The sequence below is a fragment of the Hevea brasiliensis genome, chromosome 11, assembly GCF_030052815.1.
Source record: "Hevea brasiliensis isolate MT/VB/25A 57/8 chromosome 11, ASM3005281v1, whole genome shotgun sequence".
Taxonomy (NCBI): Eukaryota; Viridiplantae; Streptophyta; class Magnoliopsida; order Malpighiales; family Euphorbiaceae; genus Hevea; species Hevea brasiliensis.
Window position 1 is genome coordinate 2,324,312 of NC_079503.1, and position 122,225 is coordinate 2,446,536.

General features: G+C 37.4%; 8 protein-coding genes, 3 long non-coding RNA genes and 1 other non-coding gene across 23 annotated transcripts; 5 read left to right on the forward strand and 7 right to left on the reverse strand.

Annotated features, from left to right (window-relative positions):
• The first annotated feature begins 15,177 nt into the window (after nt 1-15,177).
• LOC131170510 (uncharacterized) lies at nt 15,178-16,915 on the forward strand. The gene is made up of 4 exons (XR_009141262.1): nt 15,178-15,481; nt 15,560-15,717; nt 16,164-16,222; nt 16,801-16,915. It is a non-coding gene; the product is annotated as an uncharacterized LOC131170510 (long non-coding RNA).
• A 22,810-nt stretch (nt 16,916-39,725) lies between these two features.
• Nucleotides 39,726-43,312, forward strand: LOC110637322 (G-type lectin S-receptor-like serine/threonine-protein kinase RKS1). 3 transcript variants are annotated; one of them, XM_058129650.1, is made up of 8 exons: nt 39,726-41,074; nt 41,290-41,421; nt 41,539-41,741; nt 41,866-42,076; nt 42,265-42,451; nt 42,552-42,702; nt 42,795-43,079; nt 43,258-43,312. In XM_058129650.1, the coding sequence occupies exons 1-8, from the start codon at nt 39,802-39,804 to the stop codon at nt 43,291-43,293; spliced, it is 2,478 nt and encodes an 825-aa protein (XP_057985633.1). In that variant the 5' UTR covers nt 39,726-39,801; the 3' UTR covers nt 43,294-43,312. The 3 variants fall into 3 exon arrangements, with proteins under 3 accessions (XP_057985633.1, XP_057985632.1, XP_021643061.2); XM_058129649.1 differs by having other exon boundaries at nt 39,727-41,074; nt 42,214-42,451; XM_021787369.2 differs by having other exon boundaries at nt 39,728-41,074; nt 42,214-42,451; nt 42,795-43,312.
• A 1,319-nt stretch (nt 43,313-44,631) lies between these two features.
• On the forward strand, nt 44,632-46,171 carry LOC131170512 (uncharacterized). The gene is made up of 3 exons (XR_009141264.1): nt 44,632-45,023; nt 45,323-45,545; nt 45,954-46,171. It is a non-coding gene; the product is annotated as an uncharacterized LOC131170512 (long non-coding RNA).
• A 143-nt stretch (nt 46,172-46,314) lies between these two features.
• LOC110637323 (3-ketoacyl-CoA synthase 11) lies at nt 46,315-71,904 on the reverse strand. Of its 2 annotated transcripts, XM_058129651.1 has the most exons (3): nt 71,699-71,904; nt 70,378-71,471; nt 46,315-47,196 (listed from the first exon to the last, which is right to left on the reverse strand). In XM_058129651.1, the coding sequence occupies exons 2-3, from the start codon at nt 71,283-71,285 to the stop codon at nt 46,569-46,571; spliced, it is 1,536 nt and encodes a 511-aa protein (XP_057985634.1). In that variant the 5' UTR covers nt 71,286-71,471; nt 71,699-71,904; the 3' UTR covers nt 46,315-46,568. The 2 variants fall into 2 exon arrangements, with proteins under 2 accessions (XP_057985634.1, XP_057985635.1); XM_058129652.1 differs by lacking the exon at nt 71,699-71,904 and having other exon boundaries at nt 70,378-71,652.
• A 1,970-nt stretch (nt 71,905-73,874) lies between these two features.
• On the reverse strand, nt 73,875-75,375 carry LOC131170511 (uncharacterized). The gene is made up of 3 exons (XR_009141263.1): nt 75,258-75,375; nt 74,751-74,809; nt 73,875-74,187 (listed from the first exon to the last, which is right to left on the reverse strand). It is a non-coding gene; the product is annotated as an uncharacterized LOC131170511 (long non-coding RNA).
• Nucleotides 75,376-77,845: 2,470 nt separating this feature from the next.
• LOC131170808 (small nucleolar RNA R71) lies at nt 77,846-77,952 on the reverse strand. Its single transcript, XR_009141575.1, has one exon. It is a non-coding gene; the product is annotated as a small nucleolar RNA R71 (small nucleolar RNA).
• Nucleotides 77,953-84,541: 6,589 nt separating this feature from the next.
• Nucleotides 84,542-86,543, reverse strand: LOC131170612 (uncharacterized). The gene is made up of 4 exons (XM_058130083.1): nt 86,511-86,543; nt 86,190-86,250; nt 84,910-84,963; nt 84,542-84,819 (listed from the first exon to the last, which is right to left on the reverse strand). The coding sequence occupies exons 1-4, from the start codon at nt 86,541-86,543 to the stop codon at nt 84,542-84,544; spliced, it is 426 nt and encodes a 141-aa protein (XP_057986066.1).
• A 5,986-nt stretch (nt 86,544-92,529) lies between these two features.
• Nucleotides 92,530-100,892, reverse strand: LOC110637301 (carbon catabolite repressor protein 4 homolog 6). Of its 2 annotated transcripts, none has more exons than XM_021787334.2 (15): nt 100,747-100,892; nt 100,260-100,653; nt 99,907-100,073; nt 99,717-99,782; nt 98,997-99,049; nt 98,100-98,181; nt 97,952-97,998; nt 97,696-97,777; nt 96,402-96,491; nt 96,250-96,282; nt 96,057-96,163; nt 94,914-95,958; nt 93,950-94,035; nt 93,430-93,514; nt 92,530-92,920 (listed from the first exon to the last, which is right to left on the reverse strand). In XM_021787334.2, the coding sequence occupies exons 1-15, from the start codon at nt 100,822-100,824 to the stop codon at nt 92,858-92,860; spliced, it is 2,478 nt and encodes an 825-aa protein (XP_021643026.2). In that variant the 5' UTR covers nt 100,825-100,892; the 3' UTR covers nt 92,530-92,857. The 2 variants fall into 2 exon arrangements, with proteins under 2 accessions (XP_021643026.2, XP_021643024.2); XM_021787332.2 differs by having other exon boundaries at nt 97,952-98,001.
• A 214-nt stretch (nt 100,893-101,106) lies between these two features.
• Nucleotides 101,107-103,374, forward strand: LOC110637296 (uncharacterized). Of its 7 annotated transcripts, none has more exons than XR_009141268.1 (7): nt 101,116-101,256; nt 101,658-101,700; nt 101,820-101,902; nt 102,249-102,311; nt 102,396-102,583; nt 102,684-102,761; nt 103,098-103,374. XR_009141268.1 is itself a non-coding variant. In XM_058129654.1 (7 exons), exons 1-5 carry the CDS (start codon nt 101,229-101,231, stop codon nt 102,495-102,497), a joined length of 324 nt encoding a protein of 107 aa, XP_057985637.1. In that variant the 5' UTR covers nt 101,122-101,228; the 3' UTR covers nt 102,498-102,583; nt 102,684-102,761; nt 103,098-103,374. The 7 variants fall into 7 exon arrangements, 2 of the variants coding, with proteins under 2 accessions (XP_057985637.1, XP_057985636.1); XM_058129654.1 differs by having other exon boundaries at nt 101,122-101,256; nt 101,815-101,902; XR_009141267.1 differs by lacking the exon at nt 101,116-101,256 and adding an exon at nt 101,330-101,472 and having other exon boundaries at nt 101,815-101,902.
• An 897-nt stretch (nt 103,375-104,271) lies between these two features.
• Nucleotides 104,272-106,858, reverse strand: LOC110637314 (uncharacterized). The gene is made up of 3 exons (XM_021787353.2): nt 106,513-106,858; nt 105,073-105,195; nt 104,272-104,697 (listed from the first exon to the last, which is right to left on the reverse strand). Exons 1-3 carry the CDS (start codon nt 106,664-106,666, stop codon nt 104,486-104,488), a joined length of 489 nt encoding a protein of 162 aa, XP_021643045.2. The 5' UTR covers nt 106,667-106,858; the 3' UTR covers nt 104,272-104,485.
• Nucleotides 106,859-106,969: 111 nt separating this feature from the next.
• Nucleotides 106,970-109,481, forward strand: LOC110637311 (uncharacterized). Of its 2 annotated transcripts, none has more exons than XM_021787350.2 (4): nt 106,970-107,355; nt 107,641-107,942; nt 108,054-108,264; nt 108,705-109,481. In XM_021787350.2, the coding sequence occupies exons 1-4, from the start codon at nt 107,101-107,103 to the stop codon at nt 109,203-109,205; spliced, it is 1,269 nt and encodes a 422-aa protein (XP_021643042.2). In that variant the 5' UTR covers nt 106,970-107,100; the 3' UTR covers nt 109,206-109,481. The 2 variants fall into 2 exon arrangements, with proteins under 2 accessions (XP_021643042.2, XP_021643043.2); XM_021787351.2 differs by having other exon boundaries at nt 108,180-108,264.
• Nucleotides 109,482-109,909: 428 nt separating this feature from the next.
• LOC110637312 (V-type proton ATPase subunit c''1) lies at nt 109,910-111,904 on the reverse strand. The gene is made up of 4 exons (XM_021787352.2): nt 111,633-111,904; nt 111,460-111,537; nt 110,412-110,582; nt 109,910-110,299 (listed from the first exon to the last, which is right to left on the reverse strand). The coding sequence occupies exons 1-4, from the start codon at nt 111,758-111,760 to the stop codon at nt 110,128-110,130; spliced, it is 549 nt and encodes a 182-aa protein (XP_021643044.2). The 5' UTR covers nt 111,761-111,904; the 3' UTR covers nt 109,910-110,127.
• Nucleotides 111,905-122,225: the final 10,321 nt, after the last annotated feature.

Sequence of the window (122,225 nt, forward strand, 5' to 3'; positions counted from 1 at the left end):
TGATGTCGAATCCTTGTTCTCTGAACAGAATGAGCCCGATGAAGATACAGTCTTTGCCCTTGGAATGGACACTGGAACAAAAGAAGATTACTCAATCACTTCAGAAGAATCCAGTTCGGATACTGAAGCCCATTACCCGTCTTACAGCCCAACATATCCAATCTTCCCAATCCACTTATGGCGGACACTATTCCAATTCCTTTAGTCGATTCATATTCTTCCCGATGAAGTATGAACGGCCCATTAGTGTCATTGGCTTCCTGGACATCGGGGCTCACAAGAGTATGATGAACCCAGCCATCTTACCCTCAGAATACTGGGTCCCTCATGAAGAATACTTTAAGGCTGCAGATGGAAATGTTTTCAAAACTAGCCTTATCACTAAGCACCCAATTGGAATCCAGTTCTTCCCCACTTGTATCCTTTGGACTAAGGTCATCGGGTCGGATCTTCCTGACAAGGATTTGCTGATAGGCTTTGACTTGTATCAACAGGCGAAGCATTTGAAGATCCTCCCCACAGGATTGAAATAAAAGAGAAATTTTCAGCCATTTACTTCTGTCCCAAGGTTATATTCTCTGGCTGATGCCTCAGCTGAATTCCAAGAGCACAAGGAGCTCCTTTTAAGGTCCTGTGCTGACTCCCATGCACATTTTTACCATCACCATCCCCTATGGAAAACCCGGAATTCTTTGTCAGTCTTCCATTCAAACTCAATGAAGATATCAATCCGACAAAGGCCTCACACCCGGGAATGAATCCTACAGACTTGGCTTTAGCCCAAGAAGAGTGCAGACAGCTTCTCCAACAAGGCCTCATAGAACCCACTTCCTCCCAATGGGCCTGCCAGGCCTTTTATGTTGAAAAAAGATCGGAACGACTAAGAGGGAAGAAAAGGCTTGTCATAGATTACAAGCCTCTGAATCATTTCCTCCAAGATGACAAGTTCCCATTACCAAAGCCTGAAGCCTTGTTCACTCAACTACACGAAGCCCATATTTTCTCCAAGTTTGACCTTAAAGCCGGTTTTTGGCAATTGGGTATTAATCCCTCTGATAGGCCCAAGACTGCCTTCTGCATTCCTACGGCCCAATACCAATGGACAGTCCTTCCATTCGGCCTTAAGACGGCCCCATCAGTTTTCCAAAAGGCCATGACAAGGATATTCGAGCACTATGAGCCCATACTGCATAGTGCTCTTATTTATATAGACGATATCCTTCTCTTCTCCAAAGATGTTACAACCCATAGGGCACTCCTCTCCACATTCCAACAATTGGTGGATTCCTATGGAATTATGCTATCAGAAAAGAAGAGCTCAGCCCCAAGCGATATCGACTTCCTTGGAATGAGATTCAAGGATGGAAAGTACCAACCGGGACCTCACATTGCAGAAGAATTACTAAAGTTTCCTGATAAGGACTTGACAGTAAAACAAATACAACAGTTCCTTGGTATTATCAATTACATCAGGAAGTTTATCCCGCATGTGGCCGCCCACACTTGCCAGCTGTCAAAGATGCTTAAAAAGGATTCCCCACCATGGAGGGAAGAACAGACATGTGCAGTAAAAAAATTAAAAGAAGTGGCTTTAAACCCGCCACCACTAAAAATTCCAAGCATTGGACACCACATCCTTCAGACTGATGCTAGTGACACCCACTGGGGTGCAGTCCTCATCGAAGAAATTCAAGGAGAAAAGCATATATGCGGACATGCTAGTGGAGAGTTCCCAGAACCTCAGAAACATTATCATTCAGTCTATAAAGAGATATTAGCTGTCAAAAATGGGATAAAGAGATTCGAATTTCATCTGATTGGCCACCACTTCACTGTGGTTATGGACAGCTCATCCTTCCCAAAGGTTCTAGACTTCAAAAACAAGTCTCTTCCTGAACCACAATTACTGAGGCTTAAGGACTGGTTCGCCAAGTATAAATTCTCAGTTCAGCATATCAAAGGAAAACACAACTTGGTTCCTGACCTCCTATCCAGGCCCAAAAACCTCCATCTGATTCAGTCTTTCTCCACACTTCCTTTAATCCTTATGGCATCATCCTCTTCCTCTCCACATACTCCTTCTCCAATGCACAATTTCCTGGTTCCTACTCCAGACAGTTTTCCTCCTGGATGCTCACCCAACCAGCCTATCACAAAGATGGCTAAGTTCGCAAGAGATCATCTGTTTCACTACCTGAGTGCAAGAAACACCCTAAGGGGATTACTCCCCTCCTCGACTGTCTTTATCCCTGACAACCCTTTCCTCACCTGTTTCAGTATCCAACTTTGTGAGAGAACTCATCCTAGAAGAACTATGGCTCCTCTGGTGCATGGTTACACTCTATTCCACAGGACTGGAATTCCCGCTCCTGGCCCTGTATCAGTATGTTATGAACAATACTAACAGGACTCTCCTGTCCAGGTTTCTAGAATGGTTCAAGCCCATTTCAGCATGGCGCTACAGCCTGAAACGCATCATAGACACCCATGGAATAGAAGACAGGCCCATTGCTGCTCAGCCCAACATCAGAACCTTGTTCATTTTTCACAGGCCTTTCTCTAGAAGGCCCGATGGACTCCTCTGGACCCAGAATACTGAATATGAGTGGAGGACTTACGAAGGGTCAATTATTGACAAAAATGCCATGGGACCCTTGAGAAAGCAACTAGCTGAGTACCTCTATGAAATCAACAGCTATTACTGCCCGGTGCCTCCCCATGTGAATTGTACATCACTTGGTCCCATCCGGTCTCTCACTAACGAGCCCATTGACTGGACCCATCCCATGTGGCAAGATTCCCAGGATCCAATGGACACAGAGTCACGAGATGCCATTCAGATCTTGACCCACCATCTCACATCACAAAGCGGTGGCCAAAGTAATTTTTTGGAATCGACTCTGATGACTCTGACTTTGACACCCTTAATCTGTCTACCTCTCCATGATAAAAGTTAAAAAGTTTGACAGTCAATAATGTAATAATGTATCTATCTTTATTTTGCTTTTCTTTATGTTGTTTTAAGAGTGTCGGTAGCCAGTTTCTAACCGGTTGCCTGTAATGTTAAGAGCCTCCTCGCCTATATAAGGAGTTGCTCTCTTGATTGTGTTCGACTCGATTTTCTTTCAATAATATTCTCAAGTTCTCTTCTATGGCTTTCTAAACTCTTCTCCTTCTCTCTGAAAATCTTTGAATGTGTATCATACTCTTATAACCAGAGATACGTATGCTCTACACTTGCCTCTTTAAGAGGATCCTGTGTATCAGAAATATCTTTGTTTTGACATTAAGGTGCGACGGTCCCATTATCACTTGTATAATGAACAAAAGGGCACAGCCAGAGAGTACCTATGGATAGGGAAGAGGCATAGCATGAGTTCATTCTATGAGTGGTAAGGGCTCCCGGCTTATCTGAATTGTACATCACTTGGTCCCATCCGGTCTCTCACTGACGAGCCCATTGACTGGACCCATCCCATGTGGCAAGATTCCCAGGATCCAATGGACACAGAGTCACGAGATGCCATTCAGATCTTGACCCACCATCTCCTGTACACCGACAGTGGCCAAAGGACTTTTTTGGAATCGACTCTGATGACTCTGACTTTGACACCCTTAATCTGTCTACCTCTCCATGATAAAAGTTAAAAAGTTTGACAGTCAATAATGTAATAATGTATCTGTCTTTATTTTGCTTTTCTTTATGTTGTTTTAAGAGTGTCGGTAGCCAGTTTCTAACCGGTTGCCTGTAATGTTAAGAGCCTCCTCGCCTATATAAGGAGTTGCTCTCTTCAGTTGTGTTCAGACTCAGTTTTCTTTCAATAATATTCTCTGAAGTTCTCTTCTATGGCTTTCTAAACTCTTCTCCTTCTCTCTGAAAATCTTTGAATGTGTATCATACTCTTATAACCAGAGATACGTATGCTCTACACTTGCCTCTTTAAGAGGATCCTGTGTATCAGAAATATCTTTGTTTTGACATTAAGGTGCGACGGTCCCATTATCACTTGTATAATGAACAAAAGGGCACAGCCAGAGAGTACCTATGGATAGGGAAGAGGCATAGCATGAGTTCATTCTATGAGTGGTAAGGGCTCCCGGCTTATCTGAATTGTACATCACTTGGTCCCATCCGGTCTCTCACTGACGAGCCCATTGACTGGACCCATCCCATGTGGCAAGATTCCCAGGATCCAATGGACACAGAGTCACGAGATGCCATTCAGAGTACTGACCCACCATCTCCTGTACACCGACAGTGGCCAAAGGACTTTTTTGGAATCGACTCTGATGACTCTGACTTTGACACCCTTAATCTGTCTACCTCTCCATGATAAAAGTTAAAAAGTTTGACAGTCAATAATGTAATAATGTATCTGTCTTTATTTTGCTTTTCTTTATGTTGTTTTAAGAGTGTCGGTAGCCAGTTTCTAACCGGTTGCCTGTAATGTTAAGAGCCTCCTCGCCTATATAAGGAGTTGCTCTCTTCAGTTGTGTTCGACTCGATTTTCTTTCAATAATATTCTCTGAAGTTCTCTTCTATGGCTTTCTAAACTCTTCTCCTTCTCTCTGAAAATCTTTGAATGTGTATCATACTCTTATAACCAGAGATATGTATGCTCTACACTTGCCTCTTTAAGAGGATCCTGTGTATCAGAAATATCTTTGTTTTGACATTAAGGTGCGACGGTCCCATTATCACTTGTATAATGAACAAAAGGGCACAGCCAGAGAGTACCTATGGATAGGGAAGAGGCATAGCATGAGTTCATTCTATGAGTGGTAAGGGCTCCCGGCTTATCTTGGTATCAGAGCCTGGTTATGGTTGTATTATACATACTTCACTGGTGAGTAGGGGAGAACTTTTCCAACTCTGGTATTTTCTCTTAATCTTTGTATCTCTGTTTTCTGCCATCTTCTCTTACCTTGGTATATCGGCTGGAAACCAGTAACTGATTAATTCCTTCCTACAAGGTAGAGCGATCTCTGGCCATAACGCCACGTACCAAATATGGCTTGCCAAACACCTAACCTCATTTACAAACTCATTTCCAAACCCCTTCTCCCTCTGAGATTGTTAACCTCACCTCTTCTCTTTCTTTCTCTTCACCACTTCGGAGAACACTATCCTCCAGAATTGATAATCTCGTAGAAATATCCACTTTACCTGAAGATGCTCAGGTTGGAGAATCTCTCCTTCCTCTTCTCAGTCCATACAACATTTACAGACGATCTGGATCTTTAACCAGATCTATCAGATCTCTCATTTCATCTAGAAGATCTTTGTCAAAAGAATATGTTCAGCCTCGGGATGGATCAATGCTCTCTCGAGTTCATCTGTTTGAACAATATGTGACTTTAGAAATCCCTCCTCAACTCATTCCTAGATGGAGACAAGAAGGGTTTTCTCATCTTCACTTTGGAGTTGTTCGACTTATCCTCAGTCTACATGGGAGACGAGGGCTTCCAGTTACAGCCAGAGTATCTCTCCTTGATACACGGTTCTTGCAGTATGAACATGCGGTTATAGGAACCTGCCTCACCACCTTACATGCTGGGAGTGTGGTGCTGACATTCTTCCCAAACTACAATCTCTTGCTAAGAGATCCACATCTTAGCACTGCCCTTAAAGTTCAGGTTCAACTCACTGGCGCCGCTCAGGTGACCTCTTCGATGATGGCCACCTTACACCATCAAATTATCTACAGATTGCAGGATCATGCTGTAGATCTCTGGTAGGCTTGGGCCTTGGCCGTGAGCGGCCCATGGAGACTGAGAGCTTATGAGGAATTTGGTGCTCTACCCGGACAGGATATCCTTTTCGGGCTAAGTGGTATCAGAGCCTCGTAATGTTCCGGGGGTCTCGGGTTCGAGTCTCGCCCCTGCGTAAAAAATAGCTCTGCGCTAAGAGTGGGCCTGGAGAACCCAGAGTCTGCGCAAGTGGAGTCGTGGTAGGCTTGGGCCTTGGCCGTGCGCGGCCCATGGAGACTGAGAGCTTATGAGGAATTTGGTTCTCTACCCGGACAGGATATCCTTTTCGGGCTAAGTGGATTTACCATCGTACAAGGCTTCATTCTAATATTCAAAGCCGTAAAAGAAGTGGATTGACTTTCTAAACTTTGATAACCACGACTTGAAAGAATGATGGTAACTTCAGTGATATATTTCAATTTGTCGTCAAGGCTTTGTACTTGGGAAATGTTTAAAGAAGAATGAAAATGTTAGATTTGAAATATTGAATTATAAAACGGGCATCTGGTCAGCGAAAGAGGAGAAATATTTTGTCACGTGAATATGACTTTTATACTATTTTGAAAAGGTGTATGGAGGGTGTGGTTTTAGTTTGGATTGAAGCCTACTTAGCAATTGAAACAAAATCAAAATTTTGATAAAATTTTAGTATTATTTTTCATCGTTTCGATTTCAATTTGGTATGATTTTTAGTTCTTCGATTTTAATTTGATTCGATATGATTCTAATTTCGTTCTTGATTCTTAAAACAGTTTTATGTAATTATTTTCTTAAAAAATAATAATTGAATTAGCATTTAAGTTTCAACAAAAAAAAATATTTAAGTTTTAAATTAGGTTATTAATATATAATATATCATATAATATATCTTTTAGCTATTTCTAAATTATGTAATCTTTAACTATAAGGTACATATATAATTTAAGATTAAGTATATTATATAATATAATAATATAAATATATTATATATATACCTTTTAACTATTTATTAATTATGTAATATTTAACTATAAAATACAAATATAATTATGAATTAATATATATATATATATATATATAGTAGTACATTTATAATTAAGAATTAAGAGGTAATTTAATGCATTTATAATTAAAATTATTAAAAAAATATAGAAAAATGAAATAGAATATTAGGTTATATTTAGCTTGTAATTATATATACACATATAAACATATATAATTATATTAAAAGTATATAATATATTAAAAAAAAGTAAAAAAATATATTAATAAATTCAGTTCTCGGTTCGATTTTGAGTAAAGAATTAGAACTGAATTAAAAATATTAAAATAATATTAGTTTGGTATGGTTCTTCGATTCGGTTTGAGGGCTCTCGAGAATAGTGCATAACCCTAGTGTAAAGTATAGACTTTTACTCTCTATTTTGAAGAAGGTAGATTTAATTAAGATTTTTCATATTTTTTAAATCTTCATAATATTTTTTTCATATTTGGAAGGAAGGAAAATTTTTTTTAAGATATCTAAAGGTTTTAAAAAGACAACTTTATTAATTTAATTGTAACACCCCAAAATTTTATTATTTATGAGTATTTTTGGTATTTTAATTTTATTTGAATTTTAGGAATTTTTTTGAGATTTTTCGGATTTTAAAAATCGGGTTCGATTTTCCGAAAATATAAACTTTGATGATTTTTAAAAATTAATTTAAAGACCACGTGGCAAAACTAAAAATATATTTGGAGTCTACGTATTTTTCTGAGTTTTACGGAATTTTTTCGGAATTTTTGGACCTCGTTTTCGGTCCCGAGGCAGAGTAAAAATTCAAAATTTTGTATTTCGAATCGAACCGGCCGAATCGAACCGGACCGGATCGGACCGGTCGAATCGAACCGGCTCCCTTTCCTTTTTCTTCTCCCGCGCGCGTCGTCCCTCTCTTTTCTCTTTCTTTTCTCTCTCCTCCTCCTCCTGCTGCGCGTCGCTCCGATTTCTCAGCCAAATCCCGGCCGATCCGCACACCGATTAGACCGGTCTTGTGTCTAAAATCATCTACTCGTGAGCTTTCCATAGACACCAAGAACGCCAAATCCATCGAGCGGTTTGTCCGATTTTTGCTCGGGAAGATTTTAGCCCATTTCGACTTTTGGGCTAGATTTCTCGGCCGTGAATCCCACGAGGAAACCGAGGCTACAAGCACGCTCCATTCGTCGAGAGCTTCGCAACGACATAAATTTCGAATTTTTCCGACACCGTTTTTCGATGGGTCCCACGAAACTTCGCAGTGTAATTTCGAGCATTAAATGAGCTTAGAAAATTCTGAAAAAATTTATGTGCTAACCCCCGTGTTATGGGCTTCATGTAGGTATCCTCGATTCTCAGAAATTCGACGATTGGCCGATGCGCAAATTTCGGGCGAACGGACCGTGATCGGAATAGTCTCCGTATTGGGCCGAGGTTTTGGCTAGCCCCCCATTGTCAGACGTCCCGAGCGCGTCCCCGAAGTCGGAATCGGCAAAGGTAAACCCGAACCTAGTTTTTACGAAATTTTCTAGTGCTTAAATAGGATTAAAAATCCATAAAATATTCGTGGTAGCTTAGAAAATTACGATTCTTTTTGCAATAGCTTAGTAATATTGCTAAGGACCGCGGGGCAAAGTTTTATAATTTTTAGAGCTTGTTTGGGCAGTTTTTGCAAAAATGATCAATAATAAGGACTAAATTGAAATTTTGCGTATTGTGATGGATGATTGATTTGATGGGCGGGAGGGGGGTGTGATATGATTGAGCTGATGTATGGATTGTGAGTATAGAAGTGCGTTTTTAGCCCTTTTGCAGGTTGGGTAGGTCCTAGGTATAGGGGAGACTCTGCCGGATTTTCGGCACGACTTAGGATGTAATTGGTCTTTTTCTTTATTTGTATTGAGTCAGATTGTATTAAATAAATGTAATATGATTGTCAGGTGAGCTGACCTTCTTCCTCCACCGCCACAGTAATTTGTCGTCAAGTTTGTGAGTAAAATATTAATTTTAATTGTAATTTCGATATTATTATATGTTTAGCATGCCCATGCATCACTTATATGCATATATTTATGTAGTTAAACTCTAGGCACGAATTATGTTGCATTCATAACTGTTAATGTGCCATGAATGTTGTTGTGGTAATTTGGAGCAGTGTGCGTGCGTTGGCGTGCGTGTGATGTGGTGTGGACTATGGATAGGACGGGGTAGTCACGGCTTGAGTAATTCGCTGGGACCCGTTCCTTCGAGGGGTAGTCACGGCTTGACTAATTCGCTGGGACCCTCGATTTGGTTATTAAGTGGAAGTCCGAGCTTGAGTAATTCACTGGCACCAGGTTGGATTTAAGAGAGCTGTATAGGGGATCAGCTCCCATATGTTATGATTGATACTACAGGGTGTGTGAGTGCTCCAAATTACCTTTTTGATGCTATGATGTGAATATGGTGTTGATGTTGCATTTCACTTTACAGGTTGCATTAGTTTCAGATAGTTATAGAGATTATAGTTAAGATTGATATTTTACTCTCTGAGTCGAACGCTCACTCCTGTTCAAAAATTTTTACAGGCCGCAGGAGGATATTTTATTCTGGGTTAACCTGCTTTTATACTTCGCAGGTTGTTTATCGATAATTGTATAATTTTATTTACTCTTAGAATTTCCGCATGTGTTAGCAGTAATTATTTGAATTTGGTCTGTAATATTATATTCATGTTGGACCTGTAAACTCAATATTTTAAGTCTGTTTGATGGATTGGATGAGGGAGCTGAGCTCCCATTTATTATTATGTTGATGAGTATGTGGAGGGTGAGCTGAGCTCCCCAATGGATTGTTTATTGTGTTTACAGGTCGGGTGAGTCAAAAACTCCCCGTTGGAAAGTCCATTTTATGGCCGGACTCTGTCCGTTTGTTTTCTTGAATTTGGGCCCAATGGGCCTTAGAGTTGGGTTAATGAATAGTTAAGGCTTACTACGGGCCTCGGGGGCTTTAGGCTGGCCCAGGTCCTAGTGCCGGTCCGGCCCATAGGTTGGGTCGTGACAAATGTGGTATCAGAGCTTAGGCTCCAGATTCTTAGGGAATGTTGTCTAAAGTGTTGGGAAAAGTCTAATAGGAGTCACATGCGGAAAAATAGGGTCCACATTCGTCTTGCATTGTCATCTTTGCTTCTAGTTTCTGCTCCATATTTTATGTATAAATATGAGTCTATAGAGCTGTGCAATGTGCAGTTTTGAATTTTGTGGGCTAATGCTGCTGAATTTCAGGAAAATGCGTAGAAGCAGGAGAGCTGCCATCGCACTGTAACTGGATGTGCGACGAGGTGTCAAGACAGATGAGGCGCTTTGCCAGGAGGCGGGGTAGGAGGCCTAGAGCTGCTCAAGTAGAAGAGCAGCTACCCACAGTTCAGGAACAGTCTTTCATGGCACAGGGTCCCATGGACCCCATGGCAGCTACTCTAGCTGGGTTGCAGAGGACCATAGATATGATGGCGCAGTATATGGTCCACCCTCCACAGCAGCAGCAGTCCACCGCACCAAGAGGGGAACCTTACAAACAGATCATAAATTTTAAGAAGTTGGTGCCTGGTACCTATGATGTGTCAGACGATGCATATCGGTTTCTGGATTCTATGACAGCAGAATGCAGTCTGATTGATGATAGAAGATTGATAGAGTGTATGCAGCATGTCATGGGGCCCATGCCTAGGCAATGGATGAATGACTACGTGTTACCCCGGATGGAGGGTTTGACATGGGCTCAGTTTGTGGAACTTTTTATCAATCGGTTTGTGCCAGAAAGCTTCAGAGATCAGAAGCAGTGGGCCTTTGAGGCCTTAAGACAGAATGGCAGGTCTGTAGATGAATATGCTACAGAATTTCTGGAATTGAGCAGATATGCCCCTACAGCAGTATCTACAGAGACTATGAAGGTGAAAAGATTCCTAAAGGGGCTTGACAGGAGGTATGCGAACCTGGCCATGATGTCGGATCAGTCTTTTGATGTGGTGGTTGATCGAGCCAGACAGATTGAGATTAGCTATGCTGTGGATGACAGTGGGAGAGCAAAGAAAAACAGAGTAGAGGGTTCCTCAGGTGTCCCTTCCATGGGTACTCCGGATAGTGGTGGCCAGGGTAATTACAGAGGAAAGGGTAGGAGCAAGAGAAGTGGTTTCAGACAGGACGACCACGATTCGAGTGCAGCGGTGTGGTACTGATTCGTACAGTGAGTTACGGTCTGCAGTTCAGATCCACCTTGGCACCTTGTGCACAGTGTGGAAGAGGACATTCAGACCTTGTTTGATGGGATCAGAGTATGCTTCTGTGTGGCCAACCGGGTCACTTTGCTAGAGAATGCCCCATGTTTAGCGAGCCATAGATGGGGTCACGTGGTTCATTGCGAATGTTCCTCGGCGATTGTATCCGGTGCTTCCAACATGGCGGCGATCGATTCGATGGCCAGGGCCGAGGACAAGGGGGACGTGGATTTGGAGGCGGTCAGAGGTAGAAGTCGATGTCGTGGTTACGCCACTCAGGGTAGGTGTCAAGCTCGGGTTTTCACCCTGACCCACCAGGATGCTCAAGCTTCAAATGCAGTTGTGGCAGGTATTCTTCTGGTCTGTTCTTATGAGGCTCGTGTTTTGATAGATCCGGGTGCTACGCACTCATTTGTCTCCCCTGTGTTTGCCATGAGGTTGGGTAGAAACCCTACAACCTTAGAATGCCCTTTGTCGGTAGCTACCCCACTTAGTGACAACATAGATGTAGACATGGTATTTCCGGGCAGCCCAGTGGTAGTGGATGGAAAGATCCTCCCAGCAGACTTGGTTCCTCTACCAGTAATGGATTTCGATGTAATCCTGGGGATGGACTGGTTGGCAACTCATTATGCCACCTTAGACTGCAGGAACAAAAAGGTATACTTCCACATACCTGGTGTGGAAGAGTTTAGCTTTGATGGTGACAGGAGCGTGGCTCCATATAATTTGGTGTCAGCAATTAGTGCCAGAAAAATGTTGAGGCGTGGATGCCAAGGGTATTTGGCATTGGTGAGAGATACATCTGTAGAAGGTGTCGGCATGGAAAATGTTCCTGTTGTCAGAGAATTCATGGATGTCTTCCCGAAGAGCCTCGGGGTTGCCACGAGAAAGGGAATAGAGTTCTGCATTGATGTTATTCCGGGTACAAACCCCATATCGATGCCACCTTACAGGATGGCACCAGCAGAATTGAAAGAGCTGAAGGAGCAACTACAGGAGCTTTTGGACAAAGGTTTTATACGTCCGAGCACTTCACCTTGGGGCGCTCCTGTTTTATTTGTGAGAAAGAAGGATGGGTCATTGAGGTTGTGTATCGACTACAGACAGCTGAACAAGGTCACTGTGAAGAACAAGTATCCACTTCCTCGGATCGATGATTTGTTTGATCAGCTCCAAGGAGCTAGATTCTTTTCCAAGATAGACCTGCGATCAGGCTACCATCAGTTGAGAATCAGGAATGAGGACGTGTCCAAAACGGCTTTCAGGACAAGATATGGTCATTATGAGTTCTTGGTGATGTCTTTTGGACTCACTAATGCACCAAAGACCTTCATGAACTTGATGAGCAGGGTGTTCAAGCCATTTTTGGACCGCTTTGTCATCGTATTCATAGATGACATTCGTATACTCTGACCGAGGAAGAACACGTGTGGCACTTGAGGATGGTGTTGCGGACGTTGAGGAGCACGGCTATATGCCAAATTTTCAAATGTGAATTTTGGCTAGAAAACATCTCATTCTTGGGACACGTGGTTTCTAGTAGCGGCATTCAAGTGGATCCCAAAAAATTGAAGTCAGAATCGATTGGCTTAGGCCTACAATGATCCACGAGGTGCGAAGTTTTACTGGTTTAGTGGCTACTCTGAGCGTTTTGTGCAAGATTTCTCCGGGATAGCGGCTCCCTAACTAAGTTGACCGGGAAGAATGTTCCATTCATTTGGACAGATGATCGTGAGGTGAGTTTCCGAAGCTTAAGGAGTGTCTAACCACCCCTCGTGTTGACACTACCTGTGAGTGGTGAAGGATACACCGTGTATTGTGACGCCTCCAGAGTTGGCCTAGGGTGTGTTTTGATGCAGAATGGAAAGGTAGTGGCTTATGCTTCAAGACAGCTGAAGAGGCATGAGCAGAACTACCCCACCCATGATTTGGAAATGGCGGCTGTAATCTTTGCACTAAAGATCTGGAGACACTATCTGTATGGTGAAGTGTGCGAGATATACACCGACCACAAAAGTTTGAAGTACATCTTCCAGCAGAGGGATTTAAACTTAAGACAGAGGAGATGGATGGAGCTTCTGAAAGACTATGATTGAACAATCGGTACCACCACAGGAAGGCCAATGTTGTGGCGGATGCTCGAGCGAGAAAATCTTACAGCGATTTGGCACATTTCAAGAGAGAAGAGACCATTGATTCAGAGGTACATGAGTTGATGGATCAAGGTTTAATCCTAGATCATCGGATGAGGGGGTATTGTTGGCTCACTTTTCAGTGAGGCCAGACTTGAGGGACAGAGTTAGAGTTTCCCAGCACAGAGACCAACAATTGATGAAGATCATAGAAAGAGTACAGCAAGGCGAAGGTGGTGAGTTTGGATTTGCCAATGATGGCGCCCTAGTGCAAGGTTCTAGGATATGTGTGCCCGATGTGGACAACCTCAGGAATGAAATCATGCAAGAGGCACACTACACATGTCTGATGTCCACGTGTTCCACCAAGATGTACCATGATGTGAAAGATAGCTATTGGTGGAATGGCATGAAGAGAGACATAGCGGACTTTGTGTCCAAGTGCTTGACGTGTCAGAAGGTGAAGTTTGAACACCAGAGACCGTCAGGGAAGCTGCAAGAGCTCCCTATCCCAGAATGGAAGTGGGAAATGATCACTATGGATTTTGTGACTGGGTTGCCTCATACCACGCGAGGATATGATTCCATATGGGTAATTGTAGACCGCTTGACCAAATCAGCTCACTTCTTACCTGTAAAGACTACATACTCAGGCACAGTATGCGGCTCTATATTCGAGAAATAGTCGATTGCATGGAGTTAGGCTTCCATAATATCGGCAGAGGGCTGATTCACTTCTCGGTTTTGGAGAAAGTTGCAGGAGGCACTTGGCACATAGTTGAACTTCAGTACAGCCTTCCACCCTCAGACAGACGGACAGTCCGAAAGGACGATCCAAACACTGGAAGACATGCTTCGCATGAGTGTCTTGGATTTTGGAGGTCAGTGGGATGAGCAGCTAGCTCTGGTGGAGTTTGCCTACAACAACAGTTATCACTCCAGCATAGGGTTGGCACCCTATGAGGCATTATATGGAAGAAAGTGTAGGTCTCCTCTGTGTTGGACAGAAATGGGGGAAGCGAAAGTGCATGATGTAGACCTAGTGCAGTACACTTGAGGTAGTTCCTTTAATCAGGAACGATCGAGGCGACTTTCGATGAAGAGAGAAGAGTTATGCGGCACCCAGACGGAGGGATGTGGAGTTTGCGATGGCGACTATGTATTCTGAAGGTATCTCCAATGAAGGGAGTCATGAGATTCGGAAAGAAGGGCAAGTTGGCACCTCGGTATATCGGACCTTTTGAGGTTACTGATAGAGTTGGAGCAGTTGCCTACCGGTTAGAGCTACCACCCAACCTTTCTCACGTTCATCCCGTGTTTCACATCTCCATGCTCAGGAAATACATTCCCGATCCTTCTCATGTACTGCAGCCGGATGTGATAGAGCTAAAAGAGAACTTGACATTTGAGGAGCACTGAGCCATAGTGGACTACCAAGTGAGAGCAGTGAGATCAAAGCAGATCCCTATGGTTAAGGTTTTGTGGAGGAGTCGATCGGTGGAAGAGTGCACTGGAGTCAGAACGGGACATGCGTAGCAAGTACCCTTATCTGTTCAATGTATAATCATGTGCTTTATTATGCCTTGTGTAAAAATTCGAGGACGAATTTTCTGTAAGGGGGGAAGAATGTAACACCCCAAAATTTTATTATTTATGAGTATTTTTGGTATTTTAATTTTATTTAAATTTTAGGAATAATTTTGAGATTTTTCAGATTTTAAAAATCGGGTTCGATTTTTCGAAAATATAAACTTTGATGATTTTTAAAAATTAATTTAAAGACCACGTGGCAAAACTAAAAATATATTTGGAGTCTACGTATTTTTCTGAGTTTTACGGAATTTTTTCGGAATTTTTGGACCTCGTTTTGGTCCGAGGCGAGTAAAAATTCAAAATTTTGTATTTCAATCGAATCGGCCGAATCGAATCGGACGGATCGGACCGATCGAATCGAACCGGCTCCTTTCCTTTTTCTTCTCCCGCGCCGTCCCTCTCTTTTCTCTTTCTTTTCTCTCTCCTCCTCCCTGCGCTGCCGCCTCCGATTTCTCCGGCCAAATCCGGCCGATCCGGCCACCGATTGGACCGGGTCTTGTGTCTAAAATCATCTACTCGGCGAGAGCTTTCCATAGACACCAAGAACGCCGAAATCCATCGAGCGGTTTGTCCGATTTTTGCTCGGGAAGATTTTAGCCCATTTCGACTTTTGGGCTAGATTTCTCGAAAACCGTGAATCCCACGAGGAAACCGAGGCCACCAGCACGCTCCATTCGTCGAGAGCTTCGCAACGACATAAATTTCGAATTTTTCCGACACCATTTTTCGATGGGTCCCACGGAACTTCGCAGTGTAATTTCGAGCATTAAATGAGCTTAGAAAATTCTGAAAAATTTATGTGCTAACCCCCGTGTTATGGGCTTCGTGTAGGTATCCTCGATTCGCGGAAATTCGACAGTTGACCGGGTCTGCAAATTTCGGGCCAGACAGACCCGTGACCGGAAAAGTCTCCGAATTGGGCCGAGGTTTTGGCTAGCCCCCCATTGTCAGACGTCCCGAGCGCGTCCCCGAAGTCGGAATCGGCAAAGGTAAACCCGAACCTAGTTTTTACGAAATTTTCTAGTGCTTAAATAGGATTAAAAATCCATAAAATATTCGTGGTAGCTTAGAAAATTACGATTCTTTTTGCAATAGCTTAGTAATATTGCTAAGGACCGCGGGGCAAAGTTTTATAATTTTTAGAGCTTGTTTGGCGCTTTTGCAAAAATGATCAATAATAAGGACTAAATTGAAATTTTGCGTATTGTGATGGATGATTGATTTGATGGGCCCAGGAGGGGCTGTGTGATATGATTGAACTGTTGATGTATGGATTGTGAGTATAGAAGTGCGTTTTTAGCCCTTTTGCAGGTTGGGTAGGTCCTAGGTATAGGGGAGACTCTGCCGGATTTTCGGCACGACTTAGGATGTAATTGGTCTTTTCTTTGTTTGTATTGAGTCAGATTGTATTAAATAAATGTAATATGATTGTCAGGTGAGCCGGGACAGCCTTCTTCCTCCGCCCAGCCGCCACAGTAATTTGTCGTCAAGTTTGTGAGTAAAATATTAATTTTAATTGTAATTTCGATATTATTATATGTTTAGCATGCCCATGCATCACTTATATGCATATATTTATGTAGTTAAACTCTAGGCACGAATTATGTTGCATTCATAACTGTTAATGTGCCATGAATGTTGCTGTGGTAATTTGGAGCAGTGTGCGTGCGTTGGCGTGCGTGTGATGTGGTGTGGACTATGGATAGGACGGGGTAGTCACGGCTTGAGTAATTCGCTGGGACCCGTTCCTTCGAGGGGTAGTCACGGCTTGAGTAATTCGCTGGGACCCTCGATTTGGTTATTAAGTGGAAGTCCGAGCTTGAGTAATTCGCTGGCACCAGGTTGGATTTAAGAGAGCTGTATAGGGGATCAGCTCCCATATGTTATGATTGATACTACAGGGTGTGTGAGTGCTCCAAATTACCTTTTTGATGCTATGATGTGAATATGGTGTTGATTTTGCATTTCACTTTACAGGTTGCATTAGTTTCAGATAGTTATAGAGATTATAGTTAAGATTGATATTTTACTCTCTGAGTCGAACGCTCACTCCTGTTCAAAAATTTTTACAGGCCGCAGGAGGATATTTTATTCTGGGTTAACCTGCTTTTATACTTCGCAGGTTGTTTATCGATAATTGTGTAATTTTATTTACTCTTAGAATTTCCGCATGTGTTAGCAGTAATTATTTGAATTTGGTCTGTAATATTATATTCATGTTGGACCTGTAAACTCAATATTTTAAGTCTGTTTGATGGATTGGATGAGGGAGCTGAGCTCCCATTTATTATTATGTTGATGAGTATGTGGAGGGTGAGCTGAGCTCCCCAATGGATTGTTTATTGTGTTTACAGGTCGGGTGAGTCAAAAACTCCCCGTTGGAAAGTCCATTTTATGGCCGGACTCTGTCCGTTTGTTTTCTTGAATTTGGGCCCAATGGGCCTTAGAGTTGGGTTAATGAATAGTTAAGGCTTACTACGGGCCTCGGGGGCTTTAGGCTTGCCCAGGTCCTAGTGCCGGTCCGGCCCATAGGTTGGGTCGTGACATTACTAATTTAATAGGTGAAAAAATAGAAAATCTTACTTTAAAAAATTATATACTTTCCATACGCAAGTTAAAAGTAATAAATTTATTTAGAGCAAAGCTTTTCAAGGAAAGTAAAGATTTTGAAGGTTTTTCACTTTATCGACCCACTAAATTAATAGATTGAGAAGATTTTAATACATCATCATATTTTATTTTAAAAACTTTAATACACTCTATCCAAACATATTGTTGTTGACATGATGGATCACCTTAAGTCTAAAATGAAATATATGGTTTGAGTCAGGAAAATTAGAAATTTTGAGCATGGAATGGTCAAAAATACCAGCTTGGCCTGTTGTCAATTATATGATATTTTATACTCATATAAATATTAGATAGATAAAATAAGAAGATGATATATGATAGAGAAAGTAAAGTCAGCATCATCGTGACGAGTACAAAAATGGCAACATTTCTTTATAAAATAAAGTTTTCTAAGTATGATTTTTTATTGTTTTCAAATTTTCATAGTTTTTAAGCATTTGAAAGAAAGAAAAGACTTTTTAAGATATTTGAAAGTTTTAAAAGGAAAAATTTTTTAATCTAATGAGTTGAAAAGGTTAGTAGTATGCCCTAGAACATATCATTTAGTATGTATTTTGTACATATTTTTATTAATAAAAGGCATTTTAACTTTTTCTTTTACATAATATATTTATGTGTAATAGAAAAGGTCCATTGATATTTTATTAGAAATTCTATTCTTAAGTTGTTAAGAATATGAGTGACAGTATTTCTAGTATAAAGTATCATAAATAGGTTCACAATCGATGATACTTCACAATAAGGACATGACTTATCCAGAAAGATTGTAATCATGTTTGTTCTCATGTTATTTATATGAGATGTAAATAAGATGGAATGGTGAGTCTCATGCTATATAACAAATATGATAGGCACTTATACATGATAAGTAGGGCGAACTAGTGACATTTATGATAAGCACATAGAATTTACTCTTGTCAATACATTATCATAAATTATATCGGTGAATATGATCTTTAGACCTAAGATAGCAAAGTTATCTTGTATATAGGTGGTTTGAGTTTGATACTGCTTTCATACTTATACTGTGTATGGGTATATGGGTATGTGTTGGCTCCTACTAGTTATATATAGAGGTTGGTGTTGATCAAGATGGAATCTGTTCCTTTGAGTAAATAGGGATAAAATCCTATATTCATTTAATTGTTCTTGATGTTTTAAGTTCCTGGCCAGGACAGATAGATTTAATCAGAAAAGAGTTTCTCATGAGAAAAATCTTTTTAATCAAGAACTGGAATTAAAAGAGAACATAATATTCATAGCAAATAGGGTTAGACATAAACCATGACTCCAGCTCGATTTGGGATTTTGTAACAGAGAGATTCTAGTGCATGGTAATATATGATTATAGGTTAATTTAAGGCAAACCTTATTACTGATTGGGTGGCTATGGCATGCTATGCTAGGAATTAACCATAGTCTATGAGCTGCATAAAATAATTTAGAGAAATCATTTATGGTAAGAAAGAGTTATGATGATATTAAGAGTTGATATCATGTCTCATTGCCAATTAGTGATGAGCCTAGTAAGTCACACACATATACAAGTAATCACCAAATTAAATATGATTTAATTAATTAATTAAAGAGTTTAATTGATTAATTAAATAGGTTTGGTTTGCAATTAAATTGCAAAGTCTCTAGCATGGCTTGATACTAAATCTAGGTTATTGGATGTATAGTATAAGTTAAATTTATATTTAAAGTGTTTAAATATGAATTTAGTTAATGAGAAATTAATTAATAAAGATTAATTAATTAATTTATATTTGATATAAATTGATTAGAAGAAGAGAAATAATTATTTTGAGTTGAGAACTCAAAATTAAAACACAGGGGTGTTTTAGTCATTTCACAAGGTGACATGTAGCACCATGAAATGGTGACACATGGCACTACACATAAGCTTGCCATATGTCTTTTAATCATGTAAGATGATCAAAGTCAAGATTAAATATAAGTTTGACACTTAGCACAATGTGATTGGGTCAATTAAACCTAGAGCCAATCAGAAGGTAACACGTGGCAAGGGTTTTAAGTGGTGACCTAGCTATATAAGTGTAAGGATGAAAGAACAAAAACATAAGCTGCTATTCTCTCTTTGGTGCCGCCACCCTTGGCTGCCTCTCCTTCTCTTTTTCTTCATCTCTCATCAATTCAAAGAGATTAGACAACAATCTCTTGAATTAAAAATACTAAAAATCGTTTCTATTGTCCTGTTTACATCTGTAATCTCTCAAAAGGCAAAACTTAATTTTCTAATTGATTGGAAAAGCTTTAGAAGCTGTTCAAGGGCTGCCATTAGTGATCTTGGTGTGGACAAGTTAGAGGGACAACATCTAGTGTCCTAGGTGTCACACCCTACCTCTTAGTAAGATGTAACATGATCCCATAGTACATCTAATGATTTACCGTACTTCGCCTACCGATAACCCATTAAATATACTACAAGGGATTTTAAAATCATTTTCTTACATTTTGGAAGTGGTGAGCATTTTGGTAGGAAATAAAAACATTTAATTGAAGTTTGAAAACTAGTTAAGATTTTTGTCCCATTTTATTTTTTCGCAAATTTTATAAAAATTTCGGCAGAGTGCCATCTGTATTTGGGAAAAATAGTTCTTTAAAACCTGTGAAAAACACTTCCAAATAATTAATTCAACCCCATTTGCAACCACCAAACTCCAAATCAACAACAATAGCAACACTTCAATTCAAAATCTAAATTTCAAATCAAGAATTGATACCTCAAAACATTTCATGAACTCATGCACATTGCATTTTCAATATTTAATTTACATTCATAAGTTAATTTACAAACGCAAAATTTAAAAAATAATATTATTATACATTGCCTGTATAACTGCTCAATCTACCTTAATACATATGACACTAAACCATTTACATCAAAATAATTACAAAGGTATTAACAAATACCCGTACAAAATCTCCAAACTGTGCTCCTCTCTTATTGTAGCAGCTCACTCTGCTGCTATATCCTTTTCTCTATCTGCGATAGCAAAGAAAGCTATCGCTAAGTATAAAAATACTCAGTGGTGCACAATAAATATAAATGTAAAATATAAAACATTTGTCATTAATTCATAGTTCAAATATTTCACAATCACATTTCACAATTTTTTTCAAATCACATTTATAACAAATCACAATTTAAACATTTCACAATTTTCAAAACTTAATATAACACAACTTTGATCAAACAATTTAATAATCATAGTGTTGCCAATCAATAACACAACTTAGGCTATGACACAAAATTTCCAAACATGCCGTGTTGTACACCACGACAAGGCAAACTCATCCCACTAATCGAAATCAATGAGGGAGGTGGCTAGCTAGCTAATGAGTACTCATCCAAACTCACCCCTCAGACTAGGAAGCCAGAGAGGGAGGAAAGTGATCAAATATCAAACTCACCCCACAAGTGGAGGAGGAACATATTATTATTGCTATGTCAAGTATGAATTAAAAATAATTTAAATCAAGTTATTCAAATATTTTATGCAAAACACAATCGATTTCCAAAGTCAAATTTCCATTCCCAAAGTGGCAACACAATAGTTTTCAAAACCCATAATTAACACAATAATTTCACAATGCATAACTAAACAAATTTTCTATGAGAAAACGATAAATTAAGGTTTATTGTGCACAAACCTGATGCGAGTCGCCTCTAGGTCATGACTCAGTTTGCCCTATCCTTTTCCAGGTCTTTTTCAGTTGAAACACGTAATTTATAGTCTTTTAGTATCTTATCTCACAATAAATCCAATAATTAATTCATAAATACTTAATTCTAGCCCAAATATGCTTAAACTAACGTTCTTGGAAATTTTCATTTCAGAGTTACTATTCACGACACTATTCAAGTCAAAATATTGACTTTCTTATGCTTAAAAGGTATGGGAACTCCAACTATACTCACATACCACATTTTGGTCGCCAATTTTGTTGGTTTTGGTTGTTTTCTCAAAACTTAAGTCTTTTAGGCAAAATTACAAATTTTCAGTTTTGGTGTCCTATTTTGTACTGTTCCATTGGTCATATTGCTGTTAGAATTTAGCCAAGTTTTATTCATAGAAACTGTTCCTTATTGTCTTAAATTTATTTCCCTTTTTGAATCACTCCATTTGGAGTTTTGTATCTCAAGTTATAGCCATTTGAATCATGGCTACCGGATTGGTCTAATCCAGATTTTCTTGGCACCAACTTGGTTCTGGAAGTTTTAGGTCACCAATTTTGGGTGGCTAAATGACTTGGTTAAGGGCATAATTTGGGTTTGTGTTCTTCATGAAAGTTTTAGGTCTATATCTCAGCTTTATATTGGTAAAATTTCAGGTCATTTAGACCTTCCTAGCCCAAGTTATGGCCAAATGAACAAACACTGTTCATTTAGTCATTTTTGTACAGGTCAGATTGCCTAATCCGGATTTGGTTAATTTGTTCACTACGTTATGGTTACTTTCTGGGCATGATTCTTAAATGAAAAATGTGCCATTTTGTGTCTAGTTTGATTTCCAATTGACCTCACACCAATTGGGTTGGTAAATTTTTAATCTTGATCCCTGAAAGGGACCTTAGTCATGCTGCCTGCAGAATGACCATAACTAATCCGAATTCAAACCTAATTCCAACACTTCCTACACACCACAATTGGTCATACATGACCATTTTTCAACTCAAGCAAGGTTAAACACATCATTTGGCTAATTTTCACATTTTTCCTCCCAAAATCCTAAGTGCCAAAACCCTAATTTTTATAAAATTCAAACCTAATGCATTCTAAACATCTATCCATTGTCTATAAATATAATTCAACTTAAACAACCATTCAAATGCATCAAATTCATTCATTCTCAACCCTACATACTGTTGGCCAAAACTTATATAGTCCTTTAACATATCATTTTGTTTTATTTTTCAATAAATCATCACTCAATCAAGTTGCCTAAGTATAAATATAAAGATACAAAAAGAGAAATCAAACTAGCCTTACTTGGAATTTTCCACCTCTTAACTTCCTCCTTTCTTTTTCTTTTTGTTGTCAAGCTCTTTTATCAAGGTTTGAATGCAAGGTTTAATGATAGAAATTTAGGTTTTTATGATGGGATTTAGGGTTTGATCAAGCTCAAAATGAGCTTTAATGGAGTTTTAAGGGTGAGAGAGCTTTGAGAGAGAGAGAGAGAGAGAGAGAGAGAGAGAGAGAGAGGAGTGGGGCGGCAAACCTTAGGAAAAAGAAGACTTCATTAATTTTTTTTTTTCTTTTAATTGTCTTTTAAGTCAAAAATTATCTCAACTTTTCTTAATTTAAAAATTATCACTTATTGTGTCATCTATGATGTCATGGAAGGTGATGTCATAAACTTTTTCTTTTTTTTCTTTTTCTTTTGCATTTATTTTTTCATTAGTTCTTTAATTTAATTCCCGATTCCAAAATTTTCTTTTCCCTAATTTTATTTGACAGTCAGGTCAGGAGTCAGCTCCAGGGGTCAATTGACCAAATTGCCCCTCACCAGTTCGATCCGGTTCGCAAATAATTCAATATTTCTTCCGGATCCCTGACCTAATTATTTGATCGGCTTAACAATTCTTTTTCATGATTTTCTTTTTTCCACTATGTTCGCAATAGTCCTAAGGACCGCGGCGTCACATTTTACGATTCGAAATTTGAGTTTAAATCGATCTCGCAGTCTTTCTCAAGAAGGTCACCCATCGCTGTGACTGTCGGCTCATTTAACTTCTTATGTTCCGTTTTTCTTATTTATACTTAACCAATTGACAATTACTAATTATTTGTGTTCAGAGCTTCTCTAAGTGTCTTAAACATAGTTCTAATCCTCTTAATTGTCCGGACCGATACCGGTCTCTAGAACAGTGTAATTTACCAGGCTACGCAAATAGGGGTGTTACACTAGGCGCATCCCAAAGGTGCCAAACACACTGCAGTGCAACAAAAAGGTTAGTGCACTTGTTCTTGTTCTAATCTAGGATTTTAATGAATTAATCTATTAATTCTAAAATATTAAATGGCAAATGTAGATCCAAAAACATATTAAAAGAGTTTTAATATGCTGTTTATCATTGAAATCAAATAGATAAAAATGAATATTGCATGATGCATGTGACCCTAGGTGAAAAGTTTTTTTGAATTCAATGATATAAACTTATGTTTTTCATGCTTTTGCTCTTTCAGAAAAATGGAGATTTTCTTGGCTAGCAACTACAAATGTTATATGATGTAGAGTGAGGATAGCTTGAAAAGTGAATGCTCTAAACCTTCCCATTCCTTATTGGGCAAATTACCAAGAGGGAGTACATGAAAAAATAAATTATTAAAAAGGGGTGAGATATAAATTATTTACTAGAAGAGTGTGGGATTTGATGATTTGGCAGAGAGAGAGAGGGAGACTCAACTATTACTAGCGTCTTAGTGTTTGAAAAAAATTAAATAAGTTTCTATATACTCAAGTGTAAAAAAAAAAATTAAAAAATCATTTGCCAGTAGGACGTTGACTAGGGTAGCGACCAAGTCCTGTCCTAACAGACAGATTCTCGCATGAACTGAGCTGTAAAAAAGTTGACTGAACTGTTAAAAAAAATAATTAAAGAATCATGGCCAGCAGGACGCTACCCTTGGTAGCAACCAAGACCTGCACACTATCAGGTGTCAGATGCTACCCTAGGTAGCTATTAGGTTGACTTGCTTGGTCAGCGTGCCCGTCTTATCTTGTTTGCCTTACGTTGCTATCTGTGCATGGTTATTCGTGCATATCTTTTTGCAGATGGATGTGATTATTGGTAGCATCTTGCTACCTCTTCTGACGCAATTCCTCATCGTCTAGCGTGCCTCGCAGTGCGTGAGATTCTCGTATTTTGTGCACATAACAACTTAAATTCACTCCAAACCTCTCCCATTTACTCTTCAGACATAGAAAAAAAAATTTTGAATTTCTTCTTTAAGTTCTCTCTCCTTCTAAATTGTTGTAGAGAAATTTTGAAAAAAATTTACAGCACTTCTTTATTTTATTGTCCCTCTTTGGCTGTAGACCAAAAAAGTTACATAAATATATTTTAGATAAATATATTTAGTATTATTTTTTTATTATTCATGTTATATAAACATTTTATAATATAAATTGTTGTGTAAACTTTTTTCAAACACTAATAATCTCTCTCTCTCTCTGCCTGTAGATAAAGTAAAATTCATTGGATTTTGAGGTCATTTTTATTTTGAGATAATTTGTTTTATTATTGATGTTAAATAAAAATTTTATAATAAAAATTGTTGTAGTATAATTTTTTTAACACTATAACAATCTTTCTCTATCTCTATCTCTCTCTCTCTCCCTCTCCCTCTCTTTGGCTATATCTATCTCTCTCTGCCTGTAGAGAAAGTAAAGTGTAGTGCATTTTGAGGTAATTTTTATTTTGAGCTAATTTTTTTTATTATTGATGTTAAATAAAAATTTTATAACATGAATCGCTGTAGTATAATGCTTTTTAACAATCTAACAATCTCTCTCTCTCTCTCTCTCTCTCTCTCTCTCTCTCTCTGCCTGTAGATAAAATAAGATGCATTGGATTTTGAGGTCATTTTTATTTTGAGATAATTTGTTTTATTATTGATGTTAAACAAAAATTTTATAAGACAAATTGTTGTAGTATAATTTTTTTAACACTATAACAATCTCTCTCTATCTCTATCTCTCTCTCTCCCTCTCCCTCTCTCTGGCTGTATCTCTCTCTCTCTGCCTATAGAGAAAATAAAGTGCAGTGCATTTTGAGGTAATTTTTATTTTGAGCTAATTTTTTTGTTATTGATGTTAAATAAAAATTTTATAATATAAATCACTGTAGTATAATTTTTTTTTAACACTCTAACAATCTCTCTCTCTCTCTCTGCCTGTAGAGAAAGTTAGGTATAGTACATTTTGAGATAATTTTTATTTAGAGCTAATTTTTTTTTATTATTGATGTTATATAAAAATTTTATAATACAAATCGCTGTAATATCATTTTATTTAGACTCTCTCTCTCTCTCTCTCTCTCTCTCTCTCTCTCTCTCTTTGTAGAGAGGTAAGGTGCAGAGCATTTTGAGGTAATATTTATTTTGGCATAATTTTTTTTATTATTATTCTTATATGACAATTTAAACAGAAATTGATGTAGTAGATTTAAATGCAAAATTTTATTTTTGGAGTTGTATATATATGGTGTTAGGTTAGTGGCGGGTGGTTGGTAATTTTTTAAAAAATGGTAATATAATGGATATTATTAAATTAAAAGAGTAATAATTAAAAATGAATGTTTTGTTCATTTTTTTTATAATGGAAGAGTAATAATACAGTGTAGTGAGAGATTAATAAGTTTATTATTAACTTTGATAGGAATGAAAGGATAACAAATGTACAGTAGAAATTATCTTCAGCCAGGTCCATCAGATCTATCAATACTCAGACACTAGAGACTTCATCGATTGGAGTCTATCTAGGAAGGTACAATGCTGGAAGAGGTGCTAACCTATATAAGACATGCCAATGTTCTTCACTTGGATGTCCCTCCAGAATTGATCATTCCTTATTTGAGGGATAGTGATTTTATTAGAGTATCCCGAATGAGGTTTTTTGCATTAGATTAGCATGTCATATCAACTCTAGTTGAAAGGTGGAGGCTTGAGACGCACACATTCATGCTGTCGATAGGAGAGTACACTATCACTCTAAAAGATATCAATATAATTACTGGATTGCCCATAGATGGTAATGCAGTAACTGGCAATTTTGAGTTGAATTGGCCATCTATTTGTGAAGAATATGTAGGCATAGGGCCACCTCCAAACGTATTTAAAAGATATGAATTATATACGTCATGGCTTATGGGATAATTTCAAGCCATTCTTGAAAAAGCAGGCGATGTCACTTTGCTTATATATGCACGGGCATATATATTGCATCTAATTAGAGGTTTACTTTTTAATGACAAGTCCAATGCTCGTGTTAAGTTGATGTTGCTCTCACTGCTTAAGGATGTGAGATGGGCTGGGCAATATTATTGAGGATTTGCATGCATTGCATATCTGTACAGGAAGCTTTGTTATGGAGCAGATCCTGAAACTAAAAAAATCTCTAGTGCCCTTTTCATCTTACAGATTTGGGCATGGGAGAGAATTAAGACAGTTGCTCCATCATTACCAGATCCAGCACCATATGATGATGCTCCATTGGGTAGTAGGTACTTATATTAATATTTCTTTTTGTATCTAATACAAAATTCAAACATATATAAATTAAAAAATAAATTAATAAATTACTTTGTAGGTGGAGTAACATGCGACAAGATACATAAGTAACCATGCATGTATTAATCTACATGAGAGACAATATTGACAGAATGATAGATGATAATGTAAGATACATCATAACATGTTTGTATTAAATTAATTATTAACATAATCTTATTTTCATGATTTGTGTCTAACAACTATTTTTCTCTTAGTTTATATTTGAAATTTATATGGGAACCATACACCCAAGATGTACTAAATGCTATGCCTCAGTATTGCATGCAAGGGGAGGGTGTGTGGCGAGCGATGGTGCCACTAATATGCTTTCACATAGTTGGGTGGCACTAACCAGATTGGGTATTACAGCAATTTGGGCTGCAACAGCTGATCTCTCGGCCCCCTCATCAAACAGATGACCTGCATCAAACTTTACTATGACAGGGTGATAGTTACTGGGCAACATTTCATGCCCAATATATTAATAGGTGGACTAAACGCCACCAATTCATTCTCCTAGGTAACGAGACCACTCCACCATCATTCACAATATATGGAGTGATATCATCGAGTGTCTAGATGATGGATCTCAATAACATGAGTTGCTATAGGTTTTGTGGTAAAGTCTCATTCCTACATTTTTTTTGTTAAATATTTCTTTGCTTATTAAATAATAAATTAAGTATGTAATTTTGTTATGTTCAATATTGTGTTTTATAGAAAGATGGCCTGGAAGAATTGCTGATTACATTAGAAGACCCATCCCCATAGAATATTACATATAGCAAAAGATTGGTCCTAAACATGCTATGGGCCCTGGAGGAGGGGAAGCGTCTCATTAACTGATGACCACCATATCCAAATTCAGCCCTGCCAAAGCATGTTTTTGGGGAGTTGTTAGAAGATCCACAGATTATACAACCGCAACAATAGTAGAGAAGGAGTAAGAGGTGGTCAAGCAAGATGTAGGGAGTTATCGCATCTGTCTACAATACCATTCACTGAAGCAGCGTTGCACTCTGTCTTTTACCATCTCTTTGAGAGTTATGATGGAAGGGCTCAACCTCCTACCCAATTTTTTGAAGCTAATCTGTCAATATCTGTTCTGACACTTACTGAATTCTTATAGAGCTAATACATGGATTGGACCTGTGGTCCATCCATGCCAAGCCCTTTCTGGACAGTGGATGTCATCATCACCATATCATGTGATGCAATAAGAAAAGACATCATTCGACTTCATTAAGACTCAGCGTAAGAGGATACCATTTGATGCAATGTTCACCCATTTCTCTCGATCAAACACATATGTACCTTTGACATCATGGTATGGTTTCAGTGGTGTAGAAGCTTCTAAGATGTATTTTACACCTCATGATTTTGGACTGGGGGCTTTTGCATTAAGGGTATGACTATTTAGGCATTATGAATATGGTTTTGTGCAAAATAAGTCGGGTCCATCTTCAAGCATGCAGCAAATGGGATTGAAACTTCAACTGATGTTTGCACAGGATGTTGATAAACTTGAAGATAAAGGAGAACATTGCAGACATGGGAGGTGGGCTAGTGCATTGCGTAATGCAGGACAGAGGAGGCGTTCAGGATGCGGCACGTGACCTTTTTAATTTTATCTTCTTGTAATTTATTTTTTACATGTATAAAATATGTTTCATAAATGACATTGCCTAAAAAAATTCGCACTTATTATATTTTATGAAATTAATTTTTTAATTATATCATTAATTTTTCATCTGTAAACAATGTTTATACAATAGTGTATTTATAGTTATAATAAACATAAGTCTTAAAATTTAACTTATCCATCAAGTACATAGTTAATATTTTGACTAAACGGTTAATATTTTGACTAAATATAAATCCACACATTAGTAATAGTCTTAAAAATAAAAATCTCCATCAAGTACCTAGTACATAGTTTTTTTCTTTTTGATAAATACCTAGTACATAGTTTTAAAAAACATACATCCATACAATATTCCATATAGTGCATACTTATGAATATTATGACTAGGTAATTTTCTTACAATGCCTGTATTTTTCACCTTCAATTGTGTGCTTGGCAACTTTGAAACTGCGATGACTTTTCAGTTGTCTCATATGTTCATATAATTGAAAATAGTTATTGCCAAATTCTTTCCTTGCATGGACTGCATTCACATATTCAAATATAATAAAATGTGACAATATAAATTAATTTATAAGCCATTTTAAGTAACACTATAGTTATAAGAATACCTAATCTTTTGGTGTTTTCCCTATGACAATATATCTCTTGTGGCACAGGTAGAGTTTCCATCCATGTTAATGAACTCTCTGAATTTAGGATGACTTCCTCAAGGAAAAATATTAAAACTAGTTCATCATAAGTGTCAACACTTTCTTATCCCCAAAATTGGGATAACGAATCGAAATATTAAAGGGGAACAGTTTCAATCAGGACATTAACTTTTTTAATTTCTCGTATCTGATAGCCAGTATTAATAATTTTTTATGATAAATTATTAACATCAACAACATGCTTCCTTATGCATCTTCCTGGCTTCCATTTTAGTTCATGAATGTTATGCAGCCTAAATTTGATATTTTGTATTGTAGTTTGCCCTCTTAAAACGTTGGGAGTGAATTTGATAATGATTATCTAAAAAATTTTTTTTTTTATAGGACTATTAAAGATGTAGAAGATTAATAACACATAATAATGAATAAAAGCAAAAAATTGGCAACACATAGTCAAGTCTAATGTGAGTGAGTGAGAACACATAATAATTAAAATTGCTGATGATTGACAATACATAATATCAACAGCCACATAAGATTGATAACACATAATAATATAATATGCATATAATTAACAACACATAATAAAGTCCAATGCGGATGAGGGACAACACATAATAATTAAATTTTCAGTTGACTAGGAACATATAATATCAACAGTCATAGATGATTGACTACACATAATAATGACATATGCAAATGATTGACAAGATGACACCATAATAATATAATTTCTACAAAATTGATATCACAGTCGTAGCAAATATTAATGCACTAACCATTACCCAATATCTCGAATTCTATTATTCTATATAAGAGAATATACAATATCATTCATTTGCTATCTTAGAAATGGAAGGAAGTTCATCAACTAGTAGATGTAAGAAATGGGTTCTTCTAAAATTTTTCTATGAATATCATAAAGAGAAACATCTTGATCAGAAGGAATATTATGTTGGACTATGGCGTGAATGGAGTTTTCAACTTGCAAAATTCGATCAATTAATTGAAGTTGTACGAGACTTAGGAGGCAAGATTGTGAAATGACAATCGATTGCAATAAAGAAAAACATCCAAACCTATGAAGCAGTTGTCAGGAGAATCCGTGAGGAAAATAATAAGCTCTTACTCCGTCAAAGCAGGTACTATATGCTAAAGTTGGCAAGAGATCAAGCAACAACAGTTAGTCATGAACTCTCAACTGGTGAGGTCAACAATATCCTAACATCACTTACGTATGCGTTGGACTGTGAAATGTTAGATGAAGATGTTTAGTTTTACATTCATGTGGAAATTAAAATTACAACATATACATTAATTGTGTTGGATTTATGATTTTACTTATTGGTTAAATTTTCACTACCTCTATCCTTATTCTATGTAAAGAAATATTACAAATAAATATGTGTTAACATTAGCATAATAAGTTTTGCACACATACAATTAGCCAAATGCTCAATCTGAGTTGGACATTGTAATATTCGATAAACAATCAGATTTAGAGGTCATATTAAAAAAAAAAAAAACTATTTTGTAACATATCTTCGTCTTCAAGAAATTACAAAGCCCGTCTCTTAAAAAATTCCCAATTCAAATGTATTTTAATTTGATTGTTCTCTTTTCTAATGCCATACACTGCATTACGAATCTCTTTAATATTCCCTCTAGCCATAGTTATAGCTTTGGACTTAGGGACTTCAACTGATAATTCTTGTGCTTTTGCATGAAGGGCTGTTGATTGATTTAGTCGATAATACTATTCATTTAAAGTTGATTAAGTACAATATCACTATTATGTAAGCAAGTGTTTAATGGATAACAAAACTCATTATCGAGTACCCAAGTTAGTCTACTTGCTCTGAAAATATCTCTAGATGTATAAGTTTTCGACATGGCCCTTCAAAATAAAATATAAAAACAAAAAGAAATGTTATAGAAAAAAATTTGTTATGAATTTATTACAATAATATCATATTTCTAACAACATGGTGGTAGAGAAGATAGAAAAATTTTTACAAAATCACTATCACTAAAATCAGAAATTTCATCATAATCAATAATTAATTGTGATCAATTAGACTTTATTTTTCACCTACATTTTTGTATGGACTAGTCTGATTGTGAAAATATTCAAGATGACTATTCATTTTATCTATCTCAAGTTGTAATTGTGCTTTAACTTTGCGTATTTCTTCGTTAGTATTACATTTTAATTCAGCTGAGCACATATTTGGGACTGTTGAATTGTGAAATCTACAATATGCTTCCATCTCTCAATGTATCTCCCATAATCCCTCCCATTCATGTTGTGCATATATTGTAGCTCTACCAAAATCGGTAATATTCTTATAATACTTCCCAATAAATAAATGTTTTGCATAGCCTTTCTGAATACACATGTAACTAGGCAAGTTGATAAAAGGTCTTTTATGACCATACTATGTGCATCCATTGGGATTTAAAAATATTTGTCTACAACATCACCACCTACGTTAACACATGACTGTCCAATTTGTTTCTTATTTGATGTTACACCAATGTTTATCCTACTTATATTACTTGTTACCTGACTGAGAAAATTGCAATAAATTTATATTAGTACATTGCGGAAATTTATTCAATTTAAAAAATTCAATTTCATTAATGACTAAGAAAAATACATAAATTTATGAAAAATATAAACAATAATATTAGCTATCTACATTCTTTGTAGGACAACTTTTTTTTATTATGTTATGGTTCACAATAAATTGAATAGTGGATCATTGATCTCTCCCCCAATTTTCCCTTAAGCCTCTAATCCATTTCGATCTTCCTTCTAGTGGACTCTGGCCTGCCTTTCTGCCTTATCCTTGTTAAGTTAAGAATAAGAGGATTGCCATTTGCTTCTGGCCAATAAGCTGGATCTCCAAGAGCATGAAACATTAACTCATAACATTTCAACATTCATTCCAACTTATAATAATCAGATACATATTGCTCATAATTTATTGCTCTGGATTGGCATGCTGCAATGATATGAGAGCACAAGATTCATATCTCTTGGAACTTTTCACAACTGCAAGTTTGATCATTCAACTTAACCACCTGCTTATGAATTTGTCTACCAGTCTTCACTTCAAATTCACCAGAATTGGTGTTGAAGACACATATATGATGTCCATTTGATTTTTGTACATTTTCTTACAAAATTTTGTCACACAATTGCGTGAACTTAAAGCCCATTTATTCTTGTTCCCCAAACATTGTGTATCGTGCATCAAAATACTCCATGTATTGGTAAAATATTTTCTATCATTGTAGTTATTGGCAACACACGTAGTCCTTTGAGCATTTGGTTCACCAACTGCATAGTATTTGTAATCATTGAACTGTACCTTTTGCCTCCGTTGTGAGACTAAGTTCACTTTTGCAAATCATATGTTTCTTAATGCATATCTCAAATTTTATTCATTGATTCGTAAAATTTCTTCTTTTGGTATTGATGCGCTGTAATAATAAAGAATAAAAAATTTTGTTATTAGCTATTGGGTGATATTTTTACTCTGTTTAAATGTTTAAAATACATAATAATTTTTGCACTAACCTGCCTTATGTAGTGCTTTTTTATGACTGGATTCTTGAACTTGGTATTATAATTGTTTAAGATGTGTTGAATGCAAAATCGCCGATGAGCTGTAAGAGGTTGCCACCAATCATCCCGCATTGCCTTTGTAATCCCTATGTGTCTGTCTTATATGACACATATATCTTCCTGGTTAGTGACAAATACTCTTAAACATTTCATAAACCAATCCCAATGCCTTCCATCTTCATAATCAACAATAGCCAATGCAATTATTTTCATCCAGGTTATTGCACAAACTAAATAGCCCTTATACTTCCCGTACATAAATGTGGAGTCAATGCATATAACAGGCTAACAATGTTACACCTTAGCCTTCTGTAAAGTATAATATGATCCCGTAGTATACCTAATGAATTATTAAACTTCGCTTACTGATAACCCATTAAATATACTACAAGGGATTTTAAAACTATTCTATTTCATTTTTAAGTGTAAAATGGAGATAAAAGAATTATTAAATTATCTTTGTGTTAGATATGTGCCATAAAATCTATTTAGAAATAAATTAGCATTTTTAAAATTTTAAAAAAGTTTTGTGTGGTGACAGCTAAAACTATACAAAACCAATTCTTCAAACCTGTTGAAAATCAATTTATAAAATCATATCATACACAAATTGAATTCATTCAATCTCAAATCATTTCTTTTCATTCAACCAATATTAAGAAATACACTTATCTCATATACAAACCAAAATAAATATTCATATACAAATTTACAACCAACAAGATATCAAAATATTATTACAATTTTGTTTATACAACTGCTCATTTGTCTTTTATATATATACAGGCTAATTTACATCAAAATGAATCTACAAAGGGTATACCTAATATGTATACCCGAATGTGATCTTTAATAGCTCAAAGCAGCTCACTCAGCTGCTGTATTTTTTTCCTTACTTGCAATAGTATAAAAAAGTTATCACTAAGTATTTCACTCAGTAGTGCACAATTAAAATTTTAAACTCAATATAAAATATGCTTATGTAAGGCATAACCAAGAATTTCAAATATCTAAATTTCATAATTCATAAAACCAATATCGACATTTTCAATCATCTAAATCAACTGTTTCAATAATATTTTATCAAAGCAATTGCAAACAATGGTGTTGCCACAATTCACACAGTTAAGGCTATGACACAAAATTTCACGATCAATGCCGTGTTGTACACCACAACAAAGCAATCTACAACCTCACTAACAACAATTAATGAGGGAGGTGGCTAGCTAGCAATATGAGTACTCATCCAAACTCAACTTCAACTGGCAAGCCAGAGAGGAAGAAACACAATATTAATTTCACCTCAATAATGAGGAACTCAAACCAAATTGCCATATCAACTGTGATTTCAAAACAAATTCAAATATTTTCATATAAAGAATTACATTGCAAATCAAATAAATCACATTTCATTCATCAATTTCCCCTTATAGGGTTGGCAATAAAAAATTTCTCAAAACACTTTTAAAAGCATTCAAAACCGGCTCACCCCCTTGCTACAATAAATCATTTTGCCAACATAACTCATTTCACAATTCAAAATTCTCAAAACAATATATAAAATTCTCAAATATATGGAAAAAACATAATTGACTCATTCAAGGTCCATTCAATTAAAGTTCAAAATTTAAAATAAAATAATAGTTTAGTTGTGCGCAAACCTTCCATGAATTTCTTTATTTGTGTCTTAAACCTTCCCTTCCTTGGAAGTTTCTTTCTCCACTGAAATCACACAATTACCAAGCTTTAACACTCATTCTAAATTCCATTTATAGTCAACATAACAAAATTCTAATGAATTCCCAAGTTCTAGTTGATTTTAGGTTTAGGGCATATTTGAAACCTAACCTTTGAGCCTAAATTTAACGTAATTCAAGTCATAATTTGAGAAGGTGATTTAAATGAAAGTTATTCATCTATGTCTTATTTTTATTTTTATTTTTTTTTAATCATTTAATTTAGAGTTCTGGATCTCAAGTTATGGCCAAATTACTAAACACTGTTCCAGGTGTCATATCCTGAAATTCCAGATTTTTTCAGATTTGTATCCTAAATTTGCATTCTATATCTGGGTATCTTAAGCTCATAATTTGGCCCTAGTCCCTAAAACAATATTTTAGGCCTTTGTCTTAGTTTTCCAAATCAATTTGAATCACTTCAATTGGAGTTTTGTAGAGAAAGTTATGGCCTGATAACCATTCGGAGGTCACAGGGCAAATTGACTACATTGCAGGAATTCCAGATTTAGCATTCTTGATTTATCTCAACATTTTCTCTACTTTTCCCTAAGAACTGGGTTCTGGTCAAAACATGAAGTTTTTAGTTCTATGTCTTATGAGAATTTGGCTTTGGAATTACTATATTTTCAGTTTTTTAACCCAAGTTATGGTAATTTTGCCAAAACTAGTCGGATGTCTAATCCTTCACATTTTTCAGGTTCAGTCTAGCACTAAGGCAAATTTGCTGAACTAACTTTGTCTTACAATTTGATCGAGTTAGGGTCATAATTTGGGTATATGGTCTTCATAAGAATTATTCTCCTATATGTCAGGTTTCCATTGGTTCAAGAATCACCTGAATTGGAGTTTTCTAAAGTGAGTTATGCCTAATTTACTAGTACTGTTCTTTTGATCATTTTTGTCAGGTTCATAATTAGTAACCCAGATTCAAGCCTAAATTAAGGTAACTTATGGTCATTTTTTGAGCAGGCATTATTCATGAAAGTTTTAGCCCTATGTCTTATGTTTCATTTTTAATTGGTTTCACACTAATTGAGATTATGTAGCTCAATTTATGGACATTTAAGTGTACTAGACCCAAGTATCCAGAATTCTAACACACTCACCACTTTACTATTCCATTAATTTCTTCTACCAACCAACTTCATTTCACAATCAATACACACCAAATGACCATAATTCAATATTAAAAATACTAATTGCACTTCATGCTACAAAACCCCCAATTTTTCAAAACTCTAATTCTACATTTTCCCAATTCGTGCAATTCCTTGCAAATTCACTACTCCAATCATGTATACAACCTCCATTAAGCTAAAATTCATGTTCAATTTAATCAAAACACCTCAAAACCCTAAAGTCCCCAAGATGGCCAAAATCCCATCTTCAAGATTCATGCATAATTTTTATGATCTTTTAAGCTAAATCCCCATATCCAAACTTAATTCAATGCATACATAGCTAATTAAGCTTAAGAGGAAGCTTACCTCTAATGGAGCTTTTCCAATCTTCCTATTCCTTCAATTTCTTTTGAGTTTCTTTCTCCCAATCTTCAAATCAAGGTCTAATTTAAGTTTTCTATGAATTTTTGTATGGAACTTGGGAAGAAAAAGTGAGGTCTCAAAGCTTGAAATCAAGAAAATTGAGGTGTAGAGGGGAGAGATGGTGGCTAGCCATGGGACTTGAGGAAGAAGATGATATTTCTTTTAATTATGATGATTAAAATGGCGTGTCTAATGTTTATAGGTCATTTGTTTTAATGAGGTCATAAATAAGTCATGCTTATGTCATAAAGGAATTTAAAATTTAAAATTTTCACTTCTTTTCTTTTCTTTACACATTTATACTTGAGTTTTCCTCAAAGTTTCTTCATTTTTCAATACATAAATTTCACTTCATTTAATTGACATTTTAATCAAAAGTCACCTCTTCAAATGAAATGACCAAAATGCCCCTCATCGGGTTATAGTTTATCTTTTTCTGTAATACCCGATAAGTTCTTAGGTTCTGATTCACTTAATTTTACTTCTTTCCTTTTCATTTCTTTGATTTCCAAATTCCCAATAATTTCAAAAAAATGCCTTCATTAAGATCTCCATAGAGTCTAACACGAATTTAGGGTAGCAACTGAACTTATAGTTGTTTCCCATGTCGGTCACTCATCACTGAGACCTAAGCTCATTTAACCTATTTGTGCTTCATTACTCTTATTTTCATCCAACATCATTTGATCTTTATTAATTTTGTTTATAACTCCTTTATGTAGTTTAAGTATAGTTCCAGACATTTTAACTGTCTGAACAGACATTAATTATTAGAATAATAAAATGTACGGAACTACTTAGTATGAGGGTGTTACAGACAATGCTTAAATCCCTCAGTTAATTATTTGAATGACCAAAATATTCTGTCAAAAACCCTGTAGCCCAAAACTAAATGATCATTTATAAATAATTCCTCATCTTCAATAAGGACTGAAGATTCAGGGTTTTGCTTACACAATGTTGTCATGAATCGTCTCAACCAACCATAAGATTCTTTCTAACCTTCATAAATCTGTACAATTTCCATATGCCTTGCCTTCCAAGTTTTCCTATAACTCGGTTCATAACCGAACTTGTCTTTAAATTCAACTTGTAAATTTGAAATCTTTACACTCAGTTGTTCTTGAACTATAGGCATAATGAAATGACAAATGAATTTTTAATCCAATTTACAATCTTTTGAGATGGCTGGATTTGACCATGTATGAGGTTCATTGTAACGAGTAATTTTCCAAATATCTGAACCTTCTTACCAGGACACACACATTCTCTATTTATAATTACTAGTCTTATCATTGCATCAAATAGCATATGTTCTACTTTTGGTCTCTTCCTTGCAAAAGTCATGATGTCTTAACATATGGTATTTTTTAGTAGCATTTTTGACAACCTCTCTTGACGGGAATAACATATTAACTTCAACCTTACTCGACTCATCCCAAAGTGAAGAAGAGTTTTGAGAATGTGTCAATAGTTAATAACAAAAAATCTATTTTTGAGTAAGGTGAAGGAGCCACAATTGGGACAATTGGATTTGACAAACTAGTGTTGTAATAATTAACCTAATTGAAATTAACACCACAATCATCATTGTTTATGTTATCATCGTAACACAAAAATTCATCTTCGTCTTCTTAATCTTCATCATCTACGTGACTGACGCAATAATCACTGTCGTTCGATTCATTATCAATATCCAATTGACTTGAAACAACATTTGTGACATTGAATTCAAACATCACTTGCAGTGTTACAGACATCATTTGCAACCTTAGGATTTTCTGATATAATAGCATTTGATGAGCTGGCTTCATCTATGATATTTACACTACTATCAGGTCTGTAAATGTCAATGCACAATTCTATTAATTCCATACCTTCTATTTGCTCAATGAAATTAAATATTATTGATACGTCATCATCGTTTCTCAAATCCATGCAAGCCTAATTCAATACACCTCAGCTTTGTTTGGATTTCCTAAAAATGATACGCTTAATGAATTCGCATCATTCTACCAAGGAAATTATACGCATTATTCTTATCATAAGATTTACATATTTTAATCTATGACCAATACTAAACATAGCTGATCTACCCCCACAATAATTATATTTTTCAATACCCAAAATAATATCGTCATCTCAGTATATAGTAGCATAACGTGGACTTGACATCTCCACATATAAAAAATAACATTTCTTACAAATTTTAATATACCTTTAAAATATTACGTCAACACAACATAAATACTAGAAATGAAAATTTCAATGCCATTTTAGACAATTGGACCTGTTTATGTATGAGGGAAAATCGAAATATAATATATTTTGCTTTTCGATTAAACCAATCGGATCAATTTGCTCAATAATATATAATTTTAATATTATTATTTGCAATAACTTTTTTAAGGTTCACATATATATAAATTAACTATTAACCATTAAATAAATATAAATAAATTATAAAATTTAACTAATTACTGACCTTTTTTTCTCCAAAAATAACGATCAATTGCAATCCCTTCAAATTCAAAAGTATCCTACATCTAGCAACTTTACTTCTTCCAAAATAAATTTATATGTACACATAAAAAAATCATATTATTTTTCTTCATATTTGTATCTTCAATTGAATATTATCAATTTAAATTTAAATTATCAAAAATTTACGAATTTTAAAAAAATAATTACAATTGCAAACAATATATTGTTTACGCATTAAAAAATAAAATTATCATATATACATTTTATCCTATTTTTCTAAATCAAATAACATATTCACAATTAAAGTGCATAATTAAATTTTTTTTGTAAAATATAAATTTAAATATTTTAAATACAAGACATATTACAAAAATTAAAAAAAATTCATTATACTTTTAATAAATTTTTTCTAATTTCAATTTTACAGCATAATAAATCATTTTTACTAATAATAATTTTTATTTTTACATTTTTACTAATGCAAACTTTTTACCATACTACTAAAACTATTACACATAAAAAATAATACATATATAGATTTTATCATATTTTCCTAAATCTAATAATATATTGAGAATTATACTACATAACTAAATTTTTGTAATAATATAAATTTATCTCATGTTTATTTTAAGTACTCTAAAAATAATATATTATTTTTCTTAAAAAATATGTAATATATTATCTATATTTTACCTAATTACTCTTACCAAAAGATATAATACATTAAAAAATAATAATCTCAAGATTTTTTTAACTTATTATATTTTTAATATTTTTTCATTATTTACAACTAAAAAATTACATTTGATACTAATTTCACCTAATTTTTCCCCAAAAAAATTTCTGAATATATATTCAAATTAATAATAATATTTTTTATTTTCAACTATTTTCTATCTTCTTTACACATAAAATTATATTCTATATCTAATAATTTTTTTTAATTTAAATTTTACAGCATAATAATTAATTTTTATTAATAATATTTTTTATTTTTTACTAACATAAATAAAAATTCTTAACTACACTACTTTAATTATTACATAATATTTTATTTCATAATTAAATTTTTAAAAATATTTTACTAATATAAAAATTATTTTTCTTAACATTAAATTTATTATTATATATAATTTAAAAATAAAAAAAACACATACCATTAAGAGTTGTAGAAATTTAATAGGTGCATAAAATGAAAAAGGAGAGGAAGAGGAGATTTATATAAAGTACGAGGATCGGGTTGCGCATGTTGCGAGGGACGTGGTTGCACATGCTGCACGTTGCCCAGCTGGATTATGGCTGTAAAAATAAAATATATTATACTTTATTATTAATAAAATTGTCAACTGCAACGCCGCGGACCTCCACCAAAAAGACTTGGAAAATACCCCAAAACCCAAAATAAAGTTCGTTTCGGCTTTAGAAAAGATCCATAATTCATGGATGCTAAAACACTTTCTTTGTATTATGTGTTACTTGGACTCCACACATTCACATTTTGTATTTCCACAGACACCATCATCATCAACCAAACCATCAGAGAAGGGGACCTTCTGATTTCCAAACAAAATAAATTTGCACTGGGATTTTTTAGCCCTGGCAATTCCAGCTATAGATATCTTGGAATTTGGTTTTTTACGCTACCATTGCAAACTGTTGTGTGGGTGGCCAACAGGAACCATCCAATCATTGGTTCTGCAGGTGTTCTTTCCATCAACCAATATGGAAATCTTGTTCTATACGGTAATAGAGATGAAGAAGTTCCAGTATGGTCTACAAATGTTTCAATGGATGTAGCAGATGCTTGTGTAGCTCACCTCTTGGATTCGGGAAATTTGGTTCTGGTCCAAGGTATAAGTGGAAGAATTGTATGGCAGAGCTTTGATTATCCTACTAATACTTTTCTACCAGGAATGAAACTTGGGCTTGACCGTAAAACAGGTCTGAACTGGTTCCTGACATCGTGGAGATCAACAGATGATCCTGGAATTGGTGTCTACTTACTGAAGCTCAACCCAATTGGCTCACCACAATTTTTTCTGTACGAGGGCTCCAAACCTTACTGGCGAGGCACACCATGGCCATGGAGACCAATACCAATTATATACAACTTCAGCTTCGTTAACAATGAAGAAGAGATATCCTTTTCCTACTCTCTTGATGATAGTTCTGTTCTGTTTCGAATGGTGCTGGAAGAATCAGGAATGCTCATGTGGGTTTCATGGCATGAAAGTGACGGTCAATGGAAGGAGTTCTGGTCAGCATCCAAGTATCGTTGCGATTCCTATGGACGCTGTGGTGCTAATAGCATGTGTGATCCTAACCATGTCAATACATTTGAATGTTCTTGTCTACCTGGTTACGAACCCAAGTCCTCAAGAAACTGGGTTCTGATGAGAGATGGATCAGGTGGCTGTGTTAGGAAGCGACTGAAATCTTCATCAGTGTGTAGGCAAGGGGAAGGGTTCGTGAAAGTGCCTCAGGTTAAGATTCCTGATACTTCAACGGCAGTTTGGGTGAATACAAGGATGACTAGGTTGGACTGTGAACGAGAATGCTACAAGAATTGTTCATGCTCTGCCTATGCGAGCATAAAAATTCCAGGGAAAGAGGTTGGCTGCTTGGCTTGGTATGGGGACTTGATGGACATAGTGGCTCTTATGGATCATAGCGGCTACGATGTGTATGTTCGAGTTGATGCAATTGAATTAGGTATCACATTTATGCTCAGAATTGACTTAAAAACCAGTAGAATTTTTGTTCAAAATCTTATGCAACTAGCTCTGCACTAGTTTTCTCCACTGGCACTGTTCTTCCCTGTTATTCCTGCCTTGCTAGCCCATTAGCACTTGAGCTCCAAGGGAAGGTACTTTTTTCTTTTGTACTTTCCTTCTTACCAATACACGTCTTGTTTCACTACTTTGCAGCTGAGATTGCGAGATCAAATGGTTTTCTTGAAATGAAGGGTATGCTGGCCTTTCTGGTAGTTTCAGTTTCATCAGCATGGTTTGCCATTATCATATTTGCCTATTTGTGGCTGAGGAAGAGAAAGAAAAGAGGTAAGTTATGAGCTTTAATTTGTCAATCTTTTCTCTACCTTCCCATATATTTGTTATAATTCTCATTTTCCACATGATTCTTGATAAGGATTTTGTTTTTATGTTGCTAAAAAACAGTGAAGAATAAATCCAAGAAAAGACTGTTTGATTCTATCAGTGGTTCACACTATGACAAAGATACTTTGGAAGCAAATGAGCTCCAGGCAAGCAGGAGTCATCCAGACTTAGCATTTTTCAATCTTAGCACCATATTTGCTGCCACTGATAATTTTTCTCAAGCTAACAAAATTGGACAAGGTGGTTTTGGATCTGTTTATAAGGTAGTGTCTAACTCCCTATCCACTATCTCAAAATTGAAAGTCTTTTCAATGTGATTTGTTCTTATCTTCTTCACTGTGGGGTTCTGTATGAAAAAATTCAGACTAAATGCACTTGATTTTTTAGGGTCAGCTAACTAATGGAAAGAAGGTTGCTGTAAAAAGGCTATCAAAAAATTCAGGGCAGGGCATAGAAGAATTTAAAAATGAAGCTATGTTGATTGCCAAGCTTCAACATAGGAATCTTGTGAAACTTCTAGGATGTTGCATTCAGGGAGAAGAGCGAATTTTGATTTATGAATACTTGCCAAATGGAAGTTTGGACTTGTTTCTATTTGGTGAGTCTTCTAATTTTTCTATTGCTCTGTTTTATGTTGGTTGCCTAATTGTGTCTCCTTTAAGGGATATGATTAAGGTACAAAGATTATATATATAATTTAACACTAACTCTTTGGAAAATTTCAAAATTTTTAAGATCCAACTAGAAGTTTATTATTGAATTGGAGTAAACGCTTCGAAATTATAGTTGGAATTGCACGCGGAATCTTATATCTCCACCAAGACTCAAGGTTACGAATCATCCATAGAGATTTAAAAAGCAGCAACATCCTCTTGGATTTAGAGATGAATCCAAAAATTTCAGATTTTGGAATGGCTAGAATACTCAAAGGTGACCAGATACAACACAAGACTCATAGAGTTGTTGGGACATAGTAAGTACTCCAATATATATTACCCTTGTCGCTAAACATCAAATAGATTGCCATAAAAGTCCAAGTCTGTCCTTGATATACAAATTCTTTTCTTTTGCAGTGGCTATATGTCGCCAGAATATGCTGTGTTTGGAAAATTTTCAATAAAGTCTGATGTATTTAGTTTTGGAGTAATATTGTTGGAGATTATAAGTGGCAAGAAAAGTAATGGTTTCCATCAAGAGGATCCTTCCCTAACCTTGATAGGACATGTGAGTGATGGAAAATTTTGAATTTGTTAACTTCTGAACTGTACAACTGGTACTAATAGTTCATTTCATATGTGGTGATGCTACGAACAAAGGTGTGGGAGCTATGGAAAGAAGGCAGAGCATTGGAGATGGTTGACTCAACACTAAAGGAAGCATACAATTCCCATGAAGTTATGAAATGTATTCGCATTGCACTTCTATGTGTGCAAGAAGATGCAATGGATAGACCAACTATATCAGCAATTATTCTCATGTTGGACAGCGAAATCGATCTTCCTTATCCAAAACAACCTGCTTTCATTTTCAGAACTTCTTGCAGCAGTTCATCAATATGGGAAGGACGAAGTTCTATAAATGAAGTGACAATCACTGAAACTGTACCTCGCTAATTGAAGAGTACATACTCTCGTAGACAACATTAAAATTCTAATTGTGCAGAATTTTATGATACCTCATGTGAATTTTTGTTAGATTAGCATAACATCCATCATAATCAACTGTGTACCTATACGTAGCAGCAAGTCTGATTCTTGATTCATTTTAGGTTGTTTTCAGGGTTTTAGAGACATTGAGGGGGAAAAGAGATCTTAAATGATTTTTGTTTACAGTATTACGGTGTAATTGATCTTTTCATTATTTCTTGCTTCCTATTCTTATATGAATTGGATGCTTCTAGTACACTGAAAATCTCTCTGGCGTACCATCCCAGATTTTCCAGACCCTGAAAAATCTTTTAGAACTCCGATAAGTATGAACCTTTTGGCTTGGAGGTCGGGCTAGAAGAGGATTAGAGAATTGGAGAGCCACTTTGATATGTTTATTATTGTCATTGACTACGATTTCAACAAAGGAGAAAACTCATTGTCTTTACCACATATTATATGGATGGTTGTTGTAGACAACCTTGAATGCTGATGCTTGAGACAAAGCTAATGGTTTAGATGAGGAAAAGCCATATATGGGAAAATCTGAGGATAATGATATTTTAATCCAATTAAACTTTTCCCAAAAGAAAAATATAACTTCTTAGTAGAAGGACAGCGTGCCAAAGGGCTTATGTAGCCCTTGGAAAACACCATGCGTGCTAAAAGAAAGTTTCTGCATATTTTCTTCTGTTAGAACACTGAGCATAAAAGAGAAAGAAATTGAACATAAATTTGCCTGGAATATAACATCTGCACTCTCACATTCACTAAAATAAAGCTACTTGTAACAAAAAAAAAAAAAAGTGAATATTACATTGTAAGCAAGTGGTGTCTTTTGGTCAAGATGTACTAACAGTTAGTGAAGATTAAAAAAAAAAAACTTTAGATCTAGCATATGCATTGGGTGCATGTTATGCATTGTAAGCAAGTACTAGCATATGCATTGTAAGTGCAGTCCTAGCAATCCTGATGTATATGAGTGTTCTTGTTTACCTGGTTATGAACCCAAATCCCCAAGGGAACAGATCATAAGGTTAACAATTATAATCTGCATGTTAGTGTTGATGCAACTGAATTAGGTATTTCAATAAATTTTGAAATGCGATACTAATCTCCATAAACAAGACTAATGGCCTGTTCTGAACAAATTCTGCGTACTGGTTCTGTTATATTCTTCCTTAGCTTTTACTTCTTGATTCAAATCCAAAGGAAAGGCATCATTTTTCGCTTTGGAGTGATATTATATTCTTTTTTCCACTGATGCAACTGCATATGCCTCAAAGTCTAACTTTTTTCTCAGAAAGGGGCTAGACATTCTAATACTGTCTGTTGTAATAGCATGGCTCACAATTCTGTTATTTGCCTATTTGTGGATTAGGTGGAGGAAGAAAACGGGTAAGAAACAAACTTACCTGTTACATTGTGCTTTTCCATGTTTATTTGTTCTGCTTAGAAGAGATATATATATATATATATATATATATATATATATATATATATATATATATATATAAACTTCATTTGCAATGGAGAAGTCGCTTACTGTTCTCTACATTATCTAAGGAACACAAAGGACTATCTTCCTAAATACTACTTTAAAGATTTGTCTGAAACTTTATTGCTCTTTACACGGCCCTAGAATCCATCAACAAGTAGATTAATCATTAGTATTTAATTTGTTCAAGGACAGTGATGAAGAACAAATGGGAAAGAAAACTCTTTGGTCCCATCTCTGGTTCAATCTACTATAAAAATACTTTGGTGGGAAGTGAGCTTGGTTAGAATAATCATCCTCCTGACGTGTCATGTTTCAATGTCAGTACCACGGTTGCTGCCCCTAACGACTTCTCTCCTGCTAACAAACTTGGCCAGGGTGGCTTTGGTTCAGTTTACGAGGTGAAGTCTCCATGCAATATCTGAATACTTATTACCATATTTGTATATTTCCGAGGATTTAACCTAAAATCATTTAGAGTGGAGAAAAAGAATTCGTATATCTGACCCCAAATATTTGGGATAAATGCTTAATTGAGTTGAGTTGAGTTGGGGATCATATGTGTAAATGTCTTTGCTTTCTTATTAGTTTTATAGGGCCATATGTGTACATGTTTTTGCTTTACTGTGTGATTATGAGATTCTTCAACTGCATGAACAAACTAATGGACATGATTGTTCACCGAAATTGACTCTTGTAGACATGATCTAAGGGTCAGCTATCAAGTGGACAGGAAATTGCTGTAAAAAGACAATCCAAAAACTCAGGCAAGGAATAGAAGAAATTAAAAAATGAAGTTATGTTGATTGCGAAGCGTCAACATGGAAATTTAGTGAAACTTCTCGGATGCTGCATTAAGGGAGCAGAGTAAGTGCTAATTTATGAATATTTGCCAAACAAAAGCTTGGATTCATTTCTTTTTGGTAAGCATTTTTGCTCATCAATTGCTTTGAGTAAAACTGGCTATCCATTTTTTACTGTTTCAGAACAAATATGGTTGAGATTTACAACCATAGACTGCATGATTTAGCACATTAACTCAAATGAAGAATATCTAAAATTTTGCCATCGATGGAACAAGAAATCATTACTGGATTGGACGAGACATTTCAATCTTATATCTTCACCAGGACTCAAGGCTGAGAATTATTCATAGAGAACTAAAATGTGAGATGAACAAAAAAATTTCAATTTTGGTATGGCTAGAATATTCAAAGTTGACCAAATTCAAGAAAAGATAAATAGAGTTATGATAGGACATGTAAGTGGTGGAAACTTTTAGTTTTAGATACATATTCATCCTCGGTATGCTAATGCTTTGAACTCTACAGGTGTGGATGTTATGGAAAGAAGATAGAGTGTTGGATATAGTTGATTCATAACTAGAAGGATCATATTCACCCCATGAAGTCTTGAGATGCACTCAAATTGGGCTCTTATGTGTTCCAGAAAAGGCTATGGACAGACCAACTGTGGCAGAAGTTGTACTGATGTTGAGTAGTTAAACAGCTCTTCCCTCTCCAAAACAATCAGCTTTCATTTTTAGAACACTACTGAGTCAAAATGAACACTGAAACTGGTGATTTGTGCAATTTATGTCAATGAAAATAAAGTTACATAACAGGCTATGTTAGGGTCGATTTCTGACTATGAATGTCAATGAACACTGCCAAAGAGACAACAACTTCATCATAAAGAAAAAAAAATGTATTGCACAGTGATCACATTCTTGCTAAAATGGGGACAATGCCACCTAAATCCCGTAGTTACTACCTCATTCTAGTTCACTCATAGCTTAAAAAGGAACACCAATATAGTTAACAATCCCTAAATAAATCTGCAGCAAAAGCAGACACTAAAAAGATTCATCACTAAAAGAAAGAATTTTGCTTTCATCACCAGAAGCTCCTGCCCTGCAAAGAAATGAGAAACCACTGCTACCACTTTTATATGGCTGAAAACTTGGGAACATCCACTGGGAAATGGTGTATCTCATCCATCCATGGATTCTTCTCCTTAGCTGGGCTTATGGTCCGCAGAGCTTTCCAGACTGCACTGTTACATTTGAATCCAGATCCAAAAGCTATCTGCCACATTCTGTCCCCCCTCTTCATCCTTCCTTTGGCTTCTGTATAAGCCAATTCGTACCAAAGAGAGCTGCTTGAAGTATTACCAAATCGATATAGTGTCATTCTTGAGGGTTCCATATGCCAATCGGAAAGCTGAAGGTTTTTCTCCAGTTCATCCAGCACAGCTCTTCCACCAGCATGGATACAAAAATGCTCAAACGCCAGTTTGAAATCTGGAATGTATGGCTTAATCTTCATCTTGAGAAGTTTCTTCCCCACCAATGTGGTAAAGAAGAGCAGCTGTTCGGACATTGGCAAAACAAGAGGGCCCAAGGTAGTGATATTAGTCTTTAAAGCATCCCCAGCTACTCCCATCAAATCCTTAGACAAAGAAACTCCAATGCGCCCAGTAAAATCCTCTCTTTGAGTAACACAAGAGAAGCACTTATCATCAGCACCCTTGTGCGTCCTAACTGTATGAACCAGTCTGTACTTGGAACGCCACCTGTCGCAACGGGATTTTGCGGTCGCCCGGACGATCACTCACCGAAGTGGGAAAAGTGAGGAGTCGCCACCTTAGTTTTGAGGGAAACTAAAGAAAACCATTTAGGGAGTTAAATTAAAAATGAAACCACTTCAAAACAGAGATTCTAGGTTCGGGGTCCATTAACGGGTGGGGAAGGTGTTAGGCACCCCACCTCATCCCTTAACAAGGGTAAGTAGATTTAATTTTGTGTCCTTTATAAATTAGTTAGAAGGGCTATAGTGGGAATGTTAATCCTTTTGGTAAAAGGAATGTTTGATTTTTCACTAATTAGGATTACCCAGATACATAAGTAAATGAGACAGCCTTAGTGAGTTGGCGTTACGAATTGTTATGGGTTTTGGGATTATCTTGCATACGGGTTGAAATTTGGTGTGAGAATAGGATAAGAACTCTCCTCCTATCTCTTTTTAATATTTATTAAAATTTGAATAGAGACCGGATAAGAACTCTCCTCCTATCTCTACTTGATTATTTATTAAAATTCTAATTGGAGGTCGGGTGAGGGTCCTCCTCCGATCTCTTTTAGGTATTTATTAAAATTTCGAGATGGGAACCGGATAAGAATTCTCCTCCGATCCCTATTTAATAAAATTTTGAGTTGAGACCGGATAAGAACTCTCCTCCGATCTCTTTTAAATGTTTATTAGAATTTGAGTTAAGACCGGATAAGAACTCTCCTCCGATCTCTTTTAAATTAGAAAGGTGCACGAAAGGTATTTTTCCGATCTCCGAATTTTGGTGCCCTAAGAACCTAGAGATAAGGATCCGAAGTTTAAAGAGGTTGGGGATAGGACTTATCAATATCCTTCGGCTAGACGGGAAAATGAGACTGATTTACCGACCTCTCATGTATTTATTTTACCAATATTTATTTATGACCAATCTACTCGCTTCTTTTACTTCCATTTTATGGCATCTTTGCGAATCGTTTGCGTCACCTAATAGTTTGACTATCTTCCTTATGTATTATTCAGATTTTCCCTTTAAGAGAGATCTTTAGGTTGCGATTACCTCGTCTTACGACCATTTACACTCTACTAGGAACCAGAAAAGCTTGTATTCAGAAATGACGAAGATTAATAAAAGGCACACTAATCACTAAAGAGATGACCTGAGAATAACATTTCTGGGTCTCTTTGCACGAGATGAACTTGGAGAAAAATCACATACTAAAAAAGGAAAGAGAGACTACGAAAGAAATGAACGCAAACACTTAATAAAACAGCGACGTGAGCTCTTACCTGGGAGGAGCTGAATCTGTAGGAATAATTATGGGGTGGCCACTAGAAACAAGACCGCGGACTGATTAGCCTGAGAGTTGATGTTCACCGTGAACTGGAGGGAGCTTAGCTATGATGTGATTAGGTCAAGATAACAACTGAGTGGGATTTGAGCTCCAACAGAAGGGATGAAAATAGAGATGATAAAGAGTTGAAAGTGAAGGCGTGATCAGGTGATGAACAAGCTGGAAATGTAGAGTTCCAGTGTTCAAAATCCTTTTTCAAGAAACACTTCAGAAAACTAGTTTCAAAAGTCTTTCCAATCAATACTTCAAAGTAGCAGAATAACAAACTGAATGAAATTTTCAGAGTTCTTCCGCTATAATAACAGCCTTTCTTTTTTTCGTCCGTCCTTTTTCCCCCTTTGAACAGTTTTTCATGCAGGTATTTATAGGAATCGGGTGCTCCCCATGAAGGGTCAGGATTCATTTTGAGGGAGATGGAGGGTCAGGATTTTGAAGTACATGATCGGATGTTCAGGAATTAAAGAGAATCAAAACGAATGGCTGAGATCGCTTCTCAAAATATTTGTCCTTTTCCTCTTTTAATCCGACGGTCTTGAATCCTTTGTCCGGAACGATCTGGGGGCTGAGAGTGAAAGACGCTGGTATTGTCGTCTTCTCTCTTGATCCAAGGGTTCCGGATTCATCCTTACAAGTGAGATCAACGGTGGGGATTGGGATGTACAGGACTGTCATGACATACCCTGGCACCTGTCAGCATTGCGGGCGATTCTTAGGCGTGCGGTGGAGATCTCGTCTGCCACGCTTTAACTACCTCGGCTCTGATTACGGCGGCGGTTATCGGAATTTGTCTTATTCTTTTTGTCTTCCGATCCTCCCCTAGCTCCCATTCCGATCTCTCATGCGATCTCCTATCTCCGATCTCTTTTATCCCTTGATCGACCGATTCGGTCCAAGCATTAATTACATCTCGATTTTGAGCGTCCGCCGTTTCCTTCGACATTAAATGCCCATTTTCCCCTATATATACCCCTGTTGATAGTGGCATTTCCTTCATTCGTTTTTTCTCTCTTTCTCCTTGTTTCTTGGTTCTAGCCGTTCAGGAAAGTTCGCTACAATCGTGGTTTTGATCCTCTTCCGATGGAATTCCCTTTTCCTCGACGGAAAATTTACGATCCGGTGATTGGATGGTCCTAATTGGCGATGGTGAGAGAATCGAATTTGACCGATCCGTATTGCGGGCTTGGTTGTACCGATCTCGAGTTGCTCAATCGAGTTCATTCGGCTTCTCATCACATTGAGTGTTCCGACAATGACGGTCGATCCACATTGGGTGTTCCGACGGATGAAGCATCCGGTCGGCAATATCCTTGGGATCGATTATAAACCGATCTTTGGAAACACAGGAGTATCCTTGGCATTAGTTATAAACTGATCCATGGATCTCCTGGGAGTATCCTTGGGATCAGTTATAAACTGGTCCTTAGATCAGCCTCTTCAGATAGGATTTTTCATCGGTCTCTAGAGATCACAGAAATGATGTAATTTTCAATGTAATCGGATCTAGAGATCGGCCACATGATGTAGCTAGACCTTTATTTTAATCCGATCCCTAGAGATCGCCCAAATGATGTAATCCGATCTTTTTGCAAATAAAGACTTTATTTTGCAGTTATCATCTTATTATTTTTTTGCATTGATTATTTTCCGATCTCTAAGGTGGTTATCCGATCTGGTTCTTTACTTGAATGACACTTGACTGATCCTTTATTCAAAATATTTAACTTGTTATGCCGATCTCCGATTGACCGATCTCTGAACATTCGGATATTTGAGAAAAGTGTCAGAACAGCCGTCGAGTCTCACCAATCGATGCGCCGCCTAGAACCTCGCGAGCATTAAATGCTCGGACTAGTATAAATAGGGGAGGGTTAGCCAGTTGTTTTCTCATTTCATTTTCAGTCTCCTGCTCATAGCTTCGAAGTTCTCTCATTTTCTCGGTTTCTCAGACACCGATTAGACTCTGTAAGGACTTTGATCTTCTTTTTGTTTAAGTTCTTTGTTTCTTTTGAAAATGAGCGGTGCGAAGGTCGAGAGCGAGCCCTCCTTCCATTGAGTTCTCTTGGTCATCGTCGATGAGGAAGAGGCGGCCGCCAAGCACGCAACCCGAACCTCTTAGGGTCCCTGCTCCAGTCGTATGGTCGTACCATTAAGGCGTCTGCGCCCGCCGGTAGGAGAATCTCCCTATAGACGAGCTACGATCGGTTCTTCGAGAATCCGATCTTGATTCGTTTAGCCAAGAATATAACATTCGCCCGACTTGCGAGCTAATCAAGTGCCATGACGACCTTCGTGTCAATCACTTCTTTGAAGAGAACGACATGGTTATGGTGTACGAGGAACAATTAAAGGCGCCGGTTCCCCACGGATGACTTCTACAAGGAGGTCTTAAAATTTCATCGAGCATCCATTGTTCAAATTCACCCCAACTCGTGGCGGATCTTGGTAGCTTTCCGAGGTCTATGCCGAGCTAAGGGAATCGGACCTACGGCTAAAGTGTTCGCCAAGTGCCTGCGGCTAACTCACCGAAAGGACGATGACCATGGTTCTTTCAGCGGCCTAGTTGCGGGCTCTTTTCCGATCGCCTCGTCCCTTAAGAACTGGAAGAATCGTTTCTTCATTGTGAGGAGCAAAGATCCGAGCCGCTTTGAGGATTTCCCAGCACTGGTGGTACCGGGGACCCTTGCTTCCAACCATATTACCACGAGCGAAGAGGAAAGTTTGATAGTGATGGATCTCAAGAGTGAGGCTGCCACTAAAAAGTATTCTTGTTTGGATTCGGTGGCCGAGCCGCACCATTGGATCGTTGCTCACCAGGCCAAGACCGCGAACTTCCGCTCTCTAACCTCGGCATCGGTATTTTCTATATCTCAATTCTCACGACCTTAGTGATCTCACTAACCTTTTCTTTGTGCGGTATGGCGGGTGGTGAAGGTCATAGGAAGCGGAAGAAGGAAAGAGAGATCTTCCTAGGAAAGTAAAGGAGATGAAGCGTTGTAACGACTCCAAACACAGTCGCGAGCTTGGGGAGATACAAAGAGATCCTCCCCAACCTTCGGTCCTCGACCACCGAAGCTACCCGATCTCCTCCTAGATCGGAAGAGCGTCTCAATTCTTGCAGTTGTCCCAAGCGCGGAAAGGGGACCTATTCAAGCTTCAGGAGGACCTCCTCTCGGGCGCCAGATCTTGTCGACTCCTTGAAGGATAACCGAATCATAAGGAGAACCCGGTTTTGCTAAAGTCCCGGGTCTACCATCTTCTTTCAGAGGATCGGACAGCTATCCTGCGAGTGGCCTTGATGACATATTGACTCGGACCATGAGCTTAAACGTGGAGTGTCCGTGAACCGCACCATGATCCGAAAGGATTCACGCTGGGTAAGGAGATCGGGAAGAAGAACCAGAAGTGGATTCCCTCCGATCCGAACTCTCATCGGCTCGGGATTATATATCTCAGTCGAGGGCGGGCAAAGCTCCATGAAGACCGGTTGGCGAATGCAACCGTATTTCGGATGAGAGGGACCGCGCTCTTAAGGAAGTCCAGGCGCTCCACGCCAATGCATCCTCTCAGGTCGCTCAACTTATAGAGGAACTCGAGGCGAAGGATAAGGAGCATAAGGAGAGGGATGAGGAGATGGTGAAGCGCATAGCTGAGGCCTAAGTGAAGGCTCACAAGGATCTCTTGGCCGCACTCCAGGAGCGTTACCCGTAAGAAGACTTTTCTTGGTTTGACGACCTGGCACTCGGGGGCGATGGTGAAGATAGTGAGGATGTAGCCGAGGGTGAGAGTGAGATAGGGAGTTATCCAAATTTATATCAGGATGTGGGTGATCCCACAGCAGAATAACTTTGTACTAATTATGACATGAAATGAAATGCCTTTTGTTCAATGAATGATTGTGATCTGAAAATTTTAAACCATTATTTGTCCAGTATTTGATTGTATGAGCACAAAGAAACAAAAACTAAATGTGATTATTAATCTAAGTATGAGAGATCGGAAAGCACTCAACATGAGATCGGTAGGGAAGAAATCTTTGACAGAACTTGACCAGAAAATTTAACTCGAACACTTAAGATCGGAATCGAACCAAAACTTTAGCTCTTAAACTTTTCGGAAAGGAGGTCGGCAATAAAGCGGTAGGAAAAGATCTAGTGCTAGTTCACTTCATTTATCAACAGAGATCGGGAATATTCTTGATGGTCCTAAATCCAATCAACGGGTTTGAAGGATCGGTAAATGATTTGAGAGATCGGTGAGTTTCAAGGGATGCGTAGGACTTATCATTGATTCACGTCTTTGCGAGGAGAGGTCGGAAATGTGACCGCCTACCAAAGAGGATCGGAAACGTGATTAGCTACTCAGGAAACTTAGCACCGGATCGGTTTCAAAGTATTTTGGGATCGCCAAAATATGGTGTCGACAATTTGCCCCTCTTTACGTAATTTCTATTAAAGGAAAAATTTCCGTATAGGAATTATGTAAAGATTCCGACTCATATTTTGGACGATTAGGTATTTGAAATTAGGGAACTAAAGCACACCTAAGTTAATGACCTAGAAAATTAAAATCAACTTAGATCTATAAACCAGAGGTTGATAACAGAAATTTAAATTGCATGAAATTAAAATCAACTTAGATCAAGGAACCAGAGGTTGATAACAGAAATTTAAATTGCATGAAATTAAAATCAACTTAGATCAAGGAACCAGAGGTTGATGGTGGAATTGCAGAAAATAAAATCAACTTGGATCAAGGATCCATAGATTGATGGTGGAATTGCAGAAAATAAAATCAACTTGGATCGGGGATCCGTAGATTGATGGTGGAATTGCAGGAAAATAAAATCAACTTGGATCAAGGATCCATAGATTGATTGTTGAATTGCAGTAAAATAAAATCAACTTTTATAATGTATAAATAGATTGATGGTGGAATTGCAGGAAAATAAAATCAACTTGGATCAAGGATCCGGAGGTTGATGGTGGAATTGCAGAAAATAAAATCAACTTGGATCAAGGATCCGGAGATTGATGGTGGAATTGCAGAAAATAAAATCAACTTGGATCAAGGATCCGAGATTGATGGTGGAATTGCGGGAAAATAAAATCAACTTGGATCAAGGATCCGTAGATTGATGGTGGAATTGCGAGAAAATAAAATCAACTTGGATCAAGGATCCAGATTGATGGTGGAATTGCAGAAAATAAAATCAACTTGGATCAAGGATCCATAGATTGATGGTGGAAATTTAAATTGCGGAAATTAAAATCAACTTACAAAACAAGTCCGACTTTGGCATATGAAGTTATTCCTGAAGAGTGTACTCAACAAGATAACGAAGGCGTACGATTAATGTAGGAGGAGTTGCAAGACCTGACCTAATATCTCATTCTTTCTGATGCACCTTGTCATTCACGAATATCTTCTTATACTAAGGAAATCGCAGTTGCTTGTTTTCACTTTCTCATCGTCCATTCGGCTAGAAGCGCCCTTTCGGGTTTTCGCCTCTAGTTTTTTTTTTTTTTTTTTTTATTTTTTTTTTAAGGCCGTCATTCCCTGCAAATCTCATAGCAAAGTACGTGAGGTTATCAATTCTCGAATTCAAATCTTATGGCAAAAATTTAACTAATTAATAGCACATTAAACAAAGAGAAAGGGCAGTATTAAAAGCGGGCAGGCAGAAAAATAAGAGCGGAAGGAATAAAGTATAACTTTATTATGGTCTTGAAAAAACGAAGATAAACTTTCAAAGGGAAAGGCCATAGGGATAGATCTCACATATTCCTTATGGTTAATTTTGAAGTCTTTTAACTGCCATTATTTCGAGTTCTCTGAAGCTGCATGTCGTAACGGTCTCTTTTCTATCCGTGGTTTCATGCCCCCTTCCTTATTCCTCCACTTCGGTTCTTGGGACGCCCTTTTGGGTTTTCACCCCAAGTTTTTTTTTTTTTTTTTTTTTTTTTTTTTTTTTTTTTAAGACGCCCTTTCGGGTTTTCATCCTTTCACCTTTTCATGCATAGTATCTCTTGACTGGTGTCGGCATTCACGTGTCTCGGAATTCTTCACCGTCCATGTGAGTCAAGATCAAGGCTCCTCCGAACGCCTTTTAATCACATAAGGACCCTCGTAGGTTGGTGACCATTTGCCCGGGGATCGTTTTGGTTTGGCGATGCTTTCTTGAACTAAGTCCCGTGTTGAAATTCCGTGGCGCGCGTTTTATCAAATGCCCTGGCCAGTCTTCTCTGGTATAATTGTCCGTGACATGCTGCTGTTAACCTTTTCTCATCCAAAGAAATTCAATCGATCCAACCTTGGGGATCCATTCGACTCATCGATCCACGATTCCTTCAAAATTCTTAGGGACGGATTTCAACCTCAATAGGCAATACTGACTTCCATCCCGTAGACCGGTGAGTATGGTGTTGCCCTGGCCGAGGTTCTTACTAAGTCCGGTATGCGTGGAGCGTAGGGAAGCATATCATGCCAATCCCTATATGTATTTGTCATTTTCCTGATTATTCTCTTGAGGTTTTGTTCGCGGCTTCAACCGCTCCATTCATCCTGGGACGGTATGGGGAGGAATTGAGAAGTCTGATTCTGTATAGATCACACAGCTTCAGAATCTTCTGACCGTTCGTGTTCTTGGCGTTATCGCGACAATTTCATTCGAGACCATGCCGCGGATGATATTGTTTCTGAAGAATTTGAGAAACGTGTTCTGCGTGATGTGAGCATAGGATGTCGCCTCGACCCACTTGGAGAAATAGTCGATGGCTACAAGGATGAATCTGTGCCCATTGGATGCCTTGGGATTGATGGGACCAATCACATCTATGCCCCACTTTGCAAAAGGCCACGGTGAGACGAGATTGAACAGCTTGTGAGGTGGCACATTTATCGGATCTGCGTAAATCTGACACTTGTGGCACTTCCGGAAATACTCGATGCAATCCTTTTCCATTGTGGTCCAAAAATACCCACGTCGCATGATTTGCTTCGTCATCATGTGACCATTGGCGTGAGTGGCACAATTTCCCTCATGCGTCTCAAAGAGGATTCTCTTAGCTTCTTTTGCATCTACGCATCTCAGTAATTCGCCGTTGGCGCTCCTCTTGTATAGGGTCTCTCCACTGGGAAAGTACCCTAATGCTAATCTCCGAATCATCTTCTTTTCATTCTTGCTTGCCCCTGAAGGGAATTCTCCGGTTCTACAGTAGACCAGGATGTCATGATACCAAGGCTTTCTGTCGGGCTCTTCTTCAATCATGAGACAATAGGCTGGCTCATCCCTTACCTTAATCTTGAACGTGCAAACGTCTGTCCTTCTTCGATTTGAGCCATAACGGCGAGTAGCTAAGGCATCGCAAATTGATTCTGTCTCTACTCGGATGAGTGAAAGAGATTTCTTGAATTCCTTGATCATCTCCGAGTAAGTGCTTCGATAGGGGATTAGCTTGGGATCCTTGGTTTGCCATTCTCCCTTAACGATAAATTATCGAGAGGAGTCTCCATACACCTCCAACTTTCGATTTTCATCTTTATAGCGGCATGTAGACCCATCACACAAGCTTCATATTCATGACATTGTTGGTGCAGTCAAATCCCAACTTAGCGGCTATTGGGAAGTGCTTTCCTTCCGGGATACTAGTATGCGGCTCGATTCCGTTCCGGATAAATTGACCGCTCCGTCAAAATACATTTCCCATACATTGGTGGTTCCCCTTCTTGCATCTACTTCATTAATATGCTCATCGGGAACTCAAAATTGAGCTTCATAATCCGATAGGGTTTTTACGCTAGGAGGTCGAGAATCACGCTACCTTTCACCGCTTCCGGTCATGTAGACTATATCATATTGGGAGAGTATAACCCGCCACTTGGCTATTCTTCCAGCACGAAGGGGCTCTCAAATACATATCGATAGGGTCCATCACGGAGATGAGCCATGTTTTGTGATTTAACATGTAGTGCTTAAGGCGATTTCTTTGTCTGTGCCAACGCCGACAAGTCTTTTCTAAGGAAGAGTACCTTGACTCACAATCATTGAACTTCTTGCTCGGGTAATAAATGGCCCTCTCTTTTGGCGGTATCATCATCTTTGTCCCAAAACACATCCCATGGAATTCTGTTGGTGCCATGTACAGGATCGAGGCCTACCGCCAGTGGGACCAATCTTGGTGGGTTTGTGATATCGCTTGATTTTCTCAAAAGCCTCTTGACAAATCAATCCCATTGAGTAGAGTTGTTTTTCCGAGTAATGTCGAAAATAGGCTCGACTTTGGCGGTGAGATTAGAAATAAACCTCGAAATGTAGTTCACTTTCCCAGCTACGCACCTCCCTTTCTCGCTTTTGGGGCGGCATTTCTTGAATAGCTCGAACCTTATGCGGATCTACTTCTATCCCTTTCTCGCTACTATGAATCCCAACAGCTTTTCCGATCTAGCTCGAATATGCACTTAGCAGGTTCACTTCAACTGGTATTTCTGAGTCTTTCAAACACCCTCCTTATCACTGAACGTGGCTCTCCTCTCCCCGGGATTTGATGATCATATCATCCACATACACCTCCACTTCTCTCTGCATCAGATCCTGGAATAATGTGACCATTGCGCGCTGGTAAGTAGCCCCGGCATTCTTCAACCCGAAGGGCATGACCCGATAGCAGAATACCCCCCATTGGGTGATAAAAGCAGTTTTATCCTTGTCTTCCTCGTCCATTGGGATCTGATTGTACCCTGATGCCCCATCAATACACGAACATCTGCCCAAACCCGCGGCATTGTCAACTAACACATCAATGTGGGGAGAGAAATCGTCTTTCAAACTAGCTTTATTAAGATCCTGTAGTCAACACACACCCTGACTCTCCCGTCTTTCTTCATCACTGGGACGACGTTAGCCACCCATTGGGGATATTTGACCACTTCTAAGAACCCGGCGTCATACTGTTTCTTGACTTCATCCCGAACCTTGAGCAGTGTATCGGGATTCATTCTCCTCGCCGCTTCACGGATCGTTCCTAATTAAAGGAATCTTGTGCGTCACTATATGAGGGTACAAACCGACCATGTCATCATAGCTCCAAGAGAACACGTCGAGATATTCCTGCTGCACCGATCATATCTCCCAACTCCTCACTCTCCACTATCTTAAGTTCCCTTTTTACTTCTTCCGTGCCTAAGTTTATTGTGCACGCGTTTGCCTTCACAAGGCACGAGGAGGGTTCATCTTTTCATTGCTTTCTTACAGAAGGTCTTCCTCGAATTACTTGAAGTAATGGCGATTATGGGGATTTCAAAATTAACGGAGGAATTTATGAGTTTATTGGATTATTAGGTGTTAATTGATGAATTGTCCTGAAGGAATAAAGAATAGAACATGTTATAAGGATGGAAAGAAAAAAGAGTATTGAATTAAAAATGCGCTATTAATTCATTAATATTAATGCCATAAGAAAAGGTCCATTTACAGTATTACACTTGTCACCATGGACAAAGTGATCAAGTGTAGATAACCAGAGGTACTTTACTCGAGATTGAGTACAGGGATATCCTCCGTTGTCCAGTTGTCAAGCTCCTGCTCTTCAGCCATTGGCGAAATTAGGGCCTCATACAAGGAATCCAGTTGGATGACATCTATGGATGGATCATCAGGTGATTCTTCTGTACTTGCCGGATGTTGAATGACCGGTTTAGTGAAGATTTCCGTGATTCTCGGGACTACTTTCACCTTTCCTATCTTCTGGTCAAATCTCTGATCCCGAAGCATTTTTCTCATCCAGAATCGCCCATCCACGAGGGCATCCTCCTCATATCCCAAACCACAACGGCCTATCTTCTGAATGGCCGGTATAGGCTTGACAATCCCTTGTAATGTGGCGCCTAGGCCTTTACCCTCTTCATACCTTCTTGACATTACTTTGGCCACCATAGCCATGGCCCCCTCCTTCCCAGGATCTTGCAATTCAAGGGCCTGGAAAGAACTTTCCAATGACTCCTCGGCTGCTTCCACATAAGGGAGTGATTGCGGCTTGGTGACTAGTATGGCCTCTTCGCCCTTCACCGTGATGATTTTGCCGTCCTTAATGTATTTGATCTTCTGGTGCAAAGTAGAAGGAACAGCATTCGCAGAATGGATCCAAGGCCTCCCTAACGAGATGGTGTAAGTGGCTCAATGTTCATCACTTGAAACGTGATATTGAAAGTACATGCACCGACCGATTGGCAAGTCAACGTCCCCGGCACTCTCTCCTTGTTCCGTCAAAGCTCTCACCACCATAGTACTCGACGTATGTCCGATTGGTCAACCGCAATCTAGCCAAGGTAGCGCTAGGCAATACATTGAGGGTCGATCCGTTATCGATGAGGACCTTGGCCACTATACTGACCTTTACATTTTACCGTTATATGCAGAGCTTTATTATGCCCTAAGCCTGCAGGGTCTACCTCCTCTTCAGAAAAGGCTACAGATCTGGATTCCTGGATTTGTCCCACTAACTTCTCAAACTGCCCCGGAGTAATGTCAGGGTTGAAAAAGGCCTGATCCAGGATTCTCTGCAACGCTTTTCGGTGCACTTCCGAACTCAAAATCGTGATAATGAAATCCGAGCGGGTGTCTTTCTCAACTGTTCCACCACGTCATACTCGCTCTGCTTCATTATTTGGAGCAACAGTTCTTCATCTTCTCTATGCTCAACAGGCTCTGCTTCCCCTGCTTTCTCAACCTCCTCTTCCGTGTTTCTCGATGACTCTCCCATCTTTACTTTCCCTTTTCTCTTTTCTCTTTCCTCGTTCCCGTAACACCTCCCACTTCGGGTTATAAACTTGACTTCTTGCTCGGTGGAGAGGGTTTTATTGCAATAATAGGTGAGGACTTGTTTGGGGAGCGATGTTCTTTGGCGAGTCCAGATAAGTCATCCTGAAGTGCTCGTGAGGAGCGAAACATGGCTTTGGTAGTGCCGGAGGTGAGGCGAGGCTAGGAGCGGATGTGCTGCTTGACGCTCCCTGAGTAAAAACTTGGAAATTATAGTTCCAAGGGACAGCATGAGTGTTGGTGATGGGGAGCTGTGGCGGAGTCTGAATAACTGTTACTGGTGGTGAGGCTACTGGGGGTGAGAAGGTGATTAGGCTTGGAGGTAGAAGCGGTTTGGTGAATCTTGTGGTGTTCACTTCCCCTTCCGTTTTGACCTCTTCGACATCTCCACCCCTTAAATGACAATAAGTTCGGACCTCTTGCAGAACCCCTCACAATCTCGCACTCATGATGTTTGCCCCTCCATGGTAAGGAACCCCCGTATTCTCCTCTAATCCCGGTGCCTGGGGGGAAAGATAACCTTCCCTCATTGCTATAGCAAAAATCTCCTCAAAGTATGGAACCAGCTCATCCACTTCAGGTGTTGATCCCTTTCCCTTAGATTCGATCATATTTACACCACTACCCGCATTATGGTTGGGCAGTGGATTTGAGGTGACATTGGGGAGGGAACCATTCCCCTCAATTTTCAACCACCCGTTCCGGATTAGAGCGTGCACTCTCCCTCTGAGTGCCCCGCAGTTGTCAGTTGAATGCCCTTGTGCTCCTCCATGATACTCACAACGGGCTGTGGCATCATACCACCTGGGATATGGCGGCTGGATTGGGTCTAAAGGGACTGCGATTTGGTTTATCACAAGGTATCGGTATATTTCACTGAGAGGGAGGGGAAGGGGTGGATCAGGATTTCTTGGAGGTCTCGGGTTATTTTGTGGTGGTCGTGGTTGAGTTGGTGGAGGAGGTGGTCTTGGTTGGAAATTTGTGGGTGGGGCGTATTGTGGGCGTGTTTGTGGATAATTAGGGAAAGGAGGTGGAATGTTGGCGATGGTTTGGCCATGAGAGGGGGAATATGGCCGGTAGTTATTTTGGGGAAATTGGGGGTAATTATTCTGACGGGTGATAGAGTGTACATCACCCTCCTTTTTCTTGCCAAAATTGGCAGTTTTCTTTACAGGGTTCTCAGCCAACTCCTGTAGCCTTCCTATTCTCAGATTGGCTTCGATTCTCTCACCGCTTGGATGATATCTGAGAAGCTGTTGGAGGTATTCCGATCATCAAGTTGAAGTAGGAGCCTTCAACGTTTCGATGAATAGGAGCAAAGTTCATTGTCGGTCCTTTGGAGGATATACTTACTGCAGCCTTCTCCCTCCATCGTTAGGCGTCGCTTGAAACTTTCCGGTCTTTCTGTACTGTGTTACGGAGGTCCCTCCTTCTGGGTGCAGCATCACAATTGAATTTATATTGCTTCAGAAAAGTATCGGCTAAATCCTTCCAGGAGTGTAGCTTGCTCCTGTCCAATTGTATGCACCATCTCAGAGCTGCTCCGGAGAGGCTCTCGTGAAAGAAGTGAATGAGAAGTCTATCGTCTTCCGTTAAAGCGGACATTTTGGCAATGTAGGTTGCGGTGGATCTGAGGATCCGAGTTTCCGGTGTACTTGTGAAATCCGAACCTTGAATTTGGGTGGTACCACCACCTCTGGCACCAATCTCAGTGATGACACATCGACTGTACCATACATGTTCGGCCCCTCTATTGCCCTCGATCTTTCTTCTAGAGGCGAGATAGTTTCTCGTTATCTCTCGCCCTATGTTCTCCTTCCATGTGTGATATGCTCCTCCAACCGGAGCCGAGGGTGGAGTAAATCTGGATGGATCGGGATTGTAGGGTGTGGCTCGGCATTTGAGACAAGTAGGGTAATAGGAGAAAGGTGGGTCATTATTCATGCTCACCGGATTGACAGTGACTGTCGGGTCCGGAATGGGAGACTGAAAGGTAAAAGAGGTTGAAGCTTGATGAGGATCATTTGTTGTAGGAGGCGGAGGAGGTAATGGTGGGTTAGGTTCTGAAGTAGGTTTGTTCTGAGACATTTCCTTCATTAGTCTCATGATTTCAGAAAGCTGATCTTTCAATTCGGAGACACCGCCTGTAGGTTCTCATACTTGCTCCTGATTTTCCATTATCTTTCTTGTTCGAGATCTTGTTAAGTACACTCGCTTGGGTTGAACTGTGTGCTTGGTCAGACTTGCCTTGTTTGAATCAATATTGATTTCCTGGGAGGAGTAAAAAAAAGAAAATCTGAAATAAAATTTGGATTTTTGCAGAGAAACTAAAAAGTCTGATGCAGACGAAGGATCTGATGGCATTTGAGAGCCAAGTTGAAATCTGTAAAAAGGATAATTGCCTCAGCTTTATCATGGCATCGTTCGATAGTCTGACCGTGAATGACGAGATTGAGTGCGCATTTATGATACTTGTCCATACAACGCATTTCAATTTTTCACATAACCCTAGCGAGGAAGTTCCTACGGGAGTCATACTATTCATTCACAAATTTTGCTAAACAATGGTCCAAAAATCACTTCATTAACTGAATAATTTGTACATCGTATCTTTTACATCGGCCTAAGCTCTGGGAGGTTCTTTATAATGAGATGACATTTTCTGAGATACTCATATAACCTTCCTTCTTGCCTGGCAGGATCGAATGCTTTGATGGCTTACTATGATTATGGTAATAATTCTTGTTTTCCTTGTGCTATTGTCCTCTCCAGCTTGTCTACATTCTCTTTCAGTTCTTGATAGAGGCGACTTGTTTTTCTTTTCTTTTCTTTCTTTAGCACACTCTTTCAAGATATCGTTGATGAGGAGTGCTGTTCTTTTAATTCAAGCTTCTTCTTCTTGTTTTCCTGTTTATACTCTTCAACGAGCACCTCTTGGTACTTCATCCTTTCTGAAGCTTACTATTACGCCCTTTCATTTCTTTGACCTCGGCTTGAGAGAGTTTCTTTCTTTTCCCATGTACCTCTTGCTCTTGAACCCTATCCTTTGCCCTTGCCTCTTCCTTGAGCTTTCTTACCCTTCTCTTAAGTTTCTGCTGTTGGTCCTCCAATTGCTTTATTTGTTCCTGCAATTGTGAGTTCTCGGTATTTGCCTTTTGTAGCGAGTCAACCAGGCGATTATCAGCTTCCTCTAATAAGGCGTCTTGGCGAGGGTTGTCGTCCTTGAATTCTACAGTAGAGTGTTCTCGGTCCCTGTCAGTCCTCCATTTAAGATAATCGTCCGAGGCACTTGGGCCTTTGGGTGATTTCTCTATCAGAGCGATGCTTTCCCAAGACTTGCGAGCCATTTTCAACCCTTCTTCTTCCTTGAGTTCATGGTAGAAGTGTCCTTGGTGGTATTCTTCAATGTTGATCACAGATTGTGTTGAGCCAAACTGCCTTGTTACCAGCGTTGGAGTGTAATTTGTATACCCGGTTATTCCAATTAGGGACACCGATCAATACCTCTGTACCAATCAAGACAGGTTGGCTTGACGTCCACGACTTCCTCCAACGATAATCATGGCTATTGAAACTCGTAATCCGTTCCATGCCATGTTTTTCATTCTTGGGCTTATCACTAACCGGATCATCTTCTCAATGGGAGGTGGTCAAGGTACCAAGTCAATCCTTTTGTCTCCTCGGGACACATGTGGTGATAGTCAGGTATAATAGCGAGAGCAACACTTAATGGACCCTTTCCCTGTTGTGCAGTAAGTTAGGGTTAACAAGGTTTCAGCAAGGATTGCCGGTATCGGGTTGATCCCCTGCCTTTCTACTGTCCAAAATACCTCTACTGCACTGCTAGTGATGATCCCCAATGGCCCCGGGAACAGGATCAGACCATAGATTCCCAAGGCGAGTGCTACGGAAGCTTGATCCCATCGTTTCTCTTGGAGGCGATGATCTAACCGCTTCTCAAGGTACGTCCAATACCATCCATACGTGTTCCCTTTGATTTCTCTGGACTTTACTTCTTCCGGGGAAAACCCAACATGTGTGCCAACCGCTTTCAGTGCATCTATGCTCGAGGTGTAAGTAGATCCGGTTCTGCAAGGAGTATGGGATCCCTAGCAATGCCTGATATTCTTCCATAGTGGGGACCGTGTCAATATCATTGAAAGAGAATACTCCGTACTTAGGATTCCAAACCGACAACATGGCTTTTAATGCCGGGATTTGGACCTTGACTTGCATTAAGGTTGCAATCCTTCCGTACTTTTCTTCAAACTGTACCTTGACCTGATCGGGAAGCGACCTCCATCTACTAGACAGACCCTCGAGGTTGTTCATTTTGACCTCTATTTCATCCAAATCCAGTGAAGGTAGCGAGCTAGCAGGCGCCTTGAAAGCATCATTTTGGGAGAATGCAGGAACATGAGCCGATTCAGACCAAAGTTTAGCATTCTGAACCTTTTCTGCCGACTGACTCGAGGATGCCATGATAAAAATGATGCCTATCCTTTTACAGACCCTCGGTTTGGTGATGCCTGCGGGAAGATTCGTTAGTAAGACAAATTAGGGTAATTTTGAATCATACTGTTTAGAGAGTGACACGTACACATTTATCAAAGTAGGAAAATGTGTAAGTGTTTCAGTAGAATTCAAGATTACCCTCACAAAATGAACGAAAAGAAATCGAAAGAGTAAGGTAAGAGTAAACATGTCCCTTTTGTCCTATAATAGGAGACTCGATCTGAGTAAGCGCTACCTATGGATGGTTCTATCTTATGAGGCGATTTACTACGACTTTCGGCTATTGTGACGGTTTAGCTCAGATCTAATTTTTCTAATAGCCACAGTTCCCAAATTGCCCCTCATCAGAACAAGAGAGCCCCATTCTACCCCCATGATATTGTCGGAAAATTCCACGAGTATCACAATGGATAGAACGAGTTTCAATTTGAGCAGAGCCTTCACGGATACTAACGGGTAAAACCCACTGCACTGCTACATGACCCCCTCCTACTTTCCTAAAAGGGTAAGAAAGCCCGGGTTAGGACTATAGTGTGTGAGGACATTGTGTAAGTGTTCGGTGTGTGAAGGGACACTTTTACCTCTTCCCAATTCAGGGGGATTTTATTTTTCCATTTTCCTTTTTTCCTTTTTCTTTGAAATGAAGAAACCTTTGTAGGAGATAGAACAGGCAAAACAAAATAGTTAGCAATAATAATTAGCATATAAGACATTGCCGAGTGAGCCCTCTAACTATAATTTGATCGGACAAAAATTAAGCCTACTTTTGGACCTCTAGATCGGGTTAGGATACATTTCCCAGTGGAGTCGCTAAGTCGTCATAACGGGATTTTGCGGTCGCCTGACGATCACTCACCAAGTGGGAAAAGTGAGGAGTCGCCACCTTAGTTTTGAGGAAACTAAAGAAAACCATTTAGGAGTTAAATTAAAAATGAAACCACTTCAAAACAGAGATTCTAGGTTGGGGTCCATTAACTGTGGGGAAGGTGTTAGGCACCCCACCTCATCCCTTAACAAGGGTAAGTAGATTTAATTTTGTGTCCTTTATAAATTAGTTAGAAGGGCTATAGTGGGAATGTTAATCCTTTTGGTAAAAGGAATGTTTGATTTTTCACTAATTAGGATTACCCGGATACATAAGTAAATGAGACAAACTTAGTGAGTTGGCGTTACGAATTGTTCAGGTTTTGGGATTATCTTGCATACGGGTTGAAATTTGGTGTGAGAATAGGATAAGAACTCTCCTCCTATCTCTTTTTAATATTTATTAAAATTTGAATAGAGACCTGATAAGAACTCTCCTCCGATCTCTCTTTGGATTATTTATTAAAATTCTAATTGGAGGTCGGGTGAGGTCCTCCTCCGATCTCTTTTAGGTATTTATTAAAATTTCGAGATGGGAACAGGATAAGAATTCTCCTCCGATCCTATTTAATAAAATTTTGAGTTGAGACCTGATAAGAACTCTCCTCCGATCTCTTTTAAATTTTTATTAGAATTTTAGTTAAGACAGGATAAGAACTATCATACGATCTCTTTTAAATTATAAAGGTGCAGAAAGGTATTTTTCCGATCTCCGAATTTTGGTGCCCTAAGAACCTAGAGATAAGGATCCGAAGTTTAAAGAGGTTGGGGATAGGACTTATCAATATCCTTCGGCTAGACAGGGAAAATGAGACTGATTTACCGACCTCTCATGTATTTATTTTACCAATATTTATTTATGACCAATCTACTCGCTTCTTTTACTTCCATTTTATGGCATCTTTGCCGAATCTGCGTTTCGTCGACCCTAATAGTTTGACTATCTTCCTTATGTATTATTGATTTTCCCTTTAAGAGAGATCTTTAGGTTGCGATTACCTCGTCTTACGACCATTTACACTCTACTAGGAACCGAGAAAAGCTTGTATTGAAATGACGAAGATTAATAAAGGCACACTAATCACTAAAGAGATGACACGAGAATAACATTTACGGTCTCTTTGCACGAGATGAACTTGGAGAAAAATCACATACGTAAAAGGACAGAGAGACTACGAAAGAAATGAACGCAAACACTTAATAAAAGCATGACGTGAGCTCTTACAGGAGGAGCTGAATCAGAGGAATAATTATGGGGTGGCCACTAGAAACAAGACCGCGGTGATTAGCTTTGAGAGTTGATGTTCACCGTGAACGGAGGGAGCTTAGCTATGATGTGATTAGGTCAAGATAACAACCGAGTGGGATTTGAGCTCCAACGAGGGATGAAAATAGAGATGATAAAGAGTTGAAAGTGAAGGCGTGATCGTGTGATGAACAAGTGGAAATGTAGAGTTCCAGTGTTCAAAATCCTTTCAAGAAACACTTGAAAACTAGTTTCAAAAGTCTTTCCAATCAATACTTCAAAGTAGCAGAATAACAAATGAATGAAATTTTGAGTTCTTCCGCTATAATATGACCTTTCTTTTTTTCGTCAGTCCTTTTTCCCCCTTTGAACGCTTTTTCATGCAGTATTTATAGGAATCCGTGCTCCCCATGAAGGGTCGATTCATTTTGAGGAGATGGAGGGTCGGGATTTTGAAGTACATGATCGGATGTTCGAGAATTAAAGAGAATCAAAACGAATGGTGAGATCGCTTCTCAAAATATTTGTCCTTTTCCTCTTTTAATCCGACGGTCTTGAATCCTTTGTCCGAACGATCCGGGTGAGAGTGAAAGACGCCGTATTGTCGTCTTCTCTCTTGATCCAAGTGTTCCGGAATCATCCTTACAACTGACAACAACGGTGGGGATTGGGAAGTACATGACAGTCATGACATACCACGCACTGTCGGAGATTGCGGGCGATTCTTAGGCGTGCGGTGGAGATCTCGTCGCCACGCTTTAACTACCTCGGCTCGATTCGGCGGCGGTTATCGGAATTTGTCTTATTCTTTTTGTCTTCCGATCCCTCCCTAGCTCCCATTCCGATCTCTCATGCGATCTCCTATCTCCGATCTCTTTTATCCCTTGATCGATGCGGATTCGGTCCAAGCATTAATTACATCTCGATTTTCAAGCGTCCGCCGTTTCATCGGCATTAAATGCCCATTTTCCCTATATATACCCCTTGATAGTGGCATTTCCTTCATTCGATTTTCTCTCTTTCTCCTTGTTTCTTGGTTCTAGCTTCGGGAAAGTTCCGCTACAATCGTGGTTTTGATCCTCTTAGATGGAATTCCCTTTTCCTCGACGGAAAATTTACGATCCGGTGATTGGATGGTCCTAATTGGCGATGGTGAGAGAATCGAATTTGACCGATCCGTATTGCGGGCTTGTACCGATCTCGAAGTTGCTCAACCGAGTTCATTCGGCTTCTCATCACATTGAGTGTTCCGAAATGATTCGATCCACATTGGGTGTTCGACACGGATGAAGCATCCGTCGGCAATATCCTTGGGATCGATTATAAAGCGATCTTTGGAACACCTGGAGTATCCTTGGCATTAGTTATAAATCGATCCATGGATCTCGGGAGTATCCTTGGGATCGATTATAAACCGGTCCTTAGATCACCTCTTCAGATAGGATTTTCATCGGTCTCTAGAGATCACGAAATGATGTAATTTTCAATGTAATCGGATCTCTAGAGATCGGCCACATGATGTAGCTAGACCTTTATTTTAATCCGATCCTAGAGATCGCCCAAATGATGTAATCCGATCTTTTTGCAAATAAAGACTTTATTTTGCTTATCATCTTATTATTTTTGCATTGATTATTTTCCGATCTCTAAGGTGGTTATCCGATCCGTTCTTTACTTGAATGACACTTGGTGATCCTTTATTCAAAATATTTAACTTGTTATGCCGATCTCCGATTGACCGATCTCTCGAACATTCGGATATTTGAGAAAAGTGTCGTAATGGCCGAGTCTCACCAATCGATGCGCCGCTTAGAACCTCGCGAGCATTAAATGCTCTGACTAGTATAAATAGGGAGGGTTAGCGCTTGTTTTCTCATTTCATTTTCGTCTCCCGCTCATAGCTTCAAGTTCTCTCATTTTCTCCGACACCGATTAGACTCTGTAAGGACTTTGATCTTCTTTTTTGTTTAAGTTCTTTGTTTCTTTTGAAAATGAGCGTGCCGAAGGTCGAGAGCGCGAGCCCTCCTTCCATTGAGTTCTCTTGGTCATCGTCTCGATGAGGAAGAGGCGCCGCCAAGCACGCAACCCGAACCTCTTAGGGTCCTCGCTTCCAGTCGTATGTCGTACCATTAAGGCGTCGCGCTTCTTCGTAGGGAGAATCTCCTATAGACGAGCTACGATCGGTTCTTCGAGAATCCGATCTTCTTGCTTAGCCAAGAATATAACATTCGCCCGACTTGTACGAGCTAATCAAGTGCCATGACGACCTTCGTGTCAATCACTTCTTTGAAGAGAACGACATGGTTATGGTGTACGAGGAACAATTAAAGGCCGCCTTTCGTTCCCTCGGATGACTTCTACAAGGAGGTCTTAAAATTTCATCGAGCATCCATTGTTCAAATTCACCCCAACTCGTGGCGGATCTTGGTAGCTTTCCGAGGTCTATGCCGAGCTAAGGGAATCGACTCACGGCTAAAGTGTTCGCCAAGTCGCACCTGGCTAACTCACCGAAAGGACGATGACCATCGGTTCTTTCAGCGGCCTAGTTGCGCTCTTTCCGATCCGCCTCGCCCCTTAAGAACCGGAAGAATCGTTTCTTCATTGTGAGGAGCAAAGATCCGAGCCGCTTGAGGATTTCCCACTGGTGGTACGGGGACCCTTGCTTCCAACCATATTACCCTGAGCGAAGAGGAAAGTTTGATAGTGATGGATCTCAAGAGTGAGGTCCACTAAAAAGTATTCTTGTTTGGATTCGGGATCGCCGAGCCGCACCATTGGACTGTTTCAATGCTCACCTGCCAAGACCGCGAACTTCCGCTCTCTAACCTCAGACGGTATTTTCTATATCTCAATTCTCACGACCTTAGTGATCTCACTAACCTTTTCTTTGTGCGGTATGGCGGGTGGTGAAGGTCATAGGAAGCGGAAGAAGGAAAGAGAGATCTTCCTAAAGTAAAGGAGATGAAGCGTTGTAACGACTCCAAACACCAGTCGCGAGCTTGGGGAGATACAAAGAGATCCTCCCAACCTTCGGTCCTCGACCACTGGCTACCCGATCTCCTCCTAGATCTAAGAGCACCTCGATTCTTGCAGCTTGTCCCAAGCGCGGAAAGGGGACCTATTCAAGCTTCGGGAGGACCTCCTCTCGGCGCCAGACATCGATCGACTCCTTGAAGGATAACCGAATCATAAGGAGAACCCCGTTTTGCTAAAGTCCCGGGTCTACCATCTTCTTTCAGAGGATCGACAAAGCTATCCTGCAGTGGCCTTGATGACATATTGACTCGGACCATGAGCTTAAACGTGGAGTGTCCGTGAACTGCACCATGATCCGAAAGGATTCACCGGGTAAGGAGATCGGGAAGAAGAACCGTGAAGTGGATTCTCCGATCCAGAACTCTCATCGGCTCGGGATTATATATCTCGTGTCGAGGGATCGCAAAGCTCCATGAAGACCGGTTGGCGAACAGAACCGTATTTCGGATGAGAGGGACCGCGCTCTTAAGGAAGTCCAGGCGCTCCACGCCAATGCATCCTCTCAGGTCGCTCAACTTATAGAGGAACTCGAGGCGAAGGATAAGGAGCTTAAGGAGAGGGATGAGGAGATGGTGACGGGAATAGCTGAGGCCTATGTGAAGGCTCACAAGGATCTCTTGGCCGCACTCCAGGAGCGTTACCCAGAAGAAGACTTTTCTTGGATGGACGACCTGGCACCCGGGGGCGATGGTGAAGATAGTGAGGATGAAGCCGAGGGTGAGAGGGAGAGAGGAGTGATCCAACAGATCAGCCGGGGTGATCCTCACCAATAACTTTGTACAAATTATGACATGAAATGAAATGCCTTTTGTTCAATGAATGATTGTGATCGGAAAATTTTAAACCATTATTTGTCCGAGTATTTGATTGTATGAGCACAAAGAAACAAAAACTAAATGTGATTATTAATCTAAGTATGAGAGATCGGAAAGCACTCAACATGAGATCTAGGGAAGAAATGCCGAATGTAACTTGAAAGAAAATTTAACTAGAACACTTAAGATCCGAATAGAAACAAAACTTTATAGCTTAAACTTTCTGAAAGGAGGTCGGCAATAAAACAGGTAGGAAAACATCTAGTTCTAGTTCACTTCATTTATCAACAGAGATCGGGAATATTCTTGGCAGTCCTAAATCCGAACGGGTTTGAAGGATCGGTAAATGATTTGAGAGATCGGCTGAGTTTCAAGGGATGCGTAGGACTTATCATTGATTCACGTCTTTGCGAGGAGAGGTCGGAAATGTGACCGCCTACCAAAGAGGGATCGGAAACGTGATTAGCTACTCCGAGGAAACTTAGCACCGGGGATCGGTTTCAAAGTATTTTGGGGATCGGCCAAAATATGGTGTCGACACCACCCCTCGGACCTTTTATTGGAAAGCATAATGGCAGCCCCTCCCATTCTAAACAAGCAATTCGAAAGAAGCATTGACCTGTCATTCCCAAAGTACCAATTCAAAGTAATATTTTCCATGCTAATGACCAATGCATAAGAATTAGGATGTACTTGAAGAAGATCTTTAGCCAGATCAATTGATATCAAACCAGCACTGCAACCCATGCCCCCCAGATTATAGCTAATAATATTCCCTCGGAGTTTATAATGATTAATGATCATAGCAGATAAAGAGGGAGTTGGATTAAACAAGCTACAATTCACAATCAAGATCCCAATATCTTTCGGTTTCAAAGATGTTTTCTCAAATAGTTGATCGACTGCACCAAACATCACGGCCTCAGCCTCTTTCCTCGCCTCTGCCATACATGGATTTGGAGGAACTCTGAGTACAGCCTCAGGGAGATAAGTTGACTCTCCAAGCCCTGACCTTTCAAGAATTTTCCTTTGAAACTCAAGGCTTTGCTCAGCAAAAGAACCCGTTAACTGAGACCTTTCCATAAAAATCTGCCTGGTACATTTTCTCAAATCATCAGGCTTATAACAGGAGAAATCTACAAGGTAAACAGGGCGGGGACGAGTGAGGAAGTAAAGGGTCAACAAAAACACAAGTAGGGTTGAACACAGGATCACAGATATGAGATTGAATTTGAGATGATCCCAAAGGTCATGGAGATCTTGGACAGAGAATGTAGATAGCTGAGCAGCGACAATGACAACAAGAGGAGATAAAAATAGGTACATTCCATGGGTGATAAGGTAATGGTAGCCAAGCTTCACGTATTTAAGCTTCACAGATTGTTTAAAATCTGGGAGTTTTGGAGAGGACGATGGAGGGATCAAGGATGATTTGGGATTTGAATCAGACATTGATACTTTTTTTCCTTGACCAGAGACGTAGTGCTAGGTGTCTAGGATTGATGAGATTGTCTAGTACTTGCAATAAAAATTGGAATTTGGGTCTTTTAGGATTTTCAAGGTCTACCAGGAAAATGGCTTCACAAAAGATCTGTACTGAATCAAATAATACAACAGATTACAAGAACCTTAACATCCCTGCAAAAACCAGAGACCCATTTATCAAATTATGATAAGATTTCAACTACATTCTGAGAAAACAAAAGATTCTGAGATCTAATACGAACAGAGTATTAATGGACCTGTAAGATAATTCTAGTGGTAAAACAGGGTCAGAGGAATGTGAATATAAAAGAAAAGGAGCAAAGAAAAAAAAGAGAGCCGGCGGGGGGGCGCGCGGTGGGCGAAGGGGTTGAAGAGCTTACCTTGAATGAGAAATCTGAGCAGAAATGACCAATCTTCATGTCTGAGAAAAGAAAGAAGACGACAGAGGTTGAGAAAGTCCAGAGAGTTGGAAGTTTTGTAACGGACGACTGCTTTAGGTTGTCTTAACGCTTAAGCCTTTCACGTGTGAACCAACATCACACCATGTGCCGCGTAATGTAAACTTAATTGTTCTTGTATATTTAAATTTATTTTTTTTTAAATTAGCTATAGACAAATTATTTACCGAAAACAAATCGACCTTGATTTTTTTTTTTTAATCTCTTTGTTGCAATTTCTTCGCTCCATCTCAAATTTAAGTGATTAATCTTTTGGGGAACAAGGAGTTGGAAAGGAGTTGGAAAGGTCGTTGGATAAGGTGGCTAAACAAACAGCCAAGTACAAGCGTGGGTATGGCTGTGGCCGGCGGATGATTAACACCACCCCTCCATCAAAGCTTTTTACTTTCAAAAGCTAAGGACCACACGAAAAAAGCTTTTTTTAAAGTAAAGAATTGATTGAGTCGGTACTCTACATTAACACTAAGATAAGCTTGGCAAACTCTATGTTTTCATTTTTCATTTGTACTGTGAAAAATAATTTATATAAAAAAAATATTTTTTATAAAATAGAAAGTACTTTTTTAAAAATATTATTTACGAAAATATTTTTTGTTATTCGATTGTAATATTAAATTATATCATTTGAATTCATATTATAGGGTGTGACAAAATTTTTACACTAGTTGTCACCTATCGCAACCCTCTTCCTTTAACTGGACTTGGGACCAGCTAAGCACAAACTACTTAGACAGAATACATGTATCGCAAGTTCAGTAAAGACCAAACTGATGATAGAAAAGGAGTTAGTTTTGATGTAGTAATACTGTTCCAATGTAATCACTTTAAATATCTCGGCTCAGTCATTTAAGTAGATGGGAGATATGAGAAGGATGTTAGTCATAGAATTAAAACCGGATGGTTGAAGTGGAGCCATGCCATCGGAGTTTTATGTGATCGCAAGATTCCTAATAAGTTGAAAGGAAAATTTTACTCTACAGCCACACGACCGGCCATGTTATATGGTAGTGAGTGTTGGGCATGCGTCTAAGATAAAAGTAGTAGAGATGAGAATGCTAAGGTGGATGAGTGGCCATACAAGACTAGACAAAGTCCGTAATGAGAGTATTAGAGAAAATGTATGAGTGGTGCCAATCGAGGATAAGTTGAGAGAAGGGAGATTGAGGTGGTTTGGTCATGTGAAGTATAGACATACGGAGGCTCAAATTAGACAAGTATAGTATATTATGTTAGAAAATAGAAAGAAAAGAAAGGGTAGACCTAAACTGACTTGGAGGAGAATAGTACAACATGACCTAGAAGTATTACACATTTCTGAAAATTTAACCCAAAATCGTTTAAAGTAAAGAAAGCGAATCCATATAGCCGAGCCCAAATTTTTGGGATAAATGCTTAGTTGAGTTGAGTTGAGTTGATATTGTAATGTTAAATTAATGATATGTGTTTATTTTATATATGTTTAGAAAATGAAAAATGATTTCCTCTTTTGAAAAATGAAAGTCATTTTTTTGAAAAATACTTAGTTTTTCTAAGTGGGGAAATGCCAGAAAATGTGAAAAATATTTTTTAGGAAAATATTTTATGTGAAACAAATGAAGTCTTAATATAAAAAAATTTATTATTTAACTTTTATATTTTGAAAAATATATTATTTTGTTTTTATATTTTTTTATTAAATTATTTAGTCTTTTTATCAAATTTTCCATTAATAATACTAGTCAAGCTATTATTTACTCTTTTTATTTTAAGAAAACTAACTAGTTGATCATATATTTTAAAAAATACTACTATTTAATTCATATATTTTAGTAAAATTAATTATTTAATTTTTATATTTTAAAAACATAATATTTGAAAATATATTCTTGAATAAAATGAAAATTTTGACATATGTAGACTAAATCTAAATTTATATTTTTAAAATTATTCATGTATATTGTCACGACCCAACCTATGGGCCGGACCGGCACTAGGGCCTGGGCCAGCCTAAAGCCCCCGAGGCCCGTAGTAAGCCTAACTGTTCATTTACCCAACTCTAAGGCCCATTTGGGCCCAATTTCAAGAAAACAAACGGACAGAGTCCGGCCATAAAATGGACTTTCCAACGGGGAGTTTTCGACTCACCCGACCTGTAAACACAATAAACAATCTATTGGGGAGCTCAGCTCACCCTCCACATACTCATCAACATAATAATAAATGGGAGCTCAGCTCCCTCATCCAATCCATCAAAACAGACTTAAAATATTAAGTTTACAGGTCCAACATGAATATAATATTACAGACCAAATTCAAATAATTACTGCTAACACATGCGAAAATTCTAGGAGTAAATAAAATTACACAATTATTGATAAACACCTGCGAAGGAGAAAAGCAGGTTAACCCAGAACAAAATATCCTCCTGTGGCCTGTAAAAATTTTTGAACAGGAGTGAGCGTTCGACTCAGAGAGTAAAATATCAATCTTAACTATAATCTCTATAACTATCTTAACAAATGCACCCTGTAGAGTGAAATGCAACATAAACAACATCATCACATCATAACATCAAAAAGGTAAATTGGAGCACTCACGCACTCGTAACATCAATCATAATATATGGAGCCGATCCTATACGACTCTCTTAAATCCAACCTCGTGCCGGAAGAACTCATTTCGGACTTCCACTTAAATACCAAATCGGGGTCCCAAATAAGAACTCAAGCCGTGTCTACTGAAGGACCGGTCCCAAACAAGAACTCAAGCCGTGTCTACCCGTCCTATCCATAGTCCACACCACATCACACGCACGCCAACGCACGCACACTGCTCCAAATTACCACAACAACATACATGGCACTTTAACATTTATCAATGCATCATAAATCGTGCCTAGAGTTTAACTATATAAATATATGCATATAAGTGATGCATGAGCATGCTGAACATATAATAATATCGAAATTACAATTAAAATTAATATTTTACTCACAGACTTGACGACAAATTACTGTGGCGGCTGGGCGGAGGAAGAAGGCTGTCCCGGCTCACCTGACAATTACATTACATCTATTTAATAAATTTGACTCAATACAAACAATGAAAAAGATCAAGTACGTGCTAAGTCGTGCCGAAAATCCGGCAGAGTCTCCCCTATACCTAGGACCTACCCAACCTGCAAAAGGGTTCAAAACACACTTCTATACTCACAATCCATATATCCACAGTTCAATCATATCACACAGCCCCTCCTGAGCCCATCAAATCAATCATCCATCACAATACGCAAAATTTCAATTTAGTCCTTATTATTGATCATTTTTGCAAAAACTGCCCAAACAAGCTCTAAAAATTATAAAACTTTGCCCCGCGGTCCTTAGCGATATTACTAAGCTATTGCAAAAAGAATCGTAATTTTCTAAGCTACCACGAATATTCTATGGATTTTTAATCCTATTTAAGCACTAGAAAATTACGAAAAAGCAAGGTTCGGGTTTACCTTTGCCGATTCCGACTTCGGGAACGCGCTCGGGACGTCTGACAATGGGGGGCTAGCCAAAACTTCGGTCCAATTCGGAGACTTTTCCGGTAACGGGTCTGTCTGGCCCGAAATTTGCGTACTTGGCCAATCGTCAATTTCCGCGAATCGAGGATACCTACACGAAGCCCATAACACGGGGGTTAGTACATAAATTTTTCAGAATTTTCCAAGCTCATTTAATGGTCGAAAATACACTGCGAAGTTTGATGCATACATTTTGCATAATCATTTAGGTTTAATTTCATAACCATTTTTATTTGATTATTAGTCATTTTTAGCTAATTTTATTAGTTAATTAGTTAGTTTTTCATAATTGTCGATTTTGGATTAATTTGTAATTTTTACTTTGTTTTGTAGGAAAAATGGTGTTTTTGAAGGACTAAAGAGAGTTTTGCCATTGAGGAGTGTCTTCTACAAAGAAAAGATGCAAAAGCAAGTTTTCAAGCTAAAATATGCATAGACCAAACTGCATAACTTGCCGCATAAGCTATGCGTCAGATAAGGAGGAAGAACACTGCTCGAACCAAATTAAATGTGCATAAGGAGATCGTGATAGCTTATGCACATTCTCACCTCCCTTATGCAGATTCACGAAATTGTGCATAACCTATGCACCAAGTCATGCGGCTGCATAAGTGACCCAATCAGCTGAATCGCATAAGGGATCGCATAACTTATGCATCCACTTATGCAAATCCATAAAGAGTTCATTAATGAGCTGGCAGAAGATTCCCTTAATGTATTCCTCCTAGAACATACTATTTTAGGGCTCCATGTCAGAAAAATGCTATATATAGTCCCATTTTCTCATTTTAGAAGGGGAGAAAAAAGGAGCAAAGAAAGAAAGAAGGAGGCTAAGCAGAATTTGAGGAGTCATTTTCACCTTCCACACCATTTTCAACTAAGATTTGCAGATTTCTTTCTTTCTTTACACTTTTCTACATTTCTAGTGTTTAATTCCTTACTTCTTAGTTTAGATTAAAGCTTTATTTCCATTTAAACTCATCATATCTTGTAAGCATTATGGATAGTGAGTAGTTTACTTTTGATTCTGGAGTAAGGGTTGTAATATTTGAGATATTTGTGGATTTTGATTGGGTAATCCATATTTTGTGGTCTTAATGAGTTTTATTCATTTCTTGTAAGCTTAATGACATGCTTAATGTAGGATCCCATTGAGTAATGTTCTTAATCCATGGTTGAAGCACCGAAAGGAGAAGGCATTGTGATAGATAATCAGGAAATTGGACTTAATTAACTTAGACCTAGAAATAGGCTAAGGATTAAGAGGATTCACAGATTAATTAAGAAACTTAATGGGTCTTAATTAATTCTAACTCCACGAAAGTAGGATTAGTTTGATTAAGGCACTCTTTGTCTCACTCGAAAGGGAATTCAAAGGATTTAAGAATTAATCTCCTTAAAACTCATAAGTTTCATAAGATTGGACAACCAATTTAAAATCCCAAAATAGCTCGAATATGAAATCCAGAACTCCGGAATCAGCTTTTTACCATTGTTAATTTCTAATCGAATTTAATCATTTGCCAATTTAAATATTGCCATATTTGAACTTGCTTATTTCTATTTGATGCAATTTTAGTTTAATTAATACATTGTTGAATAGAATATTAATTTTGCACATTTAGATTTCATACTCCATTACCCATTAATTCATCATTTTAATCTCATAAATACTTCAATTTAGTCAACTTTTATATCGAAAATTCAATCATTAACACAACTCCTCGTGGGATCGATATTTTTCTATACTACTTGTACGACCCGTGCACTTGCAGTTGGGACGCATCAAGTTTTTGGCGCCGTTGCCGGGGAGTTGTTTGTTTAAGATTGAATTCTTGATTATTTTAGTTGTTTTTAGTTTTATCTTTGTTATTTTTTTCATTTTGTGTTTGTTTGTTCTTTTTCAGGTACTTTAATCTTTTATGAGAAGAGCTAGAAGCTCAAGTGACACAACCTTACTTTTCAATCCTGAAATTGAGAAATTTTGTAAGGCCAACAAGAAAGAAACCAGAAGAAGGAAGGAAGCTTCGAGAGAAACTGAATTAGAAGCAGATATGGCTGATGAAAGAATTAGAATTGGTGTTGGTAATGCTGGAAATGGTCAAAACAATGAAAATGAAGCCCAAGGGGAAGAAGTTGTTAATGCAAACGTGCCTAGGGGAAGTATGATGGATCATGCTTTTCCTCGTTTTGATGACTTGAGAGAGAGCATAGCAAGACCAAGGATTGATGCGAACAGTTACAAAATGGATTTTGGAGTTCTTCAAATGATCCAAAACTCTCAATTTGGAGGACATCCTTCTGAAAATCCACACACACACTTGAAGAAATTTGCTATGATTTGCGACATGCAAAAACAACCTGGAGTGTCTGATGATGCAGCAAGATTGAAGCTATTCCCATTCTCTTTGAAAGATAGAGCATTGGATTGGCTTGATTCTTTACCTCACAACTCCATTACAAATTGGGAGCAACTAACTGATGCATTTCTTGCACAATATTTTCCACCTGGAAAAACTCAAGAATTGAGGAATCAAATGACAGCTTTCAGACCAAGAGAAGATGAAACTCTCTATGAATCATGGATGAGATGGAAGGAATTAGAGAGATTATGCCCACATCATGCCATTCCAAAATGGATGATAAATCAGAATTTCTACACAAATGTCACTCCTGCAATCAGAGGAATTATTGATGCTCAAACAGGAGGAGAATTTATTATTAAGCATGAAGATGAAGCTTATGAGCTATTGGAGAAAATTGCAAAGAATACTCATCTTTGGAGTAGTCCAAGAGGACCAGCTCCAACTCAGAAAAGGCAAGCTGCTGGAATGTATGATCTTGATCCATTCAACATGATTAATGCAAAGTTTGATGCACTTACAAATGTCCTTGCTAAGAAAATGGAAGATTTGAGTATGTTGGTTAGTTCATCATCATCAGCTGGAAGTTCACAACAAGTGGCTTATGTAGAGGGAACAACCAGCTGTGGAGTAGATTATGGAGAACAAGCAGCATATGTTGGTAATTATGGAAACAAGCAAATGGGAAATCCTTATTCTCAAACTTACAATCCAAATTGGAGGAATCATCCCAACTTTTCATGGGGCAATCAGCAAAATCAAGTTCAAAATCAGAATTTTCAACCACAACAGCAGAGTCAAGTTCCATATCAGCAAAATAGGCAACCATTGCCTAATTTTCAGCAGAAAAATATGAACCCTCCACCAAAACAAAGAAGAACGAAATTCCACCATCAAGCTTTATTGCAAATGATTCTTGCCAACCAAAATAAGCATGATGAGGAGATGAGAGAGGTGAAAGCAAGGCTGGAACAAATGCAAACACACAAATGCACGCCTTTGGAAAACCAGATTGCACAACTAGCATCCTCCTCAAGTGCCAAAACTTAAGGAAAGATTCCAATTCATAACCAAAATACAAGAGAGCATTGTCAAGCTATTACTTTAAGAAGTGGTAAAGTTATAAATGATGAGAAGAGTGAAAACAGTGAGAAGAGAGAAAATGAAAAAGGAACTGATGAGAGTGAAAAACAAGAGAGTGCAGAAAAATGTAAGGAGAAATTTGAAGAAAAAGAAGAGAAGTATATACCTCCTGAGCCCTACAAGCCACAACTTCCCTTTCCACAAAGATTTCACAAAGCCAAGCTTGATAGGCAATTTGGGAAGTTCTTAGAGGTTTTGAAGAAACTTTACATAAATGTGCCTTTTGTTGATGCTCTTTCACAAATGCCCTCTTATGCAAAATTCTTGAAAGAAATTCTCTCAAACAAGAGAAAACTTGAAGATGATGAAACTGTAGCTTTGACAGAAGAATGTAGTGCTATCCTCCAAAGGAAACTTCCTCCAAAGCTTAAGGATCCAGGGAGTTTTTCAATTCCATGCCACATTGGAGAGTCTTGTTCTACAAAAGCTCTATGTGATTTAGGGGCCAGTGTTAGCCTTATGCCCCTTTCTATCTATGAGAAGCTCAACATGGGAGATCTAAAGCCAACCCACATTTCTCTTCAGTTAGCTGACAGAACAATCAAGTATCCTGAAGGGATTTTGGAGAATGTGCCCCTGAAGGTTGGAAAGTTCTATATACCTGTTGACTTTGTCATCTTGGACATGGAGGAAGATTCTAATATTCCAATTATATTGGGGAGACCCTTTCTAGCTACAGCGGGAGCATTGATTGATGTGAAAGGAGAAAAGCTTACTCTTAGGGTTGGTGAAGAGCAATTAATTTTCAATATTAATAACTCTATGAAGAAGCATCATTCTGAAGCTGATACTTGCTTGAGAGTTGATATTATCGATGAGCTGGTTGAAGAACACTTCAGGAAGAAATATCCAGAAGACCCACTTGAAAATTGTTTGGTTCATGGAGGAGGCATAGACTATGACAACCCTCATGTAGCTGCATATGCTCAACACTTAGAGGGAAGTCCATCATTCATTTCTGCTCCAGTTTTTCAACTCACACAAAAGGAAAAAGCAGAATTTAAGCAACCATCATTCAAGGAAGAAGATGCACCTAAGGTAGAACTTAAGCAACTTCCTTCTCAGCTCAGGTATGAATTTCTTGGCACTAATAACACTTATCCAGTAATTGTAAATGCAAATTTGAGTACTTTAGAAGCTGATAAGTTGTTAAGAGTGTTGAGAAAATTTAGGAAAGTTTTGGGATACACCATAGAAGACATTAAGGGAATAAGCCCACATTTTTGCATGCATAGAATCAGTTTGGAAGAAAATTGTAAACCATCTATTGAACATCAAAGGAGGTTGAACCCAAATATGAAAGAAGTTGTTAAAAAGGAAATTTTGAAGTTGCTTGATGCAGGGATCATATATCCCATCTCGCATAAGATTTGGGTGAGCCCAAGACATGTTGTCCCAAAAAAGGTGGAATGACATTGTCAAAAATGAAAACAATGAATTAATTCCCACCGAGCAGTGACTAGTTGGCGAATGTGCATAGATTACGTAAAATTAAATGTTGCCACTAGAAAAGATCATTTTCCACTTCCCTTCATTGATCAAATGTTGGAAAGACTAGCTAGGCATTCTTACTTTTGCTATTTAGATGGATATTCAGGTTTTTTTCAAATCCCTATCCATCCAAATGATCAAGAGAAAACCACTTTTACTTGTCCATATGGAACCTTTGCCTATAGGAGGATGCCATTTGGGTTGTGTAATGCACCAGCCACTTTTCAGAGGTGCATGATGGCAATCTTCTCAGATTTTATTGAAGACATAATGGAGGTTTTTATGGACGATTTTTCTGTTTATGGATCTTCTTTTGATATATGCTTAGCTAACCTTTCTAAAATTTTGCAGCGATGTGCAGATACTGACCTTGTGTTAAACTGGGAAAAGTGTCATTTCATGGTTCAGGAAGGGATAGTGCTTGGACATTTGGTGTCTAACAGAGGAATAGAGGTTGATAAAGCCAAAGTTGAAGTGATAGAGAAGATGGCTCCTCCTACCAATGTCAAGGGAATTCAAGTTTCCTAGGACACGCTGGTTCTACAGACGCTTTATTAAGGATTTTTCTAAAATAGCTAAACCTTTGTCTAATTTGTTAAGTAATGACACACCATTTGAATTTGACCAAGAGTGTTTGGATGCCTTTTGCGAGTTGAAGCAAGCTCATCATCGCACCAATCATGCAACCACCGATTGGAGCATACCTTTTGAAATTATGTGTGATGCTAGCAACTATGCAATTGGGGCTGTTCTTGGTCAAAGAAAGGACAAAAAGGCTTATGCTATTTATTATGCTAGTAGAACACTGGATGAGGCTCAAACAAATTATGCAACAACTGAAAAGGAATTTTTGGCAATTGTCTTTGCATTGGAAAAGTTCAGACCTTACATTATTGACTCAAAGGTGGTTATATTTTGGATCATGCACCATCGTGTATTTGCTCAGTAAAAAGGAGGCCAAACCGAGGCTCATTAGGTGGATTCGATGCTACAAGAATTTGATTTGGAGATTAGAGATAAGAAAGGAGCTGAAAATGTAGTTCTTGATAATCTAAGTAGGTTGAAATAGGATGGAGAAGAATAGGATGAAATACATATTGATTAGTTTTCTTGAATGAACAACTTTTCTCTCTTGTTGCTAAACTACCTTGGTATGCACTTTGTGAATTATCTATCTTGTGGAGTTTTACTTCTAGGTATAACATGGCAACAAAGAAAAAGTTTCGCATGAAGTGAAGTTTTATAGATGGGATGATCCTTTACTCTTTAGGAGATGTTGTGATGGTCTAATTAGAAGATGTATTCCTGAAGAGGAAATCCAGAGTATTTTGCATCATTGCCATGCTTCTGATTATGGAGGACATTTTGGCATCTCTAAGACAGCTAGTAAAATTTTGCAAGCTGGTTTCTTTTGGCCAAATCTTTTTAAGGATGTGAGGAAATTTGTGTTGGATTGTGATATATGTCATTGGAGTGGAAATTTGTGAAAGAGATCAAATGCCCCTGAATAATATTCTTGAAGTGGAATTATTTGATGTTTGGGGAATAGATTTTATGGGGCCATTCCCTCCTTCATATGGTAATAGATACATCTTAGTTGGGGTTGACTATGTGTCAAAGTGGGTGGAAGCTATTGCAACTCCAACTAATGATGCTAGAGTGGTAGTAAAATTTTGAAAAATTTGTCTTGAGCAGATTTGGAGCTCCTAGGGCTATAATTAGTGATGGGGGTTCCCATTTTTGTAATAAGCAATTTGAGAGCTTAATGAGGAAGTATGGTGTAGTGCACAAGATAGCTACCCCCTACCATCCTCAAACTTCAGGACAAGTTGAAATTTCTAACAGAGAGCTCAAGCATATTTTGGAGAAAACAGTGAATAATTCTCGGAAAGATTGGTCTATCAAACTAGATGATGCTTTATGGGCATATAGGACTGCCTACAAAACCCCTATAGGAACTACTCCCTTTAGGTTGGTGTATGGTAAGTCTTGTCATTTACCTGTGGAGCTAGAACATAGAGCATATTGGGCCATTCAAACCTTGAATTTTGATCTTAAGCAAGCTGGTGAGAAAAGGATGTTACAACTTAATGAGCTTGAGGAATTGAGGATGGATGCTTATGAAAGTGCCCGTATTTACAAAGAAAGAACTAAAGTTTGGCATGATAAGCATCTGAAGCAAAAGGAATTCAAAGAAGGTGATTCAGTTTTGTTGTTCAACTCAAGATTGAAATTGTTCCCTGGAAAACTCAAGTCAAGGTGGACTGGTCCGTATAGAGTTTCTAAGGTTTTCCCTTATGGAGCAATAGAAATTTGGAGTGAAAAATCTGGGAATTTTAAGGTCAATGGGCATAGATTGAAGCATTACATAACTGGAGACCCAATACTAGGAGCAGGCTGTTGCAAGCTCTCCAATCCCTCACCTCTTTTCAGTAAAATTCATAAAGAGTCCAGCTAAGGACTATAAATTAGCCCTCTTGGGAGGCATCCCAAGTCCTTTTATTTTGCTTTTGTTGATTTACTTTCATTTTCATTAATTTTGTTTTTATCTTAAATCTCCCCAAATTAAAATTTTGACATTGTTAAATCTTGTCCCTTGTAGATGTAATTCAATGAAGAAAGGTGGAACTGTTGGGAAGTAATTCTTAACTTGGAAAATTTTGTCCTTCAAAAGAATGATAAGCTTTTCTTTGCATAATCTGTGCAGGAGCTGCAATCTAGTTCATGCAGAGGAAAAATAAAATCTGCAGTAAAAAAGGGGTGTCTGCAGCAAATGGCTCATGTTTTTGATGAGGTTGGATGTAATTCAATGAAGGAAGGTTGGTGAACTGCTGAAAGCTGCAATCTGGTTATTGCAGAGGAAAAGTATCTTCTGCAGAGCAGAAAAATAGAATCTGCAGCAGATCACTTGTGTTTTTGGTGAGGTTGGGTGGGTAATTTTCTAATATTTGTGCTTATAATGATATTATGGTGGTAAGTTGGTCATTTTTGCAGTTTTGAACTTCTTTGGGTTATAGGATACAAGGTAGAAATGTTGCATTTTCTTGACAAATCTTGGAGATTTCATTTCTCATTTGTGGTTAGATGCAACTTCATGCAAATTTTATGGAGTTTTATGTGCTAAATGTTGATTTGCAGAATTTGAGTCAAAATGGCATAGCTCTCAAAGGTCTTTTATGTAGGATCCATTTTTACATGCTTGTGTGATGCACTTTTGATGAACTTTGAATATATTGATGTGTTTTTGGTGAAAATCTCTCATGGTTTGTGCTTCATAGAATTATATTTCATCATTCTAGGATATTTTTCACACTTGCAATTCATGTTCCATTGCCATCTTAATTTTGTTGAATGGTGCATAAGCAACTGCATAGCTTATGCAATCCTGCATAACCAAAATTCTTGCCATTTTTCACCTTTATTGCAAGTGCATAAGCAGAGTGCATAGCTTATGCAACTCTGCATAACCTCATTTTGTCAAATTTCATATCTGTCAAAACTTGCATAAGGTGAGTGCATGACTTATGCACATTTGCACAACTTCAAATCCCTCATTTTCTCTCTCTGCCGAGTCTTGCATAAGCAATGAGCATAGCCTATGCACTCCTGCATAACCAAAAATCTAAAGCTCCAATTCTACCGAAGGTTGCATAAGCAGAGTGCATAACCTATGCACTTCTGCATGACCAACCCAGAAAAATCAACCTTGCCGAGGGATGCATAAGGAAGGTGCATAAGTTATGCACCTCTGCATAACCAAGATCTCCAAAAAATCAATTCAGCCGAAGAGTGCATAAGCAGAGTGCATAACCTATGCACTCCTGCATAACCAGAAAACAGAAAATCCCAAAAGTTGCCGAGACCTGCATAAGCAATGTGCATAGCTTATGCACATCTGCATGACCACCAACCAAAATTCAAAAACATTGCCGCAGAGTGCATAAGCAGAGTGCATAGCTTATGCACATCTGCATGACCCAATTTTCTGAAAAACCATTCTTGCCGAGAGATGCATAAGGGGAGTGCATAACTTATGCACTCCCGCATGACTTCACTCCTCACCATTTCAGGGTCACCGAAACATGCATAAGGACAATGCATAACCTATGCACTTGTGCATAAGCACTTTTCTGAAATATAAATCCTTTTGAAACACGCACAGGTTATGCATAAATCATTTTCCCCTTATGCAGTCTCCTACAACCCGATTCAAATTCATTTTCAGCAAAGACCATTCCCACCACCTCCACTTCCCGACTCTTGAACCCCACGACCGCCCTTCATCCTCCATTTCTTCCGGCATTCTCGCCGTCTCTCTCCCATCTTCTCCACCAACGCTCTCATCACGAAAACCCTAAATCCCCCTACATTTCCATCTCTTCTCCAATCGACCATGGATTCCCCTCCACATTCCCGCCCCGCCTCTCCTCTTGAAGTCTCTCCATTGTCTTCGATACATCCCCCTTCCAATCCTCCACCACAAACGACACCACCACCACCTCCATCAACCACATACAAACGCAAAATCCGATCCAAATCCGTGCGACCCATGTCCTCTGCTCCTCCTCTGTCCAAACGCAAAGACCCACCCACCCCATTTTCGGAACCACCTCCTAAAAAACCAAAGGCTCCAGCCTCTACACCTTCTTCCAGCAAAAAGACAATTTCAGCAACCCCATTTGTATCAAAACTACCCTGGCCTCTCCCTGATACAATTCAAAAAGCTGCTTTCAAAAGACTCAAAGATAGAAGGGTACAACCTACTAGGTATATATCTGCTGATGCTCTACAATCTCTGGGTTTATTTGACAATGTAGTTGCATTTCTTGACGGTATGGGTTGGACAGAATTTGTGCATAAGCAAGAGGTAGTTTATCCGATTCTAGTCTTGGAGTTTATTTCTTCATTCTCTGCTACCCTCAACTTGCATGATGTAGACCATAAGCCAATTATGACATTTAGATGCTTGGGGCAAAATAGAGAACTGTCATTAGATCAATTTCATAGCATTTTTGGTTTTGCAATTGATGGGTTCTTTAGAGTGCCACATACTGGAGTAGAGGTAGCCAATAAGGGCATCTGGAATCCTGCCCAATTTTGGAGAATCATAACAAACCAACCCCAAACCTTCTCTGCTGGTAGGTCCAAAACATCCCAAATCCTTGATCCTGCACTTAGGTTTATTCATAGGCTGATGGCTAGCACCATATTGGGCAGAGGGACTAGTTCTGGTGCTGTGGGCAAATCTGAACTATTTATGTTATGGTGTGCATTTCACAAAGTTAAGGTATCTCCCGGTTACTTCTTTTGTGAACATGTGCTGCATATTGCCACCAAATCCATTGGTGACATTGTTTTGGGTGGGCTCATTACTGTCATAGCCAAGCATTTTGGCTTTAATCCTGCAGAGCACTCAATCCCAGCACTTGAGGACACTTCCTATTTTGATATCGACACTTAACCAAAACAGGTTCCATTTATCATATTTTGACATCGCCACCTGCAGTGACCGACCCAATTGCACAAACTAAACCCAACCTTTCACACCACCCCACAAAGACCCTACTACACCTACCCCACCCTCACCTACTCAGACACTCCACTACCTCTGCTCACCCATTCCTCCTACAAATTGAACCTACCTCATCCACAGCACCTCCTCCATTCAACACTAAAGCCTTATTCACCTACCTTGACAGGCTTAGTGATGATATCTACTTTGTGGATAGGAAGCTTGACAGTGGTCTTGATACACTAAAGGATCGTCATGATCAACTATTTGACCTTGTCATGGAAACCAGGGACAAACAGAAAGAACTGAAGGAAATGGTGAAGCAACTCATGATCTTCCTGGGCATGCCACCCCCACCTCCATCACCTCCTCCTGCACCATCATTTCGGCAATGCAGCCACCACTTCTTAGCAACATCCTTGGACAAAGGAAAAACAATAGACATAGATTAGTGTTTAGTTTACCTTTGTTCAATCTTGTAGGACCTTTTCTTTGTAAATATGTTCAAACATTTATACTTTGTTTTGGATTTTGTTGATTTGTTCAATTAGTTTCTTTTAAATTGCTTTCTTTTAAAGTTTTATTGAATAGCTATTACATTCGTCTTCTTTGATTTTTATTGCACTTATTGCCTTTTTGTACATATTTCCCATACTGCCTATATTTCCATACTTTTACCGCTGGTTGTACATTTCCCTTGCCAATTCCCATGCAGCGCTTTTGTCTACACTGCATGCCTATGAATTTCCTCATGCATAACCTTTGCATAGCTCTGCAACCCTTTTCGCTACTTCAGAATCGCACAAAGTTGTATTTCCTTATGCAACTCCCCGCATAGCCTATGCAACATCTATTGCCTCTTATGCAGCACCGCATGGCTTATGCACCTTACCTATGCACATGTTCTGGACAGCACTTAACTCTGCATAACCTGTGCAGCCTCTTATGCATTCCTTTAACTTGAATTCTCATACCAGGTAACCCTTTCTTTTTGTTCTTAATTTTTACAAATCCTGGTCAATATTATTTGCTTTGAGTTTTGGATATCTACTGTTTGAGACATTGAGGACAATGTCTAATTTTGAGTTTGGGGGTGCACATTTTGATTTTTAGCTTTATTTTTCACATTTTGAGTATAAGAGCATCTCATCCCATTTCATTTACATATATTGTAAATATTTTACATATACATCCATACATACATATTCATTACACATTTACACACACATTATACATCACTTAGAAATTGTACAAATTGCATACAAATAGGCTTCCTCCATTTAGTTCATGTATTACTCATTTTAGGAATCATACACCATGCATTAAAATCTTTTGCCAAATCCCTTGAGTATTGAAAATGTGCCTATGAAAGTGATTTGACTCACCTTTTAGTTGGGTTTGTGGATTGAAAGTTTCCTAAAAGGTGCAAGGTTTTGAAGTGTCTATCCCTTGCCTATATCTTCTTAGCCAAAAAGCCACCCAACTAGTCATTTGGAGATGGAAGTGTTTAGAGGGAATTATTGGATATAAGGTAGTCAAATGATGTCTCACCAATCCTAGAACAAATTTTCTAAACCTTTCAAGGCGAAATACCAGCTTGTACTTGAAAAGAGAGATGATTAGGCATTCTTTGATTTAAACCTTCTCATTTTAAACCTTTGGCCCTTTTTCCCAACTAAAATTTATCCTTGCAAACCCCTTTGAGCCTTTTTGTCCCTAATTTTTCTTGAAACCCTTATTACTACCTAGCCAATGAACCAAACACTCCAACCCTTTTCATGAGAATAATTATTCATAATATTAGGTACATAAAATAAAAAAAAATACAATAAAAGGGAGAAGAAATACTTGTCACCTTGTAAAAGTGCTAGTATATGTGCTTTTCACTATTGCCATTCAAAATGAAAGAAATCCACCCAAAGTATCAAAAGAAATGAGTTTGGGGGTGGCAATTTTAGGGACAATCATCAAAAGAAAAATACAAAATACAAGTTAAAGTATCAAAATGTCCCTCCATTTTTATGTGTTTTGTAAACTATGCTAGCACTTGACAATTCTCATTGTGTATTCTTCTCTCCCATATATATAAAATATATATATATATATATAATAAAGTGTACCTTATGTTTAAAAATTGAAAATATTCTCATGCTTTGAATACTTTTTACCCATCTTTCTTCTTAGCCTCATTTTAAACCCCATGGCCTCATTACATCCCTAAAAAGACCTTTGATCTCTTGATAGTACTTGCTACATTAGTGGAGATAGGAGTAGGGAATTTGCCTATGGGATTGGAAAACTATTCATCTATTCATTCAATTCTATCATTCCATGTTGAGATACTTTGGTTATCAATTGTCCTAGAATTCCTTTTGAGCATGACTCTCTCTTTTGATTAGTTGGTTTGGGGATTTGAATGATAATTGACTTGATGGCTAAGCGGTGAAAGCTTGGATAAGCATTAAATTCTTTGCATTTTGAAGGATGGGTATATGGATTGTTGGTATGGCTAAAGGTGTGTTAAGTTACCTTAATGAGTGATTTTCATAACTCTTTGGATAAGGCACCCTTAAAAACTTTGCACCACATTTTAAAGTTTGCTTGAGGACAAGCAAAAGCTTGAGTTTGGGGGTATTTGATGCATACATTTTGCATAATCATTTAGGTTTAATTTCATAACCATTTTTATTTGATTATTAGTCATTTTTAGCTAATTTTATTAGTTAATTAGTTAGTTTTTCATAATTGTCGATTTTGGATTAATTTGTAATTTTTACTTTGTTTTGTAGGAAAAATGGTGTTTTTGAAGGACTAAAGAGAGTTTTGCCATTGAGGAGTGTCTTCTACATCAAAAAGATTCAAAAAGCAAGTTTTAAAGCTAAAATATGCATAGACCAAATCAGTGCATAACTTGTCGCATAAGCTATGCGCTTCTGCATAAGGAGGAAGAACACTGCTCCAATCCAAATTAAATGTGCATAAGGAGATCAGATAGCTTATGCACATTCTCACCTCCCTTATGCAGATTCACGAAATTGTGCATAACCTATGCACCAAGTCATGCAAATCGCATAAGTGACCAGAACCAGCTGAATCGCATAAGGGATCGTGCATAACTTATGCGATCCACTTATGCATCCATAAAGAGTTCATTAATGAGTCGCGTAAGATTCCCTTAATGTATTCCTCCTAGAACATACTATTTTAGGGCTCCATGTCAGAAAAATGCTATATATAGTCCCATTTTCTCATTTTAGAAGGGGAGAAAAAAGGAGCAAAGAAAGAAAGAAGGAGGCTAAGCAGAATTTGAGGAGTCATTTTCACCTTCCACACCATTTTCAACTAAGATTTACAGATTTCTTTCTTTCTTTACACTTTTCTACATTTCTAGTGTTTAATTCCTTACTTCTTAGTTTAGATTAAAGCTTTATTTCCATTTAAACTCATCATATCTTGTAAGCATTATGGATAGTGAGTAGTTTACTTTTGATTCTGGAGTAAGGGTTGTAATATTTGAGATATTTGTGGATTTTGATTGGGTAATCCATATTTTGTGGTCTTAATGAGTTTTATTCATTTCTTGTAAGCTTAATGACATGCTTAATGTAGGATCCCATTGAGTAATGTTCTTAATCCATGGTTGAAGCACCGAAAGGAGAAGGCCTTGTGATAGATAATCAGGAAATTGGACTTAATTAACTTAGACCTAGAAATAGGCTAAGGATTAAGAGGATTCACAGATTAATTAAGAAACTTAATGGGTCTTAATTAATTCTAACTCCACGAAAGTAGGATTAGTTTGATTAAGGCACTCTTTGTCTCACTCGAAAGGGAATTCAAAGGATTTAAGAATTAATCTCCTTAAAACTCATAAGTTTCATAAGATTGGACAACCAATTTAAAATCCCAAAATAGCTCGAATATGAAATCCCGAACTCCGGAATCAGCTTTTTACCATTGTTAATTTCTAATCGAATTTAATCATTTGCCAATTTAAATATTGCCATATTTGAACTTGCTTATTTCTATTTGATGCAATTTTAGTTTAATTAATACATTGTTGAATAGAATATTAATTTTGCACATTTAGATTTCATACTCCATTACCCATTAATTCATCATTTTAATCTCATAAATACTTCAATTTAGTCAACTTTTATATCGAAAATTCAATCATTAACACAACTCCTCGTGGGATCGATATTTTTCTATACTACTTGTACGACCCGTGCACTTGCGGTTGGGACGCATCAAAGTTCCGTGGGACCCACCAAAAAACGGTGTCGGAAAAATTCGAAATTTATGTCGCTAAGCGGCTCTCACGAATGGAGCATCTTTGGTGGCCTCGCTTCTCGTGGGATTCACTTGCCGAGAAATTTAGCCCAAAAGTCGAAATGGGCTAAAATCTTCCCGAGCAAAATCGGACAATCCGGGATGGATTTCGCGTTCTTGGTGTCTATGGAAAGCTCTCGCCAGTAGATGATTTTGGACACAAGACCGGTCCAATTGGTGGGCCGGATCACCGGACGGCCGAGGAAGTATGAGCGGCGCGCAGGGCTGCCGCGTTTTCCGCGCTCGTCGGTAGTGCCACCGTACCGGTGGGAGGTGTGGCGGCCGGCCGGGCGTGGCCGGCGATGGCCACGGGCCGGCGGAGGAGAGAGAAACGAGAGAGAAAAGAGAGAGAGGCGACGCGCGCGGGAGAAGAAAAAGGAAGAAGGAAAAGGGCCGGTCCGATTCGACCGGTCCGATCCGGTCCGGTTCGATTCGGCCGGTTCGATTCGAAATACAAAATTTTGAATTTTTACTCTGCCTCGGGACCGAAAACGAGGTCCAAAAATTCTGAAAAAATTCCATAAAACTCAGAAAAATACGTAGACTCCAAATATATTTTTAGTTTTGCCACGTGGTCTTTAAATTAATTTTTAAAAATCATCAAAGTTTATATTTTTGGAAAATCGAACCCGATTTTTAAAATCCGAAAAATCTCAAAAAAATTCCTAAAATTCAAATAAAATTAAAATACCAAAAATACTCATAAATTTAAAATTTTTGGGGTGTTACATATATTTATTCAAATATTATTTTTTTTTGTTTTCTTTATCGAGAAAATTTTCCTTAATTATTTAAAAATCTAAGAAAATTAATTAAACATTTTTTACAAACAAATTGCACCATTTTTATCAAAATGATAATAAAGAGATAATGAGTGGGAGAAATGTGTGGATTTAAAGAAGAAAAAATAAGGAGAGAGAGAAATAAGAGACGGTAAGAGAAAAATAAGAAGGAAAGAATTATAGTAATTTACGTATAAAAAATAATTGTGAGATTAAATAGTTAACGAAATTATATTACAGAGATTAACTAATTTATTTTTACAAAATATAAAAATCAATAAATTAATTTTACTAAAATAGAGAGATTGACTACTTGTTTGATTAATATTAATTAATGAAAAAATTAACGAAAAAATTAAATAGTTTAATGAAAAAAAAAAACTAAATACTATATTTTTTAAAAAATAGAAAGTAAATAATTACGTTTATTAAAATATAATTATTAAATAGTAATTTACTTGTATAAAAAATTTATTATAAAGGAATGGGCTTGAATTTTCCATCTGAATCCCTATTCACTATTCCGATGGCAAAGCCCTGACAAGGCTTAACCAAGAATGTTGAACCATTTTATGTTGGGCCATTACAGCAGCTGGACACATCAGTCACGGCCCCTCCTCAGTCAGGACATATCTTTGACTTTGTTGGTTAAATGTTTGCTTAAATTTCATGGCCCTCCACTGACAAAAACAGGGATGGTGCAGCACTGCAGCAATTAAGAGAGGAAAAAAGGAAGAGTAGCAATGGCCCAGCAAAATAGATATGGAGCAAGGGATGAGCATGAGTTGTTTCCGGTTGTAGGTTTCGTTGAATTAGGTCCACGCTCCACCCTACTCAAAACCACTAATCCAGTTTTATAAGATAGAGTTTTCAATGTGAATAGGACGTTTCATATAAAACCTACCATTGCAGGATTTTGCTGGCTTCTGTATTGTGAAAGCTGTCCAAGTGCCCGTTTTAACTTCCAGATTTGGATGCCAGGACAGGAAAAAGATCTTCATACTTTAACCAATAACATAAATCCAAACCAAAGAAGTGGGGACCCTCCCCAAACCCTTTTTTAAACTGGGTAGCTACGCTCAATGCAAACTAGACCGGGCACCGGTCTGGTCTGAATTGCAACCCGCAATTCAAAATTGAGAAAGAAGACAAGTCAAAACTAGACCAGCTCTTGATGGTTTCAGCCAGTTCCTATACAAGATGATTCAGAATAGATTCCGATCCGATTTAATGTATTAAAACCATACCACCGGACTCAACTGCAGATTCCAAATCAAGGTTTGAAGAAGAAAGGACTGACAGTGACCTCCCCATTTAAGGTTCAAGGCGGGTTCAGGCTGTTGAATCTTTGACTAGAATTGATTTAGAGTTTAACCTGAACTGATCTGCCCCAATCCAGGGGCTGAATCGATCCTAGCCAGGTCTACCTGTAGCAAGCCACAATTTTCAAATTCTGGGCATCGGCTGAAGCTTCCTGATACTAACACAAAAGTTCTTTTGCCTAGTAGTCTGCATGACCGTCAGATTTCTTTTAGACCATCCTCCCAGGCCCCAACATAAGTAGCAAGAACACGTAACAGGAATGAAAAAGAAAGAAATCAGATTCTAAATTCTTTACTGCTTAGTAATTTCTAGCAATATATGCCAACAAAGAATTGTTCAATGGACTAGAAAAAGTTTCTCGCACTAATTCTCATGAACTGTATAGTACAGGCCATAACTTAAAATGCTATAGATCTCATTCAAGCATCTCTCAGCAAAAAATTAAATGATAAACAAATCAAAATTTCAGCTTTGAATGTATACAAAGAATTGTACAAGAGTAATTAACGGCGAAATTAAGGCTAATTGGCTAAGAGGTAAATTGCAATCTGTTTCTGATTTGCAAAGTGCTACTGGACTTCCATGTCATTATTGATTGTCTTTTGTGAATGCCAACTCGGAAGCTAAGGCAATATGATCGCTACCCCATTTCTGAAAAATACAACCAGCGACACATACCTTCAGATGACTGAACAATGCATTGCACAAAAAAAAAAATCGTGCTTTAAGGCATTCACTTGCAGTTCGAAAAAAAAAAAGGACATTCACTTGACTATCAGCCACACAGTTCCATGTTTGTAAGTAATGCTTCAATGGAATTCCAAACACAGAAACATGGATACACACACACACATCCTCTACTCGATGTTAGCCTTTAACACAAACTCATTAGGCTCACTAACTAATAGATAAAATTCAAAAGAATCACAAAACTGCTTAACTAATTATGAAAATGATGGGTATTGTATAGTGAGTTCCAGAATTAACTAAAATAGTAAAATTTTCAATTGGGTGCACATATTTCAGGAAGCCCCCTAAAAGGAACTTAAAACTGATAATTAAAAGCCTTATGATAGTTTGATTTCAACATTCATGGCTGAGTTCCATCATTATTAAGGCCTTTCAAAGAGCAAAAACGCATACATGAGAGAACTTTATACCTTTGTTGGAAATCCAGGTGTCCATTGCATAGCATGTTTTGGTATTGGAGCAAGCACCCTGATAGTCTGGAGACGTTCCGAACACCTGGATACAACAACAACAACAACAACAACAGCTAAGCTAATCCCAAAGATGTTTAATCAAACTGAAGATGTCTAAAAAGTTTTCAGAGTGATCCAGACAAAATAAAAGATATTTTCCCTCTTATATTTTTTGGCCAAGTAGCAGAACGGAGCTAGAGTATTTAGGGTAGCCCATTCAAACAAAAATCCCTCAAAGCACTCCTATGACATTTTCAACCTTGGCCTCTCCAGGCACAATTTTATTCAGATATTCATTCTCAAATTTCTCATCCCCACCTACCAAACTAGATGAGCTCACTACACAGCAGCATGAATTCATAAGAAAAATATTGTACAAATAAGGAGTTCAAAAAAAAAAAAAAAAAGAAAGAGCATAAATTTGATTTGCAGAAGGTGAAAACTGCATTAGAGAGAGTAAAATCCTTAGATAACTTACCATATGTAGTCAACTGTGCCTAAGAAACACCTATTGTAGCTGGTCACCAATGGTTCGCCATTTGAGTCTCTTGTCCCTGAACAGTCCTGCAAAAAGCATAAATGTGAAAGTTCTAGTTAAGAATTCTTTTACACTTCATTTGTTTGGAAGAAGAAAAGTGGAGGAAGGAAAGGCGGAAAGGGAACCGTATTTAGCTTGTTTGTTGGGCATAAATATAACAAAGTAAAAGTTATAAGTTTTCATTCCACTTGGACCCAGAAAATCTAATCCATTCAAAAGCTAACAGATTTGTACCCACACCTAAAAATCTTTCTATTAACTTTTGCATTTTGCCCTTCCTCTACTCCCCCCCTCTATCCCACATTAAAAATCCATCTTTTTATCATCTCTTTCAGTAATTTAGACCCTTCAAAAAGTTTAAGTATAGTTATCAATAAATTCCTTCATCAGATTAATATCTCATACAAATTTCTTGTTTCTCTTAAAACATGACTGATTCAATGGTGGAATGGCAAGTGTAATATGAACTAAGCATGCATCAAGAGTGTTATCAGAGAATTTGAATGTTTGATGCATTTTCCTAAAATTTTGAGCCTTTTCAAATACAACTAGTTTTATAGAAAGAGGCAGTACAATGTAAAATCTTGCAACACAGTTTCATAGACATACATATATCCTTCCCTCTTACGCCTTCCCCCAGTTTCCTCCTCAACCACACAGTATTAAAGGCATAAATACATATATAAACAAAACCACATGATCTCTAAAATCTGCAAAAGAGGAGGCAGAGGAGATGAAGAAGAAGAAGAAGAAGAAGAAGAAGAAAAAGAAGAAGAGGAAGCAGGCAGAAATCAATAAAGATAAATATCCTTTTCCCTCTTATTCTCCATCCTTCCCCAACCTCTTCTTACTCCAAAAAATGCAGAAGAAAAGTTACAATAAGTTACAATACCAAGATATTTACCTCCATTCCTGCATAAGTGCTTTTAAGCTTCAAAGGATGTTCCAAAAGCATACTGTCTGCATTGCCAGTAGCAGTTGCCATTTCCATTGGAGTCCATAATGATGGATCATATGCATTTCTGTCCACACTGACAGCCTCAGAATCTGGGTCCAGAGAAAAGTCATCAAGAACTTCATTAATAGGTGAATGCAACTCTGAGTCATTTGGATCAGAAGCAAATTCATTCTGGGAGAGACCCAAATCAGATTGTCCGATTCGACAAATGTCTGAGGAATCTTCTGAGTTATGTAGCGCAGATAAAAATGTACTTCGACTTTCACCTATCATTTCGCTTTCCAATTGGAAGTTGTTTATCTCCTGCCGAGATGCATCATCCAGTTTCTTATCTGCATGGTAAATGCTTGTAGAGACACTTGAGATATTGGCTTGAAAGGGGGCTGAAAGGTCACAATTCTCATCATTAACAACTGGCTGGGAAGGCAGATTTCCAGAGCTCTCCAGACGAGAGACTTTAAGAGATTGTGCAAGATTATTGAAGTCTGTGCCTTTATTTTCTTTATAAATGTTAGAGTGGGAATGCTCACATGGCAATCCCTGACTAGAAAGAGAAGAAGACTTTGTCTGTTCCATCTCATTCTTATCTGGATAGGCGTCTTGAGCAGGGGAAGCTGATGTAGGATTTAACTTATAAATCTGCTCATTCATTTTACCATCAGCAAACTGACTCTCACTATGAGATACAGTTAGATTTTCCTCAATGCTATCAATCAAAACTGAGATAGTTGACTTGGCACCTTCCTTACAACTGTCTATAACATCCTGCTGAGTTTCTTTTGTCTCTTCAACACATACTGCATTGTCCACAGTCCCAAATTGCACCGATTTGCATGACATATAAGACACATCTAGCACAGTTCTAGTATGTTGAGGCTGAGAGTAATCATTAATAGAAGGAATATTCTCCTCACTTTTGTCCGGATAATTCTGCTTTTGTGTGTCAAACAGAGAATCAGCCAGCTGGTTTGAGTTATTGGAAGAATAAGTCCTACAAAATTTGGCGAGTTTTTTGAGCTTCAATGATCTGAGGTGTAAACAAAAACCACAAGAGATTAGCATAAAATCAGTTTAACTGTACAAACCTACCTGGGATTGGGATTAGGAATATGACTTAGGTTATATGGCCTTGGAGGACGTATTTCAGCCGAAGCTTGTCCTGATACCTTATCTCGATCAACTCCAGACAAATCTAACTACAAAATATCAATGAAACTAACAGTGCATTCACAGTACTCATACATCAAATATGCCAAAAAAAAAAAAAAGGAACAAAAATTACCTTCTGTTCCGAGATAAAATTGTACAATGGACTCTATGCAAAAGCATCAATGTCAGCATCATAATAAACTATTACAGAAATCAACAAGTCACAGAAGACCAAAACAGAATAATTTTATGCCATTTAAGAAATGCAAAACTAGTAGTTATAACCTTTGGTGTACAGTTAAAATCTCCACAAAGAACAACTGGTGCATTCCACGTTTTTGAAACAGCATATGCTTTATCTAGGAATGTTCTAACCTGATCAAAAAGGCAAGTTAGCTAATGTTACTTATGCACAAACATAATATATTCAGATTTGCATTATAATCAACAAGAACTAAGAATTATAAACAAACTACTAACTAGAGTTTTCTATTCAACAACAGCAACTAGCTACATAGATCCGTCTACACCATTCAGCTTTGTTCAACACAAAGTCTGCAACAATTTCCAAAACTTGTAAATCCTTTGATAATACTCCCTCCACGTCATCTTAGTTCTCCCCCTTCCCCTACTAACTTATCACACTTCCATAGTGGCCTACTGGGGCCTGGGGCATTTGATTCTCTACGTTGGACATGACCAAACCATTTAAATCGATCCTCTGTTAAGAATAAAGCTTTTCCTTACTGAATGCAATCTGATTACCAGTCCAGTAAAAGAATGATGCTTCTAATGGGGAAGATACTTCTCGATCTAATGATATTATCATAACAGTGTTTACAAATATTTGTATACTCAACTCAATTCAATTCAACTAAGCCTTTATCCTAAAAATTATTGGAGTTGGCTATATGGATTCTCTTTCTCCACTCTAAACGATTTTGGGTTAAATCCTAAGAAATGTGTAATGCTTCTAAGTCATATTGTACTACTCTCCTCCAAGTCAGTTTAGGTTTACCTCTTCTTTTCTTTCTATCCTCTAACCCAATATGCTTTACTTGTCTAACTGCTTTACTTGTCTAACTGGAGCCTCTGTATGCCTACGTTTTACATGACCAAACCACCTCAATCTCCTTTCTCTCAACTTATCTTCAATTGGTAGCACTCCTACATTTTCTCTAATACTCTCAATACGGACTTTATCTAGTCTAGTATGGCCACTCATTCACCTTAACATTCTCATCTCCGTAACTCTCATTTTAGACATATACGACTCCTTCATTGCCCAACACTTACTATAACATGGCCGGTCGTATGGCTGCACAGTAAAATTTTCCTTTCAACTTATTGGAAATCTTACAATCACATAAAACTCTCGTGATCGCAAGATTCCCAATAAGTTGAAAGAAAAGTTTTACCGTACAGCCATACGACGGGCCATTGGATTAGAGGATAAATTCAATCAATATAAACACCATAGAGGAATAAAACTAAAAAAATGAACTCAATAATAATATATTCAATAAAGGATTAGTGTTAAAGAAAAGCCTATATATACTAGCACATTGAAAGTAAATACCTGACCAAGCTTAATTTCTCCTCTTTTAGGATTGTAAAGCACATGAATATTACATACGATCACTTTATTAGAACCTGCTGAACTGCAAATGCAAAATGCTAGCATTCATTTAGGATTAACTGATGAGGTAAAGATTCATCTTGCATTTGAATAAAAATTAAATATACATGAACATGAATTAAACATACATCAATATGTCAATATATATGTGTATATGGAAATAGGCAAACAACTAAAAATTCCTGAAAAATTGTACCTTGGAGGCTGAGCCAATGAATGTGCATTACAATGTTTACTCGTTAACTGCTGAAAAACCAAAAAAAAAAAAAAAAAAATCATTGGCATCAAGCCACATGCACAGAAGATTGATGACTCTAAGTTTCTACAATATGATGACTATGTACCTCTAGCACACATATCTGACAGACATTATCCCGAAGTCCAAGCTTATTGAACTCAATAGATTCTTCATACAGCAACTTGAATCTAACATGGATGTAGTCAATTGAAGTTTTAGACTCCATTAACAAATATTTGCTTGATTCCATATCTTATAAGACCAACATGAATAATAAAATATCTTTTTTTTTCCAAAACTTAAAAAAGAAGAACAAGACAGAGAAAGTTAAAGAGCAAAATTAAGCAGCAAAGGGGGGAAAAATCAACAGATGAATTTTTATCACACACACCTCCTGCAACTTATGAGCCAAAATCCAAATTTGAACTGAATTACCACAAAGAAATCAGGTGGAAATAGGGTCCATCAAGATATTGGTTAAGGTACACAAACTAAAGACTTAAGACTAATCCATATTCAAGAGATAATCAACTCTGAATTTCTTCAAAATGTTGCTCTCCCTGGAAGATATGCTGCCATTGGCTGCCCATGGACTATCATTCAAAAAGCATAGAATCAAGTGTGTGTGTGTGTGTGTGAGAAACCTAATGACAGAATGGCTGCTCTGTTGTAGGGAGAATTTAGAGGAGAGTGCCATAAATTTGTGGAGCTTTCATGGCATACAAATTGCGAGGCGTGACTATGTATGCATTGTTGTGAAAATAGGTGCACTATCTATGTGGAAAGAAAGAGCTCCAAGGAAGCTAAAGTGGAGATGGATGAATTACTTATTTAAAAAGAACACATTAAAGCAGCAATTTCAACAACAATAAATAGAACAGTGGCCAACTGCCTATTTGAACAATAAACATTCTATGGTAACAAATGTAACTATTAATCTCCATGCAGCATCATAAATGAGAACCAGATAAAGGGCCATAAAAAACTGTAGGTGTTCTTTTACCTTGATGTTCTCCAAAACATTGCACAACCATCAACCGCATTGCCAGTTCGCATCTATACCAAATAGGAACATTATAAACTCTTTTTATCCACTGGAAAAGACGGGCAACATCTTTTTATTTATTTATTTATTTCTTTTCTGATGATCAAATAAGAGCTCTATAACGGTTTGGCCAACCTCTAATTCAACTTCCCAGGCCATGGCATTTTTATAGAAAAGGAGACTAACTTGTTGCATATGAGAGTGTAGAGTGTACAAACCATCAAGATTAACTATATATGCTCATTTTCATGCAAGCTCACCCAAATATACATATTGCAACAAAAAATAACACACATTTTTCCAGCTTCATTGACATTGTCACAAAGAATGGAAAATTATGAGCATTATTGTTTGAGAAATACAGGAATGACACAATACAAGCATGTGCATGCACACAGACTCCTAGTAAATTAAAACAATTTAAATAGAATCATCACTTTGAAGATGGCTATTGAACAATGGCTTTAGACAGAGCATGGGAATCTCAAATCTGCTACCTTAGGGCCTCAGTTAAGTTAGATCATCAATGTCTTTCAATTTCAATTCTTACTTTCACTTCAAGTTGTGGCCTTATCAATATTAGAATGAGAAAATTTGTGAAGTGTGTACTGACAACTAAAACAGAGCGTTATCAAATGCAAATATAGAGAGAGGAATCAGTGGCTTTTCAAAACAGACCTTCCAAATGCCACTGTATCCCCGTATCTTCAACTGTTCTTCTAAATCCTGAAATTTATCAACCTCCTGAAAATGGTATGCCCAGTCAAACACCATTTCAAGAGCAATGAAGAGTTGATATGAGGCAGACAAAGTAAACACATTTGCTTTGGCTATGTATGAAACTCAAACAAAGAGAACGGTAAAAAACCTGAAAGCACAATATATCAGCAGACCATAAGTCAAGCTCAAAAAGTATATTTCTTTTTCTCCACTCCCAGTCTAACATATGGCGAGGAATGTGAAAGTAAAGTTTGCTCCGATGGTTAATAGCAAGATAGTCAGCCAGTATATTATAGGAAAGAACAATAAACTTCTCTGCAAACCATACCAACAAACCAAAAAAGGATTAAACCAACAGTCATGCTTAGTATCAGAAGAAAAGGTGCTTTGTAAGCAAAATCCCATATACATCTTCCACAAAGATAAAACATTTCCATCACAAAAATCTCCAATTCTCCATAAAGTACATACATCCATATAAAAGTCAAAATGGTATATTACCAGAATTAGGAGGTGGTGCCGTTTTTGCATACTCCCAATCTCGATAATCCAAGGGCTTCGGTGGGCGCGCCCGGAACTGCTGAGGAGGTCGAAAAGGTTGATTCGGATGAAACGGCGAAGCTTGACGGAACTGATGATTCTGATTCTGAACGAATGGTGGAGATTGTCGAAAGTGTTGATTTGGATTGTAACGCGGAGGTCGAGGAAGCCGCTGGCTTTGATTGTAAGGTCGCGGTCGTGGATTGATACTTCCACCTCCTGCTTGACGGATACCTAAATTGGCTTCCCGAACTGACTGGAAGTGCGAGTCTCCGGTCACAACTTGCTGGTCTCTTCCGCCGCTGTTCGGCATGTCGGAAAAGTATCTTCCCCATTGGTTTCTACCTCCTCGATACTGCACCAGAAGCCGTCAAACTTACTACACCAGTACACATGGCTAGTCTTATACAAATAATTGGAGGAAGAGAGAGAGAGAGAGAGAGAGTACAGAAGAGCGAGAAGACATGGCAGAAGTGTCGGTGGCCGCAGCGGCGAGGAATTGAAGAGGAGCCGCAGAGCGCTTCATCTACAGTGAGTTCGGCTTTGCAAGAAGGGTGATAGGCGATGCATGTTGAATTGTTTCTGTTCAGTTGAACGACGTGCCGTTAAAAGAAATTAAGTATTTACAGAGTAGGTTTTTCTACATTTCCACCGTACGATGTCCATAAAATATCATCGGACAGTTCACAACAAACAAGATACTCCTATCAAACTTCTTTCTGGTACTTTCCATATTACAGACGTACATGGACACGAAACTCCCACACAGCGGGGTAACTGTGAAGATTGTTTGGAGTTAGGAAACGATGTCGTTCTGTTCTTCTCTATCAACTCCACGGTCTCCGTCTCTCTTATCCAAATCCAAGCCCTTCAAGGGAGACAACAAACCGGCGGCCTTCTCAGTCGGCTCTTGATTCAGAGGGTCCGTCGATGTTCCTGATTTTCTCTCGGCTAATTCGTACGCTAATTGGCTATCAGATTCTCGTTGGAAATTCTTAAAGTTGATTGCTCATAGCTCGATCAGACGATCACGTCTGTTTTTACCTCATCGGTTCCTGTAAAATTCAAATATTTGTTGAACTTTATGACCCATTTTATATGCAACTATCGTTAATGTTATGAAATTACTTATATCTTGGGTTGCTTGAGATTCAGCAAGCAATTTTGTAATCAGGTGATAATTTTGACCAAATTTTTTGGTGTTGTAGAGTGGAAAACATGATCTTTTTGCTTTGTTGATTGTCAAATGGGCAGAGAAATTATTTGGAGAAAAAGATAAAAAAGGAATTAATTCGAGGGAATTTGTTTATGAAATGCAATTCCTTGTTTGATGTTGTACTAGTGTCTTTTGCATTGCAGGCTTGAATCTCGTAGGAAGAGACCTTTTGGCCCAAGGCCAAATGTAACTTTCTGAATTCTGACCATGCAAATTAGCACTTGAAGTCTTTTTTTTTTTATTATTTTTTTATTTTAAATAATGTATGGTATGTCCTTCTTTGTTAAATTTTCGTTGTAGTTTAGTAAAGAGGAAGCCGTGCAGTACCAGCTCATTGAAGTACAATGATCAACCACATCCAGATTATGGAATGGAGGTTATGTTCAAGGTAACTCTTAATCCCAGTCCGTGAAGCTTCTTTATTATTTTTTTTTTTCCCTCTTTTGTGTTCGAGTTCCTGATGATGTCAAAAGATGGCCTCTATTGATTCCTTTAGTTGGGGAGATCAGGACTGCTCCAGGTGGTGGTGAGGTCCTCCAATGCCTGAGTGAGTAGTCAGCAGTGGAAAATGGTAGAGAGAAAATTGAGAGAGCGGAGATGACGGAGAGCTTAAAAAGGAAAAAAAAAAAAAAAAACTGTCATTTGTGCTTGTTGTGGCTTTACATGTATATGAGTGTGAGAGAGAGAGCGAATATTGAGAAAATTGTAACTGCTGTTGTCTGTTGCCATGACAGTTTGCAGGGTTCGACCCATTTGAGAGGTCAACCTATTTTGGACCCTTCTTTGATTTGGGAAAGGTCAGTGAATTTAGATGATTTTACCTTTTCTTTTTCATTGAATGCCATATTTCTTACATCTCTCAGTTGCAATCATTATTGCAGTTTGAAGGATTTAGGCGGATTTTTCACCATTCAACCTACCGTGTTTTGCTTGGGCATAGAGAGAGCAAAATCCTAAGCAGTTTGTTGGTGAAAGAGCTTTGAATTTTCAGTGTTTAGTAACTAAATGATGTTCTAATTTCAAGTGAGCTCACCAGTTGATGCGTGCATCATGTCTAGACATACTTTCTGTAAGTTGCGACTTTACGAGTCTTTAACTCCTCTCATATGGAACAGGATTTCCTTCTCTCCAAATTAACAATGTTTGACATTTTTATTATTGTGGAACAGAATCAATTCAAGCAGCGAGTTTGGATACGAGGAAATCGCCCAGAGGAAGAAGAAATATTTCAATTTACCATGGTTCAGGTAATCACATCCTTTGTTTGAGATTATAGTCTCACATATGTAGATAAAATGAGCCATGCTTCATTCCAGGCTGGTCATTAGTTAGGATTGTTAAGCGAGTAAGCTCTATACTATTTACTCAAAGGTACGAGGGGATCAAATTTGTTGACTTAGATCATCTTTTTTAAATCTAGCTAGCTGTTCACTCAAAATATTGTATGGATTTTTGAACATTATGGTTTCTTTTGATCATTTTTATTTCAACAATAGCATGTAGGAAGCTTGTTTTTCACACCTGCAGACTCAAAATTACTGCACTTGCCATGCTAATACATTGACGTGTGGCTGTTATTGCAGAGAGTTGGTGGTTCATGGGATGGTTATTGGCTGACAGAGTCTCTTTTAAACGATGGAGATGCTTTTGTGGGTGGTCTAGCCTACTAAATTGCAAATGCAGATGGGAATGAGATGATGAACTACTTGCAGTCATGTTGAAGAATTTCATTGTTTGCTTATTCGACCTCAGAATTGTGTACATATTGTAATAAACTGATGTTGTGCTGAGCTCAACTGATTGTTGTAAATGAAAGCTGTATATATTATTCTTAAGGGAAAGGGATCAGTATTTGCTTCTCATTGGTTTCTTCTGGTGGTTTCTCTTGCACCTCACAGAATCTGATTTTTATAGTCAATATTTTCGTGTATTCATATAAAGCAAGGCAAACTTGCTTGCTCCATACACAAGCTCTGAAATTCTGGAATAATTGCTTGTGCAACAATTATTGAAGGGCAATGCTCCATCTTCCAGAACAAGCTCAGTTTTACACAATACCCACGCTAGCAGCCAAGGATGGCATACGGTGCATAACAAATTTTCTATCAATGGTAGAATCGAACAATTTAAGCTTGTCATCATTAGCAAATATAATTTCAAGCTGTATCAGATGTCAATGACCAACAAACATTTTGGGATTCCTTGACCCTCAAAATAATAGATCCTTATAGTAATAAATAGTAATAAAAAGGCTTAATATTCAATTTTACTATTGTATTTAATAAAATACTTAATTTAACTAATTTTTTTAACTTTTATTTTTTAACTTAATTTAAAATTTTAAATTTAAACTCAATTTAGTACAAAAATATAAAAATAAAAAAATATTAAACTTTCAATTTAACCTAAAAATTAAGAAATTAATTTTCTTACTTTTAATTTAGATAAAAAAATCAAAAATTTTAATTTAAAATTTTTAATTTTTAAATTAAGTTTCATTAAATTGGAATTTATAGGTTAATTTAGATAAAAAAATTGAAAATAAAATAAAACTTTGTTTATTTCATAAAAAATAACTTATATAAAAAAAATATTTTCCATCATAAAAATATTTTTCGTTATTTGTTTTAGTAGGAAAATTAGAAGAACAAAACCTGATTTTGCTAGTTGAGTAATAATCAAGTTGGGCTAGGCAGAAAACAAATAATTTCAAATGTCGAAAATTCACAAACAAAATCATACGAGACAACAACACCCTTATTCCAAAATCAATAGAATACAAAATTTCAAAATGTCTACAAACTATTAAATGATTTATAAAAGGCCATTGGTCCACCAGACCATTACAGGAACTGTTGAAGTCATTTCACCAATCAGATTTTGATGTTCCCAGTATAAATAATCCCAAGTTCAGTTCAATAAATAGCATGAAAAACCAAGGATTACCAACTTCACTGCTAACTTTGCAACATCATTTCTTCGTCTGAGCAATGAATTTCGTCAGAACGTAGCAGTGAGGTGGCGTTATGTTTGTGTAATAGTTCTGGATGGTATCTGTGATTCCAAATCCAAATTTCTTATAAAAGTTGATGGCATCCTCATTGTTTGTCTGCACATGCAAGTAAACCTCAGATATATTTTGCTTGGAGCAGAGATCAAGAACATGATTCAACAGTCTTGTACCTGCACAATCCAGGCATTCTATCAGTATTCTCGTTTTGCCAAAACTTTCTTTCACAAACTTTCACTGTACGTTCAGAGATGATTTCATAAACTACAATATTTTTCAGCAAAGGGATTTGGAACTGTTCTTCATTATGGTTCTATACCATAGAGTTCATAACAACTTTGTAGATCATCTGACTTAAGACGGTGTCTCTACTGCTAACAACTTGAAAAACCCATAAAGCACATGGGAATTAGAAACAAAAGGCCTGGAATCAGTTTATTAAAAAAAATAATAATAATAATAAAGAAACTTAGAATTCTGGAAAGAATTGACTCTTATTCAAGGAGCATTTTCTCTGATTGATTTGTAAGTTGTTCAACTTTACCCACCAATGCCTAACCCTCGGTATGGCGCTAAAACACCTAATGTCATGATGTAAACACGAACAGCCCCACCTTCCTTCTTCTCCAGCCGGCATGCAATTGCTCCAACGCAGATGTCACTGTAATATGCTGAACAAAAAGTAAAATGGAAAAGTCATCAGAAAACTCAATAACTGATTCTTAATGAATGTTTCTCCCTAGAATATATATTTTGGCGCTGGAGACAATAAAACCTTAAGACACAGTAAACATGGCCTCCTTATATGCTACATATACCATGTTTATCTATAAGGCATTCCATGTCTGCACAAGATGGAGGCATCACATATTATAAGCACCACAATTCAATTCTGTGCACCGATTCACTGTAATATCAAAAGGGGATATTAAAGATATGTTCTACAAACTTTAGAGCATAATTTGGAAGTGCTCAAAGCCTCAAACTGCATCTTAACAGATACCGCGTGTAAAACATTACTAACATAAGATTTTAGTACTATGCCGAAATGGAAAAAGAGTACACTGTCAAACAACAATGTACAAAGGAAACAAGCATGGAGTACTCAATTGTGAACACCAAATGTTTAGAAAATGAATTTACCAAGAATAAGGAACTTGAGATGATGAGTAGCAATTGAAGACAACATGGATATGGATTAAAAACAAAAAAAAAGAAAGAAAAGCAATAAAATTGATAATCAATAAAACAAAAATTTTGAGAAGTCATTAAGAGCAGTAATACGCAATAATGTGAGATGGACCAGATGAATGCAGCATTAATGAAGAGCAACGCCCCAAGAAGGATAAGAAGCTACCATTACAATAGAGCCAATGTGGCATGAAGATACTGGATGGTCTAGATGAGTTACATTGAGAAAATGGTTCTTGATAGAAATGCAAGGTAAAAGAAAAACATATAATCGACCATAAGAAAAAGGCCTGGTGCTCAGTCGGATTGGGTACTTGGGTTCTTTCTTTAATTTCCGCTTAAATCACATTCCAAAACATATGCAAACAGCAAGGAATAACACAATTGAAGGAATAAAATACACTTAAAAACTTGCAAGAAAGACGATGTAGTAGAATTAGAATAAATACAGATACAAGGGTGGATTAATATTAATTGGAAATAACTTATGGCAGAAGAAAAACTGAAACGCATTAAAAATACCTACTTCTCCTTAATCTAACAACCAAAAAAAGTCTCCATTCTAACATGCATTTTAGCTCCTTCTTCCCTAATCAATTTCAAATGTGCCTAGATAGATTTTATTAACAAGGCCTACCTAAACATTCCCAAAACGAATGTCATAACCAAAACCTTGAAATCAACAGCAAAATCCAACCAAACAACACGCACATATAAAGTAATATGAACGAGAAAAACCCAAAAGCAGAAGTTCATGGAGGGCAAATGCAAGAAAAGAAAATAGAGAAGTAAAAAACCTAGTTTAGTGAAATCCCCAGAAGCGAGGGCATCGGCGTAATACTTATCGTTGTAGCGAACGGGGAAGAGCGCAGTATTGAGCTTCTTGAGCTGCATCACATTCTTATCCCTCACTCCGTCCAGGGATATCGATACCTCACGCCCTGCCCCCATTATCTTCTTCTCTTTACTGCACCTATGTACCTGAGCTACAAAATATACAAAAGCTACTTAGCGTGCGTATATCAAATGGAAAAGAGATAAAGAGAAGATCGAAATTAGGGAATTGCCGAATCGGGGCTTCTCTCTCACAGTAGCTTTCCAGTTGATTTGATTTTAAGTCTTGTTTGGAAGGCGTGGAAAGTGTTAGCACACAAGCCACAATGGTGTCTTCAATTTTGGACCCAATACGGTAACGGGCCCGTAGGTTTTAACACTGGGCCTATGTTTTTAACTACCGATCTTAGCCGCCGATAGTTATCGAACTGAGCAGACCCCATTTGATCGATCAAGCAGGGTCTGTTGTCGTTTAGCCATGAGCCTGTGAGCTCTCCCAGCCACAACCACAGAGTGACCAAAACTGGAGAGATTGGAAGGCTGAGTGAAAGATGAGTGAGAAGAAGAATAAAAAGAAGCCAAAGGCTGTAATACTAGGAGGAAGCATAGCGGGGGTATCATGTGCACACGCCCTCATTTTAGCAGGATGGGATATTGTGGTGCTTGAGAAATCGAACGCACCTCCTAAGGGCAGCCCAACTGGTGCTGGACTCGGAATCGACCCTTTGGCTCAGCAAATCATCCAGTCTTGGCTTCCTCAACCTGAGCTTCTCCAAGAGGCCACCTTGCCTCTCACAATTGATCAGGTATATATTATTGTCCCCATCACAAATTTGCTTGCAGTAAGTATATATCAGCTCTTAACTGGGATTGTTTTGCGCCAATTTTAAGAAATGTTTTTCAATTCAATGAACTTAGGAATGAACTTGATTTGTGCCTTGGCTATGTGTTTCTGTTAATTACCTTTTAGTTAAAAGCAAGCGACTTTAGGTAGAATGAAGCTGGGAGCGTGGGACTAGTAGAAGTTCATTCATTGAGTTCAAAATTAAAGTTCAACATCCCACCAAATTTGGGATTTCTGTGTTTTACAGAATATAGTCACCGGCGGAGATAAATCCACTAGGATATTGACAAGAGATGAGAACTTCAATTTTGGAGCTGCACATTGGGCTGATCTTCATAGCCTTCTGTATGATGCTTTACCACCGGAAATATTTTTGTGGGGTCATGTGTACCTTTCTTTTTGCATTTCTGAAGACCAAACCTCTGTTAACGTTAAAGCTAAATCTCTTCAAACCAATGAGATCATAGAGATAAATGGGGATTTGCTCATTGCAGCAGATGGGTGCCTTTCTTCAATTCGCAGGACTTTTCTTCCTGACATCAAGTTGAGGTTTGTAATCGTGTATAAATGAGATTAGTGTTTTTAACTTTTTATTTCTTGATAATATACTGATGATAGGATTGTAGTACATAACCATGAATTGCCGGTTTTATTCTCTAGATATTCAGGTTATTGTGCTTGGAGAGGGGTTCTTGATTTTTCGGGAACGGAGAGTTCAGAAACTATTATTGGTATTAGAAGGCTGTATCCTGACCTTGGTAACTGCTTATACTTTCACCTTGACAGTGGAACTCACAGCGTGCTTTATGAACTTCCCAAGAAAAAGCTCAACTGGATTTGGTATGTCCATCAGCCAGAGCCTGAAGTGAAGGTGCTTCTTTATTCTCATCCCACTGTCAAATTTTCATATCATTCTTTTATTATTAAGCAGTTGGAAACATTGCTGATCTTTGTGAGAAACAATATGTTAAGTAGTTGTTAGTGTTTGGAGAAAGAAATAGACCTGTAACCTAGGACTTGCATGCTTCAGTATTTAAACTCAGAACATTTAAAATGTTAATTTGTGAATCAATTCTTCTTTCTTGCGAAAGGTAACTTTTGAACCAATTCTTTTGCCTTTAGTCCGCTACTTTTTTACAAAAGTGCTTTGACAAAAGTGTTTGATCTCAAATTGCAATTATGTGATAGCATTAGTTACAAATCAACTATGAGAGAACTATAATATCACAATATTGGTTATAGTCTTTTTATGAAAATCTGCAGCAATAAAGCCAGTTAGAGATAATTATTGTTACTTTAAAACATATGCAGGGAAATTCAGTTACCATGAAAGTGAGCAGTGATATGATAAATAATATGTACCAAGAAGCAGAGAAGGTTTGGCTTCCTGAGCTTGTACAAGTTATGAAAGAGACAGAGGAACCTTTCCTAAACTTTATATATGATTGTGATCCTCTAGAACAAATCTTTTGGGGCAATGTGGTACTAATCGGAGATGCTGCACACCCTACAACTCCTCATGGTCTGAGAAGCACAAATATGTCAATTTTAGATGCTGCAGTTTTAGGCAAATGTCTTCAGAAGTGGGGACTGGAAAATTTACCTTCCGCTCTTGAAGAATATCAGAGCGTTCGAGTACCAGTCATCTCACAGCAAGTCCTACACTCTCGACGATTGGGTCGAATCAAACAAGGGTTATATCTTCCTGATCGTGGGCCTTTTGATCCAAACACTGCAAGTCCAGAGGATGGCGAAGAGCTTCAACAGAAAAATATGCCTTTCTTTTCTGGTGCTCCAATCTCGGCTGATTGATTATGTGCTCCATTTGATCAAGAAAATAGAGCGTGCTCACTTCAACCAGGAAAATAATTCCTCAGTCCTTTTAGCTTGGTAAATCCAAAGCCATAACCGTGCCATTTATAATCTTGACATCATTTGAACTAAGGAATCGCATTCTTGTATTAGTTTTGTAATTCTGTATATTCATTTGTGATGAAAGTCTCTAAAAGGAACTCTATGAAAAAGAAAATGATCCTCACAAAAGAGATTTGTGACTTTATCCTTAATAAATAAAATTAGATTGAAATTGATCTGAATTAAATCATTTTCTGTTAAGAATCGGCTTTGAAAAAAGAAAAATTAAAAGTATTTTTTATACCATATAAGATAGAAACCTTTTTAGGGAGTCTGTTTTTAGTCAAGACATTAAAAACTTCATGAATTCTTCAACATAAGCATTTTAAGAGAGTTGGAATCATGGGTCTCATTGGTATTGAACTAGATTAAGATAGAAGAAAACAGATAATGAACCTCACGAGGATTTCCAATAAGGCTGAAAAATGATCAATGCCTTTTATTACTGGTAACCGGTAAGCTAAATATCTCCCTTTCCACCTCTACAAGGCCAAAATCAACAATCAGGAGGCATCCAGCCATCAACAACTCGAAACATCTCATTCAAACAACTACAACAGTTGAATATAGTATGGCAAACACCAGACATTAAACACCCGTCCTTCAAATTGCATCAATACTTCTTTGCCCAAGATCTTATTTTTTTCAGCTGCACAAATGCAACTATAAAAGAAAAGGACAGCATATCATTTCCATATCAGTTTTTACATGCCTACCAAGAAACATTAGAAGAATAAAATACATAATCTATTTGGCATTACATAAAAAATATATTCCACTCCGTCATAATTGATTTTTCATGTTATGGTAAGAACAACAATTACACTGTTTTTGCAGGCCATGTTGCTTGAGCTGACATAATTATTCCAACAATCACTCCAAACAACCCAAGTGCGCTACCAAAGATTTCAATCACAAGAATTTTCACAAAAAGTGAGGAGTTTTGAGCATCAGATAGTGCACAGCTGCTTCCAATTATTCCTACACACAACCTGTTCCCAAAATACAAGTCATAACAAGCTACATATATATCATAACTACAGAAAAATTACCTGTTTATATCAAATACTTCATTATAAGATATATGAGGATCAGGATACATACCCACAGACAAGGTTAGCAAAGCCCACAATGATCCCAGAGGCAAATATTGCATATCCAGCTCTAAGGGACTCTGGGGCATATATCTGTGAAGTAGGAACACTCTCTAATTTTGTTTGTAGAATAATCGCCACGATAACACCATATATAGCAACAGCCTCACAAAAGATTACACTGAGAAAAGTAGGACATTAGTGTCAGATTACCATTTAACATAACTTGTATTCCAAAATCTAAAATGTATAAAGCGTAAAAGAAGATGAAATTAAAGACATCATTAAGCCAATTAGAAAACATCATCATAATAAGATGAAAATAAAGCCATCACTAAGCCAGTTAGAACATCATAATCAGAATATATGCTAAATTTGAGGTTGAAGTGCTGCAAATATAAGCGTGTAAGTAAAACTTCATAATTACCGGCACATTTGAAATCACAAAATAAGATTATTATAATGTAGCTTCTGAATAAACTAAATAGCAGGTTAAATAAACATAAAACTGGAGATCCATGCATAAGAGAGAAAGTGATATCACTTATTGCATCATTAACTCTCCCAAATCCTTCCCACTCCCAAAACACTTTCTCAATTCCTTCTTCATTCTTAGTTCTGAATAGTTTATACCACGTGGGTTCTGGAAAATAAAATTTAATAGATTGAGAATTTTGCTTCCTAGTCCCGCACAATCACATTATCGCAAGTATGATAAACAGTGACCAATTCAGCTAATTTCCTCTTGATTATCTTCTACTTCTGCAGTCCAAAAGATCATCATCTTCAATAGACTGTGCAGTGCAGACGAATGCTTGAAATGAGATTATAAATATCAGTTGTGACGAAAATGGATTATGAAATAAATCATCAATTGATCCATGACAAAAGGGCAGAGATAGAAATTAAGAAACTAGAAATTAAATCAGCTAAATTTAAAATTCGAAATCTTAACATCTTGGTTTACAGGGATTCAAAAATTAAAAAAGAAAAACACACCATGGACAGACCCATCGATTGCATTGAACAAGGATTGAGAAAAACCAAAGGATTGTTACCTGATGAGATTTTTAGAAGTAATCCGAGGAGCCTTGATCGCAGCTCCAATCAAACTACTTCCAGTTATGTAAATCCCCCTATCAACGCCCATCATATAAACCCGCCAATTAGAGAATATCAAATTTAACAAGTACACATACAGAGGGATATTTGAATGAGTTTAAGAGGGTACCAGGCAGCGCCGAGGACTGAGACGCCGATGGCGATGGCGATACCAACAGCGGAGAATGTGTAAGGAGAGATGTTCACCAACGCACGAGACCAGGAGCTAGAATCACCCACCATGACGGACCCTGACATTGTGTCTTCTTCGCTTTTGGTTCCCTCGTCTCCTTTTTTATAGACCTGGTGGATCAAATTGAAGATTTCAGGGTTTCTCCGATCTGGCTTCGCAATTATGCGGAGGACGAAAGTGACGCGGGAGTTGTATAACACGTGCCACTCGCCGTACGATTGTCAGGCAGGTGTTGATAAATATAAAATTATCACGGACAAAACGGCAACGTTAGTAGTGTTCATATATTAAGCATCTTCGTTTATGACTTTGGATTTCATAAAATTTTATTATATTTAAAATAAATAAAAAATTACAAATAAATTTAAATTAAAATAAGTGCTCTAATGAGGGATTTTAAATTAAAGTGTTAATAATAATAAAATTTAAAGATTTATGATGATAAAAATTATAAATAAATTAATAATTTATATTAAGTAGTATTAAAGTATTTTTATTTTTTATTAACATTAAAGTTAATGATAAATTCAAGTTGAATGGATTAAATTCTTTATTTTTAAAAAATATCAAGGTTGAAATATTAATATGAAGATGAGAAAAAATTTAAAAAAAAAAAAGTAAAAAAAAAATTACTGAATTATGATTCTTTGGTAATAGGGAGATAGAAAGTGGTTTCCACTGTTCAAGTTTATGATGCTCTGCCTCTGATCCCATCAAGAAATATATGAGAAATCCTTGATTAAATCACAAGGCCAGAGAGGGAGGGGGAAGATGGAAAAGAGAGATTAGGCAAATTTTGTAAATTTAGTAATGATTAATAAAAAAATTAATATTTTATTAACTTATTAAAAATCGACGAAATTGCTAAATTGAACATTTTACCTTTTTCTCTTTCTTGACATTTTCGCCCATAATCCTTCCATTTATGCAATGCCTCCTTTCCATAAGGACCTCGCTTGAAGCTCTCTGTCACGACCTAAAATTCTGAGCCGTGATCGTCTTATAATTTAAATATTTTTAAATCATGCAAGTCTTATCAGAGTATTTTAAATAAATATATTATCACTTATTAATTCTAAAAAAAAATAGACAAAATCTAAATAAACAAAATAATGAATAAACATCATAAATATCCCATAAGTAAACTGCGGAGTCTCTACAGATTTCAAATAAAAACTTAAACTGTTCAATAAACTAAACTAATTATTAATCCGAGAAAACATGAATTCGGGCATACCATGAGAACAAATCAAAGATTGTCCATCTCCAGAAAATGGACTGAATATTTGGATCAGCTGCAGAATTCTACTGATCTGAAATAGATAACAGACAGAGAAAATGTAGTTTGAGCTAAATGCTCAGTGAATGATAATTATAGCACACAACGGAATAGGAACAGGCAGACGCTTGATTAATTGCATAATAAATTTTTTATTCAATAAAATCATGCTCATGCTGTCAAAATCATTAATAAAATAATTTCATAAAACATATATATAAAAGAAATTCATTCAATAACAATTTTATGGTACAGTGTACCAAGGGTGATGATACCCTACATTACCAAAGGCCAAATGGTAAGCACGCTATCAGATATTAGATACCTTGCTACTCCTTCACAGATATCAATGCATATGATACTAATGCAAACCATAAATTATAATGATGCATGACTCAACAATGCAACCTAATACCGTGATAGTCTACACGGTGGGCCCAGATAACAGAAACAGATACTGGGCACAGGTAGCGATTCAAAACAGAAAATCAATTTGTACAAATCAATCAAATCAATAAAAAATTTCAAATAGCAAATAATAACTGATAGTGCAATTTCAATAGTTTATTTCAATAATTTCAGAGAGTCAATAAGATCAAATCAATCTCAAATCAATTCAGTGTAACACATCGATAAATTTTATAGTTAAATATCAATCAATATAAATACATTAAAGGCCTGTTCCCGGAATCCTAATGGCTCTAATGCAGAGATAATTGACAAAATTAATTATTTAATTAAAATTGAAATAAAATTCAATAATAAAATAAAACTCTAAAAAATCACATGTAAAATAATTGTTGAAATATTGATTTAAAATTTCATTTAATAACAAACTTAATGCTAAGAAATTTCAAAAGGAACTAAAACGGTGCCATGTACTATAATTACCAATCATCTGGAACTTCCAAAATAATAGTTATACTTAATGGAAGAGTGACAATTTTAACTGACAGATTGAATATTCGAATCTCCTATACACCCAAAATATAAGAAAAAAATATAAAATAACTTTTATATATATATATATATATATATATATATATATATATATATATATATATATATATATATATATAAAATATAAATTTAAAGTTACTGTCTCACAGTAATTATGATCAACCCAATTCAATACCAATGGTCAAAGAGAAAATAAATTTCTAGAATAGTTGTAACAAATCAAGGAAAGAAAATAAAATCAAATTCACCCATTATTGAATAAAGAATGAGAATTTTTATCTTGAAAACAGAATCGAAGGCAATGAATAGAGAAGTAAAAATTTAAGAATTTTCTGCGCACATCAGATTATAAATCATAAATTCATACATACATATATGTATGTATATACATACATATATATACCTGTTGAGAGTATTTGGTAGAAAAAGAAGGTGACAAACAGGTTTTGAGAGCAAAGTTTAGCAGAATAGATGATTAGGGTATATATATATTTCAAGAGTTCTATTAGGTGTAGAATGGGATAAGAGTTATTATTGAACTGAGTTGTTCAGATTACAGATATATATTTAATTTCAAAATAATAGATATATCTAAAAATAAATAAGCAGATCATCCAATAAAAAAAAAATATATATATATATATATATATATATATTTTATAAATATATTAAATTATTGTTAGCTAATTAAAATAAAATAATAATAAATAATAAATATATATGGATTTCCACATACTTCTCCCCTTAAAAAAAATTTGGTCCCGAGTTTGAATAGACAAAATTTTAACCTGAAGAATCAAATAAGTGAGGATATTTGGCTCGCATTTCAAATTCTGCCTCCCATGTGCCCTCACTACTTTAGTGATTATGCCACAAGACTTTGACCAAAGCCATTTCTTTAGACCTGAGTTTCCTAATTTGTCGATCTAAAATTTTTACTGGTTGCTCCTCATATGACATATCATCCCTAAAATTGCATGGTTTGAGGTTGTAAAACATGAGATGGATCTGGTATATACTTCTTAAGCATAGAAATATGGAAAACTGGATGTACATGTACAAAACTAGGTGGAAGGGCTAAACGGTAAGCAACCGCTCCAATTCTCTCTAAAATTTCAAATGGACCAACAAAACGAGGACTAAGCTTCCCCTTCTTCCCAAACCTCATGATTCCTTTCATAGGTAAAACTCTCAGAAATACATGATTACCAACCATAAACTCTACATCTTTACGCTTAGGGTCAGCATAACTTCTCTGTTGACTTTGAGCAGTCAAAAGTCAATCACGAATTAGTCAAACCTTCTGTGAAGTTAATTGTATCAACTCTGGTCTAGTAAGCCTTCTTTCTCCAATTTCATCCCAATAAATCGGTGACCTACACTTTTGACCATATAATGCCTCATATGGAGCCATCTCTATACTTGCCTGATAACTGTTATTATAAGTAAACTCTACTAAAGGAAAATGATGATCCCAACAGCCACCAAAATCCATAACGCATGCACGAAGCATGTCTTCTAATGTCTGTATGGTCCTTTCTAACTGTCAATCCGTCTGAGGGTGAAAAGTAGTACTAAAGTATACTCGTGTTCCTAAAGCTTCTTGGAATTTCTTCCAAAATCGAGAAGTAAACTGAGTACCATGATTAGAGACAATGGAAACTGGAACTCCATGAAGACTAACAATCTTGTTTATATACAACTATGCAAGTTTGGCAAAGTCATATGTAGTCTTCACAGGAAGAAAATGAGCAGATTTTGTCAATCTATCCACTATCACCCAGATTGTATTGTAACCACCTCGTGTACTAGGTAGACCCACAACAAAGTCCATGGCAATATGCTCCCACTTCCACTCAGGAATAGGCAATGGCTGAAGAAACCCAGATGGTCTCTGATGTTCTGCCTTAACCTGTTGACAGAACATTTAGCAACAAAGTCTGCAACATCCCTCTTTATGCCACTCCACCAATAATGCTCCCTTAAATCATAGTACATCTTAGTTGAACCTGGGTGTACTGTGTAAGCAGAATGGTATGCCTCCTCCATGATTTCTCTTCTCAACTCATTAACATTGGGGACACAAAGTCTAGTGCTATAACGAAGAACTCCATCATCATTTAACATGAACCCTTGAGCTTGGCCTTGATGAATAATATCTATAATCTCACACAACTAAGAATCTCTCTTCTGAGTAGCCTTAATTCGATCAATCAAGATAGGCCTAACTCGAAAATGTGCTAAGAATGATCCAGCTATGATTTCAAACTCTACTCCCTGATCTAGCAACTCATGTAATTCACCAATCAGAGGCCTCATCTTGGTAGATATATGGGCTAAACTACCAGAAGACTTCCTGCTTAGAGCATTAGCCACCACATTAGCTTTTCCAGGGTGATACTGTATAGTGCAATCATAATCTTTCAGCAATTCTACCCATCTCCTTTGCCTAAGATTAAGATCACGTTGGTCAAAGATGTATTTGAGACTTTTGTGGTCAGTGAAGATTTCACAAGTCTCACCATGCAGATAGTGCCTCCAAATTTTCAAAGAAAAAATTACTGCAGCCATTTCCAAATCATGAGTTGGATAATTCTGCTCGTGCCTTTTCAACTGACGAGAAGCATATGCAATAACCCGTCCATGCTACATCAAAACACATCCTAAACCAATCATAGAAGCATCATAATACACTGTATAACCCCCTGATCCAGACGGAAGGGCTAACACTGGTGCTGTAGTTAAACGAGTCTTAAGCTCTTGAAAACTTTTTTTAGAAGTCTCAGACCACTGAAATTTCACATTCTTCTGTGTCAACTTAGTTAAAGGTGCTGCAATACGAGAGAAGTCTTGAACAAACAGTCTATAATACCCTGCTAAACCCAAGAAACTATGAATCTTTGACACAGTTGTGGGTCTAGGCCAATGAAGCACTGCCTCAACTTTTTTTCTTATCAACACACACCCCATCCTTAGATACTATATGGCCTAGGAAAGCCACACTATCTAACCAGAACTCACATTTTGAGAACTTGGCATATAGCTTGTCTTCCCGTAAGGTCTGAAGGACAATTCTCAAATGCTACTCATGCTCCTCTTTACTCTTTGAGTACACTAGAATGTCATCGATGAACACTATAACAAATTGATCTAAGAAAGGCTTGAAAACTCTATTCATGAGATCCATAATTGGTAAGACCAAAAGACATTACAAGAAATTCATAGTGTCCATTCCTAGTCTTAAAGGCCGTCTTGAATATGTCTTCTTTCTTGACCCTCAATTGATGATACCCAGATCGAAGAACAATCTTGGAAAAACACTTTGCACCTTGAAGTTGGTCAAACAGGACATCTATGTGTGGAAGAGGATACTTATTACGCACAGTCACCTTATTCAATTGCCTATAATCAATGCACATTCTCAAAGACCCATCTTTCTTCCGCACAAATAACACAGGAGCACCCTATGGAGAAACACTAAGGCGAATAAACCCCTTATCTAGTAGGTTCTGTAGCTGCTCCTTCAACTCCTTAAGTTTTGCGGGTGCCATATGATAAGGTGGCATAGATATGGGCTCAGTTCTAGGAACTAAGTCTATACCAAACTCTACTTCTTGCTTCAGGGGTAAACCTGATAAATTTTCTGGAAACACATTAGAAAACTCCTTAACCACTGCAACATTCTCCAAACCTGCACCTTCTACCTGAACGTCTCTAACATAAGCTAGATACCCCTTACACCTTTTTCGCAATAATCAGCTAGCACTCACTACTGAGATAAGATTACTAGAGGCTATACTGCGATCTCCCTGAAATTGAAAATTCTGCCTCCCCAGGAATTTTAAAGAGTACAACTTTATTATGACAATCCAATGAAACGTGATAAGTGGCTAACCAATCCATGCCTCAAATCACATCAAACTCAAATATATCTAAAGAAACAAGATCTGTAACTAATTTCCTTATCTCCAATGTGAACTCTACATCCTATATACACCATTTCAGTGTCTATTGCGTTCCTCATAGGTGTTGATACAGATAAAGGATACTCTAATAAAGTAGGTGGTGTACTAAATATCATGGAAAAGTATGGAGAAATAAAGGAATGATTGTGCCTCAGTCTCAGCCATAGGCATCTGTTCAGATGTCTGATTAATAGTTTGAGGTGGTACCTCCCTTATTGGATCAATGTTTGCACTATTAAGACCCTTGGCCCTAACTCTCCTCTTACGTTTAACAGACTCGGGCACCTATTCATTTTAATAAACAAGTATTAAATATGAAAATGTGAGCCAAATTAAGACAGGTGAAAAAGTACGAAGGACGCAGATATCTAAAGTAATGATAAACTGAAAAGACGTTAAGGATCCTATGCTCCGCAAGTTTACCAGACCTTAACCGAGCTCTGATACCAACTTTGTCACGATCCAAAATTTTGAGCTGTGACCAGTGCATAATTTAAGTATTCTTAAATCATGCAAGCCTTATCAGAGTATCTTAAATAAATATATTGTCACTTACTAATCCCAAAAAAATAAACAAAATCTAAATAAACAAAATACTGAATAAACATTATAAATATCTCATAAGTAAACTGCGGAGTCTCTACAGATTTCAAATAAAAACTTAAACTGTTTAATAAACTAAACTAATTATTAGCCCGAGAAAACATGAATTCGGGCATACCATGAGAACAAATCAAAGATTGTCCCTCTTTAAAAAATGGACTGAATATTTAGATCAGCTGCAGAATTCTACTGATCTGAAACAGATAACAGGCAGAGAAAACGTGGTTTGAGCTAAATGTTCAGTAAATGATAATTATAGCATACAACGGAATAGGAATAGGCAGACGCTTGATTAATTTCATAATAAATTTTCTATTCAATAAAATCATGCTCATACTGTCAAAATCATTAATAAAATAATTTCATAAAACATATATATAAAAGAAATTCATTCAATAAAAATTTTATGGTACAGTGCACCAGGGTGATGATACCCCACATCACCAAAGGCCAGATGGTAAGCGCGCTACCAGATATTAGATACCTTCCTCTTTCTTTACAGATATCAATGCATATGATACTATGCAAGTCATAAACTGCAATGATGCATGACTCGAAAATGCAATCTAATACCGTGATAGTCCACACGGTTGGCCCAGATAACAGAAACAGATACTGGGTACAGGTACTAATTTAAAACAGAAAATCAATTTGTACAAATCAATCAAAATCAATAAAAAATTTCAGATAGCAAATAATAACTGATAGTGTAATTCCAATAGTTTATTTCAATAATTTTAGAGAGTCAATAAGATTAAATCAATCTCAAATCAATTCAATGTAACACATCGGTAAATTTTATAATCAAATATCAATCACTATAAATATATTAAAGGCCTGTTCCCGAAATTCTAATGGCTCTAATGCAGAGATAATTGACAAAATTAATTATTTAATCAAAATCGAAATAAAATTCAATAATAAAATAAAACTCTAGAAAATCACATGTAAAATAATTATTGAAATTCTGATTTAAAATTACATTTAATAACAAACTTAATGCTAAGAAATTTGAAAAGGGAATAAAACGGTGCTATGTACTATAATTACCATTCACCTGGAATCTCCAAAACAATAGTTATACTCAATGGAAGAGTGACAATTTTAACTGATAGATTGAATATTTGAATCTCCTACACACCCAAAATATAAGAAAAAATATCAAATAATAAAAAAATAAAATAACTTATATATATATATATATATATATATATATATATATATATATATATATATATATATATATATATATATAAAATCTAAATTTAAAGTGATTGTCTCACAGTAATTATGATCAACCTAATTCAATACCAATGGCCAAAGAGGGAATAAATTTCTAGAGTAGTTGTAACAAATTAAGGAAAGAAAATAAAATCAAATTCACCAATTATTGAATAAAGAATGAGAATTTTTACCTTGAAAACAGAATCGAATGTGATGAATAGAGAAGTAAAAATTTAGGGATTTTCTGCGCACATCAGATTATAAATAATAAATTTTTATATATTTATATATATATATATATATATATATATATATATATATATATATATATACATATATAACAATAATTAAAAGATAATGAAAATACCTGTTGAGAGTATTTTGTAGAAAAAGAAGGTGACAAACAGGTTTTGAGAGCAAAGTTTAGCAGAAGAGATGATTAGGGTATATATATATTTCAAGAATTCTATTATATGTAGAATGGGATAAGAGTTATTATTGAACTGGGTTGTTCAGATTACAAATATATATTTAATTTTAAAATAATATATATATCTAAAAATAAATAAGTAGGTCATCAAATAAAATATATTAAATTATTGTTGACTAATTAAAATAAAATAATAATAAATAATAAATATATATGAGTTTCCACAAGCTCTCTCTCTCTTTCTTTTTTTTTTTTAATGGATCCATATCACAATTTATACCAAACAGTCTCATATCATAATTTATAATAATCTCATACTATAATTTATAAAAAAAATGCATAAATTGTATAGTAGACAATCCTAACAATAGATTTTTTTTTTTCCCTCTTAGATTGCAGAAAGTGATGAAAAGATCCTCCAATATTCCGACAACAGGCAGCAAAGGATTGTGGCTACTGCCCTGTAAACCAATGATCCTTTGCTGCCTTTTGTTGGAATATTGGAGGATCTTTTCATCACTTTCTGCAATCTAAGAGGGAAAGTTTATTATTCTCTTCTTGTATAAATTCTGAAATTTCCTTGAATAAAAATAAGCTAAATTTCTTTCTTTTTGCTTTAAACTTTTGTTTTAACTGTGGTGTCAGAGCACTATTTGATCTTACAGGACCAAAAACAAAAGTTTTTCAACCCAAAAATCAAATGGCATCCAGCAGCCAATCTTTAAACCCGCCTATCATCTTCATTGGTCAAAATTATCACATTTGGTCAGTAAAGACGCAAGCTTTTTTGGAAGCCTATGACCTTTGGGAAACTGTGATTGAAGACAAACTAATACCTCCTCTACTAGCAAACCCCACCTTAGCCCAGATTAAATTCAACAGTGAAGAAAAGGCAAAGAAATCCAGGGCCAAGTCACTCATTCAAAATTCAGTGTCTGATTCTGTGTTTACAGGATCATGGCTTGCAACACAGCAAAGGAGGCTTGGGAGAGGCTGAAAGAAGAATACCAAGGCAGTTATAGAACACGCCAAATGCAAGCGTTGAATCTAAAAAGAGAATTTGAGTCCAAATATGCAGGAGGATGAACCATTTGGTAAGTATGCTGATCAAATCTCCTCAATTGTTAATAACATTAGACTACTTGGTGAGGAATTTGCAGACCAAGGGATTGTGGAGAAAGTTCTTGTAACTCTTCTTGAGAGGTTGAATCCAAGATCTCCTCTCTTGAAGAGTCCAAGGACCTAAACAAAATCTCATTAGGTGAGCTGATGAGTGCTCTTCAAGCACAAGAACAAAGAAGGACTATGAGACAATAGAGGATCACCGAAGGAGCTTTTTCTATGCAAAAGCAATATTCTGGTAAGGGAAAGCAGCTACCTAACCAAAAAAATAAGAGCAAGCATGATGGAGGAAACATTAGTGAAGGGTCAAAGAAGTCATTACCTCCTTGCAAACACTGCAAAAAAACAACACACCTGGAAAAGTACTGTTGGTGGAGGCCTGATGTCGTATGTGGCAATTGTAAACAGATGGGGCACATATCCAAGGTCTGCAAATCCAAAACAAAGCCTTCAAATCTTCACAAGCTCAATTGGTAGATGCAGCTGAGGCACAAAAGGAGCAACTCTTTGCAATCTCTTGTTTCTCAACGAATGACCCCTTTGATGCTTGGCTCATTGACAGTGGTTGCACACATCATTTGTGCAATAATGCTAAGATTTTCAGGATCCTTGACGATACTTACAATTCTCGAGTAAAGGTGGGAAATAGAGAGTTCTTGGAAGTCAAAGGAAGAGGGTCAGTGGTTGTTTCAACAATCTCAGATATCAAAACTATTCTAGATGTTTTGTATATACCTGGTATTAGCCAAAATTTGTTGAGTGTTGGACAGATGCTTGAAAAGAACTACTCACTATTTTTTAAGGATCGAACATGCACTATTTTTTATCCTTCTGGAATAGAACTATTCTATGTCAAGATGAACAACAGAAGTTTGTGGTAAATTTTGAAAAAGCAACTGAGCAGGCCTATATACGTGCTTCACAATCAGTTACAAACCTATGGCACA

Coding starts and splice junctions, on each gene's coding strand:
- LOC110637311 (XM_021787350.2), top strand. CDS start 107,101: ATGAGTGAGAAGAAGAATAAAAAGAAGCCAAAGGCTGTAATACTAGGA. Junction 107,356..107,640: donor TGCCTCTCACAATTGATCAG/GTATATATTATT, acceptor TGTGTTTTACAG/AATATAGTCACCGGCGGAGA. Junction 107,943..108,053: donor CTTCCTGACATCAAGTTGAG/GTTTGTAATCGT, acceptor TTTATTCTCTAG/ATATTCAGGTTATTGTGCTT.
- LOC110637314 (XM_021787353.2), bottom strand. CDS start 106,666: ATGGGGGCAGGGCGTGAGGTATCGATATCCCTGGACGGAGTGAGGGAT. Junction 105,196..106,512: donor TGGGGATTTCACTAAACTAG/GTTTTTTACTTC, acceptor CTTTTTGTTCAG/CATATTACAGTGACATCTGC. Junction 104,698..105,072: donor ATACCGAGGGTTAGGCATTG/GTGGGTAAAGTT, acceptor TGGATTGTGCAG/GTACAAGACTGTTGAATCAT.
- LOC131170612 (XM_058130083.1), bottom strand. CDS start 86,543: ATGGGAATTGGCAAGGGAAATGTACAACCAGCG. Junction 86,251..86,510: donor AGGGAAATGTACAACCAGCG/GTAAAAGTATGG, acceptor CCTTTGTCCAAG/GATGTTGCTAAGAAGTGGTG. Junction 84,820..84,909: donor TGGTTCCGAAAATGGGGTGG/GTGGGTCTTTGC, acceptor TGGTTGATGGAG/GTGGTGGTGGTGTCGTTTGT.
- LOC110637296 (XM_058129653.1), top strand. CDS start 101,229: ATGTTCCTGATTTTCTCTCGGCTAATTC. Junction 101,903..102,248: donor GAATGGAGGTTATGTTCAAG/GTAACTCTTAAT, acceptor TTGCCATGACAG/TTTGCAGGGTTCGACCCATT. Junction 102,312..102,395: donor CCTTCTTTGATTTGGGAAAG/GTCAGTGAATTT, acceptor TCATTATTGCAG/TTTGAAGGATTTAGGCGGAT.
- LOC110637312 (XM_021787352.2), bottom strand. CDS start 111,760: ATGTCAGGGTCCGTCATGGTGGGTGATTCTAGCTCCTGGTCTCGTGCG. Junction 111,538..111,632: donor TCAGTCCTCGGCGCTGCCTG/GTACCCTCTTAA, acceptor GGGCGTTGATAG/GGGGATTTACATAACTGGAA. Junction 110,300..110,411: donor TTTGCTAACCTTGTCTGTGG/GTATGTATCCTG, acceptor TTTTGGGAACAG/GTTGTGTGTAGGAATAATTG.
- LOC110637301 (XM_021787332.2), bottom strand. CDS start 100,824: ATGAAGCGCTCTGCGGCTCCTCTTCAATTCCTCGCCGCTGCGGCCACC. Junction 100,074..100,259: donor GGCACCACCTCCTAATTCTG/GTAATATACCAT, acceptor TATGGTTTGCAG/AGAAGTTTATTGTTCTTTCC. Junction 96,283..96,401: donor ATTTTAACTGTACACCAAAG/GTTATAACTACT, acceptor GCTTTTGCATAG/AGTCCATTGTACAATTTTAT.
- LOC110637323 (XM_058129651.1), bottom strand. CDS start 71,285: ATGTCTGATTCAAATCCCAAATCATCCTTGATCCCTCCATCGTCCTCT. Junction 47,197..70,377: donor TCCAATAAAAGGTCCGAGGG/GTGGTGTCGACA, acceptor CCGTTGCGACAG/GTGGCGTTCCAAGTACAGAC.
- LOC110637322 (XM_058129649.1), top strand. CDS start 39,802: ATGGATGCTAAAACACTTTCTTTGTATTATGTGTTACTTGGACTCCAC. Junction 41,422..41,538: donor GAGGAAGAGAAAGAAAAGAG/GTAAGTTATGAG, acceptor GCTAAAAAACAG/TGAAGAATAAATCCAAGAAA. Junction 42,077..42,213: donor TTTGGACTTGTTTCTATTTG/GTGAGTCTTCTA, acceptor AAAATTTTTAAG/ATCCAACTAGAAGTTTATTA.